The sequence below is a fragment of the Dendrobates tinctorius genome, unplaced genomic scaffold, assembly GCF_039654945.1.
Source record: "Dendrobates tinctorius isolate UK_male_01 unplaced genomic scaffold, ASM3965494v1 ptg000018l, whole genome shotgun sequence".
In the NCBI taxonomy this organism is placed as follows: domain Eukaryota; kingdom Metazoa; phylum Chordata; class Amphibia; order Anura; family Dendrobatidae; genus Dendrobates; species Dendrobates tinctorius.
Genome location: NW_027361686.1, coordinates 771,488 through 915,666, shown reverse-complemented (window position 1 = coordinate 915,666; position 144,179 = coordinate 771,488). Strand labels below are relative to the sequence as shown.

The 144,179-nt window shown below is 43.8% G+C and overlaps 1 long non-coding RNA gene and 1 pseudogene across 3 annotated transcripts; both read left to right on the top strand.

Annotated features, from left to right (window-relative positions):
- Positions 1 to 42,715: 42,715 nt before the first annotated feature.
- LOC141082524 (uncharacterized) lies at positions 42,716 to 127,653 on the top strand. Of its 3 annotated transcripts, none has more exons than XR_012230527.1 (5): positions 42,716 to 42,771; positions 50,864 to 50,956; positions 56,364 to 56,522; positions 68,368 to 68,529; positions 126,847 to 127,653. It is a non-coding gene; the product is annotated as an uncharacterized lncRNA (long non-coding RNA). The 3 variants fall into 3 exon arrangements; XR_012230528.1 differs by lacking the exon at positions 126,847 to 127,653 and adding an exon at positions 91,641 to 91,877; XR_012230526.1 differs by lacking the exon at positions 126,847 to 127,653 and adding an exon at positions 69,967 to 71,372.
- On the top strand, positions 89,441 to 91,568 carry LOC141082520 (polymerase delta-interacting protein 3 pseudogene; annotated as a pseudogene).
- Positions 127,654 to 144,179: the final 16,526 nt, after the last annotated feature.

The following is a 144,179-nucleotide window of genomic DNA, read 5'->3' as shown; positions in this document are numbered from 1 at the left end:
CTGCAGACACTTGTGGACACTGGACACTTTTGGATTGTGTGAGGCCCACTGAATATCTGAGCGCTATGTCACAGGCTCGATGGCACAGCTGTGACCAAAGTGACTAGAGGATAACGGAGATTTTGAATTTCTGCAGACACTTGTGGACACTGGACACTTTTGGATTGTGTGAGCCCACTGAATATCTGAGCGCTATGTCACAGGCTCGATGGCACAGCTGTGACCAAAGTGACTAGAGGAATAGGGAGATTTTGAATTTCTGCAGACACTTGTGGACACTGGACACTTTTGGATTGTGTGAGCCCACTGAATATCTGAGCGCTATGTCACAGGCTCGATGGCACAGCTGTGACCAAAGTGACTAGAGGATAAAGGGAGATTTTGAATTTCTGCAGACACTTGTGGACACTGGACACTTTTGGATTGTGTGAGGCCCTCTGAATATCTGAGCGCTATGTCACAGGCTCGATGGCACAGCTGTGACCAAAGTGACTAGAGGATAACGGAGATTTTGAATTTCTGCAGACACTTGTGGACACTGGACACTTTTGGATTGTGTGAGCCCACTGAATATCTGAGCGCTATGTCACAGGCTCGATGGCACAGCTGTGACCAAAGTGACTAGAGGATAAGGGAGGTTTTGAATTTCTGCAGACACTTGTGGACACTGGACACTTTTGGATTGTGTGAGGCCCACTGAATATCTGAGCGCTATGTCACAGGTTCGATGGCACAGCTGTGACCAAAGTGACTAGAGGATAAGGGAGATTTTGAATTTCTGCAGACACTTGTGGACACTGGACACTTTTGGATTGTGTGAGGCCCACTGAATATCTGAGCGCTATGTCACAGGCTCGATGGCACAGCGGTGACCAAAGTGACTAGAGGATAACGGAGATTTTGAATTTCTGCAGACACTTGTGGACACTGGACACTTTTGGATTGTGTGAGCACACTGAATATCTGAGCGCTATGTCACAGGCTCGATGGCACAGCTGTGACCAAAGTGACTAGAGGATAACGGAGATTTTGAATTTCTGCAGACACTTGTGGACACTGGACACTTTTGGATTGTGTGAGGCCCACTGAATATCTGAGCGCTATGTCACAGGCTCGATGGCTGAGCTGTGACCTAAGTGACTAGAGGATAACGGAGATTTTGAATTTCTGCAGACACTTGTGGACACTGGACACTTTTGGATTGTGTGAGCCCACTGAATATCTGAGCGCTATGTCACAGGCTCGATGTCACAGCTGTGACCAAAGTGACTAGAGGATAACGGAGATTTTGAATTTCTGCAGACACTTGTGGACACTGGACACTTTTGGATTGTGTGAGGCCCACTGAATATCTGAGCGCTATGTCACAGGCTCGATGGCACAGCTGTGACCAAAGTGACTAGAGGATAACGGAGATTTTGAATTTCTGCAGACACTTGTGGACACTGGACACTTTTGGATTGTGTGAGCCCACTGAATATCTGAGCGCTATGTCACAGGCTCGATGGCACAGCTGTGACCAAAGTGACTAGAGGATAAGGGAGATTTTGAATTTCTGCAGACACTTGTGGACACTGGACACTTTTGGATTGTGTGAGGCCCACTGAATATCTGAGCGCTATGTCACAGGCTCGATGGCACAGCTGTGACCAAAGTGACTAGAGGATAAGGGAGATTTTGAATTTCTGCAGACACTTGTGGACACTGGACACTTTTGGATTGTGTGAGCCCACTGAATATCTGAGCGCTATGTCACAGGCTCGATGGCACAGCTGTGACCAAAGTGACTAGAGGATAACGGAGATTTTGAATTTCTACAGACACTTGTGGACACTGGACACTTTTGGATTGTGTGAGGCCCACTGAATATCTGAGCGCTATTTCACAGGCTCGATGGCACAGCTGTGACCAAAGTGACTAGAGGATAACGGAGATTTTGAATTTCTGCAGACACTTGTGGACACTGGACACTTTTGGATTGTGTGAGCCCACTGAATATCTGAGCGCTATGTCACAGGCTCGATGGCACAGCTGTGACCAAAGTGACTAGAGGATAACGGAGATTTTGAATTTCTGCAGACACTTGTGGACACTGGACACTTTTGGATTGTGTGAGGCCCACTGAATATCTGAGCGCTATGTCACAGGCTCGATGGCACAGCTGTGACCAAAGTGACTAGAGGATAAGGGAGATTTTGAATTTCTGCAGACACTTGTGGACACTGGACACTTTTGGATTGTGTGAGGCCCACTGAATATCTGAGCGCTATGTCACAGGCTCGATGGCACAGCTGTGACCAAAGTGACTAGAGGATAACGGAGATTTTGAATTTCTGCAGACACTTGTGGACACTGGACACTTTTGGATTGTGTGAGCCCACTTAATATCTGAGCGCTATGTCACAGGCTCGATGGCACAGCTGTGACCAAAGTGACTAGAGGAATAGGGAGATTTTGAATTTCTGCAGACACTTGTGGACACTGGACACTTTTGGATTGTGTGAGGCCACTGAATATCTGAGCACTATGTCACAGGCTCGATGGCACAGCTGTGACCAAAGTGACTAGAGGATAAGGGAGATTTTAAATTTCTGCAGACACTTGTGGACACTGGACACTTTTGGATTATGTGAGGCCCACTGAATATCTGAGCACTATGTCACAGGCTCGATGGCACAGCTGTGACCAAAGTGACTAGAGGATAAGGGAGATTTTGAATTTCTGCAGACACTTGTGGACACTGGACACTTTTGGATTGTGTGAGCCCACTGAATATCTGAGCGCTATGTCACAGGCTCGATGGCACAGCTGTGACCAAAGTGACTAGAGGATAACGGAGATTTTGAATTTCTGCAGACACTTGTGGACACTGGACACTTTTGGATTGTGTGAGGCCCACTGAATATCTGAGCGCTATGTCACAGGCTCGATGGCACAGCTGTGACCAAAGTGACTAGAGGATAACGGAGATTTTGAATTTCTGCAGACACTTGTGGACACTGGACACTTTTGGATTGTGTGAGCCCACTGAATATCTGAGCGCTATGTCACAGGCTCGATGGCACAGCTGTGACCAAAGTGACTAGAGGATAAGGGAGATTTTGAATTTCTGCAGACACTTGTGGACACTGGACACTTTTGGATTGTGTGAGGCCCACTGAATATCTGAGCGCTATGTCACAGGCTCGATGGCACAGCTGTGACCAAAGTGACTAGAGGATATAGGAGATTTTGAATTTCTGCAGACACTTGTGGACACTGGACACTTTTGGATTGTGTGAGGCCCACTGAATATCTGAGCGCTATGTCAGAGGCTCCATGGCACAGCTGTGACCAAAGTGACTAGAGGATAAGGGAGATTTTGAATTTCTGCAGACACTTGTGGACACAAGACACTTTTGGATTGTGTGAGCCCACTGAATATCTGAGCGCTATGTCACAGGCTCGATGGCACAGCTGTGACCAAAGTGACTAGAGGATAACGGAGATTTTGAATTTCTGCAGACACTTGTGGACACTGGACACTTTTGGATTGTGTGAGGCCCACTGAATATCTGAGCGCTATTTCACAGGCTCGATGGCACAGCTGTGACCAAAGTGACTAGAGGATAACGGAGATTTTGAATTTCTGCAGACACTTGTGGACACTGGACACTTTTGGATTGTGTGAGCCCACTGAATATCTGAGCGCTATGTCACAGGCTCGATGGCACAGCTGTGACCAAAGTGACTAGAGGATAACGGAGATTTTGAATTTCTGCAGACACTTGTGGACACTGGACACTTTTGGATTGCGTGAGGTCCACTGAATATCTGAGCGCTATGTCACAGGCTCGATGGCACAGCTGTGACCAAAGTGACTAGAGGATAACGGAGATTTTGAATTTCTGCAGACACTTGTGGACACTGGACACTTTTGGATTGTGTGAGCCCACTGAATATCTGAGCGCTATGTCACAGGCTCGATGGCACAGCTGTGTCCAAAGTGACTAGAGGATAAGGGAGATTTTGAATTTCTGCAGACACTTGTGGACACTGGACACTTTTGGATTGTGTGAGCCCACTGAATATCTGAGCGCTATGTCACAGGCTCGATGGCACAGCTGTAACCAAAGTGACTAGAGGATAAGGGAGATTTTGAATTTCTGCAGACACTTGTGGACACTGGACACTTTTGGATTGTGTGAGGCCCACTGAATATCTGAGCGCTATGTCACAGGCTCGATGGCACAGCTGTGACCAAAGTGACTAGAGGATAACGGAGATTTTGAATTTCTGCAGACACTTGTGGACACTGGACACTTTTGGATTGTGTGAGCCCACCGAATATCTGAGCGCTATGTCACAGGCTCGATGGCACAGCTGTGACCAAAGTGACTAGAGGATAAGGGAGATTTTGAATTTCTGCAGACACTTGTGGACACTGGACACTTTTGGATTGTGTGAGGTCCACTGAATATCACAGCGCTATGTCACAGGCAGAAATTGGCTAGTGTATCACAAACTACAAGGTGTATGTAGAATTGGGCAGAATAGGAATCTCCCTAGAGTGCAGGTCTGTAAGAACGGAACATGTCCTCGACTTATTCTCACAGAGTGACACAGATAGCTTCACTGTGGCTGTGATAACAGCCGTTACACGGTACTGTGTGAGGAGCGTACACCGCTGTATGGTGTGAAAAAATGCACGCTCAGTACCTCAGCAGGACAAAAAAAAAAAATTGGGATTGCTTTTAAATAAGCAGTTTTGCAGCTTAGTACCTCAGCAGGACAAAAAAAAAAATCGGGATTGCTTTTAAAAAAGCAGTTTGCAGAGCAGTGGGTAAACAGCAATGCAGCTGTCAGGAAGCCTTAGAAGGCAGCCCAACAACCAACACCACAATATAGCCTCCCCTTGCACTGCACACACAGTGACTGGTGTGTTGTACAGGCACAATCGCTAGCAGCAGAAGCAGTTTTTTTTTCTTCTTCCCTGCCTAACGCTCTCCCTACAGAATCAGCAGCAACCTCTCCCTATGCTAAGATCGGCAGAAGTAAGATGGCGGTCGGCGTGCACGCCCTTTTATACCCCCTGTGACGCCCACCAAAGCAAGCCAATCACTTGCATGCCCTTCTGAAAGATGGTGGTGACCCGTGCCTATGTCATCACGTTGCCCACAGTGTCCGTGGATCCTGATTGGCTGAAAAAGAGCGCAAAACAAACTTTTGAAACGCGACTTTGGCGCGTAAGTCGCCGACCTCGTGGCCTACCTCATCCTAGGGTCGGGTTTCGTTTCATGAAACCCGACTTTGCCAAAAGTCGGCGACTTTTGAAATTTTTCGACCCGTTTCGCTCAACTCTAGTTCGTAGTTAAGGTCATAAATTTGTTTCGGTGCTCTTCCCAAGTTTATTCCCAGATACTTTATAAATGTTGTCGCTTTCGGAATACCCATTATATTTCTTTCCTGACCACGTTTCACGTCATTTCTCATCAACAGAATTTCACATTTAGTCTTATTTAACTAAAAGCCTGAGAATTTTCCGAACTCTGCAATTTCAAGTATTAGCATATGAAGATCTTCTGGGTTCCTCATGAATAAAATTATGTCATCTGCAAATAAGGCAGTTTTGACCGTCTTTTCACATCTTTATCCCTTTGTAGGAGCTACAATCATTTAGATATCTCGACAAAGGTTCTATCGCTAGATTAAACAGGGGGATAGCAGGCACCCCTGCCTCGTTCCCTTCAGCTCAAAGGCATCTGAAAGAAACCCCGGTGTGTATATCTTTGCTTTGGGGTTATGGTATAACACCGCCAAAAATTGTCGAAATGGGCCCACCAAATTTATTTTATCTAGTACTTGACCCAGCCATGGCCACCTCACGTTGTCAAACGCTTTTTCTGCTTCTAATGTGACCATGGTTGGGTCTTCCCCCTTGTCCAAATGTTTATTTCTAACCATGTCTTGCAATGGCATGGCTTTCCTTATATTAGTTACGGCTGACCTTCCCTTCACAAAACCTGTTTGTTGTTTCGATATTAATCTTGGTAGTATCCTGACCAACCTGTCTGCCATTATTTTTGAGAGGAGTTTAGCATCTTGATTTATTAATGATATCGGTCTATATCCCGCGGGATCTTCCAAATCTTTCCCTCCCTTCAGGAGAAGCTTTATGTTGGCAGTGTTCATCCCCTCTGACATAGCTCCTCCTTGTAAAATGTGATTGTATAGATCTTTAAGTGTGGGGGTTATTTTTTCTCTCAGAGCCTTATAGAATGAACCATTAAACCCATCAGGTCCTGGAGCATAATTGGCTCCCAGCCCTTTTATTGCCATACTGATTTATTCCTCCGTGATGTGACTATTTAAATCTTGTAGTACCTCATCCGTCAGTCTAGATATATTAACTTTGCTCAACCATGCCCCCCCCCGTTTCGTCTTGATGTCCCTCATCCTTGCATAACTTGGAGTAAAATTTTCCCAGCTCTCTATTTATATCTTTGGGGTTCGTCAGTTGTTGTCCTATTTTATCCCTAATTGCCATTATAGATGTACCAGCATATCTTCCCCCCCGCTAAATTGGCCAGTATCTTCCCTGCTTTGTTGCCATATCTATTTAGTTCTATTTCTAAGTGGTTTCTGAATAGTTGTCTTTTTTCCGCCCATTCTTCAAAGTTTTTTTTGGCTTGTATCTAATTACTTTTATCATCCTCTAGTAGTGAGTTTTTATATTTTGTATACGTTGTCCTGACTTCGCCACTTGCTACTACATATTGGTCTTTTATTCGCTTCTTTAATCCCTGCGTGTGGGCCATGATGTTCCCCTTTAACACCACCTTTACTGTTTCCCAAAATAATCTAGGGTTTGATTTATGTTCCTCGTTATGCAGTGCAAATTCTGTCCACCACTACCCCATCGGTTTCACAAAGTCATATTCTTTTGTCATGATTCCCAGGAAGCGCCATAAATAGTTCGTCCCTTTCTGGTGTGTATCAGCTAAGTCTAAAGATACTGGACTATGGTCAGATATCACCATGTCTTTGATATTGACATCACGCATTTTATGTAATACCTTGTCTGAAGTAAAGAACATGTCTCTTCTCGACCATGTCTTGTGCTCATGAGAGTAATGTGTAAACTCCCTATCCATAGGCTGTGATGTTCTCCACGCATCATTCAGCTGCCAATTCACTATCATATCTTCCAAATAGCCTTTTTTCCCCATAGGTCATTTCCCTCCCTCTGGATTCAGTCTTATTAAACCCCTTTTTCTGTCCTATGTAAACACTTCGTTGCAGTCTCCTATAATTATGTTGTCGCCACTAGCCGTCAATATTTTATTCTGTAAGGACATAAAAAAAATTCTTTTGATTTGTGTTCGGGGCATATATGTTATATAAATTAATAGTGTCATTATTTATTTGCAATTTGAAACGAATTAACCTGCCCTCTTGGCGCATAAAGTATCATTTGTAGAAACGGACCAACGCTTTATGAACAAGTATTAGGACTCCTGCTTTCCTGTCTACCGAACTAGAACCATAAACCTCTCCTACCCATAATTTCTTCATCCTTAAAAAATCTTCTTTACCCAAGTGTGTCTCTTGAAGCAAGGCTATATCTGTTTTCAATCTTTTCAGGTGGCGAAGTATCATCATCCTTTTGTGTGGTGAGCGTAACCCTTCTATATTTCAAGTTATTAATCTAACCATTTTTAATTGCGTAGGATTTTCTTCTGCGAGTACTTGTGAAGCTTCTCCCTATTAGGCATAAACTGCTAGTCAATGTCACCTCAGCTAGTAATAAACTAATTAGTACAATAGTAGTGGACTCCTGAACCTTTTCTTCCCTCCCTCCCCTTCTCTCTCCCCCTCCCCGTATATTAAACTCCTCATTGACTTCTCTTTTTTCCTCCATTAACCAAACCAAACCGCCTCAAATCTGTCAATAAAATCTCATGTTATACACATTTAGTATCTGAGTTCTGACCCTCTTGCAACCTTAGAACTCTAAAATCTTAAATCAACATCTGTTTCCTTTAATTTGCCATATCATTTCCCAAGTCCTTAATATCTGCAACAACAGTAGAATATCCCTCCCTCTTCCCCCCTTGATATCAAAGAGATATAAAAATGCAAATATTTCCCACCTCTCTCGTCCCCCTCAACAAACATCTCATTATGTTAACTCAACATTTGCATTGAATGATGACCTTGTCTTCCACACAGCATGTAAATCTCATCTGGCCATCACTATCCCAAATTTATATATGTCTCTCTTTTGTGAGAACCTCTCAGTGCCAGTGAACCTGGAAGTCCTGAACTCTTCACCGGTCGATGTGCATCAAACTGTTGATTGATTAAATCAGCACCCCAAATTCTCCATTCGGCTGGCTGAACCTGTTAATGTTACAGTGTCATACGTCTCAGATGGTGGTCATTGTTGTCATTCGTCCATCACGTAGACAAATCCAATCATATTGCTCGCTTTTGCTAATCGCTAGATATGTCCATTCGCGATCTCACAAACGTTGGTTCATCTAACATTCTTTCTTGCTTGGTTCTTATTAAATGCCCTTGTCATTGGGGTTCTTTAGCCATTGTCTCTTTCACTATCTCCCTCCAACTGCAGATCCGATCTTAGGCTATAGGGGAAAGTCTTTCCCCTCTCATCTTCAGCGGCTCCCCCTGTCATTTCTCTCGGTGGACTGACATTGTCAGGTGTCTGTTTGCACCCTCTCTTGTCCTAAATCATAGTGTTGCTGGGTAATTTAGCTGGAATCTGATGTTGTGTTTGAACAACAAAGCATATTTCACTGAATGCCCTTCTTCTTTGGGTCACCTCAGCCGAAAAGTCTCCAAATAATAGAACTTTGTGTCCTTGAATTATCAGTGTTCGCCGTCTCCCCTTGTATGCCCTGAGTATTTCTTCCTTATCTTTGAAATTCAGGTACTTTGCCACTGACTGGTGTGGTTTCTGTGCTTCCATGTTATTTTGTTTATTCCTGCCTCCCTCAGTTTCTGAGGCCTCTCTGGGGGGCCTAACCTATGTGCACGCTCCACTCTGCATTTGTACGTCAGTCCTAGCTCTTTCGGCAGGTCCACTTCATAAATATCATTCAGCTGTTGTGCATTTATTGACTGGGAGGCCTATCAATTTCAGGTTATTTCTGTGGGACCTGTTTTCCAGATCCTCTAGTTTATCCATAGTGTAAGAGGACTGTTTCTTTAAATCACTGACTTGTTTCTCTAGCTGGATAACCTTGTCCTCAGCCTCAAAAATCCTTTGCTCTGCCTCCTGCAGTTGCTGTTCCTGATAAGTCACCTTATTTTGCAAACTCTTTAGTGGTAAACTGAATCATGTCAGCCACTGCCTGCTTTAAGTCCTCAGCTAGATATGCTGCCATTTCTTTTGCTAGCTGCTTAAAATTTATTGAGCCATGGGCGTGCAGCTGTTTTTCTAATGTGCCTCCTGGTTCTTTTGTGCCCCGCTGGCTATATCCCCCTTCATTCACTGGGGCTTCCTCCTCCCGTTCTATCTCCTCCTGCCGTTCTATCTCCTCCTGCTTCCGACTTGCCTGTGTCTCCGGCGCCATTGCTGAGCTCCCGCTCTGCGGGTCACCGCCCATGTCCTCCTCCTCCTGCTCCCTTCCTGTGCCTCTCGTGACAAACAGATCCATGCTGCGATTGGTCCTGAATGGTTTGCAATGCTCCCGCCACCTTTGGTGAGTCAGGGCTCTGTGTAATTGCCGAGTTTTTGCAGCGGTCAGTGAAAGCTCCCTCAGCCGCGTCTGCACATGGCGGCGCCGGAACCGGAAGTCCTAGTGATGGTTTTAACAAAAATGTCAATATTAGATGGAATAATAGCTTGGAGATCCCAGGTAATATTAATGCCTAGGAATGTCAGACTCCTCTACTCCAGCTGAAATTTAGTCTGGTCTATAACTTCCTCAATGTCCGTACGTTTTAAATTGAATGGTAGAATTCTGGACTTAGAACAATTTTCTAACATATCTTTTTTTAAAATAAACAACTCTAATATTGTTTTCAGGTCCTCAACAGATTGAACGGGATTCGTGACTGAAATAAAGTGATCGTCAGCAAATAGATTAATTTTGTGTGAGCAGATTTTAGTTTCTATCCCTGATATGGAGGTAGATGCCCTGATGGATTCAGCCAAAGGCTCTATAGCGATTACAAAAAGCAAGGAGAATATCATTAAATCCAAACCGAGATAAGGCATTTTGGAGGTATAACCAATTTACTCTGTAGAATGCCTTTTTGGCATCTAAAGATAAGAACAGAGAGGGGATATTAGAAGACCTAATCATATTCAAGATGTTTATTATTTTCCTTGTGCTGTCGGATGCTTGCCTACCTATGATGAACCCACAGATAGCGGGATTATGATATCCACAATATAGTATGATTAGCAAGGATAAAATTTAACTTTTAATCAATTCACATTAAAATATTACACACCCATGTGATTGAACGCAAACAAACAACAAACCAATACCACAAGAACATGAAGACACGTACATAAAAGTACTCGCAGGTATTTTCCTGCCTTCAATGAGTACACGGCCTCTTGATCATAATGGGTACTCTAGCAGACTGATAACAACTGCCAAATCTCAACAATGATTCCTATACCTGTTATCACAATATGGTATACCAAATAACCCAGATAATAGATAAATCACTCCCTCCAAATAGTTATTGGAGGTGACAGAGATACACCATATTAAGCATGAGGCCCAAAAGTATAACAGTGCAGCTTAATAAAGACAGGTGTAAAGGCAAAGATATTGCAGCGAAATCACATTTATAGGAACCATGCTGCCTCACTAATAGTGAGCGTTCCAAGTGACCATAGGCAATTAAGCATATACCACCTTGTTATATGTTATAGCGGCTGAAATTGTCAGATCTCACCCATATTGAGGAGTTCACTCTGTCCATAAGCCTTTATCATTCTGTGGAACCGTGAAGAGCGGTACCAGACACTGCCTGCCTTTAGAGTTGCATCTCCCGACGCGTTTCGTTATTATAACTCATCAGGGGAGTTTAGCAAAAGTATGGCTGCCATACTTTTGCTAAACTCCCCTGATGAGTTATAATAACGAAACGCAACTCTAAAGGCAGGCAGTGACTCGTACCGCTCTTCACGGTTCCACAGAATGATAAAGGCTTATGGACAGAGTGAACTCCTCAATATGGGTGAGATCTGACAATTTCAGCCGCTATAACATATAACAAGGTGGTATATGCTTAGTTGCCTATGGTCACTTGGAGCGCTCACTATTAGTGAGGCAGCATGGTTCCTATAAATGTGATTTCGCTGCAATATCTTTGCCTTTACACCTGTCTTTATTAAGCTGCACTGTTATACTTTTGGGCCTCATGCTTAATATGGTGTATCTCTGTCACCTCCAATAACTATTTGGAGGGAGTGATTTATCTATTATCTGGGTTATTTGGTATACCATATTGTGATAACAGGTATAGGAATCATTGTTGAGATTTGGCAGTTGTTATCAGTCTGCTAGAGTACCCATTATGATCAAGAGGCCGTGTACTCATTGAAGGCAGGAAAATACCTGCGAGTACTTTTATGTACGTGTCTTCATGTTCTTGTGGTATTGGTTTGTTGTTTGTTTGCGTTCAGTCACATGGGTGTGTATATATACCACCTTGTTATATGTTATAGCGGCTGAAATTGTCAGATCTCACCCATATTGAGGAGTTCACTCTGTCCATAAGCCTTTATCATTCTGTGGAACCGTGAAGAGCGGTACCAGACACTGCCTGCCTTTAGAGTTGCATCTCCCGACGCGTTTCGTTATTATAACTCATCAGGGGAGTTTAGCAAAAGTATGGCTGCCATACTTTTGCTAAACTCCCCTGATGAGTTATAATAACAAAACGCAACTCTAAAGGCAGGCAGTGACTGGTACCGCTCTTCACGGTTCCACAGAATGATAAAGGCTTATGGACAGAGTGAACTCCTCAATATGGGTGAGATCTGACAATTTCAGCCGCTATAACATATAACAAGGTGGTATATGCTTAATTGCCTATGGTCACTTGGAACGCTCACTATTAGTGAGGCAGCATGGTTCCTATAAATGTGATTTCGCTGCAATATCTTTGCCTTTACACCTGTCTTTATTAAGCTGCACTGTTATACTTTTGGGCCTCATGCTTAATATGGTGTATCTCTGTCACCTCCAATAACTATTTGGAGGGAGTGATTTATCTATTATCTGGGTTATTTGGTATACCATATTGTGATAACAGGTATAGGAATCATTGTTGAGATTTGGCAGTTGTTATCAGTCTGCTAGAGTACCCATTATGATCAAGAGGCCGTGTACTCATTGAAGGCAGGAAAATACCTGCGAGTACTTTTATGTACGTGTCTTCATGTTCTTGTGGTATTGGTTTGTTGTTTGTTTGCGTTCAGTCACATGGGTGTGTAATATTTTAAAGTGAATTGATTAAAATTAAATTTTATCCTTGCTAATCATACTATGATGAACCCCAATTGATCGTCTTTGATCAATTTTGGTAAAATGTTCTTAAGCCTATCCGCCAGGATCTTAGCATAAATCTTAACATCTCCATTGATCAGGGATATAGGCCTAAAATTTTCGACCTTGTCAAGTTCATATTTCCCTTTAGGCAACATTATTATCGTGGCTTTCAACATTTGTTAGGGAAAAGAACCACAAGTCGATACATGACAAATAAGAGATTGCAATTGCGGGGAAAAAAGTTTAGAAAATAGATGATACTATTTATTTATTAAGCCGTCCGGGCCTGGAGATTTTAGTGGCTTAAGTTTACTGATGGTATTAGCTATTTCTTCAGTACTAATAGGGCGGTTAAGAATCTCTAAATCCAATTTATCAATTTGTGGAAGATTCAAACCTGAAAGAAATGTGTCATTAGACAACTGATTTGGCACAGGAATTGAGGGATCAAGATGTAAATTGTATAATTTTTTGAAGAATTCAGAAAACACATCCACAATGTCCTGTGAATGAGTCTTCATGACCCCCGATGAGGATCTGATTTGAGTAATTCTCTTGCGAATACGGTCTTGTTAAAGTTTATCATATATTTGGTTGGTCTATTCTTTGAAGCATAGGAGGTAAGTTTGGAGGCCCTGAGAGCTGAGTCATACTCGGTCAAAATCTGTGCACTTAGCTCTTGTCTCAGCTTCAATATTTCAAAATGAATATCATGAGATGGAATACTTAATTTAGATGGTTGATCTTCTTTTAATTTAATTTTCGCTTGCAAGCTAGTTATCTTTTCCCTACTCTTTTTTGTGTCTGGAGGATACAGTAGCTGCATAAGACATCCCCTGATAACCGCTTTATGAGCCTGCCAAAGGGTAAATGGATCTATATCTTAAGTAGAATTTTCTTTAAAATAATTACTAATGGAGTCTTCTAAATATTTCTGGGATTTTAAGAATGGATAGGTTGGTTTTCCACAAAAAGGTGTTATTGACAGGGGGCCCTGTTACAAATTTAGCCATTAAAGGAGCGTGGTCTGAACTGAAAAGTATTTGCGTAAGATTTCAACCTTTTTAAATTTAGGTAAAGAGAAAATATTCATGAGGAATAGATCTATTCTGGATGAGGAGCTATGGACATCAGAATAATAAGTGTACTCACGGGAGGACAAATTGAGGCATCTGAAAGTATCAAACAACTCATTGTTGAGTAGCCAGTTACCTAGGGATGAGGACTATAGTCGTGCAGAAGAGGAGGCGTCCATACGTTTGTCAGGCACCATATTAAAATCTCCTAATATCAATAGTTCACCCTGTTTGATGGTGTTAATTTTTCGGATTACTTTGTTGAAAAATGGGAATTGCTTTTTATTCGGTGAGAAGATGTTGGCAATTGTGAATATTTTGCCATTAAGTTTACATAGCAATATATGGAATCTTCCCCTCGGGTCAACTACCTCGCTGATCAACTGGAACGGTACTTTATTACTTATTATGGTCATAACACCAACTTTCTTTCCTCTTTTCACCAAACGCTTCAAAGGTATGGGTATGTTGTTTATGTTGAAACACTGGATGTTTATCTCTGGCAAATTTCACCTCTTGTAGGCATACAATATCAGCTTGGTATAATTTTCTTTCTTTCCATGTAATAGGCCGTTTGTATGGTCTGTTGAGACCTCTTACGTTATATGATAATATATTTATTTCCATTTGTAACTACCTTAAAATTCAAACAAGACCAAAGTCTAGAAGAAAACTTACATAATTTAGATATCAAACAAAAACAAAACAAAAAAAGTAAATTGAAACTCTATGGAATTCTCCTAGGAGACACCAACCTTGGTTTCTCTTGATTTTTCTCTTTCCATGACTGTTTGGTTGAAGTTTGTGCATTCCTAAAATATATACCAAAACTGATTATTATTCTCGCTAACATACCAGATTTACACATCATCAGAGGAGCAGTCTCCACCTCTCACCATGGAAGAAGCACAATCTATTACACACCATATGGACAAAACTATTGGGATACATGCACATTACTCCCAGAGGAGCTTTTAAGACATCCTTTATTAAATCCAGGATCCTTAACCCTTTCGTCCCAGAGTCTGTTTTCACCTTCATGACCAGGCCAGATTTTACAATTCTAACCGCTGTCACTTTATGTGGATATAACTCTGGAATGTTTCAACGTATCCCAGTGATTCTGAGACTGTTTTTGGTGACACATTGTAATTCATGATAGTGGTAAAACTTGTTCAATATAACTTTATATTAATAAGTATAACATTTACTTCTAAAAATATCTGAAATTTGGTGAAACTTTTGAAAATTTCACAATTTTCAAACTTTTAATCCTTATACCAGAACGTTATGTCACACAAAATAGTTTATAAATATCATTTTCCACAAGCCAAAATTTGCTGCGCAATTTTTCCAAAGTACGCAGGTACCCCATATTTGTTGAAAAACGACTGCTTGGTGCATGGTAGGGCTGGAAAGGGAAAGAGCACTATTTTGGCTGGTATAGGTTGCGGATACCATGTCACATTTGAGGAGCCTCTGATATGTCATAACAGCAGAAATCCCCACAGGTGATCCTATTTTGTAAGCTTCTCCTCTCAAGGAATTCATCTAGGGGAGCAGTGAGTATTTTTAACCCTCAGCCGATCCACAAACTTGTATAAAATGGAGATGACTACATAAAATATTACTATTTTTTCCACTAAAATGTTGCTTTGACACCAAGTTTGCAATTTTCACAAGGGGTAATAGGAGAAAACAAACAGTACAATTTGTTATGCAATTTCTCCTGAGTACATCAATACCCCATAAGTGATCGAAAACTACTTTGAGGCACAGTGCAAAGCTCAAAAGGGAAGGATCACCTTATTACAGTGCAGATTTTGCTGCACCTGTTTGAGAGGGCCATGTCACAGTGGCAGAGCCCCTGGGGTGCCAGAACAGCAGAAACTCTTGTAGTTGATCCCGTTTTACATACTACACCTCTCAATGAATTCATCTAGGGGTGTAGTGATCATATTAACACCACAGGAGGGTCACAGAATTCTATACTATCGGGTAGTGAAGAAAAAATAATTTTTAAATTTTTACCGCAAAAAAATTGCTTTAGCCCCAAAGTTTGCATTTTCACACTGGGAAATGGGAAAAAATTCTGCTACAATGTGTCATACAATTTCTGATGAATACCCGATAAGTGGCTGTGCAGAAGAGTTTAGCCACACAGCAAGACTTGGGAGGGACAGAACACTATTTGACTCTTTAAGAGCAAATTATTTTAGAATAGTTTCAGGACTCCATATACAGAGACCCTAAATGCCAGAATAGCAGAATTTCCCCTCAAGTGACCCCATTTTGGAAATTACACCCCTTTGGGATTTTATCTACAGGTGTAGTGACGATTTTGACTCCATAAGTGTTTTCCAGAAACAAGCAGCAGTGGATGTTGCTGAGTGAAAATTGCAAACTGCCGTTATTGTGACCAGTACGTTGTAGTGCCCAGTACGTTACGTGCAGCCTATGTTTCTGGAGACACGCACCCATAAATTAGGCGGGCTCTCCTCAGTACAGAAATTCCAAATGTGTGGACGCTAAATGTGGATTAAGCACACTGGGAATCACATGGGAGGGAAGCACTTGGATTTGGGAGCGCAGAATTTGCTGAATTTCTTCTAGGGTGGTGAGGAGCCATAGCACTTTTCCAGAGTCTTTGTGCTACCAGTAATGTTGGAGCCCCCTATATTTCCATTAGCAGATGACACACCTGAGTAGGGACTTGCTTTTTTGTGGCTTGAGTTGAAGCTTTCATTGGGAACATTTTATATATCGTTAGGGATCACATTTATCCGGTGCTCTACGCTGTGCATTTACTTTGGGGTTTCCAACTAAATCTCAGAGTGACTTGATCCCCATGGGATCCATTCACTATAATGGGGCAGCAGAGTTACGCTGGACTCCTTATGGCCTCTGTTCAGAGGTGTCCATCTTTTCAGAGGTGCACGAAATTGGCAGACCATGCTTTTATGTACAACTGAGGCTGGTTTCACATTCGCGCTTTTTAAGCGCACGCACGGCCGGGGGTAGCTCCGCCCCCGAGCCGGCTCTCTGCCCGGCGTGCCCGCCCCTTCCTTGTAGCGCCGCCTCCTAGCGCACAGCGGCGCCTGCGATCGGCGCACCCTATCTTTAGCATAGGGTGCGCAGATCGTGCGCAGGCCGTGCGCTAGTTGCGCTTTGACCTGCGCTGCGCACTTTTGACGGTGCGCCGTGCGCGCCAAAATCCGAAAAGTTTGATTTTGGCGCGCACGGCGCACCGTCAAAAGTGCGCAGCGCAGGTCAAAGCGCAACTAGCGCACGGCCTGCGCACGATCTGCGCACCCTATGCTAAAGATAGGGTGCGCCGATCGCAGGCGGCGCTGTGCGATAGGAGGCGGCGCTACAAGGAAGGGGCGGGCACGCCGGGCAGAGAGCCGGCTCGGGGGCGGAGCTACCCCCAGCCGTGCGTGCGCTTAAAAAGCGCGAATGTGAAACCAGCCTGAAATGACTTATGCACAACTAAAAAGTGCTATTAATGTAATTTCTGCAGACAATAACAGACATTAACAGCAGTGGCGGAGGTGAGTATAGAACTGTATCTGGAGACCAGGCTTTTCTGAAAATAAAAAACCTCTTTAATAAGTGTTGTTCAGTAAAATCATCTTTGATGAACATTAGGTCAAAGGGACAGTCTTATTTTCTGTGTCCTTCCAATCTCACCTTCTCTATGGCTTGTTGCAGTGCGTGTTGGAGAATTCTTTTCTAGAACGCCAATATCCAGTCGTGAAGTCAATGGATTGCTAAACTGTGTCATGTAGAAAATTAGAAAATTTACTAACATGGAGCACAGGTGGACTTTTTTTTTAATGAAACTAGAAAACACCCAATCCATCGCAAGAAATATTGGCAAAATGTAACAATTAATTAACATTTACATTTTTGCTGGCATTTGCTAAGTCTATGAAATTTAAATGTAGACATCAACATGAAGGATGAAACAATGTAGTGCCTTCACTAGGTCATGTCCATATCCAATATATTTACATTATGTGGTGAAACAGTTCAAAATATATCACACAGATGATCATACACAGCATTGTTCCTGGGGGATCAGATCTGGCTCTGACAAATCAGGAGATATATCAATTCTCCCAAAAAAGGGATCTTGGGCATACTCCAGTAACTCCAGGAGAAGTTGATGATCAGGAACCATCAAGACCCTAAAACAGGACAAAATGTTTCACTCTACAATGCAGAACCTAGTTTACCTGCTATAAATTCAGTATATGCATAAAGGAAACAACATATACTACATTAGGAAATAAATGTTAGTAATTGAAATGACTACATGGAAACTTATTATGTCAGCCAATGAGTAATTTCATTTTCTCATAAGTAATTCATGTCAATAAAGTATTAGACGATAATAATACAGCTGAGATATTGCACCACTAAAGAAGTGTTTGTCTCTAATAGACAAATATGAAAGTGCAGAACAGACGAACATCTTTAGGTACTGTGCTATGTAACCACATCCCTGGGGTCATAACCTGCTTATTCCAACTTAATCTCTACTATATCTCATGGGCTATGTATACTATAAATTGATTGAAGTGAGGCTGAATGGGCACGAGCTGAGACACGGGAGATGAAACCAAGACTAAGTGCCTCAACTACTCCCCGATAAGGCCCTCTATGATTTCCAACATAAACCTGTCAGAATCTGCGACCACCTGTCTATTCTTCTAAATAAATGATTAGAACTATTCAGTGAGGATGGCTAAACGGTCATCATCTTTTTTATACACATGTACCAGGAGCCGTCTTATTATCATCAGTATCTGTCATAGGACTTTTCGTTTTACTCCATGGAGATCGTGTGGTACAGTTCATACATTCATTTATTGTGACCCTCCTAAGAAAAGTCAAAGACATACAATTCAGAAGGAGTTCCTGAGAACAATTGAATAAAGTAATACTTGATAAATTATGTACTCTGCAATGCACTTTTACTTTAGTTTTACTAGACTCCAAATTTAAGTTAAAAAAAAAATGGAATTGTGGACATCAATAAATTGTAATATATTTACTGTTCAGGCTGGAGAACAAGATTTCGTCGCTTCCCAGCCTTGTACAGATGCTCTTCACAGATCCTCACTTCCTCTAAGAGAGGAAAAGATTTTTAAGAGATAGAAATGACAATGAGGAAAGAAACAGAAGAACTATCCTTCATTTCTCATTAGAGGTATTTGCTCATATTATTATTAGTATTCCATTTAGCACATATTGGGAAAGGATCATGGAGATGGGAGCGCCCCTCTAATAATATAACTTGTAAAGTAGGTGCAACAACTTAAAGGATTTTTTTGATAATACATATTAGTAGTGACGAGTAAACGTGATCACCACTACTCGTTACTCGCCCAGGTATTACGGTACTCGGTGTACTCGGCGAGCACCGAGCATTTCAGTGATTTCTCGGTGGAAACTCTGGTCTCCACCCAACATTTTTGGCGGACTTTAGAGACCTAATCATGGTGCAGGGATTGCCTGCCAGGCAATGAAACGCCACAGCCATCTTTGTTGTAATCGTGCAGTGATTGGCTGGCCGCACAGCATCATCAGGGGTTTAAGAGACAGGACAACGCCCTACTAGGCGCATTCAGCTCTGGATTGAGATAGTGTAGGGAGAGCGGCTGCCTTGATAGGGGCAGAATTGGGGATTTATTAGTTAGTGTGGAGTCTATCATCCTGAATTACTCACATCCAGCTAAAGCAAGAGTCCTTCTAAAGACTAATTCCGGAGTATATAGGTTCCAATTTTAGATAGGCAGGGTAGTGTAATTCGCTCTATCTACATCAGTGCATGGCCTGCAGGCACTGTATGTGTGTATATAGATCATTGCATACATCAAGAGGGTCCATTCCCTTCCTGTGTTCTCGTGCTGCTGCTACCTGTAGGATATATTAGCCGTATATAGCTAGCCCCAGGTGTATTTTGAATACAGGCCACACATATTTTGGTGTGGTATCTCCGTGAGAGCTCATATCTGCGCGTGCTCAAAGTTTGGCCAGTTTACGACATTTTTCTTTCTTTGTCTAGGGTGTCACTGGACTTATATACAGCAGTATTTACCCCCCAAAAGTTTTTTTTTTAAATTGTCGCAGTGGTATCGCCGTGCCAGCTCATACCTGTGTGTGCTCAAAGTTTGGCCAGTTTACGGCTATTTTCTTTTGTGGTCTGGTGTGAAACTGTATTTATATACAGCACTATTGTTAGGCTGTGGAACACACATCTAAGAGGTTAATGAGATGCGTTCGCAGCCTGGGGTCCACCGTGCAGATGTAGAACTGCTGCTCGGTAATGGCCCAGTCTGCCACCCTATAATCGGGAGACACTGGCATGTGAACAGGGACGCGAGGATGCTGTCCGTAATTGAGGAGAAATGGGGTCTGACTGGTGGAATCAGCCATAGCGTTGTTCAGCGCAAACTCCTTCCTGCCTTGCCGAGACAAAGTGTCGTAGGTATGTGACCAAGGTCTGGTTGGCCCTCTCTACCAACCCGTTCATCTCGTAATGATAGGCCGAGGAGAGATTTAGCTCAATGCTGAGGAGACTCGAGAGTTCTCTCCAGAACCGAGACGCAAACTGGGATTCCCGGTCACTGACTACCTTGTCTGGCATACCATGTAAGCAAAAGATATGCTTAATGAATAGCGCTGCCAGGCCCCATGCAGAAGGTAACCTTGAGAGAGGCACCAGGTGCACCATTATGGAGAAATGGTCGGTGACAACCCAAGTAACCGTGCTGCCCCTGGACTTGGGCAGACCCACCACGAAGTCCATGCCAACTATCTCCAAGGGCCTGTCTGCCACTGGCAAGGGGTAAAGTAGCACAGCGGGACATTGCTGGGGAGACCTGTTCTGGGTGCAGTAGACGCACGCCCGAATGTAGTCTCCGACGTCCCGGGCTATATGAGGGCCACCAGTACATTCTCGCCAGGAACTCAGTTGTCCGCTTCATCCCGAAGTGTCCACCTACCCTGGACGCATGAACCCAAGAGAGGACCTCCGGTTGCAGATGGGCAGGGACAAAAGTCTTGCCCAGAGGTGCAGACTGAAGGGTGACCGGAGCCACGGTCCTCAGGCTATCAGATGGGATTATCAGCCAAGGCTCCTCCGATGACACCACAGAGCGGGAGAGAGCATCGGCCCGGACACTCTTCTCCCCGGAGAGAAACTGCAGGGTGAAGTGGAACTGGGAGAAAAGCAAGGACCATCTGGCCTGGCGAGAATTTAGCCCGCTGGGCTGTTTGTAGATAAAGCAAGTTCTTGTGGTCGGTGAACACCTGGAAAGGGTGGCGAGCCCCTTCCAGGAGGTGTCTCCATTCTGAAAAGGCCAACTTCATCGCTAGCAACTCCCTGTCCCCGATGGAATAATTCCTCTCCGCCGGTGTGAAGGTCTTGGAGAAGAAGCATGGGTGCTTCCCACCTTGCGAGTCCTTCTGGCTCCAGCACCGACGGAAGAGGCATCCACCTCCAGAATGAAGAGTTTATCCACATCAGCGCAATGTAGAATGGGAGCGCTAGCTGTTGTGAATTCGCTTCTTGAGTTGGTCATATTGACAAAGGGGTTGCGAGTTCTCTTTCTGGGCTCCCTCTTGTGGTTACTGGAGGTAATGGAGCTGATCTGATTAACAGAGGCTTGCCATCTGATAATGAGGAGGGCGATTGGAGATCTAGGGTTTCAGACTGGATTTAAGACAGCCAACTCCATCTATCCCTGCTGGTGGTTTTTTCCTGCCTCCTGAGGTCTTAGCTGAGCATGCAGGGACTGAGCTGGAAACTAAGTGTTCTTTTGCAATTCTATTCACATTTGATCTGGTTTTGTCTATTTCAGTTTTGTGTGAGTCAGCCAGCTCCGGCTGGGGCTTTGCTGAATCACCATCTATATGTTACTACTTGTGCCAGTTTGTTTTTGTCCCTTATTAGATTGGCCCCTTTTTGCTCTGCTTTCAGAATATGCCAGAGTGCTGATATAGTGGGTGAAGTCGTGCGACTTCAGTATTTTTCTATCAGATGTATTGGACTTTTTTGCAGGGCTTTTTGCGTGGTTGCAGACAGTGTCTTTCCTGTCCTGTCTAGTCAGTGTGGGCCCCATTGTTTGCTCAGTCTATTTTCCTACCTGCGTTTGTGCTTTCATCTTGTTTCACCGACAATATATGTTTGGGGGCTATCTGTTCCTTTGGGGTCTGCGCTGGAGCAGTTTTGATTTACCTTTTCTTGCTTTAGGCTTAGTTAGCTCTCCGGCTGTGCTGAGGTGTCTAGGATCATCGTAGGCACGCTCCACGGCTACTGCTAGTTGTGTGGATAGGATCAGGGGTCTGCAATCCGCTTAGTTACCAACCTCTCTGGTTTTCTGTGGCTTAGCTTGGTCTTGCTCTCCTCCTCGGTGACTCAATCATAACAGCTAGCGAAATGGGACTTAATAAAGGAGAAGGCCTAGGAGACAGGTTCCGACCAAAACTTGGGGTTTGCACCCTTCTTGGTGAGGGCTACGAAGGTGGCTACCAAAGTTGAGAAGTGGGGGATGAATTGGCGATAGTAATTTATTAACCCCATAAAGCGCTCTACCGCTTTGAGAGAATGGCTGAGGCACCGACTCCAGGGCGACCGGAGCCACGGTCCTCAGGCTCTCGGATGGGACGATCAGCCAAGGCTCTGTCTCCAATGACACTACGGAGCGAGAGAGAGCATCGGCCCGGACGTTCTCACCGGACAGAAAATGAAGGGTGAAGTGGAACTGGGAGAAGAAAAGCGACCATCTGGCCTGGCGAGAATTTAGCCACTGGGCCGTCTGCAAGTACACCAGGTTTTTGTGGTCGGTATATACCGTATTTTTCTCTTTATAAGATGCACTTTTGTTCCACCAAATTTTGGGGGAAAGTGGGGGGTGCGTCTTATAAAGCGAATATGTGTGCTGCTGTGCTATAGAATGGGGGGGCGGCTCTGGCATGGAGTCAGGGGGCTGGGGTGGGCTGGATGAGGGCCGCAGAGACAGCGGGAGGTCCTGTTCTCCCACTCATTAGCCTCATGTAATATTCACTGCACCCGCTGTCCATCAGGTTGGTGCTGAAACAGCGCCTAGTTGGTAGACAGGGGAGCGGTGCATATTACATGTGCCTGCGTTCTCCCCCCGTCACTATAGACACTTACTGATGATCGCTCCTGCTCCCAGCTCCCCCATGGCTTTCCTGTGTCCAGTCTGCTGTCATCCTCCTGCAGGGCGAGCGGCAGCAGCTCATTCAGGCAGCTCATCGCTTCAGGACTTTGCATGATGTGACCATAGGACCTGCGGTCACATGACTCCCAGTGTGCACTGCGAGTCACATGACCGCAGCTGAGCAGCTCCTATTGGTCACATCATGGAAGGTCCTGTAGCTACAATGAGCTGCCTGAATGAGCAGCAGCTGCGTGCGCCCTGCAGGAGGAGGATGACAGCAGACTCAGCACAGACACAGATAAGCCATGGGGGAGCTGGGAGCAGGAGCGATCATCAGTAGGTGAGCTAACTGTTTATTATTTTAGCATGTGCTTGCCAGCAGGGGGGAAATATAGTGATTGGGGGACAATGTGTGTCAGCAGGGGGAAATATATGAACGAGGGGCCATGTGTGCCAGCAGGGGGGAATATAGGGATGGGAGGGGGCAATATGTGCCAGCAGGGGGGAATATATGGAGGGGGGGACAATGTGTGCCAGCAGGGGGGAATATATGGAGGCGGGGACAATGTGTGCCAGCAGGGGGCAATATATGGAGGTGGGGACAATGTGTGCCAGCAGGGTGGATTATAGGATCGGGAGGACAATGTGTGCCAGCAGGGGGAACATAGGGACGGGGGGCTGTGTGAATGCCAGCAGGGGGGAATATAGGGACGGGGGGACAATGTGTGCCAGCAGGGGGAATGTAGGGACTGGGGGCCATGTGCGTACCAGCAGGGAGGCATATAGAGAGAGGGGGGCTGTTGTGAGTTCATTCCCTGGTCCACCAGTGGTGAGTTCACCTTCCAGACTCCTAGTGATGACAGGAGGTGGTGAGGCTGATTTGGTCAGTGGAGATCTACCACCTGATGGTGATGATGACTATTAGACCTCAGGAATCTTAGATTGGATTTAAGACGCCGACGCCCTAAGTCAGTGCTGGTGATTGCTTCAGGATGCTCAGGTCTTGGTTTTCAGCTCTGTTCCATCCTTCTCAAAGCTAAGTGTTTTTGCTAATGTTCACACTTGATTTTGTTGGTCTATTCAGTTTTTTGTGTGTTCAGCCAGCCCCGACTGGGCTGTGCTGAATTTCCACTCTTATTTATCTGTATTTACCAATTTGCTTTTTAGTCCCTTATTAGATTGGCCTCTTTTTGCTCTGTCTCAGAATATTTCGGAGTGCTGATATAGTGGGAGAAGTCTAGTGACTTCAAGGTTAATTTTGTTATCAGAAGTGTTGGACATTATTTTGTAGGGTTTTTTGGCAGATTGCAGACAGTGTCTTTCCTTTCCTGTTCTTTATAGTTAGTTGGGCCCCATCGTTTGCTCAGCCTATTTTCCTGCCTGTGTTTGTGTTTTCATCTTGCTTCATCGTCAATATATGTGTGGGGGCTGTCTATTCCTTTGGGGTCTGCTCTGGAGCAGTTAGTTTTCCCTTTTCTTGCTTTAGGTTTATGTAGTCCTCCGGCGGTGACGAGGCGTCTAGGAACATCGTAGGAACGCTCCACTGTTCCAACACAGGAATTGTTTATCCTGGGGAAGCTGTGCATCTCTACTGTTTGTAATTGCCTTTTCACGGCCAGTAATGATTTTCACCATGTTGCTGTTAAATGCTGGACACTTTTAAGAAATAAAATTGAAGAACTTTCTGTGTGTACCTTCATCTTTCTTTTGGTGTATCAATATGAAAATTGGAATTACACATGCATTTTGAAAAGCAGGGTGGTTAAATGTGACAGTAGTCACATAAAAATCACCAAACTCGAAAGTTGTGTCACAACTAAAGTTGCTGTCCTTGTGTTTTGCAAATGTATTCGCTTCTATTAGTTCTTCTTTTGCAAGGATACAGTAGAAATCATGTAGGACATCTAGCTGCTTTACAAAACCCCTAAACATGCGCTCCAATTCAACTATGGAATAAACATCATCTTGGCACAAATGACGCTTTACACACTCTCTCATAGCACTGTTTTGTGCCTGCTTTACATCACGCGGTCCTAAAGCAGCTTCATATTGTGGAGTTATGAAACGTGTACACTGTGCTTTATAAACTTTCATGGGTGGCTGTGATAAGTTTTCCCTCTGTTCTTTAATGATTGATGGTGCAGTAGTAAAAAAAATCTTATTCTTGTAGTGTTTGCGATTACCATGGGCTTTAAGCTGTATTGTATTTGGATTTCCAAAGTACTGAATTAGCCTGCAACTGTTATCAGTTTGACCGAGGCTAAAAATGTACTTTTCAAAAAGTTCACATGCCTCTTCTGGTGGGTGTATTGGCTTGTATATAACCTTGAAGCATGTTTCCCCTTTAAAGGTATACTTGTTCCTGGAGATGTTATCAAACTGCAATTGGTCTGCTATGCAATCCCTTGCTTTTCCTTCTTTGTAAAAGTAAAACACATCACCATGCTGTGGATTAAGTGGTGGCAAATTGGTCACCCTACACTTATCACCTTTCTTCAGAATCTCAAATGCTTCAGTTGGTATTAATTTTGTCAGTATTTTTGTGTAAACATTGTTATTGGTAATATTTTTGGGGTCATAAATCACAAATTCATCCTTACCAGTTGAATTACTTTCATGTAGCCCTTTCTCTGAACAGTAACTGTTGTCTCCAGTGAATGATTCCATGTCATCAGACACTGCATCACTCTTGTTGAATATACCAAGAGCACTGTCATCACAACCCTTTTTCATTTCATTCTTCAGTTCTGGTTTTTGTTCATTTAATGTAGGCAGACTTTGTTCACCGATAGTTCGAGAAAGAAGAGGTTGTCGTGGGATTCCTTGTTTTTCACATTTTTCTTTGTTGGTGACTTTCATAATACATTCTCTAAAGTTGAAATCTGAGTCCCAGAGGTTTCTACATGCTAAGCCATAATTTCGGATAAGTTTTTTTCTGTGCGTTTTGGTTTTTGGCGCTTCTTCTTCTGCAAGCTTGCACCAGAAGCTCCCACTACTAACGCTTGAATTCACTTTAGTGTTTTGACTTCTTTCAAACACTCTAGTAGCAGCTTTTAATAAGTCTTCAGTGCATATACATTTCTTTAAATTTCCACCACTTTTTGGTTTCTTATTGTGAAATGGAAGAGACAATGCTAAAAATCTTGTTGTTGAATGTGAATTAGTTGTCTCTGAAACTGTTTGTTCTGAACTTAATTTTGTCACATCCTTATTTTTGCCTGGAGTTCCTTGTATTTCTTCATTCTCTGGTACTGTAGATTCTCTTTTATTTTTCTTTACTAAAGATTTGATGGCCATTGTTCAAAATTCCTGTAAAGACCTTTTTTTTAATTATAAAAAAATACAGAAATTCAAACAATATAACATCCAAAACAAGAAGTCATTTAAAGATTAACTATCATTTACCCTTTTTTTGGGGGGTCCCCCCTCCCCCCTTAACCCATTTGGACCAGTTTAAAAATGAAAAACTTCTTATTTACCCTCCTGTCGACCCATGAAGCTCCTCTTCTGGGACGTCCTGCAACTGAACAAATGCCGGGATGCACGTGCACGCCGGCTGATGACGTATGCACGTCTTCGCCGGCGTGCCCGCACATCGCGGTATACAGACCGATGCTGCCCAGGCAGCATCGGTCTGTATACAGAGCGTATATACGCTGAAGCCTCAGGAGAAGTCTCCCGGGGTTGCAGCGCAGTAGATTACATGGCGCCGTGCCTGGGATGGCACGGCTGCCATGCATTCAGTACAGCTGAGCGCTGGCTCGCTTCCCATGAGAAGCGAGCTAAGCACTCATGTGATGCCCGGGGATGCGCATTCTTTCGACTAAAGTGTCTTCAATGTGAAAACGGTTTAGGAGGATAGCTTAGCAAGGGACAGTCGGTTGAGTTTTTGCAACTGAGTGATTTAGGGACAGTTTAGTGTAGGAATAGTTACAAAAACTAAAAAAAATAATAAGACCTTAATTTTTTTATATAATAAAAATATTTATTTAAAACAATTGATAGTTACTCTTTAAACAAAAATATTTATTTGTTTTAATTTAATTATTTAATGCAAAATTAGAAATCTTAAATTATTTAAAACTACTTGAAGCCAAAGCTGATTCAATAAAATTCAGTCTGAAATGAAAAGCAATTTTAAAATTTAAGTAAATGTACACTAAAGATTAGTATCAAAAGAAGCTAAGGTATAAATCACACAAAACTTCATACTACCTTTTTGTTAGTACTTGAATGTAAGCATACTGAAGAGAAATATCCTATGTAGCATGGTTGTCCAGTGGACCTTTGCTCCAAATTAGTGAAATTGTATCCTCTGAAATGTCATAAAAGTTGGTAACTTTTACACCATATCCACAAATACTTTGTATGAGACAGTAACAAGGTATATCCTTTAAAATAGAAGCACTTTAGATAACAGCTATGATACTGTATATTCCTACATTTTAACTGCAAATAGTAATAGACAACGTATAAGACAGTGGGGTGAGTATGGTAAAGTCAACAACCATGCCGGCTTAAAGCACTTTCCTACCGGTGGCGTGAAGAAAATTTGACAGACTGTGCAGAGGTCCAACGTTTGCAGCTACCAGTACAGTACTCCAAGTTTTATCCACAACAAACCCAAAACGAAGAATTATCATCCATCCTGAAAGTGAAAACTTGACTTCAGCAGGGGCAGCTACATTGTACGGAGCCATTTATTATATGGCAAGCTAGATCGAGGACAGATAACATTTACTGTGCTATATTTAGATGGAAGATCTGGTTACTAGAGTTGAGCGAAACGGGTCGAAAAATTTCAAAAGTCGCCGACTTTTGGCAAAGTCGGGTTTCATGAAACGAAACCCGACCCTAGGATTAGGTCGGCCACGAGGTCGGCGACTTACGCGCCAAAGTCGCGTTTCAAAAGTTTGTTTTGCGCTCTTTTTCAGCCAATCAGGATCCACGGACACTGTGGGCAACGTGATGACATAGGCACGGGTCACCACCATCTTTCAGAAGGGCATGCAAGTGATTGGCTTGCTTTGGTGGGCGTCACAGGGGGTATAAAAGGGCGTGCACGCCGACCGCCATCTTACTTCTGCCGATCTTAGCATAGGGAGAGGTTGCTGCTGATTCTGTAGGGAGAGCGTTAGGCAGGGAAGAAGAAAAAAAAACTGCTTCTGCTGCTAGCGATTTTGCCTGTACAACACACCAGTCACTGTGTGTGCAGTGCAAGGGGAGGCTATATAGTGGTGTATCAGTGGTGTTGGTTGCTGGGCTGCCTTCTAAGGCTTCCTGAGATTCCTGCATTGCTGTTTACCCACTGCTCTGCAAACTGCTTTTTTAAAAGCAATCCCAATTTTTTTTTTTGTCCTGTGAGAAGAAAAAAAAACTGCTTCTGCTGCTAGCGATTTTGCCTGTACAACACACCAGTCACTGTATGTGCAGTGCAAGGGGAGGCTATATAGTGGTGTATCAGTGGTGTTGGTTGATGGGCTGCCTTCTAAGGCTTCCTGACATTCCTGCATTGCTGTTTACCCACTGCTCCGCAAACTGCTTTTTTAAAAGCAATCCCAATTTTTTTTTTTTGGCCTGCTGAGAAGAAAAAAAAACTGCTTCTGCTGCTAGCGATTTTGCCTGTACAACACACCAGTCACTGTGTGTGCAGTGCAAGGGGAGGCTATATAGTGGTGTATCAGTGGTGTTGGTTGTTGGGCTGCCTTCTAAGGCTTCCTGACATTCCTGCATTGCTGTTTACCCACTGCTCCGCAAACTGCTTTTTTAAAAGCAATCCCAATTTTTTTTTTTGTCCTGCTGAGAAGAAAAAAAAACTGCTTCTGCTGCTAGCGATTTTGCCTGTACAACACACCAGTCACTGTGTGTGCAGTGCAAGGGCTGCCTTCTAAGGCTTCCTGACATTACTGCATTGCTGTTTACCCACTGCTCCGCAAACTGCTTTTTTAAAAGCAATCCCAATTTTTTTTTTGTCCTGCTGAGAAGAAAAAAAAACTGCTTCTGCTGCTAGCGATTTTGCCTGTACAACACACCAGTCACTGTGTGTGCAGTGCAAGGGCTGCCTTCTAAGGCTTCCTGACATTCCTGCATTGCTGTTTACCCACTGCTCCGCAAACTGCTTTTTTAAAAGCAATCCCAATTTTTTTTTTTTTGTCCTGCTGAGAAGAAAAAAAAACTGCTTCTGCTGCTAGCGATTTTGCCTGTACAACACACCAGTCACTGTGTGTGCAGTGCAAGGGGAGGCTATATAGTGGTGTATCAGTGGTGTTGGTTGTTGGGCTGCCTTCTAAGGCTTCCTGACATTCCTGCATTGCTGTTTACCCACTGCTCCGCAAACTGCTTTTTTAAAAGCAATCCCAATTTTTTTTTTTGTCCTGATGAGGTACTGAGCGTGCATTTTTTCACACCATACAGCGGTGTACGCTCCTCACACAGTACCGTGTAACGGCTGTTATCACAGCCACAGTGAAGCTATCAGTGTGTCACTCTGTGAGAATAAAACGAGGACATGTTCCGTTCTTACAGACCTGCACTCTAGGGAGATTCCTATTCTGCCCAATTCTACATACACCTTGTATTTTGTGATACACTAGCCAATTTCTGCCTGTGACATAGCGCTGTGATATTCAGTGGGCCTCACACAATCCATAAGTGTCCAGTGTCCACAACTGTCTGCTGAAATTCAAAATCTCCCTTATCCTCTAGTCACTTTGGTCACAGCTGTGCCATCGAGCCTGTCACATAGCGCTCAGATATTCATTGGGCCTCACACAATCCAAAAGTGTCCAGTGTCCACAAGTGTGTGCAGAAATTCAAAATCTCCCTTATCCTCTAGTCACTTTGGTCACAGCTGTGCCATCGAGCCTGTCACATAGCGCTCAGATATTCATTGGGCCTCACACAATCCAAAAGTGTCCAGTGTCCACAAGTGTCTGCTGAAATTCAAAATCTCACTTATCCTCTAGTCACTTTGGTCACAGCTGTGCCATCGAGCCTGTCACATAGCGCTCAGATATTCATTGGGCCTCACACAATCCAAAAGTGTCCAGTGTCCACAAGTGTGTGCAGAAATTCAAAATCTCCCTTATCCTCTAGTCACTTTGGTCACAGCTGTGCCATCGAGCCTGTCACATAGCGCTCAGATATTCATTGGGCCTCACACAATCCAAAAGTGTCCAGTGTCCACAAGTGTCTGCTGAAATTCAAAATCTCACTTATCCTCTAGTCACTTTGGTCACAGCTGTGCCATCGAGCCTGTCACATAGCGCTCAGATATTCATTGGGCCTCACACAATCCAAAAGTGTCCAGTGTCCACAAGTGTCTGCAGAAATTCAAAATCTCCCCTGTCCTATAGACACCTTGTACCTTGTTTTACATTACTATATAGTTTGTTGGATTTTGTCTACATTTCTACCAAAAATGAGGAAGGCTGGTGGAAGAGGCCGTGGAATTGGGCGGGGGTTGGCAGCTGGTAATGATGGTGTTGGTGGTGGATCTGATGGTAGTGGCAAGAGCAAAATAGGACCGAATGCAGGAGGTGTTGAGCCTGCGTCATCGTCTGGCTACATAAGGCCTCGAACGCTTAGTTTTCTAGGAGTTGGCAAACCGCTTTTAAAGCCAGAGCATCAGGAAAAAGTGTTGACTTACATTGCTGACTCAGCCTCCAGCTCTATCGCCTCCTCTTCTTCAGTTGTAAAAAGTAAAAGCACTGAGTCGTCATTGGAGGCTCATGTTCATGAACCACACCTTTCCTTGTGTCCTTCACCCCAACCAAGATTGAAGGATGACGCAGGCCATACTACTGATTACTCCATGGAGCTGTTTAACATACCATGCCTGGATTATCAAGTGAAATGGTGAATTACCCAGGCCAAGATGAATCTGACATGGAGTGCACTGATGCACAGCCGCTGATGGATGATTCTGCTGGTACATTCACTCAGAGCACTACATTGTCCTCGCAGTGTACAGAGCCAGATTCTGACCCTGATGAGACTCAGGTGCCCCTTCCCGCACACTATACCACCATACACGGTGACACAGAGGAAGGTGCACATGACATAGAAGAGGAGGTGATGGATGACCCAGTTGTTGACCCAGATTGGCATCCATTGGGGGAAGAGGGTGCTGCTTCCAATAGCTCAGATGAGGAGCATCCACAGCAGACATTGACATCGCAACAGCTGTTATCTGGCAGGCCCGGAGCACTCCAAAGACAGGTTCCAAACATCAAAAGAGTTGCTGGACAGCTTGTCCAGAGGGTCAAAAGATCACAGCGTGCTAGGCCGCAAAATGTCTGCCAAAGTAGGAAGAGTGCAGTGTGGCACTTTTTTGAACAAAATCCTTATGGTCAGGCCAAGGTTATCTGTAAGAAGTGCGCAAAGACCTTTAGCCGAGGGAAAAATCTGAAAAATTTGAATACCAGTTGCATGCTTAGACATTTAACCAGCATGAACTTGCAAGCGTGGACACAACACCAAACCTCAAGTGCCACATGTGCAACTGATCACAACGAAGGTAGTCAGCAACGCTACATTGTTTCCCCCACTGTAAGCCCACCGGTTAGCACAGCAGCAAATGTTGAGGTGTCGCTGCAAGGCCACAGCAGTCAGGGAATCCCACTGTTATATCAATGAAAGACTGATTCTAGGCCATCAGAAAGAACACCAACTCCATCACCATCATCAACCCTCTCTCAGTCCGCCCTGTCCACCGCTACTTCCACCATATGCAGCTCTCAAGTCCAGCTCACCCTCCCAGACACTATGAGTAGGTCAAGAAAGTACTCAGTCTCTCATCCGCGTACACTGGGTTTGAACGCCCACATTGCCAAACTAATCTCGTTTGAGATGATGCCCTTTCGGTTGGTGGAAAGCACAGCTTTCCGCGAACTCATGGCCTATGCAGTACCACGCTATGACCTACCCAGTCGCCACTTCTCTCGCAAAGCCATCCCAGCCCTCCACCATCATGTGAAAGACCGCATTGTCCATGCACTCAAGCAGTCAGTGAGCGGAAAGGTGCACCTCACAACTGATGCATGGTCCAGTCGGCATGGCCAGGGCCGTTACGTGTCCATCACTGCGCACTGGGTTAATGTGGTGGATGCAGGGTCCACAGGGGACAGCGGTGGAGGGACAGTGCTGCCTAGCCCACGGTATAGGAAACAGTTGGCTGTAGGCGTTCGACCCTCCTCCTCCTCCTCCTCCAGAAGCGAAAGCTCGTCCACAGAGCGCAGTCGTATGAGCACTCCATCTGCAGCTGCCACTGTTGCACACGATGTGTCCCCCTATCGAGCAGCTAGTGGAAAGCGTCAGCAGGCTGTTTTGCAGATGATGTGTTTGGGCAACAGACACACCGCCGAGGTGCTGGCCGAGTACTTGAAGCGACAAACTGAGTCATGGCTAAGCAGTGTACATCTTGAGGCAGGCAAGGTAGTTAGTGATAACGGCCGTAATTTTGTGGCAGCCATAGCCCTTTCAAAACTCAGCCATATACCTTGCTTGGCTCACACCTTGAACCTGGTGGTGCAGTGCTTCCTCAAAAATTATCCGGAGTTAACAGCCCTGCTCCAGAAGGTGCGAAGACTGTGCGCGCACATCCGCCGGTCGCCTGTACACTCCGTTCGTATGCAGAAGCTGCAGCGATTGCTCCACCTTCCCAACCACCGCCTCATTATCGACATTGCAACAAGGTGGAACTCCACCCTGCACACGGTGGAGCGGCTGTACGAGCAGAGGCAGGCCATAATCCATTTGTGGGAGGATACACGGCCAGGCACTTTGAGAGCAGACATGGAGTTGACAGGTGTGCAGTGGTCGAAGCTGAAAGACCTCTGTAAAGTCCTTCAGTGTTTTGAGGAATGCACACGGCTGGTAAGCGCAGACGACGCCATCCTAAGCATGAGCATCCCACTTATGCGTCTGCTCATGCAAACTTTGACGCACCTTAAGGAGCAGGCTTCTGCAGCCAATGTTGATGAGGAGGAAGAGGAGGGAATCCTTGATGACATTCAGCCATTGTCTGCTCAGGGACCTCTCCTGGACGAGGTGGAGGTAGAAGAGGAGGATGATGATGGGGATGATTACTTAGGGGAGGAGGATGCATCTCGTGGGGCAAGTGAAAATGTTGGCGTGGCAAGGTCTGGTACAGGGTTTGTGCGTGACTGGAGGGATGTGGATTTGCCAGAAAGTGCTCCTCCAACCAGCACTCGCAGTGCATCATTGACACCGGGAACATTGGCCCACATGTCAGATTATGCCTTGCAGATCCTAAAAAGGGGCCCACGCATTGCCAAAATGATGAACGATGACGACTACTGGTTGGCCAGCATCCTGGATCCACGCTATAAAGGCAAATTACAAAACATCATGCCACAGGAGAACCTTGACCTAATATTGGCTAATAAACAAGCAACTCTGGTAAATCGGTTGCTTGAGGCATTCCCAGCACACAGCAGCGGTGATGGTTCTCACACGAGCCGTACGGGCCGGGGGCAGCTTGGCAGAGGTGTTCGTGGTGCACACAGCAGAAGTGGCGTAGGAGACAGGGGTTTCATGACAATGTTGTGGACTGATTTTTCAAATACCGCTCACACAACTGGTAATACTGCATCGATGGAAAGTGACAGGAGACAGCAGTTGTCAACTATGGTTACAAACTACTTTTCCTCCCATATCGATGTTCTCCCACACAGGTCATTCCCCTTTGACTATTGGGCCGCTAAACTGGACACCTGGCCTGAATTGGCCCAATATGCCTTACAGGAGCTCGCTTGCCCAGCTGCAATTGTGCTATCGGAAAGAGTCTTCAGTGCAGCTGGATCAATCCTGACAGAAAAAAGGACCCGTCTGTCAACCCAAAATGTGGATGATCTAACCTTCATTAAAATGAACCATGCATGGGTTTCCAAGGATTTTGTCCCACCTTCCCCTGATGACACATAGGGTGACAGAAAAATGCCTTGCTTTGGTCCACCTCTTCCTGGGACTTCACCTATTTCGCCTTTTGCATCAGCTGAATGTCCAACATCAACATATGCCACTTTCTAAAACTCCCTAACTGTGCTGCCTCCCCCCCATGGCCGGGGTCACCACCTAGCGCACGACACCGTGCAAGTGCCGTTGCCCTGGACAGGAGGGTGTGCCGACTCTTGGGCGCGGGCACTGGCACAGGGTCCCTCATAGTGCAATCAAGTGTCTCTGACGGTGGTGGTGCACACCCGCCGTCAGACACACCACTGTACTATGAGGGGCCCAGTGCCAGTACCGACACCCACGAGTGGGCCCCCCTTGCTTGGGCAGGGCCCCAGCATTTGCAATCTTTACCTCTCCCTGCTCCTCTGCTGTGTTATCTGGGCCGTCAAATCCATACTGTGCCTGACACCATCTGAGCCTGCCTCCTGATGTATAGACATATATTTTTAATGTGTACGCTATCCATACATGTTATCCGGGGATACGGTACCCTTTCTAACCTTTGTGCAATCACGTGCAATCCATACTGGGCCTAACACCGTCTGAGCCTGCCTCCTGATGTACAGACATATATTTTGAATGTGTACGCTATCCATACATGTTATCCGGGGATACGGTACCCTTTCTAACCTTTGTGCAATCACGTGCAATCCATACTGGGCCTAACACCGTCTGAGCCTGCCTGCTGATGTATAGACATATTTTGAATGTTTACGCTATCCATACATGTTATCTGGGGATACGGTACCCTTTCTAACCTTTGTGCAATCACGTGCAATCCATACTGGGCCTAACACCGTCTGAGCCTACCTCCTGATGTATAGACATATATTTTGAATGTGTACGCTATCCATACATGTTATCCGGGGATACGGTACCCTTTCTAACCTTTGTGCAATCACGTACAATCCATACTGGGCCTAACACCGTCTGAGCCTGCCTCCTGATGTATAGACATATATTTTGAATGTGTACGCTATCCATACATGTTATCCGGGGATACGGTACCCTTTCTAACCTTTGTGCAATCACGTGCAATCCATACTGGGCCTAACACCGTCTGAGCCTGCCTCCTGATGTATAGACATATACTTTGAATGTGAACGCTATCCATACATGTTATCCGGGGATACGGTACCCTTTCTATCCTTTGTGCAATCACGTGCAATCCATACTGGGCCTAACACCGTCTGAGCCTGCCTCCTGATGTACATACATATATTTTGAATGTGTACGCTATCCATACATGTTATCCGGGGATACGGTACCCTTTCTAACCTTTGTGCAATCACGTGCAATCCATACTGGGCCTAACACCGTCTGAGCCTGCCTCCTGATGTACAGACATATATTTTGAATGTGTACGCTATCCATACATGTTATCCGGGGATGCGGTACCCTTTCTAACCTTTGTGCAATCACGTGCAATCCATACTGGGCCTAACACCGTCTGAGCCTGCCTCCTGATGTATAGACATATATTTTGAATGTGTACGCTATCCATGCATGTTATCCGGGGATACGGTACCCTTTCTAACCTTTGTGCAATCACGTGCAATCCATACTGGGCCTAACACCGTCTGAGCCTGCCTCCTGATGTATAGACATATATTTTGAATGTGTACGCTATCCATACATGTTATCCGGGGATACGGTACCCTTTCTAACCTTTGTGCAATCACGTGCAATCCATACTGGGCCTAACACCGTCTGAGCCTGCCTCCTGATGTACAGACATATATTTTGAATGTGTACGCTATCCATACATGTTATCCGGGGATACGGTACCCTTTCTAACCTTTGTGCAATCACGTGCAATCCATACTGGGCCTAACACCGTCTGAGCCTGCCTCCTGATGTACAGACATATATTTTGAATGTGTACGCTATCCATACATGTTATCCGGGGATACGGTACCCTTTCTAACCTTTGTGCAATCACGTGCAATCCATACTGGGCCTAACACCGTCTGAGCCTGCCTCCTGATGTACAGACATATATTTTGAATGTGTACGCTATCCATACATGTTATCCGGGGATACGGTACCCTTTCTAACCTTTGTGCAATCACGTGCAATCCATACTGGGCCTAACACCATCTGAGCCTGCCTCCTGATGTACAGACATATATTTTGAATGTGTACGCTATCCATACATGTTATCCGGGGATACGGTACCCTTTCTATCCTTTGTGCAATCACGTGCAATCCATACTGGGCCTAACACCGTCTGAACCTGCCTCCTGATGTATAAACATTTATTTTGAATGTGTACGCTATCCATACATGTTATCCGGGGATACGGTACCCTTTCTAACCTTTGTGCAATCACGTGCAATCCATACTGGGCGTGAGAACGGCTGGCGAGCTGTTAAGCAAACTACATCACCTGTGGTTTGCACACGTAAGTTTTTCATTTTTTCAGGAATGACGGTTAGGCTTAATTCCGGAACTGCGGTTGACCTGCACTTACTGGGAAATCATTGTTCGCGGGTAATAATTGTAATCAGTGATCCCCATCACTAACGTTGTTCAGCGGGTTATCTGCACCTGTAAGCGACAAACGCTGGCCTTTTCAGTGTAGCGCACATGCAGCCACGGACATGTAAGGGCATGACACTCCAGTTATTGGCCAATCTCATGTGCCAGAGCCTCACGTGTCCCTCTAGTAAGCCGGACTCGGACCGCGGGGCATGACGGAGTCTCGTTCGTTAACGGAATTAAGCTTGCAATGTGTGCATCTGTTCTGTAGCTGGCATGGTTGAGGTTTCCCAGGTGGAGTCGAATTTAACCGTAGGCTCCACTCCTGGTGGTGCCCTTCTGGACATTCCTTTAAGGTTCAGCTTTGCAACCATACTTCCCACGTAAAACAAACACTTTGCCTTCATGAACGCTGTTTGGAGGGTCATGACTCGTGGGAATAACGCCGCCCAATCAGTTAACCTGCTAGAGAGATCGTTTGTTGCTCCAAAGCATGACATCACACTCCCTAGGAAGAAGGTAATGCCACTGTGGCGACCATACTCCTGGGGGCGACACAAGTGTACTGATGCCCAGCCACTGCTCGATGAATCTGCTGGTACATTGACCCAGACCACTACATTCCCCTCGCACGCTACACGGCCTGAATCTGACCCTGATGAAACTCAGGTTACCCTTCCCATATACAGTTCCATCTTACCCGGTGACAAAGAGGAAGCTGCAGATGAAAGTGCAGGTTTGGCCCACCCACCATCAGACACACCACCGTACTATCAGGGGCCCTGTGCCAGTGCCGTCGCCAACGAGTGGGCCCCCCCCCTGCTTGCTCAGGATCACAGCACTTGCAAAGTTGAAATACTGTGCAGTGAGATGGAAGATGGGGACGACGAGGAGTCCAGACAAGTACAGGGATTCCCTAGCGAGGAGACTTATTTGATTGTTTTCAATGTTGGGACAGCAATTTTTGGGGAGCACTATACTCTGGAGAATGATAGATGGGGCCCACCATACACTGGAACATTCCAAAGGTGGACATCAGACACTGGAGCAGCATTTACAGGGCCCATTATACACTAGAGCATTAGAAATGGGGCCCATTATGTTTGGAGCATTATTTGGGCCCATAAGACAGTGGAGCTTCATCCATGGGGACCAACATATACTGTAGCATTATGTGGAGCTCATCATATACTGTTTCAAACATTATATGGGACCAATGATTCTGTATGGAGAAATAGGTGGGCCTCGTCATGAGATGTAAAAAGTGAAGTATTTTTCATTGTACTATACCGCTATTTCTCTGCCGTATCGGAGCATGATGAGTTGTGGTATGTGTTAAAGGGGCGCTCTTTCTCCCAGGGCACATGAAAACCTGGAGCCAGCCCTACCCCCCACAACTTTAGCCAAATAACCCCCATTTTTCAGTGCGTAACTTGTATTATGAAGTTAATTAAGGTTGACAAGCTTATGTAAGAAGAATTGATGCTTTTGGCATTCAAATGGGCACTGTAGGTGTGTTTCCTGTCCTCCTCTCACTGCCGACTTTTATTCCCCATTGACTTACATTGGGTTTCGTGTTTCGGGACGACCCCGACTTTTCCCTGTAATCGGACGATCTTGCTCTACCCGACTTTTGGAAAAGTCGGGTTTCACGAAACGAAACGCGACCCTAAAAAACCAAAAGTCGCTCAACTCTACTGGTTACCATTAGCAGAGATTATTTTGGGAAGAAAGTTGAACACCCATACATTCCTATATAGCAACTTTATAATTCAAATAAAGACTGAATCCCTAAAAAGATCTTAATGAAACTGGAAAAATAACCTTGTTGTATTAATATGAACTTATTCCAATAAAAAAACGGAGCTTAAAACCGTTACTCTGTTTCCAACCATGAAAACACACTAGGCCTAGGTATGGCAGAATATGGCGGCACATAAAGACTGAATCCCTATAAAGATCCTAATGAAACTTGGAAGATAACCTTGTTGTATTAATATGAACTTATTCCAATAAAAAAAACGAGCTTAAAACCGTTATTCTGTTTCCAACCATGATAACACGCTAGGCATAGGTATGGCAGAATATGGCGGCACATAAAGACAATATTAACTTTAGCTTCTAGCCTTATCTCACTCTCAAAACATCCCCCTCCCTCTCTCAGTTAGGAACACAGAGAACCACACTAGGCATAGGTATGGCAGAATATGGCGGCACATAAAGACGGTGCATACTAAAACCCTATGTGCCAAATTAATCTATACCTATGGTAGATATTTTAGTCGTATTCATCTATACCTATGCCTATTTTAGATTATTTTTATGTCTGCAGTGTGTGGAGGATAACTGTGGCTGTGGCGGAGGGATACAGACTCCTGCATCTTCTTCCTTGCTGATTACACCTGAGTGCCGCCGAATTCTGACTGCTGTAACATCAGGGTGAGGTTAGCGGGGACAGAGGAGCTTCCCTGGACATATTCTAGCGTGGCACACTGAAGAGGAAAGCAAAGACACCGGCAGGGATTCTTTCTTTGCCAAGGAGCTGAAGGGCGGAGGGATACCACCGGACTTCTAGGATCAGACCCCGAAATCGGCCAAGAACAGCGCTATACAGCCTCATAAAGGACCGGATCAGAGGCGACTAGCACCGGGGGAGCCACTAAAAACTGCTGAGGTGAGGCACAACTGAAATCTGGTCACTAGAACCGGACGATGCACACTGAACACAGCCGCAATAGAACTCAATTAGAAGTAGTTCCGGCTGTGTCCAGCCTGTCAGCGTTGCAGAAACCTGACTTCACAGGCTCCGCAGCACATAGCAAGTGGCCCCTGGTACTACAGGCTCAGCTATAGTCTCGAACTGTGCGGAGCAGCAGGCAGTTAACCCCAAGAGTATTGAGGAGAAGGATATAGACTGCAGGGAGGGCCCTTACTATCCCCACACAATAAAGGAATATTGACTATTCTGCACTTACCAGCGGTGCAGACTTATAACACAATAGTGACCGCAGTTTCTGGCTGGTGGCCCCGGTGCCCTATACTCATCTGTGCAGTGCACCATAATAGAGGATTATCCACTCTTCAAGCAAGGATCAGAGCTACAGTGGACTGCTTGCATTATTGTTGAGGAATCTTGTTTCATTTGGCGCTCTTACTTAGGATTTCTCAGTTGACTCCTTTTCTGAAACTTGTTTTAGACCATTTTACTTAACTTGTCTGATTGATCAAGCTAAAAGGGTCATAGATCTGAGGCCAGGGAAGGCTGCGTGGCAAATTAAGATGCAGTCGGGCAGGGGCAGAATTACTAATAGCTCACACAGGGTGACGAGGCACAATTTGGGGGCATATTCAAAATCCTATGAGGTATCCCTAATGTGTTAAGCCCCACAAAATCTAGGTCACCTTTGAAAAGAGGTGAGCTCAAAACGCCTTATATAAAACAATCCCATAACCCTGCACCTGTCAAAGCTGCAAAAAGGGGATCAGGTATCAATAACCCATTGACCAAAACACTGCCTAAAACACAACTTGAAACACTTCAAAAATGAAAAATTTGGGGGGACATATTGAAACTCCTCCAAATCAGCACCTCACCGAGGAAATGGACACTTCCAAATCAAACAAAAGAAAGGGCCCAGACGATCAGGAAAACACCGAGAGTCTTTCTTCTGAGGACTCTGACAGTGTCTCAGCTGACTGTACCCCAAACACAAGCCCTGAAAAGCAGAGGCCTAGAAGGGACACTGGAGGTCCATTTCCTTCGTTTGAGGTTCCTCCTCCATCCACCTGGGGGAATACAAGGGGTCCAATAAACAAGCCACTGAAGGATTCATGGCGGATCTTTTCCAGTGCTTCAGTGATGCCCTAAAAATAGGGTTTGAGACTCAGGCTAAGGCCCTACAGGAAACTTGCAGGAATCTTAGCCAAAAGGTTGAGAAATATGAGGTAAAGATGGTACAGGCGGAGAGGGACATAGTCTACCTCTCAAAGGAAAATTCTCTCCTCAAAACGGAGGTTATTTCCCTTAAAAACAAATTAACAGATCTGGAGGACCGAAGCAGGAGAAATAACTTAAAAATACGAGGTATTCCTGAGTCGGTCTCCCAGGCATATCTTTCAGATTATACTAAAAATTTATTCATAAAATTATTGCCAAAATTGACAGAATTAGAAGTAAATATTGATCGTATACACCGCCTCCCACGTCCAAAAGGGGTCCCACAGGAAAAGCGTAAGGACACTATCCTCAGAGTCCATTTTTTTTAAATCAAGGAGAAGGTTCTAAAATCTCTGAGAGAGGTTCACCTCCAGAGCCATATAAAGATTAAAAGATTTTCCAAGACTTCTCCAAAGAGACAATGGATGCAAGAAGGTCCTTCAGAGATTTGACCTCTAAACTTAGAGAGCTCAGAGTGTCATATAGATGGGGTTTCCTTACCAAGCTATTAGTCTGGTATAATGACAAAAACTACCCCATCTACACTCCACACGAGGGTCAGAAGTTCATTAAATTTCTGATGGATGAACCAGCATTTAGGGATAGGGATTAGGACTCTTTCTTATCTTATGTTTGAATTTACATGGTGTATACTATTAATTTCCTTTTCATGAATATGAATATCTTATGACCCGTATTTACAGTTTATTGATGTCACTGTGGGAACTTGCCACTTAATTTTTTCTCACTTTTTCCCCCACACTAAGGTGAGACACCAACCGGTTTGGAGTCCTCCAGGAGAGCTCTCAAGTTCCTAATTTTTTTTTCTGTATTTTACTGTTTTGCTTGTTTCCATTTTTCTGTTTTGATATTGCACTCTAACGATGAAAATCTTATCATACAATGTTAGGGGGCTCAACAGTCCAAATAAGAGGTAATAATAATAATAATAATAAATTTTATTTCTATAGCGCCGATATATTCCGCAGCACTTTACATTTCAGAGGGGATTTGTACAGACAATAGACATTACAGCATAACAATAATCACATAGATTATAACAAATACCAAGAGGAATGAGGGCCCTGCTCGCAAGCTTACAATCTATAAGGAAAGAGGTAGACACGAAAGGTGGGTGGTAACAGTTGCCCTGATTGTTTGGACCAGCCATAATGTTAAGTGTATGCGGTATGGAAGGAATTGGTATGCCTCCAGGAGGTTAAACTGGCCTCCGATCGACACCCGGTCTTCCAGCACAAGAACCTTCCACATGTACAAGTCACTGTCCACAAAGAAAAAGGCTGGGGTCATTACACTGGTAGGTGGCACCATTCCTTTTCAGCTCATCAAAGAGATACCAGACTCGTTGGGCAGGTTTCATATACTCATATGCTTACTCCATGAAAGGCCATGCACAATAGTGAATGTATACGCACCTAACAAGGGACACATTCGTTTCTTGAACAAGCTAATAAAAAAATAGACAAAGTCAAAACAGGCGATCTGCTCTTACTAGGCGATTTTAATATTGTCCCAAATAGTAGCATTGATTCATCCTCATTAGTTCGCCACAAGGTTCCAGCTTTGAAAAACTGGTTAATTCAAAATGAGCTTTTTGATGCTTTTCGTTGCTTGAACACATCGTCTCGTGAATATTCTCACTTTTCAGATGTACATAAGACAGCATCTAGAATCGATCTACTACTTACTAATATATTTACTTTAATCAAAATTAAAGATATACGGTTCATGCAAAAGACCATCCCGGATCATACCCCGGTTCTCGCTGAGTTCCTCGTGAGTCCTCCCTCTGACAAGCCATTCCGCTGGAGACTTAACCCAGCCTTGTTATATATACCAGAGTACAAGCAAGAGATAGAAAACGTTCTCCTTAACTACTTCAAGGAGAATGTATCTGGTGAAGTAGATCTGTTCACGGTCTGGAACGCCCATAAGGTGGTCCTGAGGGGATGCCTTATGCAGATCCTCTCTAAACACAAGAAGAGTAATAGGGAAAAAATTACAAACCTACAGGCCCAAATTAATGATCTAGAAAAAAAACAAACCAAGTTGAAAGTTCCTTCCCAAACCATCCAGGCTGAGATTTTGAGACTCAGACAGAGACTGAGATCTGAAATCTACCAGGAATACGATGCAGCCATCAAAGCATCTAGGTATAAATCATATACATCTCTCAACAAGCCTACCAAGTTTATGATTAGGAAATTAAAAAGGATAATTACGCGGAGCCTGAACGCTGGTGGAGCAAGAAGCAGAGATCCTGAGCTCCAGGACAAAAGCACTAAAAGGGGCACTAATACCACCAGAGCCCCCTTTTTTTTCCACTATCCCCGTATTCGGACCTGACTCAGGACTGTACTGGGTTGCCTGGACCCTGGGTGGCGTGTCTCACCCAGGATTACAAAGGGATTTATCTGTCCGGGGGCCCTGAGGGCGGGAGATTGCCGGAGATGCGGAGGGATATATTGCACACAGCACTATCTCCTCAAGCGGAGAAACCCTATCTCTGATCTAAAGCTGACAGACCAGGAAGACCCCGGAGCCAGCCCTCATCTGCAGATAAGGTACCGCTGCTCAGTCCCTGTATCAGGACACATAAAAGAGCTGTCATTACTCACAGCTGAGAGACAATTACAGGGAGTGGGTGTCCCGACGCGACATGGAAAAATAGTCGCGGCTGCCTCACAGACAGCACACAGCCTGAGACCCGAGACAGACGTGCAGCTGCGCGCTCCTACCGCCTCCCCCCCTCCCCTCTTGGCAGACAGCGAGACAGAGCTGAGGGAAGCAAGGGACACACTGAGGTAACGCTGCAATAAAAGTCACAAGGCCACCGCTTTGTCTTGAGCGGGGGGGGGACTGGTCCTGGGGACAGAAGAACTGGGGAGAGTAGTTGTCCTCCCTAACTCCACAGCAACAAGGGAGATAGCCGGCATAATCAAGTGAGGCCTGGGACTGTCTGACCTGAGGTGATGTGATGAGAGAGGGGGTAATATTGGGAGCTGTAAATCTGTATTAAGCTCTCCCCTCCACACTGCTGCTGCTCTTCCGCCCTCCCCCACTTCTCTGCTTTCTAATTAACCCCCTGAGGCCAAACTGAAAAGACACAAGTGAAGATTCTCTGAAATGGCTAACCTCCCCCCTATAACTGGAGAGGACAGAACGTGGTTATATGCTACCATCTAGTGGCCAGAGCCAAAACAACATCCTTCTCCCACTGTTCATCATCTATAAGTTTGGAAATAAAATGGATCACTAGCTAATTACATAGCCAGCAGGAGGAATTCTAATCTTCAAACTGCTCTACTCTTATTCTTTTTAGATAATTGCAAAAATGGGGAAATCCAGCGTAAAAACGCAAAAAAGCATACCCAAATCAGCAAAAGCCATCACACAAGCAGACGTGGATAATTTTCTTAAAAAACAAACGGTTCCATCGGATACTCTTAAATCACCCAAGCTTCGAGATATGGCCTCATTAGATGATTCAGATTCTGAGCCGGAGAGTGACTCCAACACGGGAAGCACAGCAAGAGATGCTCTAGTCACTCGTTCGTTCATTAAACGTATACTTTCTAGAGCTCTTGAGCCAATAGCAAAAGAACTTGCAGAGATAAAACATGACCTAAACCTTCAAGGCCACAGACTTGAGACACTTGAAAACTCGCAAGTTGCTATGACGAAAAGTTCTAACGCCGTGCTGGAGTCCCTAAAGGTTCATGAAAACCAACTACATACAATTCATACGGTGTTAGAGGACCATGAAAACAGGGAACGTCGTAACGTGAGAATTAAAGGTCTCTCTGAAAAAAGTGGCTTTTGAGGCGTTATGCAAAGCAGCACAAGAGATATTCAAAGGTCTACTCATTGAAGCAGATCCACAGGAAATCAAACTGGTGAGAATCCACAGAGCACTACATCCAAAGCCTCCCCAAGGGGAGGCTCCACAAGATGTAATCTGCCGCTTCCTCGACTACCGAGCTAAAGATCTGGTTCTCCGCAGAGCGCGGGAAGCGCAGGAGATCTATGAGGGCGCGCAAATTAAGCTCTTCCAGGATCTCTCAGCTAACACTCTCAGGAAGCGGAGGGTTCTGAAACCGTTTACTGAAGCATTGGTGAAAAAAGGTCTCCGTTTCTGATGGCTGTTTCCATTTGGCATACATATAACGAATGGAGATAAAAGTATTCAAGCAAGAACATCACAAGACATCAAAGAAGCTTGCGGATCTCTGGGGATTGAGCTAGAGGCCTACCCGGACCTGGAATCCTTTCACTCGGCGACCCTGCTGCACCCGCTACCAGATGACCTGACGTGGCAAGTAGCACTGACACCAAAATCACAAAGTGTTATGAATGAGTCACCGAAGGAGGAAAAAACAAAAATACAAGCTAAGTCCAGAAAACCGGAGAGGTTGGTAGCTATCAGATTGCAGACCCCTGATCCTATCCACAACAACTAACAGTAGCCGTGGGGGGTTCCTACGATGCTCTAGACCCCTCGATCACAGCCGGAGAACTAAATAGGCCTAAAGAAAGAAAGGGGAAATCTAAACTGCCCCAGAGCAGACCCCAAAGCAATAGACAGCCTCCAACATATAATGACGGTGAAGCAAGATGAAAACACTAACACAAATAGAAAGATAGGTTGAGCAAACGATGGGGCCCAAGCTAACTAAAAAGGACAGGATAGAAAAGCCGCTGTCTGCAATCAGCAAAAAACCCTACCAAAAAATGTCCCAACCGTCTGATAGGAAAAACAGGCCCTGAAGTCGCTAGGACTTCAAAAAGACTATATCAGCACTCAGGTAAATGAGCAAAAAGACAAACTGATCAGAGACAAAAATGGAACTCAGCATACCCCCGACCGGGGATGGCTGAACTCCAAAAAGCAAGGTAAACAAAACAAAACTAATAAGTTCACTAGCAGAGCAGAAAACTTATCTTTGGAAGCAGGAATCCGACTGGTCTCCAAGAATCCAGCAGAGAAATCACCAGCGACTCAGAAGGGCGTTGGCTGCCTTATATCCAGTCAGAATTTCTTGTTACCCAGTCATCATCTACCAGATCAGGTGTTTGGTAATCAGCCTCACTACCTTCCTTCACCAGAAGAGGGAGTTCATCAGACATCGACGGCGAAGGGGAAAATTAACTCACAACAGTACCTCCCCCTTGAGGAGGGGTCACCGAACCCTCATCCACGCCACCAGGGCGACCAGGTTGGGCCCGATGAAAGGCACGAACCAATCTTTCGGCATGAATATCGGATGCAGGGGCCCAAGAATTATCCTCCTGGCCATAACCCTTCCATTTAACCAAATACTGGAGTCTCCGTCTTGCCAGGCGAGAATCCAGTATCTTCTCAACCTCATATTCCACATCACCTTCAACCAATACCGGGTCAGGAGGTGCCACCACAGGAACTACTGGCGCTCAACAAACCTCTTTAACAGAGACTTATGAAACACGTTATGTATCTTAAATGTAACAGGAAGAGCCAATCGAAAAGAGACTGGATTAAGAATCTCCGAAATCTTGTAAGGTCCAATAAATCTAGGTTTAAACTTTGGAGAAGCCACCTTCATAGCGATATTCTTTGATGACAACCAAACCATATCACCCACCTTAAACTGGGGACCAATGGTCCTATGCCGGTTGGAAAACCGCTGGGCCTTTTCCTGGGAGAGTGACAACTTATCCACCACTTGGTCCCTGATCTGGTGCATTCTCTCCACCACAGTGTCAACACCTGGGCAGGCGGAAGGCTCCACCTGCCCTGAAGAGAATCGAGGATGAAACCCAAAGTTACAAAAAAAGGTGACATCAAAGTGGCAGAACTAGCTCTATTATTTAAAGAAAATTCAGCCAAGGGCAAAAATGAAACCCAATCATCCTGATCAGCAGAAATAAAACATCTCAAATACGACTCAAAAGTCTGGTTTGTTCTCTCCGTCTGCCCATTGTTCTGAGGGTGAAACGCAGAGGAGAAGGACAACTGAATTCCCAGCTTGGAACAGAAAGTCCTCCAAAATCTAGACACAAACTGAACTCCTCTGTCAGATACAATGTTCTCAGGAATCCCGTGCAAGCGAACCACCTGTTGCAAAAACAAGGGCACCAACTCTGATGAAGATGGCAACTTATGGAGTGGTACAAGATGGACCATCTTAGAGAATCTATCACAAATCACCCAAATAACAGTCATTCTCTGAGAGACAGGCAAATCAGAGATAAAATCCATTGAAGTATGGGTCCATGGCCTCCTGGGCACCGGCAAAGGCATCAACAACCCACTAGAACGAGAACAAGGTTTAGACCGAGAGCAAGTCCCACAGGACTGCACAAAATTCCTGACATCACGAGACAAGGCGGGCCACCAAAAAGACCGACTCACCAAATCTCTAGTACCAAAAATACCTGGATGACCAGCTAATGCATAGCAATGAACTTCAGACATCACTCTCTTCCTCCACTGGTCAGGAACATTCAATTTTCCAATGGGACAACGCTTAGGTTTGTCCTCCTGAAACTCTTCCAGAGCACGTCTCAAATCGGGCAAGATTGCAGAAATAACTACCCCCTCACCTAAGATGGTAGCAGGCTTGGTCACAACAGGAGAATCAGCAAAGAAACTCCTAGAGAGGGCGTCTGCCTTGACATTCTTAGTGCCCAGAAGAAAAGAGACCACAAAATCAAAACGTGAAAAACAAGGCCCACCTAGCCTGTCTAGGATTCAAGCGTTTGGCCGACTCCAGGTAAATCAAATTCTTGTGGTCAGTAAGGACCACGACTTGATGTTTAGCTCCCTCCAACCAATATCTCCACTCCTCAAATGCCCATTTCATGGCTAACAGTTCCCGATTCCCCACATCATAGTTACGTTCGGATGGGGAGAACTTTCGGGAAAAGAAAGCACAGGGATTCATTTTAGATGTTACAGGATCTTTTTGGGACAAAACAGCTCCTGCACCAATCTCAGAAGCGTCCACCTCTACCTGAAATGGGAGTGAGACATCAGGTTGCCACAAAACCGGAGCAGAAGTGAACCTTCGCTTCAGCTCCTGAAAGGAAGAAACAGCCTCCGGAGACCAATTCAGCACGTCAGCACCCTTCTTAGTCAAATCAGTCAATGGTTTGGCAATACCAGAAAAATTAGCTATAAATTTACGATAAAAATTAGCAAAACCCAAAAATTTCTGGAGGGCCTTCAAAGAAGTGGGCTGAACCCAATCATAAATGGCCTGTACCTTGGCCGGGTCCATTTCAATAGTTGACGGAGACAAAATAAATCCCAAAAATGAAATCCTCTGTACCCCAAAAGGCATTTCTATCCTTTGACATACAGGGAATTCTCCCTCAAGATCCGGAACACAGTCCGAACATGTTCCACATGAGAATCCCAATCCTTGGAGAAGATCAAAATATCATCCAGATAGATAATCAAAAATTTATCCACAAAGTCTCGGAAAATGTCGTTCATGAAGCACTGGAAGACAGAAGGGGCATTAGTGAGCCCAAAAGGCATCACCAGGTGCTCAAAATGTCCCTCCGGAGTATTAAACGCCGTCTTCCATTCATCCCCATGCTTAATGCGAATAAGATTATACGCCCCCCTGAGGTCAAGCTTTGTAAACCAGCAAGCATCTTTAACTCTGGAGAATAGATCTGAAATCAGGGGTAACGGATACTGATATTTAACAGTAATTTTGTTGAGGGAACGATAGTCAATACAAGGCCTTAATGACCCATCTTTCTTAGCCACGAAAAAAAACCCAGCACCTAAGGGTGAAGAGGATGGTCTAATATGACCCTTCTCCAACGACTCCTTAATATAGGATTGCATAGCCTCGTGTTCGGGTACAGATAAATTGAAAAGTCGACCCTTGGGAAATTTAAACCCAGGGCTCAGCTCAATTGCACAGTCATAACTCCTATGAGGAGGCAAAGACGCAGACTCATTCTCACTAAATACATCATAATCAGCCAAATAGTCAGGAACATCATGCGACTGGGGAGAGGTGGAGAAAACAGGAGCGTCACTAAGGGCACACCGACAACCCCAACTCACCACAGACACAGATTTCCAATCCAAAACTGGATTATGGATTTGCAACCAGGGAAACCCCAGAACAATGGTATCATGCAAATTATGCAACACCAAAAATCTGCAATTCTCTTGATGGCCTGGGGCGACCCGCATTACCACCTGGGTCCAAAACTGAGGTTTATTTTTCGCCAAAGGAGTAGCATCAATCCCCCCCAAAGGGATAGGCGTCCGCAGGGGTGTCATCGGAAATCCACAACGTTTAGCAAAATCCAAATCCATTAGATTCAGGGCTGCTCCCGAATCCACAAAAGCCTTGGCGGAAAATGTGGACAGGGAGCAGATCATAGTAATTGCCAGAAGAAACTTAGGTTGAACACCACCCACAGAAAACGTGTGTGCACAACGTTTCTCTCGTTTAGGGCAGACAGAAATAATATGTGATGCATCACCACAGAAGAAACACAGCTTATTACGCCTTCTGAACTCCTGACGTTGCGCCCTAGACAAAACTCTATCACATTGCATAGGTTCAGACATTTGTTCAACAGGTGGCAACACCTCTCGTGCGGTTTTGCGTTCACGCAAACGACGATCAACCTGAATGGCTAATGACATAGAATCGTCAAGACCAGAGGGAACAGGAAATCCTACCATAGTATCTTTTATGGTTTCTGACAAACCCTTCCGAAAGAGAGCTGCCAAGGCACCATCATTCCAGGTAGTAAGGACCGCCCACTTTCGGAATTTTTGACAGTACAACTCTGCAGAATCCCGACCCTGGCTCAATGCCAACAGGGCCTTTTCAGCCTGATCAATAGCATTAGGTTCATCATACAACAACCCCAAGGCTTGAAAAAATGCGTTCACATTAGTAAGAATAGGATCATCAGGTTTCAAAGAGAACGCCCAATCCTGGGGATCGCCGCGCAGCAAAGAGATGACAATTTTAACCTGCTGCGCGGAGCTCCCCGACGAGTTAGGCTTCAAGGCAAAAAATAATTATTCCTAAAATTCAAAAATTTAGACCGATCCCCAAAAAACACATCAGGAGTAGGGATCTTTGGTTCAGCAGCATGTGAATGAGCAAGATAGGCGGAAATTCCCTGCACTTCAGCAGTGAGCTGCTCCACACGATCAGACAATTGCTTCATCTCCATTGAGAAAGAAAAAAAAATTCCCCCTGCGGCCTCAGAGACATAGAGGAAAAAATATACACAAAAAGAAAAAAAAAATTCTGACAAACTCTTTTTTCTTAACAATTCTTTCCTGCTATTGAGTACCCTAGGATCTGCGGTATGGCTGGTGATTCTGTTATGAACGAGTCACCGAAGGAGGAAAAAACAAAAATACAAGCTAAGTCCAGAAAACCGGAGAGGTTGGTAGCTATCGGATTGCAGACCCCTGATCCTATCCACAACAACTAACAGTAGCCGTGGGGGGTTCCTACGATGCCCTAGACCCCTCGATCACAGCCGGAGAACTAAATAGGCCTAAAGAAAGAAAGGGGAAATCTAAACTGCCCCAGAGCAGACTCCAAAGCAATAGGCAGCCCCCAACATATCATGACGGTGAAGCAAGATGAAAACACTAACACAGATAGAAAGATAGGTTGAGCAAATGATGGGGCCCAAGCTAACTAAAAAGGATAGGATAGAAATGCCGCTGTCTGCAATCAGCAAAAAACCCTACCAAAAAAGTCCCAACCGTCTGATAGGAAAAACAGGCCCTGAAGTCGCTAGGACTTCAAAAAGACTATATCAGCACTCAGGTAAATTCTGAAGACAGAGCAAAAAGACAAACTGATCAGAGACAAAAATGGAACTCAGCACACCCCCGACCGGGGATGGCTGAACTCCAAAAAACAAGGTAAACAAAACTAATAAGTTCACTAGCAGAGCAAAAAACTTATCTTTGGAAGCAGGAATCAGACTGGTCTCCAAGAATCCAGCAGAGAAATCACCAGCGACTCAGAAGGGCGTCAGTTGCCTTATATCCAGTCATAATTTCCTGTTACCCAGTCATCATCTACCAGATCAGGTGTTTGGTAATCAGCCTCACTACCTTCCTTCACCAGAAGAGGGAGATCATCAGACATCGACGGCGAAGGGGAAAATGAACTCACAACAACAAAGACTGAAAAGGATGCTGGCGAAGACCTCGCCTCCTAAGGACTCCAGAGACACTACTTGATCTTTAAGTTAGATCCAGGTTTTACAGTTAATATTTCTTGGTGTCTACCCCAGTCGGGGTATCGAATATGGGTTGAAGTAGATTTGATGGTGTTGGTGTGTTTTTCCAAATAAGGGTAAACACTACTGCCACATCTATTCGAGAACCCTTTATAAGGCTGTAACCTAGAGTTATTTACAACCCAAACTGGGCAGTCCCATAGAGTGGATCATTACATACTTAGATTATAAGGTTTGTTAGAATTTCCCTTAAGCTGGCGCACTGTGAAACAATGTTAATAGATAACTATGGTTCGTTGAAACAGTGGTCAATGGTATCCTGTAATACAATAACATGGATGTTGTAAATGTTTTGTTTCCCCCCTCTTCACTTCTTTGTTTCCTCTCTACTTTTCTTCCCTCCCCTCGATATACCTCTCCTAGTCCCCCTCCCCACTCCTATAGGCACAAGGATTGATCTTCACTGTGAAACGCAAGGATACTATTATGTACAGCAGCATGATGGATTCGGATAAGGTACATACATTCATTTCTTTTAACGCACATGGGCTGAACTCTTCAAACACAAGACGCCACACTTTACAACTATTCAAAAAACAGCAGGCAGCGGTATTGCTTATTCAGGAAACGCACTTTAAACCGGATAAATTGCCCTCCTTTGAACGCTCGGTATATGATAAATGGTTCCACGCGACAACTACCCAGTCCGGTTCCAGGGGGGGGTCTTGATAGCAGTGGCGAGGGGAGTGTCCTTCCAGCTAAGAGAAACATTGGCGGATCCTCAGGGTCGTTATATCTTTGTTAAGGGTCTATTAAATGGCGCCCTTGTAACATTATGCAGTCTCTACGCACCGAATAAAAACTATTGAGATGGGTACTTTCAACATTGAGAAAAATAGATGGCTTTAGAGAGGATACTTTGATAGTGGGTGGGAACTTTAATGTTGCATTAGAGCCTTGATGGACACGACCAAACAGAAAAGTTCGTTCTCACCTAAAGATCTATGTAGAATAAAGTCACAACTGGGATCTCTACAGTTAATTTGCACATGGAGATATTTAAACCCCTCCGACTGAGACTATACTTTCTACTCTCACCCCCATAAATCTTACCACCGTTTAGACTATATTTTTGTACCCAGTAAAATGCTCGCCAATATACAACAGGCGAAAATAATCCCGAATATTTACTCCGATTACTCAGCGGTTTTGTTAAAACTCTCACTCTCCAAAACCTTTCCCCGTCACAGGGTATGGCGACTCAATGAGTTAGTACTCGGAAGTACCGAAGTACAGGCGCTTATGAACAAAGTGTTTTCCCAATATTTTGAACAAAATGCTACGCCAGAAATATCCCCACAAATACTATGGGAAGCACATAAGTCAGTTGCCAGAGGGGAGATGATTTCTATCACCTCCTTTCTAAATAAACTTCAGCAAAAAGAAATCCAGGATCTTTATGATAGTATATCGCAGCTTGAGCTTACACATAAACATAAAATGGATCAACATAGCCTAGAGAAGCTACAACAAAAAAGACAACAACTTAAAATCATATTAAGCTCGAGAACTGCTAAGCTTTATGCAACAAGGAAAAACAGAATGTACGTCCATGGAGACAAAGCTTCCAAATTGATGCTATCGCAACTGAGGAAACGGCAAACACGTACGCTGATTAACGCAATCAAAAATTATCAGGGGTCAAGCTCGCAAAATCCTGAGCACATGCAGCGGGCATTTCTCGATTATTATAAGAAATTGTATAATCTCCGTCCGGAAGATGATGCCGATTCCTCATTTAAAAGAACAAAATATCTGATGAACATAGTGGGTATCATAAATGTCAAAGTAAAAATTACAAAAATCAGAAACCCACAGTCAGGACAAGTACTTTAGACAACTGCATTAAGAAGGCAAACACATGGGAGAACAGAAAGCAGTCACAGCGTCCAAGAAGAGTTAATATTAGAATATCTTTATTGAACACATCCTTCATAAAAACAGACAGACTGCAACAATGGCGCTAAAAGATGGAATCAGATGAATTCCAGCATAAAAATGCCCAGGGGGGCTAAAACCCAGAGCAGAGGGATCCACGCGGCAGAAAAGTAGGTGTGTCACTAAATATAGTGCACAATGAATACAAAAATATGGGCAGAGCAAATATGACAAGGCTACATTGACCATTCCCCCAACATGGAAAGTCATATAATAAGTGGGGCAACATCACCCCAAGACATATCCACATGGCCCATGGTAGGGAGAAAAAACCCTGCCCACAAACAAAAGAATCATCATATGAACATGACAAACATACCTCCGGTCAGGTGGATATTGCACAGGGTCAGCCCGCCTACCCCGACGCGCGTTTCGGCAAAATATGCCTTCCTCAAGGGGCATAGCATAGGGCAGGAGCCGTCACTTTAAATAGTCAAGGAATCCGGAAGTCTCATGCGGTGATGTCACCACAGCTTCCGCTGCGCCCCCAGCCCGCGCTACAACAGGTCGTCAGAAAACAGAAACACATGGGGCCCCACGTGATCCGGAAACCAACGCACTGCTGAGACGCAGGCTAGCAGACACGGCGGGCACTACAGCGCATGCGCCCGCAATAACTAGAGACCGGAGGGCCATTTTAATTGCTGGCACATATATGAAAAAAGACCATTCAAACCGCATTAGAGGTCCTGGCATACATATAGATAACCAATAAGACACCAGATCATGTACACCCATCACAAAGATCCAGGGTAAACACTCAAGGTGCTAATACATGTATGACAATAGTTACAGTTCTAACATACTTCATAGGACATAGAGTGGGGGATAGAGATATTAATGTCAAAAACAGATTACATCAATATGCCATTCACAGATGTACAGACATGCCAAGAAAAATGAGCATCTAAATAAAGGGGACGCATATAATAAGAATACATGAATGTTACAAAAAACACCAATACAATAAATAGAAGTATTGGAATTACGAGGTCATACGTCGATAGCACACATGCTTAATGCACACATGCTTAATATACAGAAGTACAGTACAATATAACAATAAAGACAATATTAAACAGCATCATAGCACATAGCAGTATACACCGCAAACCTGCATATAAAATATCCAAACCTAGATGTCAAAAACAATTTAAATTCCATACTGTCAGACACAGTAAATTATATAGTACCCCAAATTATTCAAAAACACTTCCTAAACAAAATGCTCACAAATGTATAACACCCCACATAATATATACGACACAGAGCATATTAAAGATGAGTAGTAAACACATCACTCCCGCCAAAAAACAAATACGTATGATGGACACGAATAACCCAAAGTCCAGTATAAAACTATAAATTAGGATCCTCCGTCGGTCCAAGAAGAGAAGAACCACCATAGATGGAGCAGCACATCTCAGGCCCTGTTGATCACGAATATCCATACTTCCGGAATAGAAGATGATAAATATAACGGCACACGTAACTAAATAACAAAACACAAATTAAACTATATTCAAATAAAATAAAAAATGCGGAATAACATCAGAACACGGTGCACTAGTGACTATAGGAACGGCACAAAACTTATATTTTCATTCAATCCCAGAGGTTGAACAGTCCCCAAGTTCCAAATCCAACGGGATTCCAACTGGCCCAGTCGTTTTGATAAATTACCTCCCCTAATATTGATGTCGAGGACATCAATCCCTCTAACCCTAAGAAGGGTACTATCACAATTATGAAGGGCTTTAAAGTGTCTGGGGATAGTTTTTAAGGTGACCTCGTCCGTATGGCTAACAGCAGCTTGAATGCCGAGGACGTGTTCACGAACACGAACCTTAAACTGTCTTGTCGTCATCCCAACATAGATAAGTCCACAAGGACAGGTTGCATAGTATACTACATAGCGGGTAGTACAAGTGATTCGTTTCTTAATCATAAATTCCCTTGTACCACTCGAATTATGAAAATTATAGCACCTATCCACGTTGGGACATGCCACACAGCGACCACACAGAGTACAGCCACCTGTGATGGGAAAATTATCCAAAAATGTCCTAGTTTGCTGACTAACATAATGACTCTTAGTTAACAAATCCCGTAGATTACTAGCACGCCTAAACGTGATTAAGGGACGTTTAGGGAGAAATTTACCAACCACGGGATCCACCTGTAGAATGGGCCAGGCCTTAGTAAGTGCAGATCGCACCCTGTCAGCATGCGGGTGAAATGTCGTAATAAATCTACACTGAGTCCCACCCTCAGATTTATCACTATATTGTTTATACAATAAACGGTTTCGTGTAGAATGTTTCGCCCTGTGGTAAGCCTTCTTCACAACTCGCCTACTATAACCACTTTCATAAAAACGTGTCCTCAATTCCTCCGCCCGCCTCTCAAAATCGGCATCGTTAGAGCATATTCTACGAAGGCGAAGGAATTGTCCCACCGGTATTGACGACACCATATGTCGGGGATGGCAGGAAGAAGCATGTAGCAGGGTGTTTGTGGAGGTCGGTTTGCGAAAAATATCAGTAGACACATTCCCACTGTCATCCTTGCAAATAGTCACATCCAAGAAATTAATCCTGGCCATATCATACTCAAAATGTGAGAGTGATATTTAGATCACTACTGTTGAGACATCCCAAAGATTGCGTAAGGTCGACGACCGTGCCCTGCCAGACCAAGAGGATGTCATCGATGTACACGCCCAAAAAGGGACGCGGTCCATCGATAACAGCCGGTCCGACAGAAAGAGGTCCCTCTCCCACAGCCCCAGGAACAGATTAGCATAGACCGGCGCAAAGGCCGCCCCCATGGCTGTTCCCTGGAGCTGCAGGAAAAAGGACCCCTTAAACACAAAAAAATTGTGAGTGAGGGTGAATTCCAACAGTTCCAGCAGGAGTCCCCTCAAACCACTAGATAGACTTGATGTCTGAAGAAAGAATTGAACTGCAGCAATGCCATCTTTGTGTTTTATGTTTGTGTAAAGGGACTCTACATCTGATGGAACTAGGAGGGATTCACCCTCAAGGCAAAGGCCATCAACCCTACGCAATAAATCTCCCGTATCCTTAAGATACGAAGGAAGAGTTATTACGAGGGGTTGTAGGTGGAAGTCAATCCAACGATTAATGTGTTTCAAAAAGTTACCCCTCCCTGACACAATCGGACGTCCAGGTGGCGACTTCAAGTCTTTATGGACTTTAGGTAGTAGATAAAACGTAGCCACCGTTGGCTCAGGGACAAGTAGTGCCGAAGCCAGCTCCCTAGTGATAACGTCGTTCTGTGCCGCCCTGCGTTCAGTGACCTCCAATTGTGAGGAATACGCACTCGGGGTTGTAGGTTAATTTCTTGTAACATAATTATTGTTCAGCTGACGGAAGGCTTCATCCTCATATAGCTTTTTAGGCCACAGAACGACATTACCAGCTTTGTCAGCCGGCTTCAGCACCACATCCGGTAAAATTTGAAAATATTTTAATCTACTACGTTCTTCCCTAGTTAAATTATCATTACTCGAGAACCTCGGAATTTTACGGAGTTCCCGAGTCACCACCTCGACAAAAAGCTCAATATTAGAGCAAGAGGCCAGGGGGGAGAACTTATTGGAATGAGGCCGAATTGAGGGGGGAATCTTACCCCCATCATGGATGTGCTCCACCGCCAACTCCTCCAGCGTTCTTAAGGCTTTTTGTTCTTCCTCTGTTGGAAAGAGATTATTGAGGTCATTATCAAAGAAATGTCGTTTCATCAGCAGTGATCTAGCGAATAAGTGCAAATCCTTGACAGTGGTGAATGTGTCAAACTCAGAGGTTGGTGAAAAAGAAAGACCCATGCCCAGCAGGGAAATATCATAAGGAGAAAGTGAATACTGACTCAGGTTAATCACCCTATTATCCCTTTTTCCCAGGTTGGATTGATGGACATATTGTCTCCTATATGGATGATATGAATGATCCCGTAGACGTGTAGGACCCGAGGAAACGGAGACATCTGACTGTCCACTCAGAGAGGAAAGCGAAGCACTCGATGGTGTTCGTAATAAATTTACATTACTCTTCCTCCACAGGTATACTCTGTTGTTCTGGTAGTCCTGTAGATCTCTATTATATTTTGAAGCTTGATTCTCCTGAATGTTCACTACCAATGTATCCAGAGATCTTTCCAGATCCTTATCCAACTCTTGAATTTTCTCTTTTGAACAGTCAGTCCGTACGGCTGTTTGCATGTCATCAATTAATTTATCAAGATCGTCAATACTATGCATATTCAGATTAATCAGGAGCTGCATAAGTGTGAAAGAGCACACATTCAAGGCTTCCTCCCATTTTTGGATAAATTGATCATTCGCCACTGGAAAAGTTGGAACCACGCGGACCCTGAGACCTCTGGGTATCATATTATTTGTGATGTATTTATCCAAGAAGCTCTTATTCCACCACAATTTAGACCGTTTAATCACTGCATTCTTAATAGCCAATATTTTGTCGTCGCTCCCAGGGCCACCAGAGCACCGTGTACCAGCCCCAAAACTACCAAAAGTCTGTTCCAATTGGTTGAGCCATACTTTTTCTTTGGCCCGATAGTCCATTTCATCGGAAGAAACACCTGTGCATAACACAGCAACACAAATATAAACTATCTGATGAACATAGTGGGTATCATAAATGTCAAAGTAAAAATTACAAAAATCAGAAACCCACAGTCAGGACAAGTACTTTAGACAACTGCATTAAGAAGGCAAACACATGGGAGAACAGAAAGGAGTCACAGCGTCCAAGAAGAGTTAATATTAGAATATCTTTATTGAACACATCCTTCATAAAAAACAGACAGACTGCAACAATAGCGCTAAAAGATGGAATCAGATGAATTCCAGCATAAAAATGCCCAGGGGGGGCTAAAACCCAGAGCAGAGGGATCCACACGGCAGAAAAGTAGGAGTGTCACTAAATATAGTGCACGATGAATATAAATATGGGCAGAGCAAATATGACAAGGCTACATTGGCCATTCCCCCAACATGGAAAGTCATATAATAAGTGGGGCAACATCACCCCAAGACATATCCACATGGCCCATGGTAGGGAGAAAAAACCCTGCCCACAAACAAGAATCATCATATGAACATGACAAACATACCTCCGGTCAGGTGGATATTGCACAGGGTCAGCCCGCCTACCCCGACGCGCGTTTCGGCAAAATATGCCTTCCTCAAGGGGCATAGCATAGGGCAGGAGCCGTCACTTTAAATAGTCAAGGAATCCGGAAGTCTCATGCGGTGACGTCACCACAGCGTCCGCCGCGCCCCCAGCCCGTGCTACAACATGTCGTCAGAAACCTGAAACACGTGGGGCCCCACGTGATCCGGAAACCAACGCACTGCCGAGATGCAGGCTAGCAGACACGGCGGGCACTACAGCGCATGCGCCCGCAATAACTAGAGACCGGAGGGCCATTTTAATTGCTGGCACATATATGAAAAAAGACCATTCAAACCGCATCAGAGGTCCTGGCATACATATAGATAACCAATAAGACACCAGATCATGTACACCCATCACAAAGATCCAGGGTAAACACTCATGGTGCTAATACATGTATGACAATAGTTACAGTTCTGACATACGTCATTGGACATAGAGTGGGGGATAGATATTAATGTCAAAAACAGATTACACCAATATGCCGTTCACAGATGTACAGACATGCCAAGAAAAATGAGCATCTAAATAAAGGGGACATATATAATAAGAATACATGAATGTTACAAAAAAACAACAATACAATAAATAGAAGTATTGGAATTGCGAGGTCATACGTCGATAGCGCACATGCTTAATATACAGAAGTACAGTACAATATAACAATAAAGACAATATTAAACAGCATCATAGCACATATCAGCAGTATATACCGCAAACCCATGCATATAAAATATCCGTACCTAGATGTCAAAAACAATTTAAATTCCATACTGTCGGACACAGTAAATTATATAGTACCCCAAATTATTCAAAAACACTTCCTAAACAAAATGCTCACAAATGTATAACACCCCACATAATATATACGACACAGAGCATATTAAAGATGAGTAGTAAACACATCACTCCCGCCAAAAAACAAATACGTATGATGGACACGAATAACCCAAAGTCCAATATAAAACTATAAATCAGGATCCTTCGTCGGTCCAAGAAGAGAAGAACCACCATAGATGGAGCAGCACATCTCAGGCCCTGTTGATCACGAATATCCATACTTCCAGAATAGAAGATGATAAATATAACGGCACACGTAACTAAATAACAAAACACAAAAAACACAAATTAAACTATATTCAAATAAAATAAAAAATGCAGAATAACATCAGAACACGGTGCACTAGTGACTATAGGAACGGCACAAAACTTATATTTTCATTCAATCCCAGAGGTTGAACAGTCCCCAAGGTCCAAATCCAACGGGATTCCAACTGGCCCAGTCGTTTTGATAAATTACCTCCCCTAATATTGATGTCGAGGACATCAATCCCTCTAACCCTAAGAAGGGTACTATTACAATGATGAAGGGCTTTAAAGTGTCTTGGGATAGTTTTTAAGGTGACCTCGTCCGTATGGCAAACAGCAGCTTGAATGCCGAGGACGTGTTCACGAACACGAACCTTAAACTGTCTTGTCGTCATCCCAACATAGATAAGTCCACAAGGACAGGTTGCATAGTATACTACATAGTGTGTAGTACAAGTGATTCGTTTCTTAATCATAAATTCCCTTGTACCACTCGAATTATGAAAATTATAGCACCTATCCACGTTGGGACATGCCACACAGCGACCACACGGACCTGTGACGGGAAAATTATCCAAAAATGTCCTGGGTTGCTGACCAACATAATGACTCTTAGTTAGCAAATCCCGTAGATTCCTAGCACGCCTAAACATGATTAAGGGACGTTTAGGGAGAAATTTACCAACCACGGGATCCACCTGTAGAATGGGCCAGGCCTTAGTAAGTGCAGATCGCACCCTGTCAGCATGCGGGTGAAATGTCGTAATAAATCTACACTGAGTCCCACCCTCAGATTTATCACTATATTGTTTATACAATAAACGGTTTCGAGTAGAATGTTTCGCCCTGTGGTAAGCCTTCTTCACAACTCGCCTACTATAACCACGTTCATAAAAACGTGTCCTCAATTCCTCCGCCCGCCTCTCAAAATCGGCATCGTTAGAGCATATTCTACGAAGGCGAAGGAATTGTCCCACCGGTATTGACGACACCATATGTCGGGGATGGCAGGAAGAAGCATGTAGCAGGGTGTTTGTGGAGGTCGGTTTGCAAAAAATATCAGTAGGCACATTCCCACTGTCATCCTTTCAAATAGTCACATCCAAGAAATTAATCCTGGCCATATCATACTCAAATGTGAGAGTGATATTTAGATCACTACTGTTGAGACATCCCATAAATTGCGTAAGGTCGACGGCCGTGCCCTGCCAGACCAAGAGGATGTCATCGATGTACCTCTTGGTCTGGCAGGGCACCCTTACCCCCCCTTATCCCCCTTACTCAAGCTAGCTGATATAATGCCACACGCATCTTACTCCCGAGACAATGACATAATCAAAACCGGCTTCTTGGCAAATGTAGCCGTTGATGGACTCTTGGTGGATGGGACACTCCCCTCGTTCCATGAATTGAGGAAGCTGCCGGGGCTGTCAAACTTGACCTTCATACAAATTGGTTCTATAAGAGATTCTTTGGCACAGTATCTTTTAAGAGCTGACGTCACTCGCCCACTAACTGCATTTGAGACTCTATGTGCAACAAGGGATAAGCCCAAAAAAATTTCGTCTATCTACCAGATTTTGAATACATCTGCCTGCTGTATCAAGAGAGCCTATATAGCAAACTTGGAAAAGGACTTGGAATACAAGTTTTCCCCAAACCAAATATCACGCATTTATAAATTCTCTCATGGCCCATCACAGTGCGTTAGAGCGCAAGAGAACTCTTTTAAAATAGTCGCCAGATGGAATATTACACCTAAACAAAATACTCAATGGCGGACGGGATCCTCTAGTAGATGCTGGAGATGCTGCGATGCAGAGGGAGCTTATTTACATATGTGGTGGTCTTGTCCAACCCTGATGCGGTTCTGGCACCTAGTGGAGGATTTTCTTGGGAAAATAATGGGCAAAAAGCTTAAATTGACACCGGAGATAGTGCTCTTAAATTTCCTGACACCAACTGGACATAAGAATACCGCTCTGTTAATCCAACATATTCTCTCGGCAGCGAAACTTTTGATTCCTATGAACTGGAAGACAATGGCTACTCCATCTATATCTCAGCTTCAGGAAAAGATAGACCTGTTATATCAGGTAGCCAAACTAGCTGCCCTAGTAAATGGCTCACATTCAGCGTTTGAAAGAATTTGGCACCCATGGATTAGATTCAGTTCCATTATTAAAAGTTAATAAGGCTATAGTGCCCTCCCTCCTTGATTCTGTCAACGTAGATAGAATTCTTGCTGCCTACTGCTCTCTTACTTAATAAAAATAAAAAACATGGCACAGGACTGCCCAACATATACGCTTATTATCAGGCCTCACTTATTAAACAGAGCTGGCACTGGTTTATGGAAAACATGACACATCCGGCTTGGTATGGCTTGGAGAGAGATGTTAGTGATAGAGGTTCCATGCGAAAGATTTTCTTTTACTTCCTTCTGCAAAAGCAGAGTGCGAACTCATCGCATCCTATATTTCGGTCGATAATCTCAGCCTGGAGGGAACTCATTAAGCTGACTAAAAATATCAAAATAGCAGAGCAAATCTTTAAACTTCCCCTATCTTCATTTGCACTGATGGATGATCTCCCGATGCTGGAGGTATGGGGGAAATCTGGAATCAAAAAGGTCGGGGATGTTTTTAGTGGAGTGGAGTTCTTGAAATTCAGTGAGATCAAGGCTAAATTTAATCTACCGTCATCTGAGCTGGTCTTTTACACCATGTTGAAAGACAGAATTTGGAAAATCATAAAAGGGAAGACTTTAAACTATGAAATGCTAACTTCACTGTTGTGCAACCTTAAAAATAAAAACCTGGAGTCTGCGTAATTTGTATAGATCTGTCATCAAGGACCTAACGAGTCACAAAAACATATATGAAGAAATGGGAGTCTGATTTAGGTGCTGATATCTGTCTCGAAAATTGGAACGATGCCATCAAAATCACTTACAATTCCAACATATCAATGGGTCTTCACGAGGGTTAGTTTAAACTGTTAAATAGGTGGTACTATACCCCGATAAGGTTATCACATTTTAACACAGAGCTATCTTCCTTGTGCTGGAGAGGTTGTGGACATCAAGGGAACCTCTACAATATATTTTGGGGTTGTTCAAAGATCAAAAACCTCTGGTTCCAGGTCACACAGCACATTAACCTCATTGGTAAGGACTTCACAATTACACCTGAAAGAGCACTTCTTTCTTTAGACATGGAACAATTTGATGATTCGGTAAGATACATTATCATACACATCCTCTTAGTGACTAAGACCATGTTAGCACAATGATGAAAGAAAGTCGAGGTTCCTAAGTTTTCAGACATACTTGATAAGATAGGCCAACATAGCGATTTAGAACGCAGATTTGCGATTAACAGCAATCACATCTACAAAAAAATGGAAGACTTGGAACAACCAATTCCATATCAAATAGACCTATTAAGAGGTATTATATTTTGAGGCCTAAACATGGCCGATGTAGTACCGGGATGTTTATCTCCTTCCAAGAATGTTACCCCATAATAAGGATTGGCGATTTTCTTTTCATTTTATGTTGTTATTCGCTATATCCTATTTAATACCTATTTGTGGGTTCTCTAGTTTTAAATTTTTTCCATACCTGTACAAGGTGCTTTACTTCCCATTCCCTTTCCTCCCTTCCTACCTTCCTTCCCTTACCCTGTTTAATTAATGAAAACCAATAAAATTATTTGAAAAGAGTCCTGTGTCTCTTAACTAGTGTTCACCTTGCCGAGCCCTGTGAGGTTAACAGTCTCCAGCACTTGCGTTCTGCTGCTCTATGCAGTAACAGAGTTTGCTCCTTTTCACACCTGGTCAGTGGTTACCCCGCCGGTGTTCAGTCAGTGTTTGCCATTACTGAGCAGCAGTATTCCATCTCTGCACGGTGGACTCTGGATTGCGAACGCACCTTATTATTATATTTTATTTGGTGCGTTCCGCCAACCCTAACACTCATCCACATAAGAGGGGAATGATCTGTCACCAAACGAAATGTTCTTCCCAGCAAATAACAGCGCAACGACTCAAGTGCCCATTTAATGGCCAGGCACTCTCCACAATACTGTACCTGGTTTCAGTTGGGATTAGCTTCTGGCTCAGGAAACTTACGGGATGCTCTTCCCCATTAACCTTTTGACACGGCACCAAGACCTACCTCAGAGGCATCGGTCTGCACGATGAACTCTCTTTTGAAATCCGGTAACTACAACTGGTGTACCAAAAAGTACCAATTTTAACTTTACAAAGGCCTCCTCTATCTGATCATTCCAGCGGACCATCACAGACTTCCTCCCTTTCAAGCAGGCTGTTAAAGGTGTGGACAGGGTTGCAAAGTTAGGAATAAATCGCCAGTAATATCCCAATAAACCTAAAAAGGCTTTTACCTGCTTTGTTGTGAGGGGAGAGGGCCAGTTCTGAATTGCCTCCACTTTGTTTACTTGGGGTTTGCGGACTTCCTTTCCCAATGACATAACCCAAGTATCGAGCTTCCTCCAGCCCTTTGGAACACTTCTTTGGGTTGGCGGTTAGTCACAGAGAATCTATCACCGCCTGTACCTTTGGTATGTGACTTTCCCAGTTTGCACTGTACACAATATCATCCAGACAGGCTGAGGCATATCGGCGATGGGGACAGAGAAGAATGTCCATTAACCGCTGGAACGTCACTGGCTCTCCATGCAACCCAAAGGGTAATACTTTATACTGGAACAGCCCTTCGAGCGTTATAAAAGCCGTTTTTTCCTTTGCCGCCTCTGTTAGGTACACCTGCCAGTGTTCTTTTGTGAGGTCAAGAGTTGAAAAATACCGTGCCTGCCCAAATCGCTCTATCAATTCATCTACCCGGGGAATGGGTTAGGCATCAAATTTTGAAATTTCTTTACGTTTTCTAAAGTCATTACAGAACCTTAGCATCCCATCAGGCTTGGGTATTATGACGATTGGGCTGGCCCACTCACTTTGAGACTCTTCAATGACCCCTAACTGCAGTTTTTGCCTCCTCCGAGATGGCTTGTCGCCCAGCCTCAGGCTCCCGATATGGCTTTAGTCGGACTTTTGCATGTGGCTCCGTGACAATGTCATGTTGGATTAGGGATGTACGTCCAGTGAGAGCAGAGAAAACGTCTGTATTTCGGCTAACAAACTCTCAGACATCCTCAACTTGTTTAGGAGACAAAGTATCTGCTATTTTAATTACTGAGGTTTTTCCTGACACCCCCAAAGTTAATGGAGCCTTCTCCACAGGAAATTCAGGCAGTGGACTATCCCCACCAAGGTGGTCTCTATCTTTCCATGGTTTAAGCAAATTAATATGGTAAACCTGCTCTGGCTTCCTCCATCCTGGTTGATGTACCTTGTAGTCTACTGGCCCCACCTTCTCCATAATCTCGCCACCTTGCAAGAAATTTACTATCTACTGTTGGCACAAGTACCAACATCCGATCCCCAGAACTAAAGGTTCTTACCCGAGCCTCCTGGTTATTGACCCGATTCTGCGACCTTTGGTCTGCCTCCATAAGTTCCCAGACTAATGGTGGTAGGACTGTCTCCATTCTATCTTGCATTTTTGCAACATGTTCTATCACACTCTTGTGGGGGGTTTGTTGGTTCTCCCAAGCCTCTTTGGCTATATTGAGAAAGCCCTGGGGATGTCTGCCAAACAATTCTTAAAAGTGCAAGAACCCCATAGATGCCTGGGACTCCACCCACACTGCAAAGAATAAATATGGCAGTAAGAAATCCCAGTCCTTCCCATCTTTGGAATCTGCTTTTCTTAACATGCTCTTTAGCGTCTTATTGAATCTTTCTTCCAGACCATCTGTTTGGGGATGATAGACTGATTTGCGCAATTGTTTAACATTTAACAAGCGGCAGAGTTCCTTCATAATTTTTAACATAAAGGGGGTGCCCTGGTCTGTTAAAATCTCTTGAGGAATCCCCACCTGAGAAAACATACCCATGAGTTCTTTTGCTATGAGCTTAGCTGATGTGTGTCGGAGTGGAACGGCCTCAGGATACCTGGTGGCATAATCTAGAACTACAAGGATGTGTTGGACTTATTGACAGGACCAATTCAATCCATTGCCACTCTTTCAAAAGGTACCTCTACAATTGGTAAAGGCACCAAAGGACTTCGAAATTGAGGTTGGGGACTGGTTACCTGGCACACTGGACAGGAATTATAATACCGTTTAACTTCTTCATGGACACCTAGCCAGTAAAATCGCTACAAAATTCGGTCTAGGGTAATGTTTTGGCCCAAATGCCCACCGAGTACATGCGCATACACTGTCCATTACCAGCCTACGATATGCCTGAGGTACTAGTAATTGCTCTACCATTTCCCCACGTATTTTCTCGACTTGATACAACAGACCTCAGTTCAGCTCAAAGTGTGGCATCACTGTTGCTACCCCATGTTGTTGGGGTTCCAAAGATCAAAGATACTATCTCTTGTTTCTCTACAGGGGTTATCTATACAGTTACTTACATGTATGTAAGTACAGTTACTTATTTTACTTACATGTATGTAAGTACCTGGATAAGAGTGAAGTGATTAAACAGATTCAGCATGGGTTTGTTAATAAGTCATGTCAGACTAACTTAATTTCCTTCTATGACAGAATCACTGATTGGGTGGATCAGGGAAATGCTGTAGATATAGTATATCTTGACTTCAGCAAAGCATTTGACAAAGTATCTCACACAATCCTTATTGAAAAAATGTATGTATGGAATGGACAAGGCAACTGTTAGGTGAATTCATAACTAGCTAAGTGATTGGACCCAAAGAGTGGTCATAAATGGCTGCACATCCAGTTGGAAGAATGTCTCAAGTGGGGTACCACAGGACTCTGTCCTGGGCCCTGTATTGTTCAACTTCTTTATCAACGATTTAGATGAAGGAATTGAGGGTAAACTGATTACATTTGCTGATGACACAAAGCTTGGAGGGATAGCTAATACTAGAGAAGAGAGAGAGGAGTCAAAAAGATATAAATAAACTCGAGCAGTGGGCAGCAACTAACAGAATGGTTTTTAACAGGGAAAAATGCAAAGTACTACATCTGGGCAATAAAAATGAAAAAAACATATACAGAATGGGAGGAATAGGGCTACGAAACAGCACATGTGAAAAAGACATCGGTATACTAATAGATCACAGACTGAATATGAGTCAACAGTGTGATGCAGCAGCAAAAAAGGCAAATGCAATTTTAGGATGTATTAACAGAAGCATACAGTCTAGATCACGTGAAGTAATTATTGCCCTCTACTCCTATTTGGTCAGACCTCATCTGGAATACTGTGTCCAGTTTTTGGCACCACATTTTAAAAAAGTCATCAACAAACTGGAGCAAGTTCAGAAAAGAGCGACCAGAATGGTGACCGGTCTTCAAACCCTGTCTTATGAGGAAAGGTTGCAGGATTTGGGAATATTTAGCTTGCAGAAGAGAAGACTGAGAGGAGACTTAATACCTTTTTACAAAATATCTCAAGGGCTGTCACATTGTAGAAGGATCATCTTTATTCTCATTTGCACAAGGAAAGACTAGAAGCAATGGGATGAAACTGAATGGGAGGAGACACAGAGTAGATATTAGAAAAAACTTTTTGACAGTTAGAGTGATCAATGAGTGGAACAGGCTGCCACGAGAAGTGGTGAGTTCTCCTTCAATATAAGTCTTCAAACAGGCTGCACAGACATCTGTCTGGGATGATTTAGCGAATCCTGCTTTGAGCAGGGGGTTGGACCAGATGGCCATGGAGGTCCCTTCCAACTCTACGATTCTATGATTTTATGCCCTTGTGACAAACTTTATGTTGGTCGCACAAAGAGATGTCTCAGAGATAGAATAAAGGAACATTTAGATAACATCACTAAAGGACTTATGGGACATCCCTTATCACGCCATTATGTGGACAAAGATAGTCATGTAGTGGAACTTCGTTTTGTGGTATCCATACTGTATGCATAAATCCAAGAGGGTGTGACTATTTGAAACATATGTCAAAAATTGAATCCAAATGGATTTTTACAATGGACAGTTTGGCCCCAAAGGGAATAATTTATGAAATAGAACTTTATGCCCTGTGAGCAACTTTAAGAGATATTAAGGTAATCGCACTTTCTACTAATTTAAATATGAAAGGATGTCTAAAGTGCCTGACAAGCAAAAATATTTATAATATAGATTTTAATAGTATTATTTTTATTAATATACATTTGTTGGTATAGATTTCTACCAGTAATATCATGTTATCTTGTTTTTAAAGGGTCCCTTTAAGGGATTTTTTTAAATTTTTTTTTCTCTTTATACACAATTTTAAATAATGAGTGAATAAAGATTTTTAAGTTTTAAATTGCAAATGTTTTTACTGTACATTCAATAGCTGATATCTTTCCAGCTCTCCAGCTTTGGCAGTGTTAAAATATACGCAGCCATAATTACTGTCTGTATCAGTGGAGCTGTACACAGCAAAGCAGTGGTTCCCTTTTTTATTTATTCACTTTTACACTTATTTATTTATGTAATCATTCATGTAGCGCAGTAAAAATGAGGTGCTAATTGCCAGTAACATGATACCACAGAAAGTCTGTATACCATTTTAGGTACGCTAGCATTCTTCCAGGGGTGAAAATCCACTCATTACCCGTAATTGAAACAGGCGATCCAATGGCATGTAGCGATGAAGGAGAGCGTGATTGTAACAGAGGAGCCATATCCTGAGAAAGAGGGATGGGTCCCTCAAAATGCATTGGGATTGGCCCCTGTGTATGTCTGGTTTTACGGGCAGGTGACGTCACCACTAACCACGCCCCCTGTTTGTTACACTACTACACGGCGGCACCATCGGCTGAGGCTTACCGCCGTATCACATAGGCACGAGCGTGTGGCAACTCTCTGGAGTACGGGAGGACGCTCCCCTACTTGATTCTGGACTGCATCCAAAGGATATATCTTTATTGCATGGACTGAGCAACTGACAACCAGCAACTTCATGCACACGCCAGTAAGTGCCATTTTCCATGTGTCAGTCACATTGCACGGCGACTCCTTCATTTAGATTAGCAGTCTTCACGTGTTACCAGCACGGAGACTCATTTAACTAGAATAGTGGTCTTCACAAGTTATTAGCGTGGCAGACACCTTTACTATTTACTTGTCTGTTTCCAATTTGACATGAAATCATTGTCAATATTCATTAAGAAAGCTCTCATGCAAAAATGTGCAAATACCTTTGCAACATTCTTGTTTATTTCATGTAGCAACCATAAACCAGTAGTTAATCGTTGGATTGTGTTGCTTTGCTGCATAGGTTTAGAGAATCCCAGTGGTCATGGGTGTATGACCTCATAGGGAGGCAGGCAAAATGATAGAAGAGTGTACACAACGGAGATGGCACTTAGTGCTCACCTGATTTATGAGGACAATCCGAGAATTTTGTTCACGGCAAGTATTTGCGCTTGTGGTGTCTTATTTTGTATAGAGCAATAAATCACCTATATTGCTGTGCATGGTTAGTACTCTAAACTGGTCAGTCTTTAATCATGAGAAAAATTATATATTTACTAAACCTTGCATTATATTACAGCCTATTTAAAAGAAAAGAAAGAAAAATACCTTTACTCATTAGCGCCACTGAAAAGTTTACAATTGCTGTATCAAGCTTTCTCCATATAATTATATACAGCGCAGAAGATAAAAGTGTTTGTTTTTAATACTATCAATGGAAAACCATATACAACCTAACTGGGTAAGTGCAATGTATATTTTTTTAGAATAATCAGAAGTGATGTTATTCATGTAGTTAAACGTACTGGAAAATCGAATATAATTTGATAAGTGTACCATGGATGTTTTGACTACGATCAAACTGGTAAAGCCATATAAAAAGTAATCCCCTTAACCATCAAGCCTGTTTTCACTTGCTTGACCAGGCCAAATGTTACATTTCTGACAAGTGTCATTTTACGTAGTAATAACTCTGAAATGCTTCAGCGTCTCCCAGGGATTCTGAGAAAGTTTTTCAAAGATACATTGTACTTAATGTTAGTGGTAATTGTAGGTCAATTTTTTGGGGGTTATTTGAAAAACAATTTATTTTTGGAGAAAATTTTTAAAATTAAACAGTTTTCAAACTTTTTATTCCTTTAACTCCTTTGAGACCTTGGCCTATTTTTGTTTATGCGTTTCTGTTTTTCGCTCTCCTTCTTCCCAGACCCATAACATTTTTATTTTTCCATCAATATGGCCACGTGAGGGCTTGTTTTTTTTACGGGACAAGTTGTACTTTTGAAAGACACCATTGGTTTTACCATACTAAAAATTGGAAAAAATTAACAAGTGTGGTGAAATTGCAAAAAATGCAATTACACAACGTTTTTGGTTTTTTTTCTCCATGACCTGCCATTATGATTCTCCAGGTCATTATGAGTTCATAGACACCAAACATTTCTAGGTTATCTTTTATTTAAGTGGGGAAAAAAATCCAAAGTTTGTTAAAAAAAATTGCGCTAATTTCCGAGACCCAAAGCGTCTCCAATTTTCGTGTTCTTGGGTTGGGTGAAAGCTTATTTTTTGCGATCCGCGCCGACATTTTTATTGATACCATTTTAGTGCAGATACAATATTTTCATCGCCTGTTATTCCATTTTAATGCAATGTTGCAGCCATCAAAAAATCGTAATTCTGGCGTTTTTACTTTTTTTCTCTCTATGCCATTTAGCGATTAGGTTAACCCTTTTTTAAGTGATAGATAACAGTGCTGTGCAAATTCATTGGGACAAAGCATTATTTTAAGTAAAATCGTAAGTTTGTTACCAGTCAGTGATTCAAACCAGTTTTAACTGCTTTGAACAGGTGTGAGTGCCTATTCAAAGCAGTTAAAACTGGTTTGAATCATTGACTGGTAACCAACTTATGATTATACTTTAAAAAAATGCTTTGTCCCAATTAATTTGCACAGCACTGTAGGGCTATTCCAAATGTGGCGATACCAAATATGTGCATGTTTGGTCTTTTTTTATTGTTTTATTTTGAATGAGGCGAAAGGGGGGCGATTTAAATTTTTATAACTTTTTTTTTTCTTTTGGCATGCTTCAATAGTCTCCATGGGAGACTAGAAGCTGCCATAACCCAATTGGCTTTGCTACATACATATTTTAATTTAGACCTATTTTTTAACTTACAGGAGAAAATGGATGATGTAATTTGTTGTACAATTTCACTTGAGCATGTCTTCACCACATATGTGGGGGAAATCTACTATTTGGGCACACGGCAGGGCTCGGAAGAGGAGCGCCATTTTACTTTTTGAATGTAAAATTGGCTGGCATAATTAGCGGAAGCCATGTCATGTTTGGAGAGCCCCTGATGTGCCTACACAATGGAAACCCCCACCAAGTGACACCATTTTGGAAACTAGACCCCTTATGGAACCTACCTAGATGTATATAGAGCACATTGAACCCACAGGTGTTTCATAGAAGTTTATAACGTAGAGCTGTAAAAAATAAAAAAACACATTTTTTCCAGATAAACTTTTTTAGCTCCAAATGTTGCATTTTCATATTGATGCCAGGAGAAATTTCTCCATGCAATTTGTTGTGCAATTTCTCCTGAATGCGCAGATACCCATTATGTAAGAGAAAACTACTGTTTGGTTGCAAAGCAGAGCTTGGAAGGGAAGTAGTGCCATTTAACTTCTTGAATGTAAAATTTGCTGGAATAATTAGCGCATGCCATGTCGTGTTTGGAGAACCCCTGATGTGTGACATGGAAACACTGGAATACCGGTCTAAAATGCCCAAATTTTTAGCACACAGATGTATGAGATGCATCACAGATGTACCACACTGTAAAATATTTGGCCTGTTTTTTAAAAAAATGCAGAGTAGTCTTGTATATAACTTGAGTAACAGACAGGAAAACACTGGAGCTAAGGTTCCTGAAGGTGTGAAAATGACCTCTGCAAAGTATGTAGAGTTTCTGACTGACAACTTTCTTCCATGGTATAAAAAGCAGAAACATTCCTTCAGGAGTAAAATCATCTTCATGCGTGACAATGCACCATCTCATGCTGCAAAGAATACCTCTGAGTCACTGACTGCTATGGGCATAAAAGGAGATAAACTCATGGTGTGGCCACCATCTTCCCCTGACCTCAACCCTATAGAAAACCTTTGGAGTATCATCAAGCAAAAGATCTAGGAGGGTGGGAGGCAGTTCACATCAAAACAGCAGCTCTGGGAGACTATTCTGACTTCATTCAAAGAAATACAAGCAGAAACTCTCCAAAAACTCACAATTTCAATGGATGCAAGAATTGTGAAGGTGATATCAAAGAAGGGTTCCTATGTTAACATCTAACTTGGCCTGTTAAAGTGTTTTGGAGTTAAATAGCTTTTTTTTGTTCTGTGAATGTGACCTCCTAATGCTGCAAATTCCACAAATGAGCATTTTCAGTTCTTTAAAACATATCAAATGTTTAGAAATTCTGCTGTGCCTAATAATTTGGAACAGTGCAATTTGAGTTTTTATTCATTGTGGAGATTATACTGTTTTCATTGGGCGCTTTCATCAATAAAATTCAATGTATAATCTAATGAGCGATGACTTTTATTAGACTGACTGTTATTTGCACCGATCATTTAGGAAAATCAGAGAAAAATTTCATTTGCATAATAATTTGGATCATGGTGTATGAGGCGTGTCACAGACATACCACACTGTAAAATATGTGGCCTGTTTTTTTTTGTAATGCAAAATAGTGTTGTATATACACCATGTTCCAAATTATTATGCAAATGATATTTTTCTCTGATTTTCCTAAATGGTTGGTGCATAATAATTTGGAACATTGCGTACATCCGTGTGCTTAACATTTGTGAATTTTAGGCCGGTATTCCAGGGATTTCCTGTCTGTCACTCTAGTAATATGCAGCACTATTTTGCATTTAAAAATAAACAGGCCACATATTTTACAGTGTGCTATTTCTGTGAAAAGCCTCACATGTGTGCTAAAAATTTGGGCATTTTAGGCCAGTATTCCAGTGTTTTCCTGTCTGTTACTCAAGTTATATACAACACTATTTTGCATTACATAAAAAAAAACAGGCCACATATTTCATAGTGTGATATATCTGTGACACGCCTCATACACCATGTTCCAAATTTTTAAGCAAATGATATTTTTCTCTGATTTTCCTAAATTTCTAAATTCCTAAATTTTTTTGTAATGCAAAATAGTGTTGTATATAACTTGAGTAGCAGACAGGAAAACAATGAAATACCGGCCTAAAATGCCCAAATTTTTAGCACACGGATGTATAAGGCATGTTACAGATATATCACACTGTAAAATATGTGGCCTGTGTTTTTTTTTCTAAGTGCAAAATAGTGCTGTATATAACTAAAGTGGCAGACAGGGAATCACTGAAATACCGGCCTAAAAATGCCCACATTTTTAGCACACGGATGTGCTGTAACTTGAGTAACTGTTAGGAGTGGCGGAAGACACTAAAAAAATAAATAAAGTGCCTTCGCCACTTGGGGTCCACTGTGCGGTGGATGGAAAAACCGCTACTGAGAGAGGCAGAGCACTAAAATGGTAATGTGCACAGGGTTCTAACTCACCCAGGTGCAATTAAGCAATCTCTGTTAAGGGACAAAGAGCTGCACTGGTAAATAATGGAAAAGTAGTAACGCTGAGCCTGTTAACAGCACAGGGTATCAGCGGCACATGTACGGTAGCCGGAAACCGGAGTAGTTCTATAATGTCACTACAGCCGAGCAGACTTACCGTAAACGAACATGTGCTCGGCGTCGCTACTGTGCACGCCTGGAAAGACTGCAACCGCAAGCGCGATGCAGGACGCTAGCTGCTGAAACAGGAGGAGCTTGAACGCGCTGGCGCTAGCGCTGCTACTGGCTGAATCCCACTCACTCACACAGACGTATTATCAGAGGGAAGGGGTTTCTTAATGAGTCAGTCACCAGTCCAAGCATCCATCACCAAACACACAGCAGCAAGTATGAGAAATACTAGCGCATGGCAGAACAGCCATGCGCACTTTTTATAGTGAATGGGACCTTCCGGAAATCTCCAGAGCCCTGAGCTGAACCAATGAAATCAGGAGCAGGACCTGAGCACCGGACTCCTGAACTCCAATGGGAGCTCTTCCCGTGGGCATGCTCAGAAGCTGGAAAAAAGGACTTGGCCTCTGGAGATAAATGTGAGAATCTGGATCTACATCATAGGAACCAGATTCCTAACAGTAACAGACAGGAAAACACTGGAACTAAGATTTCTGAAGGTGCCTCTGCAAGGTACAGTTGTGGCCAAATGTATTGACACCCCTGCAATTCTGTCAGATAATACTCAGTTTCTTCCTGAAAATGATTGCAAACACAAATTCTTTGGTATTATCTTCATTTAATTTGTCTTAAATGAAAAAACAAAAAGAATTGTCCTAAAGCCAAATTGGATATAATTCCACACCAAACATAAAAAAGAGGGTGGACAAAAGTATTGGACTGTTCGAAAAATCATGTGATGCTTCTCTAATTTGTGTAATTAACAGCACATGGATTAAAGTTGACTCAACCTCTGTCCTGTGTCCTTGTTGTGTACCACATTGAGCATGGAGAAAAGAAAGAAGACCAAAGAACTGTCTGAAGACTTCAGGAAGAAACTGAGTATTATCTGACAGAATTGCAGGGGTGTCAATATTTTTGTCCACAACTGTATGTAGAGTTTCTGACTGACAACTTTCTTCCATGGTATAAAAAGCAGAAAAGTTCCTTCAAGAGCAAAATCATTTTCATGCGTGACAATGCACCATCTCATGCTGTAAAGAATACCTCTGAGTCATTGGCTGCTATGGGCATAAAAGGAGATAAACTCATTGTGTGCCCACCATCTTGTTAGACATCAGGTTCCTGTCACTGCACAGCAGGAAACCCAAGCCTTGCCTTTGGCGGTCTCCCATTCCTCTCTGGCTGCAGAAGAGGCTGCTCAGCAGACTCGTCGATCCCGGCACTTGCTCAGACAAGCACTGTGGGTATCAGGATCCTGACAGCGCCGGCGTACAGCCTCCGCTGAGCAGGGACTCACCCGCACTGTAGGGACCCCTGGGGACCAGGACAGCCAGAAAGTATAGGTGCACAGGACCGGAGTGCTGAAGTTTAGCAAGCCGGCACGGGACCTACGGTCATGTGGCTGCAAGGGGCGGGGCTTAGCGTCCTGCTTTCAGAGAAGATAGAAAACTCAGAGTCGGGCAAAACAGAGGTCGTTCACAGTACGAACAGCGAGGTACAGAAGGGATAAACAGACGGGAGGTCAGACAAAGCCAAAGGTCATACACAAAAGGGCGACGTGGTACCAAGGGGACAAGCAGAGAGAAGTCGGGTCACAAGCAGAGAGTCATACACGAGAGGTAGCGCAGTACAAGAGGGACAGGCAGAACTCGTAACAGGGACAGAACCGGATCAAAACCAAACAAGCAAGATATCAGGCACAATGCACACGTATGCACGAGGTCAACTAACTCAGCTGAGGGCAGGAGTATAACTGACACCGGACCTAGGTCCAGTGAGCATTAAATAGCCGCCCTCTGCCAGAGAGAGGCGGGACAATTAACCCCCAGTCAGACCAGGACGTGCCAAAGCGAATCCCCGTCCTGGATCATGACAGTGGGTTTGGTTGCTGCTGCTACCTCTGGTCCAGCTATAGCAACGCCTGCTGGTTAGCAGCGAGCTACTCCAGTGACTAAGTCCTCCTTTCCATCCACTGAGCATGCCCATGGGATGATCTCTCATTGGAGATTGGAGGTCACATGCTCAGGTCCTTCTCCAGCTCGGATTGGACCATCAGGAAGGTTCCGGAAGGACGCTGCTATAAAAGGTTCGCATGGCCTCTCGTCTATGCGCTAGTATACACAGTAATTGGTAGAGATGTGTGTTATGATGGATGTTTGTGAACCGCTGAATGACTCATTATGAAACCCCTTCCCTTTGCTACGCATGTTGTTAGGGTTTAGAGTCCGGTCTCAGCGCCTAGTTTTGGCACTGCCTAGCGTCGCAGTGCTTCCAGCACCTCTCACATGCTAGCGCCAGAGTGTGTCACTCTACCTTAGGCACTACGCTACTGCACCATCTGTTACAGCGGCACCGTGCGTGTCCTATGCGCTTTCCAGTCCTGAGCTTAGGCTGGCTAGTGGCATCTGCCAGAGCTGCTCTGTACACATATAGTGTGGTAAGCTAAGTGCAGCTGCACCCTGTGACTGCTAACAGGGCACAGCTTTCAATTAGTGTCTGTCCATGCATTGTTGCTGCGGTGCTGAGCACTAGTGGGACTATAGGGGCTCTAACCCTGTGTCCTTTGGGCAGAGTCTTGTGTCTTAGCACTAGCGCTCTCCTACCGAGTCCTGTGAGGATAAACAGGCTCTCGCACTCGTCCCAGCTTCTCAGTGAGGTAACTGAGTTCGCTCCTGTACACAACGGGTCAGCAGTTATCCCGCAAGTGTCTACTTAGTGCTCCGCCATTACTAAGCAGCAGTTAACATCTCTGCACAGTGGACCCCGGGCTGCGAACGCCCCTCTATACCGTTTTATATTATTTGGTCCATTCCGCAAGGCCATAACACATCTTGCCCTGACCTCAACCCTATAGAGAACCTTTGGAGTATCATCAAGCAAAAGATCTAGGAGGGTGGGAGGCAGTTCACATCAAAACTGCAGCTCTGGGAGGCTATTCTGACTTCATTCAAAGAAGTACAAGCAGAATCACTCCAAAAACTCACAAGTTCAATGGATGCAAGAATTGTGAAGGTGATATCAAAGAAGGGTTCCTATGTTGTTTCGGGCTGGCGGAACGCACCAAATAATTATGATGGTAAGAGGTGCGTTCACAGCCCGGGGTCCACTGTTCAGAGATGTAACCTGCTGCTAGGTAATGGCGGATAGTAACACGCTCGGGTTACCTCACTCGGAATGTACGAGGTGAACCCTGTTACTTCACATGGTCGCACTAATATGATATGAGCTCAAGCGATGTGGTCACAGAACTCTTCCCAGAGGCATGGAGTCAGTCCTTCTAGACCCGCTTGCTCACGGAGCCGCTTCAGCGGTGCTAGAGTGACACTAGGAAAATGCTGGGCCCTGTTAGCTGTCAGTTGCAGCGGATAGACATGTACCGCCCAGAGGTACGGGAGATATGGTGGCACTATGGCGCTAATCTTTTTGCTTAGCCTGGTGCACTGTGGCACATGCTTTGCCACCATGAGGCACTGACTCAAGCTAAACTAACCCTAAAACATATGTATCAAAGGGAGGGGTTATTTAATGAGTCAGTCATCAGTTTCATGCATCCTTCATCACTCACACAAGTCTCAACAAAAGTCTGTTAGTCTTTTATAGTGGCGTCCTTCAGGGACCTTCCCTGTGGCCCAATCAGAATAGCCACAGGACCTGAGCATGTGATCCCCGAGCTCAGATGAGAGTATAAGCCACGGCATAGTCCGAAAGAATCATACATCCATCATCAGACACACCACTAAAGCAAAAGACTCAATGTCTAGCATAGCGCTTGGCGGGGCGGCCATGCAAACTTTTTATAGCAACTTCCTTCTGGGACCTTCCTGAGGGTCCATTCCGAGCTAGAGAAGGACCTGAACATGTGACCTCCGATCTCCAATGAGAGATCGTCCCACGGGCATGCTCAGTGGACCAAAAGGAGGACTTAGTCCCTGGAGCTGCTCGCTGCTGGCTAGCATGGATTGCTATAGCTGGACCAGGGGTGACAGCAGCAACCAAACCGACAGTGCTAGCCTGAGCAAGATGCTGGGATCGACATCTTTGCTGAGCAGGAACCTCTGCGGTTGGGACCGAATGGGAGACCACAGAAGGCAAGGCTCGAGATACCTCCTGTGCAGGGGCTGGAATACGATGCCCAACATTACCCCCCTCCTAGGTCCCTCCTCCCCTGAGCCTCACTATGGTCAAAGGCTGCAATGAGCTGAGGCGCATGGATGTTCTCCACTGGTTCCCAGGTTCAGTCCTCTGGGCCATGACCCCTCCAATCCACCCGTACTTTTTGCCGCGTACCACCTGACACCCCACAATGACCTTGTACTCGTCCGAGGAGGGACCTGATGTCCCTGCAGATGACTCGGAGAACTGGGACATGTGAACAGGCTTAAGGAGGGAAACATGGAAAGTGTCAGTGATACCTAAGCGTGGAGGGAGAGCCAGCCGATAGACCAGAGAGCTGATCTGTTCGAGGACCTTAAAGGGACCAATGTAGCGAGGAGCGAACTTAGTGGACTCGACTCACAGCCTGATGTTACGGGCAGAGAGCAACACTAAGTCGCCAGGGGAGAAGGTTGAAGGTCAAAGCAGGATGCCGGTGTGTGTCCGCGGAACCCTCATTCTCTCCTTAGAGGCCCGAATGGCATTCTGCCTGGCCAAGACAAAATGTCGTAGATATGTGACCAGGGTCTGGTTGACCCTCTCTACCAACCCGTTCATCTCAGGATGATAGGCCAAGAAGAGATTCAGCTCAATACTGAGCAAGCGACAAACCTCTATCCAGAACCGAGATGCAAACTGTGGACCCCGGACACTGACAATCTTGTCTGACATGCCGTGTAACCGGAAAACATGTTTAATGAACAACACTGCCAGGCCCCATGGGGAAGGTAGCCAAGAGAGATGCACCAAGTGCACCATTTTAGAAAAATGATCGGTGATGACAAATAAATGTGCTGCCACAGGACTTGGTTGGCATGGACTTTGTGGTGGGTCTACCCATCTCCCAGGGCCTGTCCGCCACCAGTAAGGGGTTAAGTAACCCAGCGGGTCATTGCCGGGAAGACTTATTTTTGGCGCAGGAGATGCACACCTGAATACAGTCTCTGATGTCACGGGTCATATGTGACCACCAGTACGTCCTCGCCGAAAGCTCAGCTGTCCGCTTAGTACCAAAGTGTCCACCCACCCTGGACGCGTGAGTCCAAGAGAGGGCCTCCGGAAGCAAACGGGCAGGGACAAAAGTATTGCCCGGGGGTACAGACTCAAGGGCGACCGGAGCCACTGTCCTCAGGCTTTCAGATAGTACAATTAACCAAGGCTCCTCCGCTGACTCCACGGAGCGAGAGAGCGCATTGGCCCTGACATTCTTCTCACCGGAAAGGAAATGTAGGGTGAAGTGGAAACGGGAGAAGAAGAGAGACCATCGGGTTTGGCGAGAATTTAACCGCTGGGCGGTTTGGAGATGCACCAAGTTTTTATGGTCGGTGAACACCTGGAAAGGGAATCGAGCCCCCTCCAGGAGATGTCTCCAATCTGAGAAGGCCAATTTCATCACTAGCAACTCCCTGTACCCGATAGAATAGTTCCTCTCCGCCGGTGAAAAAGTTTTAGAGAAGAAGCAGAGGTGCTTCCGACCCTGAGCATCCTTCTGAAAGAGGACCACTCCAGCACTCACGTAAGAGGCATCTACCTCCAAGATGATGGGTTTGTCTACATCGGGACGATATAGAATGGAAGCGCTAGCAAAGTAACATAGTAACATTGTTATTAAGGTTGAAGGAAGACTTTAAATCCATCTAGTTCAACCCATATCCTATCCTAACTTGCCCTAACATTGATCCAGAGGAAGGCAAAAAAAACCCATGTTGCAATCAGTAAGCTTCACATTGGGGAAAAAAATTCCTTCCCGACTCCACATACGGCAATCAGACTAGCTCCCTGGATCAACGCAATATTAAGGAAACTAGTGTATAAAACCTGTAATATTATACTTTTCAAGAAAGGCATCCAGACCCTTCTTAAATTTTAGTAGGGAATCACTCATATGGCAGAGAGTGCCATAGTCTCACTGCTCTTACAGTAAAGAATGCGCGTCTGTGATTATGCTTAAACCTTCTTTCCTCCAGACGTAGAGGATGCCCCCTTGTCCCCGTCACAGGTCTAAGAGTAAAAAGATCATTAGAAAAGTCTTTGTACTGTCCCCGCATATATTTATACATTGTAATAAGATCACTCCTAAGCCTTCGATTTTCCAAACTAAATAACCCAAAGTGTAATAACCTGTCTTGGTATTGCAGACCCCCCAGTTCCCTAATAACCTTGGTCTCTCTTCTCTGCACCCACTCCAGTTCAGCTATGTCTTTCTTATATACCTGAGACCAAAACTGTACGCAGTATTCTAAGTGTGGTCGCACTAGTGACTTATATAGAGGTAAAATTATGTTCTCCTCATGAGCATCTATGCCTCTTTTAATGCATCCCATTATTTTATTTGCCTTTGCAGCAGCTGCCTAACACTGGCCACTAAATGTGAGTTTGTCGTCCACCCATACACCCAGGTCTTTTTCAGTGACAGTTTTGCCCACTGTTTTCCAATAAACACATAATTATACATCTTGTTTGTTCTACCCAAGTGCATGACCTTACATTTATCCTCATTTGCCATTTTTCAGCCCAAGCTTCTAGTTTACACAAATCCTCCTGTAATATAAAATTGTCCTCCTCTGTATTGATTACCCTGCAGAATTTTGTGTCATCTGCAAATATTGAAATTCTACTCTCTATGCCCCCTACAAGGTCATTAATAAATATGTTGAAAAGAAGCGGGCCCAATACTGACCCCTGTGGTACCCCACTGCTAACCGTGACCCAGTCCGAGTGTGCTCCATTAATAACCACCCTTTGTTTCCTATCCCTGAGCCAACTCTTAGCCCACTTACACATATTTTCCCCTGTCCCCATTGTTCTCATTTTATATATCAACCTTTTGTGTGGCACCGTATCAAAAGCTTTTGAAAAGTCCATGTAAACCACGTCCACTGCATTCTCTTGGTCCAGTCCGGAACTTACCTCTTCATAAAAGCTTATCAGATGAGTCTGACAGGACTCCAGTATAGTATCTCTTAGAAAACCCTCCAGGATTTTACTCACAGTTGAGGTTAAACTTACTGGCCTATAATTTCCAAGTTCAGTTTTTGTCCCCTTTTTGAATATTGGCACCACATTTGCCATACGCTAGTCCTGTGATACAAATCCTGTTATTATGGAATCTTTAAAGATTAAAAATAGTGGTCTATCTATGACTGTACTTAATTCCTGCAGTACTCGGGGGTGTATCCCATCCGGGCCTGGGGATTTGTAAATTTTAGTGATTTTTAGACCCTGCTTTACTTCCTGCTGGGTTAAGCAGGTGACATTTAATGGAAAATTTTTATCACTGATCATGTTATCCGTCATGGGATTTTCTTGTATAAATACTGTTGAAAAAAATTCATTTAGCATGTTGGCTTTTTCCTCATCCACCATTTCACCCAGACTATTTTTAAGGGGGCCAACACTATCATTTTTAGTTTCTTACTATTTATGTAGTTATAGAATATTTTGGGATTATTTTTACTTTCTCTGGCAATGAGTCTCTCTGTCTCAATCTTTGCTGCCTTGATTTGCTTTTTACAGAATTTATTTAATTTTCTGTATTTATTTAATGCCTCATCACTACCTACTTGCTTTAATTCTCTAAATGCTTTATTTTTGTCACTTATTGCTCCCCTTACAGCTCTATTTAGCCATAGTGGTTTCCTCCTATTTCTAACATGTTTATTCCCATACGGTATATATTGTGCACAGGTCCTATTCAGGATGCTAATAAACGTCTCCCATTTTCTTTGTGTATTTTTATGTCTCAAGATACCGTCCCGTTAATTGCACCAAGATCATCTCTCATCCGTTGGAAATTTGCTTTCCTGAAGTTTAGTGTCCTTGTAACTCCTCTACTACACATCTTATTAAAGGACACCTGAAAACTTATTATTTTGTGATCACTATTACCCAAGTGACCCTCAACCCTTATATTTGATATGCGATCTGGCCTGTTGGTTAATATTAGGTCTAGCAGTGCCCCCCTCTTGTTGGGTCCTGAACCAGTTGTGAAAGGTAATTGTCTCTCATAGTTGTCAGAAAACTATTACCTTTGCTGGAACTGCAAAGTTTCGGTTCCCCAATGTATTTGAGGGTAATTGAAGTCCCCCATAATAATGACTTCTCCTTGAGTCGCAGCTTCACTTATTTGCTTGATGAGGATATTCTCTGTTGCTTCCATTATTTTTGGAGACTTATAACAAACCCCTATCAGTAATTTATTATTTTTCCCCCTCCCCTTATCTCCACCCACAGGGACTCTACATTGTCATTAGATTCATATATATTAACATGCAGGATGGGTTTTAAGGAAGATTTTACATATAAACACGCGCCTCCCCCTCGCTTGTTTGTACGGTCATTTCTGAACAGACTATAGCCCTATAAATTAACAGCACAGTCATGGCTCTCATCCAGCCATGTCTCCGATATCCCCACCATGTCATAATTATGCTCTAACAAAATTAACTTTAATTCCTCTATTTTGTTGGCGAGGCTACTGGTATTAGTATACATGCACTTTATGTATCTCTCTGTACCTCTATTCTTTCTTAAATTATTAACAGTTCTAACCCCACCACCCATGCCACTCCCCCAATTTCATTATTTTTGCCCAGGTTTCTATCTGCACTGTCTTCCCCTCCTATAAAAGGAATACCCTCCCCCCGGTCCATAGTTTAAATACTCCTCCAACCTAGTCATTTTCTCCCCCAGCACAGCTGCACCCTCCCCATTGAGGTGCAGCCCGTCCCTAGCGTAGAACCTGTAGCCAACTGAGCCAAGTCGGCCCACTTCTCCAGGAACCCAAACCCCTCCTTCCTACACCAATTCCTAAGCCACTTATTAACCCCCCCAATCTCCCGTTGCCTCTCTGGCGTGGCACGTGCTATGGGAAGTATTTCCGAAAATATCACCTTGGAGGTCCTTGCTGTAAGCTTGCAGCCTAATTCCCTGAAATCTTCTTTAAGGACCTTCCACCTACCTCTAACTTTGTCATTTGTGCCAATGTGCACCATGACCACTGGATCCTCACCAGCCCTTTCAAGTAATCTGTCAACCCGATCAGCGATGTGTTGGACTCGAGCGCCAGGTAGGCAGCACACCGTTCGACCATCCCTGTCTTTGTGACAGATTGCCCTATCTGTTCCCCTAATAATTGAGTCCCCCACTACCAGCACCTGTCTGGCCTGCCCTGCTCTCCTATTTCCCCCCTTACTGGAGCAGACACTGCTCCGGCTTTCAGAGGACATGCCTTTGTAATTCCTCCCTTGGAAATTCCCTGAATCCATAGTCACTGAATCACAAGTCACACACTTACCACAGTTCGCACCAACACTCAGGTCACACTCAGCTCACTCTCACTCGCTCAGGCAGAAGATTTAAAAGAGATTTTTTTTTTCCTTTTACCAGCAAACCACCCTGCTGCTCAATGCACTTCCAAAAGGAATTGAGCCCCAACCAGCTGCCCCTTATAAATCCTTAATTTTGAACCCCCACCCTTTATTAACCCCTTGTGAATATAGTTACACCTCAAGGTTTAAATGCAATATAGTTAACTCTTAAAAACACAGATAGTAAAATAAGAGATTAACCCTGTAGAGAAAAAAAATAGGTTAAACAAGCCCCCCAAAAACTGAACAGGTAGAAAAACACTCAGCAACCCACAATTCAGCAACTCACACCAATTCACACAGGTATTTGTTAAAAGTTTTCCAAATACCTCTTCACTGAATCGCAAGTCACACACTTACCACAGTTCGCACTTACGCTCAGGTGACTCTCAGCTCGCTCACCCTCGCTCAGGCAGAAGATTTAAAAGAGATTTTTTTTTTCCTTTTACCAGCAAACCACCCTGCTGCTCAATGCACTTCCAAAATGACTTACTAGAGGAAAAGCCCTGTTCCGACCATAACTTGGGGTTAGCTCCCTTTTTGATAAGGGCAACCAAGGGAGCTACCAAGGTGGAGAAGTGGGGAATGAACTGGCGATAATAGTTTATGAACCCCAGAAAGCGCTGCACCGCTTTGAGAGAGTGGGGTTCTTGCCAGTCCATTACCGCCTGCAGCTTAACAGGATCCATAGCTAAACCCTGGGCAGAGATGATATAGCCCAGGAAATTCAAGGACTCCTGCTTCTTCTCCAACTTGGCATAGAGGGAATTTGCCCGTAAGCGGTCGAAGACCTTGCAAACCTCTCTCCGGTGGGAGTCCATACCTGGAGAGATGAGAATTTCATCCAGATAGACAACCACTGAGGCAGAGAGCATATCTCGAAAGATATCATTCACAAAGTCCTTGAAGACGGCAGGAGCATTACTGATCCCAAAGGGCATGACTAGATACTTGTAATGGCCATCCTTGGTGTTAAAGGCCCCCTTCCATTCGTCCCCTTCACGAATGCGTATCAGGTTATTGGCCCCCCCGCAGATCCAGCTTGGAAAAAACTCTTGCTCCTCATAATCTATCAAAACAATTCTGATATCAGGGGTAGAGGATACTTATTCTTAACGGTGATGGCGTTAAGACCACTGTAATCAATGCAGGGAGGTTACTCCCCATTCTTCTTTTGGACAAAGAAGAATCCCGCCCCCGCTGGTGACACTGACTTCCTAATGAATCCCCTTGCCAGATTCTCTCTGATGTATTGAGACATGGCCTCGGTCTTCGGGAGAGATAGGGGATAGACTCGACCCCAAGGACGCTCAGCACCAGGCAAGAGATCAATAGGACAGTCATAGGAATGGTGCGGTGGAAGACTGTCCACCGCTTTCTTGGAGAAAACATCTGCATACTGGTGATAGTGCTTGGGGAGCGAGGAAAGACCCGCGGGAACCTCTGTGGTTGTGACCTGCACGCAGTCCCTCTGGCATCTACCCTGACAGGACTCTCTCCAACTGAGAATTTTTCCCACGGACCACTCTATATGAGGAGAGTGGAAACGCAACCATGGGCCCTTAGGAGGACCTGATCGAGGCCCTCAGGCATAAAAAGGAGGGATAACGTCTCCTAATGGGATGGAGACAGGGAGAGACTCAGTGGAGCAGTCTGTTGGATAATCTGGGAGAGTAGTGTCGCTCCATTTACCACTCTGATAGTGACAGGCTGAGGTAGCAAGACCAAGGGGATTGCGTGCCGTGGGGCGAAGGCGGAGGGCATAAAATTGCCCTCTGCTCCGGAATCCATGCAAACCTGCACCTCCAGAGTGGAAGAGCTGAACTCAAATGTCCCCTTAATGGACAACTTGGATGAGTGTGTCGCTGTGTCTAATAGACCCCCTCTGACAGCCACTAAACGCGAGCGTCCAGACTGCTGTGGGCACCTGTTGGCATGATGACCAGGCTACCGACAGAGGGAACAGACTAGGGATGCTCGCGTGGACCTGGACTTGGAACCCATGTGAGACACCTCCATGGGTTCAGGGGGCTCAGACACCTGATCGAGGAGTTCCGGAGGTGTAGCGAAGGTTGGTGCCAATCTGTACCTCTGGATGGGGACTGGGCCCGCTCCAACCCTTGCTCGGTAAAACAAAGATTAATTCAGGTGGAGACGGTAATGAGATCCTCCAGCATTGCGGGGACCTCCCCAGTGGTCAGGGCGTCCTTGACATGATCAGCGAGGCCTCTCCAGAAGATGGGAATGAGGACCGTATCAGGCCACTCCAACTCTGAGACTAGACTCCGGAAGTGGATGGCATATTGGCTGACCAAGGGCCAACCCTGTATTAAAGACAGGAGCTGGAGCGCAGTGTCATGTGTGACCCGAGGCCCCAAAAAGACTTGCTTCAGAGTGACCAGGAACTGAGAGGCATTCTGTAGCACGGGGTCACCGCGCTCCCACAGTGGCGTGGCCCACTCCAGAGCCCTACCTGACAGGAGGGAAATGATAAATTCCACCTTAGCCCGCTCTGAGTGGAATCGTGCCGCCAGCAGCTCTAGCTGTATAGCGCACTGGCTGACGAAACCCCTACAAGAAGTACTATCACCCGAGAACTTCTGGGGCAGCTGGAGGCGGGACAAAGTCGGAGCAGGGATGGCAGTGGTCATACGGGAGACAGCCTCCGTGTCTGCCCGAACAGCGACCGCAGTGACATCCGCAGCTGATGCTGAACGCTCGAGAGCTGCCAACCTGCCCCCAGCTGCCGGATGTGCTGCAGCAGTTGCTGTTTGTCCGCCATTACTAGCCAGACCCTGGCGTCTTGATAATATTACGGGCTAGCGGTACGCACCAAATAATTATGATGGTAAGAGGTGTAACCTGCTGCTAGGTAATGGCGGATAGTAGCACGCTCGGGTTACCTCACCTGGAGTGTACGAGGTGAACACTGTTACTTCACAGGGTCGCAATAATATGATATGAGCGCAAGCGATGTGGTCACAGAACTCTGCCCAGAGGCACGGAGTCCTTCTAGACCTGCTTGCGCACGGAGCCGCTACAGCGGCGCTAGAGAGTGACGCTAGGAACATGCTGGGCCCTGTTAGCTGTCACAAGGTGCAGCGGATAGACTTGTACCGCCCAGAGGTACGGGAGATATGGCGGCACTATGGTGCTAACCTTTATGCTTAGACTGGAGCACTGTGGCACATTCTTTGCCACCATGAGGCGCTAACTCAAGCTAAACTAACCGTAAAACATACATATCAAAGGGAGTGGTTAGTTAATGAGTCAGTCACCAGTTTCATGCATCTTTAATCATTCACACAAGTCTCAACAAAAGTCTATCTTAGCGCATGGCCGAGGGGCCATGCAACCCTTTTATAGCGGCATCCTTCCGGGACCTTCCCTGTGGTCCAATCGGAATAGCCACAGGACCTGAGCATGTGATCCCCGAGCTCAAATGAGAGGATAAGCCACGGGCATGCTCAGAAGAAGGACTTGATCCCAGCATCTTGCTCAGGCTAGCACTGTCGGTTAGGTTGCTTCTGCCACCCCTGGTCCAGCTATAGCAATCTCTGCTAGCCGGCATCGAGTATCTCCAGGGACTAACGTCTTTGCTGAACACGACCCTCTGCGGCTGGGACCGAATGGGAGACCGCAGAAGGCAAGGCTCGAGATTCCTCCTGTGCAGGGTCAGAATGCGACGCCTAACATGTTAACATGTAACTTGGCCTGTTAGGATGTTTTGGAGTTAAATAGCTTTTTTGTTCTGTGAATGTGCTGCAAATTCCACAAATGAGCATTTTCAGTTCTTTAAAACATATCAAATGTTTAGAAATTCTACTGTGCCTAATAATTTGGAATAGTGCATTTTGAGTTTTTATTCATTTTGAAGATTATACTGTTTTCATTGGGAGTTTTCTTCAATAAAATTCAATGTATACTCTAATGGGTGATGACTTTTATTACACTGACCATTTAGGAGAAAAATATAATTTGCTTAAAAATTTGGAACATGGTGTATGAGGCGTGTCACAGATATACCACACTGTGAAATATGTGGCCTGTTTTTTTTTTTTTAATGCAAAATAGTGTTGTATATAACTTGAGTAACAGACAGGAAAACACTGGAATACTGGCCTAAAATGCCCAAATTTTTAGCACACGTATGTGTGAGGCTTTTCACAGAAATAGCACACTGTAAAATATGTGGCCTGTTTTTTTTTAAATGCAAAATAGTGCTGCATATTACTAGAGTGACAGACAGGAAAACACTGGAATACCGGCCTAAAATGCACAAATGTTAAGAACACCGATGTACGCAATGTTCCAAATTATTATGCACCAACCATTTAGGAAAATCAGAGAAAAATATCATTTGCATAATAATTTGGAACATGGTGTATATACAACACTATTTTGCATTACAAAAAAAAACAGGCCACATATTTTACAGTGTGGTATGTCTGTGACACGCCTCATACTGTATGAGTCGTGTCACAGATATACCACACTGTAAAATATGTGGCCTGTTTTTTTTTAAAGACAAAATAGTGCTGTATATAACTAGAGTGACAGACAGGAAAACACTGGAATACCGGCCTATAATGCTCAAATTTTTAGCACACTGATGTATGAGCCGTGTCACAGATATACCATACTGTAAAATTTGGGCCTCTGTGTATTTTTTGGGGGGTTCAGCAAAATGGGGTCAAGAAACTGTGTAAGACACTAAAAAAAAAATCTGCTCTACCGTACTACATAAAAATGAAAGATTTCTCTGCGCACTCAAAAATAATTTTTGGGACCACTTTAAAATTGCTGGATTTTCAGGCTGTGCTAGGAAAAGGATCTGGCTGTATTGAGCACTGTCAAAAAGCAAATGGAGGAGAAAAGGATTTTGGATTGCTTTTCAATAAAATAATCTCTATAAATCTCGCAAAAAAATTTTTCCTAGCCAGTTTTACCTGGGGCTAGGTATATAGGGTCAATATATGCTATAGGTAGCAGCAGCAGCAGACAGTAATGGAATGGACCCTCTTGATGTATGCAATGAGATCTATATACACACATACAGTGCCTGCAGGCCTTGCACTGATATGTATTGAGCGACATTCACTCCCCTGTCTACCTAACACTGCAACCTATATACTTCGGAATTTGTCCTTAGAAGGAGTGTTGGTTTAGCTGGATTTGAGTACTTTAGGACAATAGACCCCACACTGACTAATCCCCAATTCTGACCCTATCTCGGCAGTAGCTCTCCCTACATTATCTCAATCCGGAGCTGAATGCGCCGAGCAGGGCGGTGTCCGGTCTCTTATACCCCTGATGATGCTGTGCGGCCAGCCAATCACTGCAAGACCACAACAAAGATGGCTGCAGCGTTACAGTGCCTGGCAGAAAATATCTGCATGGTGATTAGGTCTCTAAAGACCGCCAAAAATGCTGGGTGGAGACCCAAGTTCCCACCGAGTAATCCCGGAAATGCTTGGTGCTCGCCGAGTACACCGAGTACAGTGATACTTGGGCAAGTAACGAGTAGTGGCAAGCACGTTTGGTCATGATGGTCACAATGTAACTTCATTTCACTCATCGCGGCCAAAGTCGCCTTTTAATCCCAGCCTTATTATAGGATTAGATACATTTACCCATCAATAACAAGAAGACGGTAACCTTGGACACTGTTTCTGCTAGGAGACCATGGAATGTAGTGCATGCAAACCTGGATAACACAAAACTGAAATCTGTTGGTGTGTACCAGCAGGCTGAGCTTACAGTTTCAAGATGGTTCCTCTCATGAACTGTCCTATTGTGTATTACCCTCAGCAGTGATAGGTCCTCTTTAAATCTTCAGTATGCAGTAGTAGATTTGGTTAGAACTCTTGGCTAAATAGAGATGCTGAAGTAATAAGGAGAGTAGTTCCAATCTGTATTTAAGGGAATAACCTGCCAGCTCCCTGATGCTTATCAGCTACAGCAATAATGTTGCTGAGACACCCCCAGGGGTCCTTTTAGGGTCTAAAAACATCTGATGTCGATGGGAACACTGCTCAAATGACATAGGAACATTGTGGGGAATACCCCTGGAAGCATTTCTGACTTCCAGGTCACAGCTGTGAACAATGTTGTCAGAGTCTTACTCCACTTTTGCAGGCGCAAACTAAAACATACAAAAACTTAATCAAAATGAGAAATATGTTAAGTAACATCCTTTCCAGGGTAATAATTTGTATGTAAGGCAAAATAAATAACCCAAAACAAAAATGTTCCTCAACCACTTGGGCTATATTCACGCGTAGCGTTTTTGATGCGTTTTTCAGCTTAGCATTACTTTTAACCAAGACAAATGCATTCCCTGGGAAATGTCATTTTAACATTTTACAACCTTATTTAGCCATGTGGTGTGTGACACATCATTGGACACATCCTGTTTCATTTATGAAGGAGGAACTCTGAAAGTCACAAAGTCTATTTTTATAGGGCCAGCAGTCAGCCCTCACTTTTCTTAGAGAGCTATGCTTTGTTGTTCCCATTATTAAGAGTGGGTCCCTTATACTATTATTGTGTATGCAGTGAATGGCAAGGGCGGTCCAAAATTTGAACGCACCCCAACAACCCAATGAACAGGCGTCATGGATGACCACATACAACCAAAGTTCCCACTATTTATTTGGTACTCCCATACTTTTTGCTTTTGCATTGAATGCAAGGCCTGCCCTGCACCAAAGTTACACGCACCCCAATAAGCCTTTGAACCCATGTACTGGATGGTCACATGAAAACCAAGTTCACATTCATTTGGTACTCCCATACTGTTTACTTATGCATTGAATTCGAGGCATGCCCTGTACCAAAGTTACACGCACCCCAATAAGCCTTTGAACACATGTACTGCATGGCCACAGGAAAACCAAGTTCACAGTATTCATTTCGTACTCCCATACTGTTTGCTTATGCATTGATTGCAAGGCCTGCCATGCAACAAAGTTACATGCACCCCAATAAACCTTTGAACCGACATAGTGGATGGCCACATGAAACCAAACTTCCCATTATTATGATTTTTTTAAGTCACATCAAGTTTGCCCATGAAGTGAATATACGGCCCGCCTGAAATTTGCACATACTCCAATCCTACAAGGAAGAATTGTGGAGGATCGCCGTTAAAAAATGTTTTCCCATTTTAAAGGGCTGGTCTACTATACTTGTAATGCCCATACACTAGTGGGGTGAGAAATATTTCCCCCATTTTTTTTTATGGGCATCATAAACACCCTTGAAAACAATAACGTGGTTTCCTACACAATTGCTACTGGGAAGTTGCAGGTGTGTAGCAGAAATATGGCGTAAGTGTCGTTGGATGAAGTGATCAGGAAAAGGGGCATGGTGACGGAGGGAATGGGAACTTATAAGATTAATAACAGGGGGCTATGGGAGGTATGAGATCCAGGATCCAGTCTACAATGATTAGTCGTTTACCCACCACCAACTACCGGAATGCGTTTGATGCCCGTCAGAAGATAGCTGTAACAGATGCGCATCTCAAGCTAGGCATAAAAGATGCCCGTGAAAAATTGGTTGCCAAAGGCACACGTTTCCATATAAAGGGGAAAGTGCAAGATGCTCGTGAAATGCTGAATTCTAGAAAGCAGCACATCAGTTTTGGAGGACAACCAACCAAACTGATGGATGCTCGTGAAAAACTAAGTTTAAAGAGGAGTGCACCTGCCTTAACTATCAACTCACCCGGTTCACAAGGTTCTTCATCTTCACCCATAAATATTACCAAGACAATCATAATTTCACAGCTAAAAACTATTTCTTCAGGTGTAATGAACAATGTTAAAGGAATACGAACAAATGTTGTTAACCATGAACCAAGGAAACCACAGATTTCTTCTTTACAAGATATGGACGATAATGGTATTGAAGATGACTTAGAACTTTCCCTCATTCCCACCAAGAAGATCAAAATCACAGCTGCCAACACTGCAAAAAAAGCTGGGAATGTCTGGAAATTCATTTTCTCTTGGGCAAAGTTTACCTCTTACTAAAGTGGTCCAGAATGATGCATACACAGTTCCCGTGTCTACTCAGCACGAGACTTCACCACCTTTATTGCACACAAAGGCTCTAACCAATGTGTCATGGACACTTGTCAAAAAGGAGGAATGTTCTTCAGTAGGGTCAACTCCAAAAGAGTCTGTCTTTAGCCCTTTATAAGGCAAAAAAATTACTGTTAATAATTTGCATCCAGGAGTCACAGAGGAAGATATCTTGTAGCTTTTATTTGTAAAGGTGCCTTGAAGCTGGCCCGCTTGTTGAGTTACGGAGTTGCAGAGGTTGTGTTTATAAGAAAGAAAGATGCTGTTGGTGCCTACAAAAAATACAACAGATACTTAGATGGACAAACAATGAAATGCAATCTTCATTTGAATAGTAGCTTGATAACATCAGACCAGCCCATTTTTCATAGATTAAGTGACACCCCTTCAAATAAGGAAGCTGAATCTAGAAGAAACACAACCTCCTCATCCTCCAGTGTTGATTCTAATCCTGAAGCTGAAGTTAATCCTGATACTATCTTAAAAGCAATCTTTAAATCCTCAGAGTCATCAGCAGTTTTCCAACCAACTGCATCTAAGGGCCCCTTCACACATAGCCAATCACCAGTGATCCCGACAACAATATCAACGTGTCAGGATCGCTGGTGAGTAGCTACATGATCGCTGGGGAGCTGTCAAACAGACAGCTTCACCAGCGATCAGCACCAGCGTCGCTGAGCGCGCGGCGTCGCTGTGTACTTTAGTTACCAGCGCGCTGATGCAGGGAGCTGGTAACTAAGGTACACATCGGGTTTCTAAGTGACGAACGTCCCTTAGATACCCGATGTGTACGTTAGTTACCAGCTGGTCTCCCGCCTGTCACACGCAGCGATGCGTGAGGGCCAGCGGGAGACCAGCGATCAAAGAAATGTCCAGGGCTTTCCTAGAGCGATCAGCGATACCGGCAGGGGGGTCTGTCACTGATCGCTGTCACACACAGCGATCTCGCTGGTGAGATCACTGTTGTGTCACAAAACTTGTGACTCAGCAGCGATCTCGCTAGCGAGATCGTTATGTGTGACGGGGCCCTAAGAGTAAGCTCTGATGAGACCAACACAAATTGGAGACTGTGTACGAATAATAAGAGAAATTCCCAAGTCACATTTGGGCCCAGAGACTCCTTAAAAAAAAACCTTCATTTTGCTTCTTGTGTTTTGTTTAGCACTGATCACTAGCAGGTAGTTGATGTTTGAAGTAGTCTGGCATCAGATATTGGACAATCAATCATGCTCCCAGTATTGTAGTACAATTAAACTTCATTGTGGGGCAGTTGCATTATTGCCTCAAGAATTTCTGTTTTACCCTTGCACTTGTATTCTGACCCAGCACGATTATGGTTCTACGGTTATGTCAAGGGAGGCTAAATATTGATTAACTTGTTTAAATTTCTTCAATAATCTGTTTCTGCCTAAAAGATAATCCTTGTTGTTTTGTAGGTTTAATATCTGGATTCCTCAAAAAGGATATGAAGACCTGCATATTCCAGTTTATGGGAAGGGGGGATTACTAAGTGTCCACCGACTGTGTTCTAGACAAAAAAAATTTATGCATTATTAATGTTTCACACTGAAAATATAATGCAGAATTCTACAATTGCAGGCAATACTTATTGCCCTGCAGCTGAAGCATGTTGTGATATCTGTGATTATATGAATAAAGAGAAATGCTGAAGGGAAGTAGATCATGCTAATAGTGATCTAAATGCTGTGATGTGTACAGAGGAATCCTGGGAGGACACAGATTGTAAATGCAGATGAAGTTGATAGAAAACCTAAAATTTGTATTTACTGCTGGTAATAAAAAAAAATTCTCGAGTGTAGGCAGGGCGCAGTGCCATACCACAACTATCCATTTGCTCTTCCTGTAGGACTGTATAATTTTTTTAAATTGATATTTATTTGGACTCCGCATTGGGAGGGGGAACCACAAGAAATGATAGGTGAACTCCGCTAACACTAAAAATGCCCCTTTGAAAACAGTAACTTGGCTCTTGCATCACTGAACACGTTCACCCTGGTGATCTAGTGTTGGTGTCGGAAGACACGTGGAGGATGGCCTCCTAAAAATGTTTTCCCAATTTAAAGGAGCGGGTCTCCTATACTTGTAATGCCCATATACTAAGTATATTGGCTGCCAAACATTTCCCCCTAGGGGTACACATTAACATAATGTGTAAAAAAAAATTTTGTGGGCATCAAAAAACACCCTTCAGCACAATACCGTGGCTGTTGCATCTCGGATCACGGTCACGATGGTGATCTAGTGGTACTGGTTGATGAGGATGAGGAGAAGGAGGAGGATAACAGCAAATAGGCAAAATCAGGAAGAGTATACCCATGTGTGAGTGTGAAGAGGTGCACGGGAATATACCTCCCAAAAAATGACATTGGATTTGAGGTTATCATAAAATCAGAGTCATATAATGGTAGTGTTGGAAGGGACCTCCTGGGCCATCTGGTCCAACCCCCTGCTCAAAACAGGATTCACTTAGTCATTCAAGACAGATGTCTGTCCAGCCTCTGTTTGAAGACTTCTATTGAAGGATAACTCACCACCTCTCGTGGCAGCCTGTTCCTCTCATTGATCACCCTAACTGTCAAAAAGTCTTTTCTAATATCAAATCTGTGTCTCCTCCCATTCAATTTTTCAATTTCAAGGTTATGTTTCGCTGGTGTAGAGAAGTCTAGCCCAATCCAGCCCTTGTTTATTTTTATAAGAGTCAGCTTGTCAGCATTTTCAGTTGACAGGCGGATGTGCTTAGTTATAATTCCACCAGCGGCACTAAAAACCCGCTCTGACAAAACGCTAGTGGCAGGGCAGACTAGCAACTCCAAGGCGTAGAGAGCCAGTTCATGGCACGTGTCCAGATTGGATACCCAATAATTAAAGGCACAGAGCAATCACGGAGGATGTTGGTATGATTAGCAAGGTACTCCATCAGCATCTTCCAAAACTTTGCACACCTTGTGATAGTACCCCATGCCTCAGGGCCAGTGCGATGGGAGGGTCTGAGAAAACTCCCAGAATTTTGCCAGTGTTGCCCTGCCTCTGCTGGAATGGAGTTGTGTAACTCACCTGTACTCCTTGGTTGTCCAGCAAACTGTGACCTCTGCTGCCAGCGTTTTCAGATTGAAGAGAAGAAATTGAAAGTTTTCCTTGTATCGTGGGTTTAGAAGTGTCACCAACCAGTAATGACTGTCACCAAAAATTTGCAGAATACGAGGATCATGGGAAAGGCAGCACAACATAAAGTCAGACATGCGTACCAAACTGTTAACAGGCAAGACTTCCATGTCCTCCCCAAGAGGATGACTGACCATGCTCTCCTCCCTGTCCTCAGGCCATCCATGCTGAATAGATGGTATGACACTTGTGCTTGTAGTACCGTCTATAGCGCATGAAAGTAGCTCCTTTTTCAATGTTTTTATTTGAATTTTACAACAATAGATGATGTGCATGTATGTTGGTAAGTCAAGTCAGCGATGATGTAAATCAAGGAGGAAGGAGGGGATGGAGGTGGAAAGTGGAAAAGTGGGGAAAAGGAAAAAGGGAAAGTGGGTAAGGTACAGTATATGACATTTAAACAGTCAAACAATTGCTTAAACAGTTATTTGGTATTGAAGCGAAGTGACATTAAGTCAAGTATATGAACATCAAAAAAAAATTGTACAATAAATATCATACATAACATGTAATGCTAGTATGTGAGACAGGTACATTGCTTAAACAGTTATTTGGTATTTAAGCGGAGTTACATTAAGTCAAGTATATGAGCAGCAAAAATTGTACAATAAATATCATACACAACATAACGTGTAATGCTGGTATGTGAGACAGGTACATTACTAAAGGTTTAGGGAGTTAATCCCAGTGGGACCATTTTTTTGAGCATTTGCCTAGTTTATTGTTAACTAGGGCAAATTTTAGTTCATAGGATTTGTGAAGAAGGATTCTCTCCTTTATATCTTGTAAAGCGGGAGGGTTTTGATTCTTCCAGTTGAAAGCGATCAAGTTTTTAATTCTCGAGCAGAGTGTGAATAATAAGGGATTTTTTGTTTGGACTAACATCCGAGAGACCAAGCGATAATAACGCAAGTTGGGGGGAAAGAGTCGTAGGTTTACCTATTATTTTATTGATGATGTTAGATGTTTGTGACCACAATGAGACCAATTTAGGACAGCTCCAGAAGATAAGAAGAAGGTCTCCACGGGAGCCGCATCCTCTCCAGCATAAAAGGGAGGTTTCTTGTTCAAAATGTGCTACCCTAGCTGGGGTGTAGTACCACCTGGATAGAACTTTATAATGTGTTTCTTGTAAGGCCATAGACATTGTGGAGGCGTATGTGTCATTTAGAGCATCTTCCCAATCATCACATATGTTGATTTTTAGCTCTCTTTCTCATTTTTTAATTGTTGCATTTTTTGTAAAATCAGTGTCGTAAGCCAGTCGTAAATGTAAGAATGACTCCAGAAAATCCTGTGTTCAGTATTACAAAATAGGTTTAAAGTTGCTTCTGAGAACCTTGTTTTTTTCTGGAGAAAGGCCCATATCTGTTGTTTTAAAATCATGAACTGGAGAAACATTGATGAAGGGAGTCTATGTTTGATTTTTAATTCATCAAATTTCAGGATTGATGTTCCGTCATGGATGTCCCCTAATTTTTTAATGCCATATTCTCCCCAAGAATTATGTAGCTCTTGGTTAAGGAAAACAGAATGCCTTAGGGGTAATTTTTTCAAAATTGTTGAGTTGTGAGAACCTTTTTTTGGACAAGCCAGTTTTTTCCAGGCGTATGTAGTGGCAATAAATATGGGGTGGGCTGTGGAATTAGGAAAATGTTTTGTTAGAGTATTAAAGATTAAATTTCGGGGGGTTTTGTCATTGTTTAGGAAATTTTCTAGGTCTAACCATGCTGGGGGGTTACTAGTTGAAAGCCAATGTTTACTTTTTTTAATTAGGGATGTTAGATGATGGACAGTGATATTGGGGATCCCTAGACCTCAGTGAGATTTTTTTTTGAAGGTGACAGACTGAAGGTTCCTTGGTTTTTTGTTATTCCAGATGAAGTTCTTGATAGTTGATTGGATAGTTGTTAATTGTGGCACCGAGATAGGTAAATGCAAAGAGTCTAGAACATAAAGATTTTTTGGGAGAGTACAAATTCTCACAGTGAGAATATTGCCCCACCATGATAGATCCCTCTCCCCGTAGATGATTGTATCTTTGTTGATGGTATTGAACAAGGCGTTGAAGTTAGTGGATACTAGGTTTTTTAGGTTCTTTGTGATAATGATTCCTAAGTAAGTAAATTCTTTACTGACCCAACTTACAGATGAAATGGATTTAATTTGGGTGATCTGATCTTTGGGCAGATTGAAATGTAGGAAATTTGATTTTTTTTCATTAATTTTAAAGTTTGAAAGATTTGAAAAAGTCTCTAAAACAATGTGAAGCTCCCTAACCGAATTGACTGGATCAGTCATTATGATTAGCACGTCATCAGCAAACAGACTTAATTTGTGGTGGCGTGATGATGTGGTATGGCCTTTGATTAAACTGTCTTGTCTTATTTTCTGGGCAAGAGAGAGGCTCCATGGCTAGAACAAAAAGGAGTGGGGATAAGGGGCAACCCTGTCTAGTACCATTTTTTATGTAAAAGGAGGTTGAAGAATGATTGTTAGCACAGACTTTAGCGCTAGGGTTGGAGTAGAGGGCTAATATTGTGGTAATAAGACTGTTGTTAAAACCAAATTTAATCAAAGTTTGTCTTAAGATTCCCCAGTCAAGACGTTCGAACGCCTTTTCGGCGTCTAGCGAGGCAATTATAGTGGGTTGTTTAGTGAGATTTGTTGCTTTGATGAGGTTAATAATTCTTCTTGTGCCATCTGACGTGTGGCGACCCCTGACAAACCCGATTTGATCATTATTTATGAGGTCTGGTAATATTAGGCTGAGCCTGTTCGCTAAGATTTTGGCATATATTTTTATGTCCGTATTTATGAGGGAGATGGGTCTAAAGTTGGATATGGACTCAGGGTCACCTCTAGGCTTTGGAATTAGGACAAAGGAAGCCTCCAGCATTTCTGTAGGAAATGAGCCAGAGGAGGATGCGTAGTTAAACACTTGAGAGAGATGGGGTATGAGGAGTTTATTGAAAGTCTTGTAATATTCGTGACCGAATCCGTCGGGGCCAGGGGATTTTGAGGATTTCAGGAGCTTGATGCATTCCTCTATTTCAATTAAATTGAATGGTGCTGACAGGGTTTCTAAGTCTTCAGTTGTTATTTTTGGTAGATTTAATTGGGCTAAGTAAGATGATATTGCGACTTGTTTTGATTGCGAGAGGGGAAGCGGGTTGCTGTTAGAGAGTTTTTCAAAGTACTTGGCGAACTCGTTGACCACATCTTGTGGATGCGATAAAGTAGTTCCAGCTGGGGATTTAATTCTGTTGATTCTATTATGAATCTTTTTTTTTAATTCGTTTGACCATAAATTTTAAGGGTTTATTAAGGGATGTGTACATTTTGTATTTAGTTGCCTTTATCATTTCATCGTATGAGGAAAAGATTAGATGTCTGAGGTCTTTTCTGAGTTTGGCTATTTCGGTTTGTAAGCTGGATGAGGGAGATGGGAGGTTGATTTGTGTATTAATTTTGTCTCTGAGGCTTTTTTGAATATTTTCGATTTCCATTCTTCCTATTTTTTTTTCCTGTGACGAAATTTGGATTAATAGCTCTCTAATAACCGCCTTATGGGCGCACCATTTGGTCGTGGGACTGATGTTATCTGTATTGTTTTCCTCAAAGTATTGTTTGATGGCTGTATCGATATGATTTTTGTGCGTTGGGTTGTTAATTATGTTGGAGTTGCATTTCCATAGGCCTCTATTTTTGGTCGGGGTTCCTAGAGTCAGCTCTGCTAATACCAGTGAATGGTCTGAGATTGATTTATCTTTGCTATATATTTTCTCAAATCTGGGGAGTGAGAAAACATCAGTGATTATAAAGATCAATCCTTGATGCAGATTGGTGAGTTTCTGAGAAATGTGTGTATTCGATTGAGGATTCATTGATGGATCTGAAGGTATCAAACAGTTCATTTCTGAACAACCAATTATTCAAATTGGCAGTTTGCGGCCTTTTTTTAGATGAAGAGTCTAATTGGTGATCAGGGACGGTGTTGAAATCTCCCAGCATCAACATCTCACCCCTTCTTATCTTGTTGGCCTTAGGCCTTTTTCACATTTCCGTTGTCAGCGGTCAGCTGAAATCTGCCAAAAGGGAAAAAAACGGATCCGCCTCCGTTTTGTGACATACGGATGTTTTTTAGGACGGATCAGCCGAAGATGCAAAGTGCGTAAATCTAAAGCGACTGCGGCCTGGAAAAGGAGAGAGAATTTTCGCCGCTTCCAGAGCGGAATTTCAGGGTTAAAATGTTTCCCGGAGCAAATCCTCCAGGCATGCGCAATTAAAAATAGCGGACCGTCAAGCCAAAAAAACGTTTCACAGTCCGTCTGTTCCGCCCGGGAACGGCTAAAATTCTCACGGATCTGTCAAAAAAACGGATGCAACAGATGACCGTCAGTCAACATCCGCCACTAATGCAAGTCTTTGGGTGAAAAAAGCGGATCTGCCAAAAAAGGGGCAGATCCGTTTTTTTATAAAACTGGCGGATTTTGACTGACATCAAAAAACGGAAATGTGAAACAGGCCTTAGTCAGTAATTTGTTCAGGAAGTTTATTTGATTTACATTAGGTGCCTACAGGTTTATTATTGAGCAGATTTGGTTGTTGATGCGACAGATTAAAATATGGTATCTGCCTTTTGAGTCAGAAAATTCCTCGATAAATCGAAGGGAATGGTATTTTTGACTAATGTTATGACACCTGCTTTCTTCCTTTGATTATTAGACTCGTATATGTGGGGGAATTTCTGATGGGAGAATTTGGGGTGGTTATCCTGCTTGAATTTTGTCTCCTGGATGCAGATTATGTCTGAGACTTACCTAACTCTTTCCAGATGGAGAATCTTTTTCTTGGGATGTTGAGTTCTCTAACATTGTATGTCATAAATTTCACGCTCATGTTTGGTTTTAGGAAGACAAAAGGGATGGGAATGTCTCACTTGAGGATAAAGTCAATGTACCTTAGTAAGAGTATTAGAACTAATAGAACAGAGAATTTTTAGCTACACCAATCAAGTTGTGCAGCGAGTGAATTAATAACGGTAGAATCAGCAACTTTAAACAACACTAGCGGAAAAAACACTTATGCTGATCTACCCTGAAAAATAATTCCACTTCAAAGTGGAGCAGAAGAATTTCTTTTACTTGGAGGTGAGTGCAAATATAGGAAAAGAGGTAATTCCTCTAGTAAAGATAGGCAAGCCATTTTGAGTCAGTCAAAGGCCTAAGGCCTGGATCAGTGGATGGATCAACGATACCCTCTCTCGGGCGAATTCTCTTTTTAGAGAGGCAATGAATTTTGCTCTCTCTTCAATGGAGAAGATTGGGATTGTTTTCATATTGAGGGAAACCAGCAATTTTAGGGGGAAACCCTGTCGAGGTAGCTATTTAGGGAGGGCTAAATTAACCCTTCACGGTTGATGCAGTGATTTCCAAATTAATTCACAGGGCGTTGGTAGCAACTGGGAATGACCACACGGAAATGGGGGTCTCTGTACGGGAGGATCCAGGCAGATCACTAAGCCCCTTTATTTTAGTCACTTCTTTTATAATATTTTGCTTAATTATGCAAAGTTCTCAACTACCAATATCATCATTTCACTTTGTAAGCCAATAATATTGCAAGAAAACCGGAAACTACATAAATGTCCCTAGTTACGTGACGTAGAGAATAGAACAATAGCACATTGTTCAGAGTCTCATATCTTATACCTTGTTCAAGCTTGAACAGTCTGGTTTCATAAAAGCTGCGAACTTTCACCTAATTACAAAATTTATCTTAAAACAACAAAATGGCATCGCAAGCACAAAAATGGAGGTCTGGAGAACAAGATGTCCTGTACAACTGAATACTGTACTTCACAACCCCACCTGTATGGGATTTTGTTTTCCCTTAGAAAGGTAGTGATGTTGATAAAGGCCTTTCTAGAATCCATTGTTTCTTTGGATATGTCAGCATAGACCTTAAGGTTTTGAAAGGGTTCTGGGAATGTTTTTCTTATTTTTCAGGAATTTTCTCCTTTGTGTCGTAGAAGTGTAGGCGCAATATTGTATCCCTTGGGACTTCTGGATGGATTTTTTGGGGCCTTGGGAGCCTGTGGATTCCATCAATATTGAGTTCCAGGTTGGAGAGAGCCGGAATGGCTTTTTTGAATATATTTGTCACATGTTCCCTGAGACACTCCGGGGAGATGCTTTCAGGTATACCGTGGATTTTAATGTTGTTCCTGCGGTTCCGATCTTCAAGATCGGCCAGTTTTACTTTAATTTTTTTGATCTCCTGGGTAAGATTTTGGATGTCAGATGAGGAGTCTTCTGAAACGTTCTCCACAGCATCCATTCTTTTTGAGATCCTCAAATTTTTTGGTAAATTGTTCGAATGTGCTTAGGATTAGTTTTGCTTGATTTTCAAAGCTTTGTTTCATGTTATTTATTTTATCTACTAAATTTAGCATGAATGATTCTATACCAACAACAATAGCATTGGGTGGAGTGCTATTTAGAGGCGTCGTCATTGGATTGTTTAAGGTAGGTGGCTCAGCTGGGTCTACTTTTTTTGGCTTTTTGCCGGAGTAGGGTTAGGGGTTGAGTTGCTGTATTCTTCCTCGTCATCAGAATTTATCTCCCCAGACCCCTGGGCCCTTTCTTTTAGCTGACAGAATGGTCCATATCATCCGGGGGATAGTATTTTGAGTAGCAGTGAGTTGAGTTTTAGTTTCTGAATCTATCCCTGTCTGTTGAGGTTTTGAATTTTCAGCGGAAGAAAGTTTAAATTGGAATTTGTTACTGAGGGGGGGAACATTGGATGGTCTATTCTCCATTTTTGTTATTGTTTTCAGGGGGGTTCTTGACCTCGGAGGACTGACTAGGTTGGTCAAGTCCCCAGTTGAGTGATAGCGAGACCTTGAGGTGTTATTTTTATGACCCTTATGCTGTTTGGGTGGCGAGGTAGTGTTGATTTTTGTTTTGGCAGGGTTACCCTTGTTGCTCATTGTGAAGGATGAATATGAAATGTGATAACCTGTTGAGAGAAAGTACAGAGCGGAAGGCACTGATACAGCACCAATGTGGTAGTGCAGAGTCACAAAAAGGACGAATAGAGTCTTACGTGATCTTTATGTTCGAAGTAAGAAGAGTAAGTGATGATGTTCACAGTCCCAGATTGTCATCTTCTGGAGGTCTTTCCAGGCAGTTCGCAGAAGAACGGGTAGAGCAGTCACCAGTAAGTAGAATCAAAGACAAGTTAACGCAATATAGGTGGAAAGTGATATACAGAGATTCTCAGTGGCAGTTATTGCCCAACCAAGTCACAGGTGTTAAACAGCACTATTGCAATACAGAGTTTAGCTGTGAGCCTTAGCTAGTCAAGACTATTATAGGGTGGGTACAATGGGAATACCCAGGTCTATAATGTGGGGAAGTGTTCTCCAGCACCTGCCGCGCCAGTAATGTGGCACAAGAGCACCGACCCCCCCCCCCCTGTAGGTAGTAGATAGGGTGAGGACAGTGGCGTAGCTAGAGCTTTTGCCGCCCGGGGCTGTTCCCGAATTTGGCGCCACCCCCCCCGGCTCAATAGACAAAAAGGTTACCAAAAAAGTCAGGACAACACGCACAGAAACAAAACTCTTTATTGTTTAACTGAAACTTTAAATTGTCACTTTGGGAGTAAAGTTGATTTCAATTGTTCTAGAATCTTACTTTTCATGCCTTTCTGTTTGCAAAATCGTTGACAACATCATCAAAGTCTATTTTTTCACTCAGCTGATGTTCAATAGACAGAATGGCCATATTTCCTAAACGCATGGCGCTCATTGTGGATCTGAGGTAATTTTTAATCAGCTTTAACTTAGAAAAACTCCTCTCACAAGTAGCAACACTTATAGCAATAGTGAGAAAAATTCGAAGGGGTATCACAATATTTGGAACTGAGTTCTCTAGACTATATTTTACAATAAACTGCAACAGTTCAAGGGGACTGTCCTCCTTCCATGTCTCTTTTTTGTCTTGTGTAACAGCAACAGAAAGAAAACTTAAGCCTTTTTCTCTCAATGAGGATCTCTTCCTTATTAATATCATCGTGATCTTGATTTAGCTGACGCTCATACTTCTCGTCCAAAAGGTGTGATGGAGTAAGGAAGGCATATTTTTCAGCAAGAGCATGAAGCTGTTTAAATCTTGTTGTGATCTCCTGGATCACTCTGTCCAACGAAAGGTACATTTCTCTCATCAACTCCATTTCATACGGCAATTCAGCGTCTTGTGATTCTTCACCTGCCATCCTTTTCTTCTTTCTAGAGCGGCGATCCATATCTATTCCCAAATCTTCACAAATTTCTTTTGCATAAGCTACTGAATGCTTAACTAATTCCTCTCTGTTTTCAGTTAAAAATGCTTTTAATGCTCCAAGTTTTGTGTCACATTGTTGGATATTTAATCCTTTGGTCTGTAGGTAGACCTGTGTGTCATTAATTTCTTTAAGCACAGAGCCCACAGGCCAAGAAAGCACAGGAAGGAAAAAGATTGTAATGCAACAAGCAACACGCCAGCATATGACCTGGTAACTCTATTTTCTTCTTCAGTTAAATGTTCTACAGCCTGTAAAATTTTGGAGTAATTTTTTTTTACTGCACTCACAGCATCTCCCCGTGCACTCCACCGAGTTTCTAATACACGCTTGACACTTTGACCAGTGACTGAAATCAGAACATCCCAGCGATGGGTGGAAGAAGAAAAAAATGTGAACAAACGCTCCACAGTTCCAAAAAATGTAACCGAACTCAGTGCAACAGAAGCTGCATGTACACCTTCCAAATTCAGAGAGTGATTTGTACATGCAACAAATTCAGCTTTTTTGTTTATTTCCTTGATGCGTCTCTGAACGCCAGTATGTTGACCAGCCATTACAGCAGCATTATCATATGCTTGTCCTGTACAATTTTGGATGTCAACTCCGTATTTTTCTAATTGTTGCAAAATCATAGTTGAAATACTCTCTGAAGTTTTACCTTTTATTTCAATGAAATCAACAAATGATTCCACAACCTTCACTTCAGTTCCATTGATCATAACGTAGCGTAAAACTTGGCACATTTGATCCTTATGAGAAATATCAGGGGTGCTGTCAAATATCATAGAGAAATACTTTGCTAATTTTACTTGCTCCTCAACTTTGCTTCTTACTTTCCCCCCCAAAATTTCTATAAACTCATTCTGAATTGTAGGAGACAAATATGATGTAGCAAACTTTTTTCCCAACTTGATTCTTAGAATATTCACGTAGCACTGGATCATATTTCGCCAACAAATGAACTAATTCTAAAAAATTTCCCTTATTGCCAGTTGATTCAGGTTCGTAATCAGTCTCATGATGAATTACTTCTCTGTGACCCCGTAAAGCCAAATTTTGTTTAGCTAGGAATCTAATGATATACAACAATCTTGAAAGTATCTCCCTCCACTTCTTCACATTATTTTCTACTTCTTCCTGTACTTTTTTATCAATTGTTAACGCCACGTTGGAGTCTAATTTCCAACTCCTTCCATTTTGTGAAACATTCTACATGGGCCACACTAGATTCATGGTTGTATACTTTAGGATTAAGTTTCCACCATGTGTTGAATCCATTCAGTGAATCAAAATTAGACTGACTTGTTTCTGCATCTGCAAATAGTCTGCAACAAAAGCAGTAAAGGGCTTTTTTGGAAGGAGAGTACAGCAACCATGACCTCAACATTTTTTCATTATTTGGCAGAGTTTTAAAAAACCAGTTGCGTTTAAGTTTTCTGTTTTGTCCTTTGATTGATACACCCTCACGAACCACTTCAGCAAAGTCTGAGTCTAGATGCTGAACCACTGATGCACCTTGACATACTAGTAAGATCCTTGTATCATTATTAATTTTACTTGGCCAAAGACCAACATCTTTTAAGTCAATAGCAGGAATATTTTGATCACACTCCTCATTGCTTCTTGAAGTTGAAGGAGCACTTGTATCCATGTTTTGGTCATCACTCTCCTCATTGGTTCCTGAAGTTGAAGGAGCACTTGGGTCAATGTTTTGGTCATCACACTCCTCATTGGTTCCTGAAGTTGAAGGAGCACTTGTGTCTAATGCTGTGAATTTAGGAATCTCCTCAGCAACAGGAGTAGTGGTATCGCGGCTGTGATATTTTAGAAGTGCACCTTCATTTTTTTTCAATTCTTCCGCCTTAGCCTTTTTCTTTTTTCTAAACATTGCACCACTTTCTTTTCTTCGCTTCATTTTATCTAAGCCTAACAAAATAACAAAAAAACAAAGTAAGGTCAGACCGGGGCCCGGGCAGTGCCAGTGCCCAGGCCACCAAGATGGCACTCCTGCAGCCGGCAAGAGAGCGGGACTGGTTGCAGACACTGACTCCAGCATTCCCAGAATGACGCCACTTTCTGCCTACGTCTGGGTGCTGCTACACATAGTCCAGCCCTAGCCCTCCCACCAAATGACCTATCGGCCCGGCAGCAGAGTACTTGGTAAAGCCTGTACGCTGTAAAGGAGTTGGAGCCTGCCACTCGCATTTCTGAATGAATGCGCTGTGTCAGACCACGTCGTGGCTTTAGCCGCATCTGACACATGGCAAACCGGAAGTAACCTGACTTGCCGTTTGCCGGAGCAGACAGGATGGAGACTGATCCTTTCTGCTGGGAATACCCCTTTAATCTCTGTGTACAGAAACCTATGCATTTTTTATAGCCTAAAACGTACACCAAGATAACAGCGTGAACCCAGCCTTTGTGACTTTTCTATGTCCCTTGTACCTTATAAATCCATATAAAGAAATCTTTCAGAAAAGGACAATTACAGAATTTCAGAACTGTACAAGAATACCAGAAAGTAAAGGTCTGCTTCCTGCACGGTGCACCCCCTAAACACACACCAAGAATTACACAGCGCTGCTGGTTAGCCTTACAGATAGTAAGAGTAGAGTGAACATGTGGAGTATTCTCTTTTTTAGTCACTGTGTCACCCTCTGCATTATTTGCACACTTTTTACCTGCAACTCTAGAACTCACTAGTTAGGAAGAAGGAGCCGAAGTGCCAACTGCCGCCCGCCTCACACACTCTGCCGCCGCGTCGTTCGGACCGCCCACTTCCCCGCAAGCTCCTTCATACCGCCAGAGCGGAGCGGTGGGGGGCGGGGCCGCCTGTCACAGGACGATTACGAGCTCTCTGCCCAGGAGCCGGATTGTAGTTGGAGCGTGAGTGCGGACCGCAGCGGACGGCTTCCTACATCTCCCCACTAGGCGCCCTTGCTCCCGGGACTAACTTCAATTAAATAGAAAAAAAAAATTTGCTGCACCACCGGTGGCCCGCCCCCCGCACTGTGCCGCCCGGGGCGGCCCGCACCCCCCCTTCCTATGCCGCTGGGTGAGGATAATTGCAAGATGGTGTCCAATAGAGGCGAGTTGCTATACAAGGGGGTTCTCACCCCTTGTTATTGAGAGATAATGTAGATACCTTAATAAAGACACCTATTTTATAATGTGGGGAAGAGTTCTCCAGCACCGGCAGGCACAAGAGCACCTGCCTCCCCATGTAGGTTGTAGATAGTGTGAGGACACTTAAAGGACGGTGTCTGGTAGAGGCTAGTTGAATTAGGTGGAGACTTCTGCCCCTTGTATTTGAGAGTTAGGTTAATGGCAGAAGTTTTTAAAGATGCTGTAAACTTAAAGTAATACAGCAGGGCCTCAGGTGGGCTTATATGAGCAAAAAAAGAACAAAATACAAAAACAAGTGATGTTGGATACTTGAGACCAAAAATTATAGAGCCGTCACAATGAGGGTTGCAGTTGCAATATAATAGGAGAAGGCCTATAGACAGTCACTGTTCGGTTAAATCAACAGGAACATCGGCTAAGGAGTAGTGTTTTGTAATGGGAGTTAGTACTTGACTGAATCGCCGGAGTCAGCCCGTTTTGGAAAAATGAGGTACTGTAGCTTTAAATTAGAACCGCAGTAACTACCCCACTTCAGGGGGGTTAATTTGTATCCCCCCTTAGCGTAGACTGTTTGGAATATAGGGGTAGAGAGAAGCAGTTATTAGAATATGGACTCGGTGAGCAAGGGATCTCTGCCTTCTCACTGTGAGGGCGACAGGCAGTCTTTATGCGTACTGCTGCAGGGGGGACTTTCTCACCCCCCCTACTTCTGACAGCCAGTGGCAGGCGTTTACAATAAGAGACAATGGAGTCACTGCAGTCAGCCCCGCTGTGGACAGTGTAGCCGGCTGGTACAGGTGCACCGCTCCTCCTCTGTGAGGATGACAGGCAGGCTGGAGACGCTAAATGCAGAGTGCCTTTTAAGGGCGTATTGCTGCAGGGGAATTTTCTCCTCCTTCCCCTCCCGCTTCTAATAGCCGGCTGCTGGTGCTTATGTGAAAAGATAAAGGAGGAGCTGCAATCAACCCCGCTGTAACAGCTGTGAGTGGCTTTCCTAGCCCCGATGACCTGGGGTACCCGAGGCACAGCGCTTCTGTTCCCTCCTTACCGCTGCTGAAGATGTAGTCCTCCTGACTCTGGGCCACGCGGCAGGTGCTGCTGTTAGTGGACGACTCCGACGGAAGCTGACCGGGCCGTGTTCCTTTGTTGCTTGCGGATGTCACTGGGTGCTTGGGGCTGCAGCGAGCTCGCCTCCTCTACAGTGTGGCCGTTGATGTCAGAGCTGACACTTCACCTTCCGGGAGGGCCGGATGGAGCCGCTGGGAGTCGTGGGGCATGGCGTCAGCCGTGTCGCAGTATCTCAGAAGAGGGCCGCCTGCAGCAGGCGGACGCCTCCAATGGAAGTGAACCGGACCGCACTCTTTCTTTGTCGCTGCCGTGGGTGGATGCATCGGGCACCTAGGATTGCGGGAGCTTGTTTCTTTTTCATGACGGGGCTTTGGGGTCACTGCAGTCAGTAACCGGGAGGATCAGATAAGGCGGTGCTGTCTCTGGAGGAGGGCCAACTTCAATAGCAGATGAGCGTCTCTGATTGTAGTGAGTGGGGCCATACACCACCACCGCTGCGGCCGTGGACAGATGCTTTTGTGCGTCCTTCCCCGCTCTGCATGTGTGGTAGTGGGGGTCTGGAACTGCCATGGCAGGCTGATGGGGAAGCCAGGGAGAGCTGCTAGTCGCGGCAATGGCCGCGTTACCTATGTACAGGAGCAGCTGACAGCTGGGATGATGACTCTAATTATGGCATCATCGCTGCTCACTAAAGTTTTGGAGGATGGTACATATGTCTGACGTCCATGTCCACTCCTGAGGTCTTATGTGTGGAGTCTGAACTGAATACCAACGGCCTTGTTGATGCTGGTAGTCAACAACTTCCCTCTTCTGCTCACAAATTCTTTCCAACATATGTAGTGTAGAGTTCCAACGCGTGGGGACATCACACACCAGTCGATGAGCCGGAAGCTGCAAACGCTGCTGAAGCATGGCAAGGGTTGCGGAAGCTGTAGCTAACTTTCTAAAATGGACACACAGGCGGTGTACTTTTACAAGCAGATCCAGCAGCTCCGGGTAGCTTTTGAGAAATCGTTGCACAATGAGGTGAAGCAAATGTGCCAGGCATGGTACATGTGTGAGCTTGCCTCAGAGCCTCCACCAGGTTTGGGCCATTGTCACACACAACCATGCCTGGCTGTAGGTTCAGCGGTGTCAGCCTCAGATCTGCCTGCTCTTTTAGAGTTGTTCACAACTCTTCAGCATTGTGCAGTTTGTCACCTAAGCAGATTAGCTTCAGCACAGACTGTTGACGCTTGGCTGAGGCAGTGCTGCAGTGCTTCCAGCTTCTGACTGATGTGGTCATTTCGAATTTGGGGATGAGGAGGAAGAGGTGCAGGAGCTATAGAGTGTGGGTGCAACGCTGATTGATGTAGGGCCCGCAATCCTCAGAGTTTGGAGGATGTGTTCCATCCCAAGGTCCAACTGGGTCTCGGCTTCCACTATGTTAGCCCAGTGTGCCGTCAGTGTGATCTACGGTCCCTGCCCACAAACACTTGTCCACGTGTCCATGGTTAGGTGGACTTTCCCAGTAACAGCATTTTTGAGGGCACGGATAATGTGGGACACATGCTTGCTTAATGCTGGGACAGCACATCGGGAGAAACAGTGGTAGCTGAGGACTGAGTACCTTGGGACGGCCGTCGCCATCAGGTTGCAGAAAGCTTCTGTCACCATGAGCCTAAGAGGCAACATTTTGAGCGCAAGCAGACGAGAAATGTGTGAATTTAATACTGTGGCCTGTGGGGCATTGGCTGCATATTTACGCTTGTGTTCCAAGTACTGGGGTATATTCAACTGAACGCTGCACTGGGACAAGAACGTGAACGTGCTTGATGATGGTTGTATTTGAGTGTGCAACGACAGGTGCAGGCAGGAGGTATCTTCGCAAGCAGCATGGACAGGGGATGGGCTTCCATGCACAACAGTGGAAGAAGCAGTGTTGTCAGCCACAGATCCTGTTCCTGGACCCTAGGGTTCAGCCCACAAAGTCGGTGCTTTGCTGCCATGTGCCTGATCATGATGATGGTGGTCAGGCTGGTATTTTTGCTACCCCTACCGATGCGGGCATGGCAGGTGGCACTAATGGCCTGTTTGGGGTCATCGGCAGAGTCTTTAAAAAGCAACCAGACTCGGGAAGACCTAACTGTTGTACTGACAACTTCTGTTGTGTAGGTGTTGCAAGGAACAGTTGCCCGCCTTCTTTCTGCGGCCATCACACTGCTTCTTCCTGCCTGTTGGGGTGCTATCCCTCCCTCCCCCTGCGTGCTACTGTCCTCACTCTGCATGTCCTCCTGCCAGGTTGGGTGAATTACTATATCATACACCACCTCGACTTCCACTTCCGCACCCTTGTCCTCCTCTTGACTTTCTGGCAATTCTGTCTCATCCTCGTACACCTGTTGTGACACGTTCCCACAGTTGCCTCATTTGACCATGGCTGCTCAAATATTTGGGCATCGCTTAATGCAATCTCATCTTGCCCCGCTTCAAGTGGACCGGGCTAGAGGCCCGAATCTATAAGGGTGTGTGCACACGCTGCGGATTCTGCTGCGGTTCCGCAGCGGATTCGGCCGCTGCGTATCCGCAGCAGTTTTTGCTGCGGTGTACAGTACCATAATATCCTATGGATATTAAAAACCGCAGTGCAGATGGTGCAGATTTTTCCGCGGTTTCAAAACCGCAGAAAGAATTGACATGTCAATTCTTTCTGCGGATACCGCTGCGGTTTGCCATCTCCTCCATTGTGGAGATGAAAAACCGCAGGGCAAAACCGCAGGCCAATCCGCAGGTAAAACCGCAGGTCTTTTGACCTGCAGATTTACCTGCGGATTTTACAAAATCCATGCGGCCAAATCCGCAGAGCAATCCACAGCGTGTGCACTTACCCTAAATGGAAAAGTGAACAGCTCGTTAGAGTGTCCAAGTGTAGGATCAGTTGTCTCCGGGCACTCGGCATGGTTTGAGGAGGGAGGATCAGGGTGAGGAATATGCCGTCCAGACTCATGGCTGTTATGATTAGGTCACCGAGGAGGATAGCCGAGGAATTAGCTAGGCAACCAGAAAACCAGAAAGGTTGGTAACTTAGCGGATTGCAGACCCCTAAAACTAACAACACAACTAGAATTAGCCGTGGGACGTACCTACGATGCCCTAGACACCTCGGCACAGCCAAAGAGTTAACTAAGCCTAAAGCAAGAAAGGGGAAAGCTAACTGCCCCGGAGTAGAACCCCAAAGGAATAGGTAGCCCCCAAACATATATTGCCGGTGAGACAAGATGAAGCACAGACACAAGCAGAAAATAGAGTAAGCAAATGATGAGGCCCAAACTGTCTAGATAGCACAGGACAGGAAAGATACTGTCTGCAATCACGCAAAAAACCCTAAGAAAAAAATCCAACATGTCTGATATGCAAAAATACTGAGGCCACATGACCTCCCCCCACTAGATCAGAATTCTGGTGTGAACTGGAAGCAAAACAAAAGATACTGATATAACAGGGGACAAGCAATACTGAACAGACAGACATAAGCTGTGGCATATGGAACGGGGTCCAGCACAGTAAAGCAAGAAACTTGAGGGCACTAATGGATTTTAACTCTCAGATGGGGATCATCAACCACACACATAAGCATAGACATAGCAACCCAGAGAAAGATGTGTGTATAAATGGGTGATCAACCCAACAATAATAATTGAAATATTTCAAGAAAAAATATATATGCGAAAATAAATTTTATTGACACAAAGAAAGCATACAGAAAGTGACATGTTTAAAAACACTTAAAAAGACCCAAAACAATTTGGCCACATAACAACACCATCAAAAAAAGCCTTATAATAAAGACCACGTATTCTCATCCATTGTGCCAGGCAAAATAGGATATAGTTTCCATAATAACACAAGTTTATAAAAAATACCCTTTATGAACCATATATTAGTTTTTCAATAGAAAAACACACGAAAGTACATTTGCTTTATATCATGCAAAATAAAGCTTTTTGTGCAAATATGAAATAAAGTGCTGAAAAAGACAATAGTGTTAGTATAAACTATGGGCAAATATTTCAAATAATGCAGCTATGGCTCATCAATAAATAAGAAACCACAAGATATTCCCCAATAATAATGGATGGACTGTAAAAGAAGTTCATATAATAAACACCTAGCCTATACTCTTCAGACCAAAATAAATTGCATACTAACAGAGCCCATGATAGTGAACCTTAATGCCAGCATATGGTTCAAGGAGGAGGGGGAAGAAACCCCACACGTATTGCCACCAGAAGCGTGGCTTCCTCAAGGGAGAAATGAAGGTGTGCTGGTTGTCACAGAGCGTATCATTTTATGTGCCTAATAATCAATAAAGATTACTTACACGTGGACTATGTTATTCCAGCATGGGCTCGGCGTCAGTAAGGCGCCAATGAACAAGAGTATATTGCATAGAATCACCATCATATATTCAGTATATTGCCGCTAATAAGCAAAAAGTCTGATACAAACGAAATGTGTTGTTATTGATCCTCAAATGGGACAACTAAATACATATATGTTGTGTAGATAACAAAACGCACAAAAATTTAAATGCTTTAAACAAAGGAGATATATACAAAAAGAGAAAATTGTTCGACGCCAAAGTAGAGCTGTGAATCCCCATATAAAGCCACTAAAGGAATTATATTACATAGATGATAAAGGGTAAGACGTTGATGCCCAAGCAAAAATCATGAAAAAATCATACGCAATATAGAGCTATACTTTCCCACATAAAGACATATAGTGGACCTGCATAATGCAGATTGCATGATAAATAACGTAGACTGGTGTTATGTACCATACTTTGAATAAATAAGAAATCCACTATATGTAGTTGCTCAGTGAACCAATATTAAAGAGTCATGTCAAGTCTTCAAAGAGATCCAAATGAACCCTACTTTATACTAAGAAACAGTCAAAAATGATCTTAACATTTAATAAAGACACAAATATAAAGGGGGGAATGCACAATTATGAATGACAAAAGTTGTTTTTCATGACCATTTGACCCAGGAAAAACAGAGGGACTTTTCTTGTTCTCTCTTTCTCCCCTTCCCATTACCAGTGTCCTATTTTCTCAACCCTCCCTTTTCTATTGTCTGATTTGCAAATAGATGTGTAGATCATCGCATTTGCATTGATATACATGACCTATCAGGATAAGAATTTTTAGCAAAAATGGAGGGATGAAAAAGTCAAACCATTTATATCTTTCTTTACTCTTGCTTCCCTTTATCCCAACCAAAATGAATATGTAAATATAGATAATACCAAATACATTACTGTAAATACCCTACAAAAATTACAAATTGAAACCTCGCAGAAGAGAGGAATAGGGAGATGAAAAATCAAAAAAAAAGAAAAAAAAATGTATAATACAAAAAATTCAGCGATTGAAGATTTTATACTTAATTATATGGTGGTGTGTTCAAACTGACCAATACATGAATCGAAGATATAATGAACACGAACATCTGTCCTTCATTTTTTGTAGAAACCAGTAAATAATAATTCCTCATTAAGGCCTCCTGGTGCGAGGCTATGCAGGTTGAAGATCCATCTGGACTCTTTCCTTAATAATTCTTCGGTACAACATCCTCCTTGTTAGGGACGGCGGAACGCACTAAATATTAAATAATAGAAAATGCGTTCGTCGCCTGGGGTCCACCGTGCAGTAGGTGATAAAACCGCTGCTAGACAATGGCAGACACGCTATATGGCGGTATAATGCGCACGGGTTCAACGTCACCCGATGTGCGCAGAGCGGACTCTGTTAACTCACATAGGCACTGTAACACAAACATAAATACTGAGCCTGTTAGACTCACAGGTCTCAGCGAAATCACACGCATGGTATCTGGTCACAGGACACGGGTCCAAGACAGTGATCGGTGTCCGGCTAGACCTACCATGCGTGCGGCGTTGCTACTGCGGATGCCGGTACGTGCTGCTGAATGCAGCGCTGCAACAGACTCTGCTGCTGATCGACAGTGCCCGGTAACAGGCGCACTGTCGGAAGCTAGGACAGAGGTGTGGTGTGCACAGTGGCCAATGGCTAGCCACTGACTGGCGCTGACTCTTCTTCTAGTTCCCTATCCACATGCGTATTATCAGAGGGAGGGGAATCTTAATAAGTCAGTCACCAGAATCATACATCCATCACCATTCACACATCTAGCAAGTAAAGTCTATACTAGCGCATAGCCGAGCGGCCATGCGGACCTTTTATAGCTGTGCGGGACCTTCCAGATCTCTGGGATGGACCAATCAGATCAGGGGAAGGACCTGAGCTCGTGACTCCCGATCTCCAATGGGAGATCGTCTCGTGAGCATGCCCAGTAGCGAGACAAGAGGACTTAGCCACTGGAGTGGCTTGCTGCAGGGCAGCCTGCGCTGCTATTGCTGACCCAGAGGTGGCAGCAACAACCAGTCCTACAGAACTATTCTGAGCAGAGCGCCTGCGACGCCGAGATTGCTGTGCAGGCTCCTGAGTGGTCGGAGAAGAATGGGAGACCGCAGGATGCAAGGCTCTGGATTCCCGCTGTGCAGCTGCAGGAACCCGACATCTAACATTACCCACCTCCTAGGGCCCCCTCCCCTCTGAGCCTCGGCACACTCAAGCGCCGCAATCAGGAGCGGGACGTGGATGTTCTCCACTGGCTCCCAGGTCCGGGCCTCCGGACCATGACTCTTCCAGTCCACCAAATAAAATTTTTTGCCACGCACAATCCTGCTTCCCACAATGGCGTTGACCTCAAACTCATCCGGCGGCAGATGACTCGGAAAACCGAGCCATGTGAACAGGCTTGAGAAGGGACACATGGAAGACGTCAGAGATGGCCAAGTGTGGTGAGAAGGGACACATGGAAGACGTCAGAGATGGCCAAGTGTGGTGGAAGAGCCAGATGGTAGACCACTGAGCTGATGCACTTGAGGACCTTGAAGGGACCAATGTATTGTGGAGCGAACTTGGAGGACTCGGCCCGCAGCTTGACATTACGCGCAGAGCCACACCAAGTCGCTAGGGGCAAAAGTTGGAGCGGGACGCCGATGTGTCGGCTGATGCTCTCATTCTCTCTTTAGAGGCTCGAATAGCATCCTGGGTGTGATCCCAAATGTCACGAGCCTCCACTGCCCAGTCTGCCACCCTGGAATCAGTGGAAGACACTGGCATCGGGACAGGTACGCGCGGATGCTGGCCGTAATTGAGAAGGAACGGCGTCTGACCAGTGGAATCAGAAGGAAAAGGCACCACTGCATGGAGCGCACACTAAACTCAATAAAGTAGAAATGTTTATTGATGCAAAAAAGATATTAAAAACATGCTAAAAACATGATAGGCAACCCACAATAATACAATATAATGGTTGAACATGTATGACATATATATATCTCCAATATGATAATCCATATACCGTCCAACCTATATAAGAATATTTCAGCAACCACCCTAAAGTAAGGCTCATGGGGACCAACAGGCCCTAATACGATTGAGTAACCACCAATAATACACTCCAAATAATCATAGGTATTTTCTATTCAAGGCAATTGGACCACAATAGGCCTCAGACCAGAAAGGCCAGAATCCACCACCCAGTATATCAATTGCCACACCGAGCACAATTAGCGGTCAAGCTGTAATGAAGTAACAAGAGTGGGTGCCCAACCCAGGACCATACCCCACGCGTTTCGCCACAACCCGTGCGGCTTCGTCAGGGGAAGTGAGCTGGTTAGGGTCCAGATTGTTTAAATACCTTACTGAGGCCAGGTGTATGTAATTGCGCGCCGTAACGGAGCCCCCTCCATCAGAAAAGCCCTTCTCAGAGACCGGCGTCCCGGTCTCATGAAAAAACATGGCCGCCGCACATGCGCTGTAGAATCCACACGTGACTCATGATGAGTCAGAACTCCACCGCGCCTGCGTCCAGTGGGACGCATAAGGCTCTCCCATGAAACGCAGGATAGACATGCATGCAGCTATTGTGCTGCAAATAGGTAAATACACAGCGCTTTAAGGACATGTCTCCATAGATTAAGCTGGAGAGCACAATTAGTGCAGAGCTCCCAGGCGCGCAAAACACAAAGACAAACATAGGACAATACAACATACACAGATACATGAGGATGGGACACACAAAATAAATAAAAAAAGATAAAGTGGATCAGGGTATGCAGGAGTGATCATAATAGAACCCACAAATAAAAAATGTATATGTATAATATATAAATGAGAAAACAAAAATGTATAATCTAAAGCAAAACATAACCAAAACAAAAAAGGGGAAGGGAGGAAATGAAAAATCTGAAAATCTATCAAGCCCCAAAAAATGTGTAAACAATACCAATATGGAAAATAAGGGCAAAAGGGGGAACCCATGTATATGGAATGGACCACACTCCATTAAATAAATATGGAGTATTGTTATATATATATCCCAGTTGATAATTACAACATCAATGGTTTTCAGATGACATGATATCCCAAGAAGGGGAAAAAAAAAGGGGAATTAATTCAATAAAATTGGGAAAATAGTCAACTGGAATTAATGCGTCAATCAGAAATAGTAAAACTTCATTTTTACTATACGTGGCCCATCCACCATCGGCAATTCAAACCAATATCTCAAAAATTGGTCCCCATAACCCCAATAATACGGACACTATTATCAAATCCTATTACACCAGCCTAGTGAGAACCAATCACATTTATTAGGGCGTCCAGTGGTCAAGACATTGTTCCTATAAAGGAATCCCTCAGCAACTATACAAGATACTTTACATCCATATATATACTAAGGCATGATAAATCCAATAAATAATCCCAAGTTTAATACAATAACTCGATATATATATGGGTCAGGGCCAATGCAATACATCTTTGGTACGACTTCAACACGATGACAAGTGACCGTCTTCCCTCTAATGGACATATCCAAAAAGGGCACAACCTAGAGGGAAAAGAAAGGGAGACCTCATGAAAAATCAACCTAGGAACCCTGTGAACAAGAGCTCTTCATTTAAGCCATTAGGGCTCAATGAATCCAAGTTGAAAATCCACCTGGATTGCACTTGTAATAATAATTTCCTAGGTGAACCTCCCCTATTAGACAGTGATATTTTCTCCAATCCAACCACCCTAGTATCGGCAACCTTACCAGCATGGTGGGTCAGGAAATGGGCTGCCACAGATGTCAAAGCCTTGCCCTTAGTTTGATCGGTATATGCCAAATTGATCGTCGAGAAATGTTTCTGTATCCTACGGCGTAACTCCTGAGAAGTTTGACCAATATACACCTGATGACATGGACAAATTAAAGCATAGACCACACAATTAGTTTTACAATTAATGTACGACATCAATTTATGTCTGATTCCATCTCTTGGGTTCACAAAATAATCCCTAGTAGAATGCATGTGGGGACATATGGTACAATTACCACATGCGAATGAACCCCTGAGTATTATGCCCCTATCTAACCCAATTGTTGGTCTCATATAGTGACTTTTAGTTAAAATGTCTCTAAGGTTCGGTGCCCTTCTTGCTGTAATACAGGGCTGCTCCGACACAAGAGCAGAAGTCTGCAGATCCGTCGTCAGTATACCCCAATGCTTCCCAAGAACTTCTCTCACCTGTGACCATTGGCTGTTATACTGTGTGATAAAACGGGGCCTTGAATCTCGAATCTTATCACGTGTGGCTAAGAGATAGTCCTGTGTGCATCCATTCGCTCGTTGGTAAGCTCGTGAGATACTGCCCCGAGGATAATTCCTCTTCTTAAAGCGCTTGGTTAAATTTGAGGCTTCCTCACGAAATGCTTCATCCGATGTGCAGTTTCTCCGTATTCTCAAAAATTGCCCTACAGGAGCTCCATTTCTGGTATGGGCCGGATGAAAACTGGTATAGTCCAACAGACTATTCGTAGCAGTAAGCTTCCTAAATAATCTTGTGGAAATGCCCCCATTCAAATTGGAAACCGTAAGATCCAAAAAGGTCACTGAAACAGAGGACACGGTATAAGTGAGCACGATGTTATGCGGGTTAGAATTCAATAACCCCATAAAAACATCACATTCCTCTACTGTACCAGTCCAGATAAAAAATATGTCATTGATAAAGCGCGACCAATGTCGCACTTTATCACTGAAAGAACCTGTAACATATACCTGAGTAGCCTCCCACCATCCGAGAAATAGATTCGCCAAAACCGGGGCACATCTGGCCCCCATGGCCACACCGGAGGTCTGAAGATAAAAAGATCTGTCGAAGAAAAAAAAATTATGTTTCATAACAAATCCCAGCAGATCCACGATGAACGAGTCATGCATTCTATCTGACTGGACTGCCTGGTCAAGAAAATATAATATCGATGTAATGCCATCAGAATGATCAATATTTGAATAAAGCGATTCCACATCGCAAGTCACAAAAAGAGCCCCAGGGGGCAAGATTATATCTCGACATTTCCTGATAAAATGGGAAGTATCTTGTATATAGGATGGTAAGGCCTTGACTATGGGTTGGAGAAAGTAGTCCACATAGATAGAAGCCTTTTCACATAGGCTACCTATGCTGGCAACTATCGGTCGACCGGGGGGTCTCACCAGATCTTTGTGGATCTTGGGCAACATATAAAAGGTGGGCGTGACAGGATGTTCAACGCACAAAAAATCCATTTCCTTCTTGTTAATAATGCCCAACTCAAATGCTCTATCGAGCAACCTCCTAAATTTAATTGAAAACGGTCCTGTTGGATCCGATGGTAATCTTTTATAATATTGGACATTATCCAATTGGCGGTGAGCCTCTTCCTGATAGAGTTCATGCGGCCACAACACTACATTCCCGCCCTTATCGGCCTCTTTGATAACAAACAATTTATTAGACCTGATGTTATCCACAGCTAATCTTTCCCTCGCGTGTAAGTTATCCATAACACGTGACCTAGCGGGGATGGCCAGAAAATCTTTTCGGACCAATTCAAAAAAGACCCTAATGGCTGGGACCAAGGCAAAGGGTGGAGCTACCATGGATTTGTTTTTGTAAGGAAACTGACTTTTACCATTGTTTGAGTCCTCTTGCAAAAGATCCAATAAGTCCTGTAGCACCTGATGATCCGTCTGATCCAGGCCATCTACCATCCGTGGTTTATTGTGTAAAACCTGAAGAATTAAATGCCTGCAAAAAATATAAAGATCCTTGATCAAAGTAAACTTATCCATGCTTTTAACAGGAGCGAAGGTTAATCCTCTCTGTAGAACAGAGATCTCCAATGGTGAAAGTTGATAATGAGATAAATTAATAATTTGAAGCCCATCCTCCTGTACCTGTGTATCCATGAGCCCATCCTCCACATAGTCCTTCTTCTCTAATTGCGGAATTTTCTGTGTTGATTGTATTACGGGGGTCTGCGTCCCCTGAAGCGAGTGTTTCTCGTAAACATGCGGCCGCTTGCGACGGCCCCTTCTGGTCCGGTGTCGGCCTTGCTCTCGGCCGAAGATAAAAAATCACTCCCTGATGTGTAATCCAACTTGCGGGCCACCTCCACTGTTCTATCCGGGACTCTATTAATAGGAGCCCTATATCTAGTGTTCCCCTTATGTTTCCATTGAAATACCTGCTTCTCCTCAAAATCTCTACGATCTCTATCTGGAGGTGCTAAGGGGAGCTGCACGGAAATTACAACCTTTACTACAAAAAGATGCCCGATTAAAATCCATTTTTCCAGACCCCCCACTGCTGTGTTTTAGGCAGCCCCCAAATTTAAGAAGCATCATTGTCAGAAGCTCCCTGTCCTCTCCAACAGCTGCAGGAACCTTTCCTTGCAACCAGAAAAAATGTAAAACCTGTCCATTTATAATGACCACGGACAAGATAAAGATCCCCAACTCACATCAGGACTACAAGATCCCAGGTACTTTCACCTGCATTACATCTAATGTGGTGTACTTAATTATTTGTACTAAATGTCCAACTGGGGGTCTGTATGTGGGGGAGACAGGGCAAAAGCTTAGAACAAGGATGAATGCTCATCGTCACACAATAAGAGAAAAAAGAATGGATCTACCTGTGGCAAAACATTTCTGTATCCCTGATCACAGCAGCATGGATATGAAATTACTGGTATTGAAAGGTAACTTCACATCTCAGAGAGAGAGACGAGTTTGGGAGTACAAATTTATGACGAACTTTGACACTCTCAGTGCTGGAATGAATGTGTCGCATGGATTTATGTCTTTTTACATCAATTAAGGAATTTCCTTTTAAAACCTTGCAGGGCAACACAGAACTAGACCCCAATCAGAGGACCATAAAACATCCAGACTCCTTATCTATGAACTGGTCCAATGTTTATATTTATGTTTCTCCCTCTCCCATATTGATAGTTCTGCTTCACGTCACTTGTCTTATCTATTGCATTTTTTCTAGGCTGTATTGTGCATAAATATGTGACTTCAGATTTTGTATTAGTCTAGCCTGATGAAGAGACCTGAGTAGTCTCGAAAGCTTGCAATGTATTACCATCTTTTCAGTTAGCCATTAAAAGGTATCAACTACTGAGGACTCTCAATCTTGAATATTTTTCTATCTACTGGCTAACACGGTACAAAGATATACATATTTCCTGTACGATCTCTATGAAATTTGGTTTTTTTCTTGTGTGATCTCCTTATCGTTTCTGTCTAGAATATCTTTGAGCTTCACTTTAAAAGGTGACACTTGAGTCACTTCATCAAAAGCACTCAATTTGGTATCCAAATCTTTAATCTGTTTTTTAACTGACACTAATAACTCCCTATCATGCTCCAATAACATATTCATGATGATGCCTGAACATCGCAGGAGTCCCTGCTCCCAAGTGGTGGATTCTGGCCTTTCTGGTCTGAGGCCTATTGTGGTCCAATTGCCTTGAATAGAAAATACCTATGATTATTTGGAGTGTATTGGTCAACAGCATTTTTGGTGCCAAAGATATTTCATTGAATTTAGGGTAACTTTGGGGTGCTGATTCTGAATATGTCATCAGTTTTGCCAGATTGGCTCAAGTTTTTGAGATTTTTCGTAAAATGTGTAAAAAAAAAGACGTAATTTGCTACACGCGCATTAATTTTATTGATATTGTCATGAATACAATAAATTTAACAAAGTAAATGTTGATTTTAGTTTATTTTAACTAGTTTTAGAAAGTAATCTTCAAAAATGAACAAGACATGAAAGATAGGAGACATTTAATCGCTGGAAAAGCGCTTTTTATATGATTTTCTTCTATGTGAGCTATTGGGGCAGTCACGCTGTAGATTCCAGCAGTAATCAGCCATCATATGTCTGTCCCATCTGCCTTGGTACCTTTCCTCCATCACCATAATATCCTGATGAAATCTCTCCCCTTGTTCTTCGCTAAAATCTCCAAGGTTTTCTGGAAATCTGTCCAAGTGACTGTGAAGATAATGCAATTTAATGCTCATGTGTACACCCAGATTTCTAAATCTCAATAGCATGTTTTGTACCAGTTCTTCATAATTGTCTGCCTTTTGATTTCCCAAGAAGTTCTTCACTACCAACACAAAACTACACCATGCAGCAGCTTCAATGTCATTCATTTCCTTAGGAAAATTTGAATCTTTAATGAGTTTCCGAATTTGAGGACCATCAAAGATTCCTGCCTTCAGTTTTTCGCTGCTAAGACCAGGGAAAGATCTGCAGATGTACATGAAGCAATTACCATCTTTGTCTAATGCCTTGACGAACTGCTTCATTAATCCTAACTTTATGTGAAGTGGTGGTAGAATGATTTTTTCCCTGTCCACCAAAGGTTCGTTCACTATGTTTGATGCTCCTACTGTCAAGGTGTCCCTTGGAGGCCAATTCAGTTTCTCCCAGTGCTGATGTTTTGCTCTACTATCCCACATGCAGATGAAGCAAGGATACTTTGTGTATCCACTTTGCTGTCCAAGTAAAAAGTTGACCATTTTTAAATCAACACATATCAGCCACGAATGTTCATGGTAGCACAGTTTCTCCAAGACCATTTTGACATTTTGGTATTGTTCTGCAAGTTTAGTTGAGTGAGCTACTGGAAGAGATGCACACTGATTGCCATTGTTCAACAAAACACATTTCAAACTCCTTTTAGAACTATCTATGAAAAGCCTCCAGTCTACAGGACGATATACTTGTAAACCCATTTGCAGCATCAGGCCAGGAATATCCTTACAATATACAAGTAGGTCATCTTCACAGAAAAATGGAAGAAGTGCTTCTTCTCTGGTCCTGTAAGATGTAATTTTAGTTCCAGGCGTCAGACAATTTTTTTCACTTAGCCTTGAAGCTAAAAGTTCGGATGCACTTTTTGAGAGGTTGAGGTCTCTTATTAGATCGTTGAGCTCTCCTTGGGTAAATTGCGTAGGTGTTCTGAAACTTCCTTCATATTCTAGTTCACTTCCAGAACTAATGCTTAGCTCCATACCCTGCATTTCATCATCATCAGGTGGGGGAAGGTCAGGTAACATGGTAAACACAGGTACAGGCACATCTTCACAATGAGGGACAGGCCTTCTTGCAGATTCCATGTTAGGATACTCCCATTTTCGTTTCTTATGCTTATTGAATCCTTGTACTTGCACTGCACAGAAATAACAGTCATCATGATGATTTTTTTGCTCTCTCCACACCATTGGAACACCAAATTTGAAGCTTGTTCTTTGTCCTTTGCTCCATTTTCGTAATAATTCGATACATGCTTTGCACACTATGTGTGGTGCCCAAAACTTGTCTTGGTCCCCAAGCATAACCCCAAAATAGGCAAAATACACTTTTTTAACGAAGTCTGTTATGTTTCTTCTATGTTTTGGCAGTGTATATTCACCACAAATGTAACAGAATGAGTCTGGATCGTTAAGACAACTTCTTCTTGATGAGTTCATGCTTTTCACTGGAAAACAGACAACAACATAAAGTTAGTGCAAAAATCAAGCTATGAACAAACTTTTAGAACACTAATTAACACAAAACTATATTGAGAACTGCTCAGTTCAAGTACTAATCCAAAGAAATTAATGAGATGATGCGTCGCATTTACCAACAAGTGCTATAAATAAGATACCAAAAATCTCAAAAACTTGAGCCAATCTGGCAAAACTGATAGCATATTCAGAATCAGCACCCCAAAAATACCCCAAATTCATTAAAATATTTTGGACACCAGAAAAAAATTTTTTTTTTGTTGACCTGTGGGTGGTTACTCCATCGTATTAGGGCCTGTTGGTCCCCATGAGCCTTACTTTAGGGTGGTTGCTGAAATATTCTTATATAGGTTGGACGGTATATAGATTATCATATTGGAGATATATATATATGTCATAAATGTTCAACCATTATATTGTATTATTGTGGGTTGCCTATCATGTTTTTAGCATGTTTTTAATATCTTTTTTGCATCAATAAACATTTCTACTTTATTGAGTTTAGTGTGCGCTCCTTGCAGTGGTGCCTTTTCTTCTTTTTCTACAGTTTATTCCACTGTTGCGGCACCTTTCCTCATATAATTCTTTATTATTGGCACAGTTAGTGCGCCCTATTGTGTTTAACCCCTTCCTGACATCCGACGTACTATCCCGTCCATGGGACCCGGGCCCCTATGCCCATGGACGTGATAGTACGTGTACCGCGATCAGCGGCGCCCACGTGGTGAGCGCCGCTGATCGCATCCGGGTGTCAGCTGATTATCACAGCTGACACCCGGCACTATGTGTCAGGGGCGGTCACGGACCGCCCCCGACACGTTAACCCCTTGCACACCACGATCAAACATGATCGCGGTGTACCGGGAGTTAAAGGGAAGCATCGTCAGGGAGGGGGCTCCCTCCGTGCTTCCCTGAGCCCCCAACGGCAGCGCAATGTGCAGCGCTGCTGCGGGGGGCTCCTTTCCTCCAGGCCCCCGAATCCAAGATGGCGACGGGGGCCTGGAGGAAGCTGGCTTCCTCAGTGTCTGCAAAGCGCAGGCAAGAGGAAGTCTTCTTCAATGCCTGTGACAGATTGCTGATCTGTCACAGTGATCTGTGATGTGACAGATCAGCGATCTGCCACAGGACAGTGATGTCCCACCTGGGACTATGTAATAAAGTAAAAAAACAAATAAAAAAAAAGTGTAAAAATAATTTTTAAAAAATCGCCAAATAAATTAGTAAAATAAAAAATAAATATTCCCCAATAAATTCATTTTTTGAAAATAAAAAAAAAACCAAAACAATAAAAGTACACATATTAGGTATCGCCGCGTCTGTAACGTCCCGCCCTATAAAACTGTCCCATTAGTTAACCCCTTTAGCGAACCCCTTAAAAAATAAAAATAAAAAACGAAGCAAAAAATAATGATTTATCGTACCGCCAAACAAAAAGTGTAATAACGCGATCAAAAAGACGCATATAAATATCCATGGTACCGCTGAAAACGTCATCTTGTCCCGCAAAAAACGAGCCACCAAACAGCATCATCAGCGAAAAAATAAAAAAGTTATAGCTCGCAGAATAAAGCGATGCAAAAATAATTATTTTTTATATAAAATAGTTTTCATTGCATAAAACCGACAAAACATAAAAAAAGACCTAAATGAGGTATCGCTGTAACCGTACTAACCCGAAGAATAAAACCGCCTTATCAATTTTACCGCACGCGGAACGGTGTAAACGCACTCCCCCAAAAGAAATTCATGAAACGCTGGTTTTTGTTCATTCTGCGTCCCAAAAATCGGAATAAAAATCGATCAAAAAATGTCACGTGCCCGAAAATGGTACCAATAAAAACGTCAACTCGTCCCGCAAAAAATAAGACCTCACATGACACAGTGGGTCAAAATACGGAAAAATTAAAGCTCTCAATATGTGGTGATGCAAAAAGTATTTTTACAATAAAAAGCGTCTTTTAGCGTGCGACAGCTGCCAAAAATAAAAACCGCCATAAATAGTAAATCAAACCCCCCGTTATCACCCCCTTAGTTAGGGAAAAATAATAAAATTAAAAAAATGTATTTATTTCCATTTTTCCATTAGGGTTAGGGCTAGGGTTAGGGCTTGGGTTAGGGCTGAGATTAGGGTTAGGGGTGTGTTGGGGTTCGGGTTGGAGTTAGAATTGGGGGTTTCCACTGTTTGGGCACATCAGGGGCTCTCCAAATGCAACATTGCGTCTGATCTCAATTCCAGCCAATTCTGAGTTGAAAAAGTCATATGGTGCTCCTTCCCTTCCAAGCTCTGCCATGCGCCCAAACAGTGTTTTACCCCCACATGTAGCTTATCAGCCTACTCAGGACAAATTGCAAAACAATTTTTGGGGTCCAATTTCTCCTGTTACCCTTAGGAAAATAAAAAATTGGGGGCAAAAATATCATTTTTGTGGAAAAAAATGATTTTTTTTATTTTCACGTCCGAGCGTTATAAACTTCTGTGAAGCACTTGGGGATTCAAAGTGCTCACCACACATCTAGATAAGTTCCGTGGGGGGGTCTAGTGTCCAAAATGGGGTCACTTGTTGGGAGTTTCAATAGTTTAGGTACATCAGGGGCTCTCCAAACGCACATGACACCCACAGACCATTCCATCAAAGTCTGCATTCCAAAATGGCACTGCTTCCCTTCCGAGCCCCGACGTGTGTCCATACAGAAGATTTCTCCCACATATGGGGTGTCAGCGTACTCATGACAAATTGGACAACAACTTTTGCGGTCCAATTTCTCCTGTTACCCTTGGGAAAATGAAAAAATTGGGGACTAATTGATCATGTTTGTGGAAAAAATACGATTTTTTTATTTTCATGCCGGGGCATTATAAACTTCTGTGAAGCCCTTGGGGGTTCAAAGTGCTCACCACACATCTAGATAAGTTCCTTAGGGGTTCTTGTTTCCAAAATGGGGTGATTTGTGGGTGTTTCCACTGTTTAGGTACATTAGGGGCTCTCCAAAGGCAACATGACACCCGTAGACCATTCCATCAAAGTCTGCATTCCAAAACGTCACTACTTCCCTTTCGAGCCCTGACGTATGTCCATACAGTAGTTTTCTCCCACATATGGGGTGTCAGCGTAATCAGGACAAATTGGACAACAACTATTGGGGTTCAATTTCTCCTGTTACCCTTGGGAAAATAAAAAAAATTGGGGACTAATTGATCATGTTTGTGGAAAAAATACGATTTTTTAATTTTCATGCCCTGGCATTATAAACTTCTGTGAAGCCCTTGGGGGTTCAAAGTGCTCACCTCACATCTAGATAAGTTCCTTAGGGGGTCTAGTTTTCAAAATGGGGTCATTTGTGAGGGGTTTCCACTGTTTAGGTACATTAGGGGCTCTCCAAAGGCAACATGACACCCGCAGACCATTCCATCAATGTCTGCATTCCAAAACGTCACTACTTCCCTTCCGAGCCCTGACGTGTGTCCATACAGTAGTTTTCTCCCACATATGGGGTGTCAGCTTACTCAGGACAAATTGGACAACAACTTTTGGGGTTCAATTTCTCCTGTTACCCTTGGGAAAATAAAAAAATTGGGGACTAATTGATCATGTTTGTGGAAAAAATACGATTTTTTAATTTTCATGCCCTGGCATTATAAACTTCTGTGAAGCCCTTGGGTGTTCAAAGTGCTCACTTCACATCTAGATAAGTTCCTTAGGGGGTCTAGTTTTCAAAATGGGGTCATTTGTGGGGGGATTCCACTGTTTAGGTACATTAGGGGCTCTCCAAAGGCAACATGACACCTGCAGACCATTCCATCAATGTCTGCATTCCGAAACGTCACTACTTCCCTTCCGATCCACGACGTGTGCCCATACAGTAGTTTTCTCCCACATATTGGGTATCAGCATACTCAGGACAAATTGGACAACAACTTTTGGGGTCCAATTTCTCCTGGTACCCTTGGGAAAATAAAAAAATGGTGACTAAAAGATCATGTTTGTGGAAAAAATACGAATTTTTTATTTTCACGCCCAGGCGTTATAAACTTCTGTGAAGCACTGGGGGGTTCAAAGTGCTCACCACACATCTAGATAAGTTCCTTAGGGGGTCTAGTTTCGAAAATGGTGTCCTTTGTGGGGGGTTTCCACTGTTTAGGTACATCAGGGGTTTTCCAATCGCGACATGGTGTCCGATCTCAATTCCAGCCAAAAATGTCAAATGGCGCTGCTTCCCTTCCGAGCTCTGCCATGCGCCCAAATAGTGGTTTACCCCCACATGTGGGGTATCAGCGTACTCAGGACAAATTGCACAATAACTTTTAGGGTGCTGTTACCCTTGGAAAAATAAGAATTGAGGGTGAAAAGATCATTTTTGTGGAAAAAATATGATTTTTTAATTGTACGGCTTTATGTTATAAACTTCTGTGAAGCCCTTGGGGGTTCAAAGTTCTCACCACACATCTAGATAAGTTCCTTAGGGGGTCTAGTTTCCAAAATGGTGTCATTTGTGGGGGGTTTCCACTGTTTTGGTACATCAGGGGTTTTCCAATCGCGACATGATGTCCAATCTCAATTCCAGCCAAAAACGTCAAATGGCGCTGCTTCCCTTCCGAGCTCTGCCATGCGCCCAAATAGTGGTTTACCCCCACATGTGGGGTATCAGCATACTCAGGACAAATTGCACAATAACTTTTAGGGTCCTGTTACCCTTGGGAAAATAAAAATTGGGGTGAAAAGATCATTTTTGTGGAAAAAATATGATTTTTTAATTGTACCGCTGTACGTTATAAAATTCTGTAAAGCCCTTGTGGGTTCAAAGTTCTCACCACATATCTAGATAAGTTCCTTGGGGGGTCTAGTTTCCAAAATGGGGTCACTTGTAGGGGGTTTCCACTGTTTAGGTACATCAGGGACTCTCCAAACGTGACATGGCATCCGATCTGAATTCCAGCCAATTTTGCATTGAAAAAGTCAAACGGCGCTCCTTCCATTCTGAGCTCTGCCATGCGCCGAAACAGTCGTTCCCCCCCCCAAGTCAGGTATCAGCGTACTCAGGACAAATTGCACAATAACTTTTGCAGTCCAATTTCTCCTGTTACCCTTGGTAAAATAAAAAAAATTGAACCTGAAGTATTTTTTTTGTGAAAAAAAGTTAGATGTTCATTTTTTTTTAAATATTCAAAAAAATTCCTGTGACGCACCTAAAGGGTTAATAAACTTCTTGAATGTGGTTTTGAGCACCTTAGGGGGTGCAGTTTTTAGAATGGTGTCACTTTTGGGTATTTTCTATCATATAGACCCCTCAAAGTGGCTTCAAATGTGATGTGGTCCTAAAAATAAATTGGTGTTGTAAAAATGAGAAATCGCTGGTCAACTTTTAACCCTTATAACTTCCTAACAAAAAACAATTTTGGTTCCAAAATTGTGCTGATGTAAAGTAAACATGTGGGAAATGTTAGTTATCAAGTTTTTTGTGTGCCGTATCTCTGTGATTTAAGGGCCTAAAAATTCAAAGTTGGAAAAGTGCGAAATTTTCAAAATTTTTTGCCAAATTTCCGTTTTTTCCACAAATAATCGCAAGTTATTTGAATGAAATTTTACGACTAACATGAAGTACAATATGTCACGAGAAAACAATGTCAGAATCACCGGGATCCATAGAAGTGTTCCAGAGTTATGACCTCATAAAAGTACAGTGGTCAGAATTGTAAAAATTGGCCCGGTCATGAACGTGCAAACCACCCTTGGGGGTGAAGGGGTTAATATATTGTTCCCTGATCAGTGCTATGCTGGTTTTTCTAATGGGCAGCACACACCGGATTGGGAGTGTATGTGCTTTGTTATTGACCGGAAACATTATTGTATGTTCTTGGTAGCAGCATTATCATTGAAGCATGGTGTCAATAATTGATGCTATTTTATTGGTTCTTATATATTTGTTTTGTTTCAGCTTTCCTTACTGTGGCTTTTTTGAGATGGACTGGGACACAAGAGATGCAGCCTGGAGGGCGCAGTCTTCAGACATCTTTTCTTCCTCCAATATGAGCATACCTAGTTCAGAATTTACTAATATCACTTCAGAGTTAACAGCAGCACATAAGTTGGGTATCAGACTATGGTGGAATATTCGGTCCTTGGAGGAGTATATTAAATCTAACATTGTACCAAGAGGTCTGAGGGTCTCTATTTATCCGGCATGGGAACCCTCTTCAGATTTTCGTGTTACTTGGGAGCAGGGACTCCTGCGATGTTCAGGCATCATCATGAATATGTTATTGGAGCATGATAGGGAGTTATTAGTTTCAGTTAAAAAACAGATTAAAGATTTGGATACCAAATTGAGTGCTTTTGATGAAGTGACTCAAGTGTCTCCTTTTAAAGTGAAGCTCAAAGATATTCTAGACAGATACGATAAGGAGATCACACATAAGAAAAAAAACAAATTTCATAGAGATCATAGAGATTTTGAGGAGAAGCAGGTATTTCAATGGAAACATAAGGGGAACACTAGATATAGGGCTCCTATTAATAGAGTCCCGGATAGAACAGTGGAGGTGGCCCGCAAGTTGGATTACACAACAGGGAGTGATTTTTTATCTTCGGCCGAGAGCAAGGCCGACACCGGACCAGAAGGGGCCGTCGCAAGCGGCCGCATGTTTACGAGAAACACTCGCTTCAGGGGACGCAGACCCCCGCAATACAATCAACACAGAAAATTCCTCAATTAGAGAAGAAGGACTATGTGGAGGATGGGCTCATGGATACACAGGTACAGGAGGATGGGCTTCAAATTATTAATTTATCTCATCAACTTTCACCATTGAAGATCTCTGTTCTACAGAGAGGATTAACCTTCGCTCCTGTTAAAAGCATGGATAAGTTTACTTTGATCAAGGATCTTTATATTTTTTGCAGGCATTTAATTCTTCAGGTTTTACACAATAAACCACGGATGGTAGATGGCCTGGATCAGACGGATCGTCAGGTGCTACAGGACTTATTGGATCTTTTGCAAGAGGACTCAAACAATGGTAAAAGTCGGTTTCCTTACAAAAACAAATCCATGGTAGCTCCACCCTTTGCCTTGGTCCCAGCCATTAGGGTCTTTTTTGAATTGGTCCGAAAAGATTTTCTGGCCATCCCCGCTAGGTCACGTGTTATGGATAACTTACACGCCGGGGAAAGATTAGCTGTGGATAACCTCAGGTCTAATAAATTGTTTGTTATCAAAGAGGCCGATAAGGGCGGGAATGTAGTGTTGTGGCCGCATGAACTCTATCAGGAAGAGGCTCACCGCCAATTGGATAATGGTCAATATTATAAAAGCTTACCATCGGATCCAACAGGACCGTTTTCAATTACGTTTAGGAGGTTGCTCGATAGAGCATTTGAGTTGGGCATTATTAACAAGAAGGAAATGGATTTTTTGTGGGTTGAACATCCTGTCACGCCCACCTTTTATATGTTGCCCAAGATCCACAAAGATCTGGTGAGACCCCCCGGTCGACCGATAGTTGCCAGCATAGGTAGCCTATGTGAAAAGGCTTCTATCTATGTGGACTACTTTCTCCAACCCATAGTCAAAGCCTTACCATCCTATATACAAGATACTTCCCATTTTATCAGGAAATGTCGAGATATAATCTTGCCCCCTGGGGCTCTTTTTGTGACTTGCGATGTGGAATCGCTTTATTCAAATATTGATCATTCTTGATGGCATTACATCGATATTATATTTTCTTGACCAGGCAGTCCAGTCAGATAGAATGCATGACTCGTTCATCGTGGATCTGCTGGGATTTGTTATGAAACATAATTTTTTTTTCTTCGACAGATCTTTTTATCTTCAGACCTCCGGTGTGGCCATGGGGGCCAGATGTGCCCCGGTTTTGGCGAATCTATTTCTCGGATGGTGGGAGGCTACTCAGGTATATGTTACAGGTTCTTTCAGTGATAAAGTGCGACATTTGTCGCGCTTTATCGATGACATATTTTTTATCTGGACTGGTACAGTAGAGGAATGTGATGTTTTTATGGGGTTATTGAATTCTAACCCGCATAACATCGTGCTCACTTATACCGTGGCCTCTGTTTCAGTGACCTTTTTGGATCTTACGGTTTCCAATTTGAATGGGGGCATTTCCACAAGATTATTTAGGAAACTTACTGCTACGAATAGTCTGTTGGACTATACCAGTTTTCATCCGGCCCATACCAGAAATGGAGCTCCCGTAGGGCAATTTTTGAGAATACGGAGAAACTGCACATCGGATGAAGCATTTCGTGAGGAAGCCTCAAATTTAACCAAGCGCTTTAAGAAGAGGAATTATCCTCGGGGCAGTATCTCACGAGCTTACCAACGAGCGAATGGATGCACACAGGACTCTCTCTTAGCCACACGTGATAAGATTCGAGATTCAAGGCCCCGTTTTATCACACAGTATAACAGCCAATGGTCACAGGTGAGAGAAGTTCTTGGGAAGCATTGGGGTATACTGACGACGGATCTGCAGACTTCTGCTCTTGTGTCGGAGCAGCCCTGTATTACAGCAAGAAGGGCACCGAACCTTAGAGACATTTTAACTAAAAGTCACTATATGAGACCAAAAATTGCTTTAGATAGGGGCATAATACTCAGGGGTTCATTCGCATGTGGTAATTGTACCATATGTCCCCACATGCATTCTACTAGGGATTATTTTGTGAACCCAAGAGATGGAATAAGACATAAATTGATGTCGTACATTAATTGTAAAACTAATTGTGTGGTCTATGCCTTAATTTGTCCATGTCATCAGGTGTATATTGGTCAAACTTCTCAGAAGTTACGCCGTAGGATACAGAAACATTTCTCGACGATCAATTTGGCATATACCGATCAAGCTAAGGGCAAGGCTTTGACATCTGTGGCAGCCCATTTCCTGACCCACCATGCTGGTAATGTTGCCGATACTAGGGTGGTTGGATTGGAGAAAATATCACTGTCTAATAGGGGAGGTTCACCTAGGAAATTATTATTACAAGTGCAATCCAGGTGGATTTTCAACTTGGATTCATTGAGCCCTAATGGCTTAAATGAAGAGCTCTTGTTCACATGGTTCCTAGGTTGATTTTTGATGAGGTCTCCCTTTCTTTTCCCTCTAGGTTGTGCCCTTTTTGGATATGTCCATTAGTGGGAAGACGGTCACTTGTCATCGTGTTGAAGTCGTACCAAAGATGTATTGCATTGGCCCTGACCCATATATATATCGAATTATTGTATTAAACTTGGGATTATTTATTGGATTTATCATGCCTTAGTATATATATGGATGTAAAGTATCTTGTATAGTTGCTGAGGGATTCCTTTATAGGAACAATGTCTTGACCACTGGACGCCCTAATAAATGTGATTGGTTCTCACTAGGCTGGTCTAATAGGATTTGATAATAGTACCAATTTTTGAGATATTGGTTTGAATTGCCGATGGTGGATGGGCCACGTATAGTAAAAATGAAGTTTTACTATTTCTGATTGACGCATTAATTCCAGTTGACTATTTTCCCAATTTTATTGAATTAATTCCCCTTTTTTTTTCCCCTTCTTGGGATATCATGTCATCTGAAAACCATTGATGTTGTAATTATCAACTGGGATATATATAACAATACTCCATATTTATTTAATGGAGTGTGGTCCATTCCATATACATGGGTTCCCCCTTTTGCCCTTATTTTCCATATTGGTATTGTTTACACATTTTTTGGGGCTTGATAGATTTTCAGATTTTTCATTTCCTCCCTTCCTCTTTTTTGTTTTGGTTATGTTTTGATTTAGATTATACATTTTTGTTTTCTCATTTAAATATTAAACATATACATTTTTTATTTGTGGGTTCTATTATGATCACTCCTGCATACCCTGATCCACTTTATCTTTTTTTATTTATTTTGTGTGTCCCATCCTCATGTATCTGTGTATGTTGTATTGTCCTATGTTTGTCTTTGTGTTTTGCGCGCCTGGGAGCTCTGCACTAATTGTGCTCTCCAGCTTAATCTATGGAGACATGTCCTTAAAGCGCTGTGTATTTACCTATTTGCAGCACAATAGCTGCATGCATGTCTATCCTGCGTTTCATGGGAGAGCCTTATGCGTCCCACTGGACGCAGGCGCGGTGGAGTTCTGACTCATCATGAGTCACGTGTGGATTCTACAGCGCATGCGCGGCGGCCATGTTTTTTCATGAGACCGGGACGCCGGTCTCTGAGAAGGGCTTTTCTGATGGAGGGGGCTCCGTTACGGCGCGCAATTACATACACCTGGCCTCAGTAAGGTATTTAAACAATCTGGACCCTAACCAGCTCACTTCCCCTGACGAAGCCGCACGGGTTGTGGCGAAACGCGTGGGGTATGGTCCTGGGTTGGGCACCCACTCTTGTTACTTCATTACAGCTTGACCGCTAATTGTGCTCGGTGTGGCAATTGATATACTGGGTGGTGGATTCTGGTCTGAGGCCTATTGTGGTCCAATTGCCTTGAATAGAAAATACCTATGATTATTTGGAGTGTATTATTGGTGGTTACTCCATCGTATTAGGGCCTGTTGGTCCCCATGAGCCTTACTTTAGGGTGGTTGCTGAAATATTCTTATATAGGTTGGACGGTATATGGATTATCATATTGGAGATATATATATGTCATACATGTTCAACCATTATATTGTATTATTGTGGGTTGCCTATCATGTTTTTAGCATGTTTTTAATATCTTTTTTGCATCAATAAACATTTCTACTTTATTGAGTTTAGTGTGCGCTCCTTGCAGTGGTGCCTTTTCCTTCTTTTTCTACAGTTTATTCCACTGTTGCGGCACCTTTCCTCATATAATTCTTTATTATTTGCACAGTTAGTGCGCCCTATTGTGTTTAATGACCAGTGGAATCAGCCACTGCGTTATTCAGGGCAAATTTAGCCCACGGTAGTAAGGATGCCCAGTCATCCTGCCTGGCAGAGACAAAATGTTGCAGGTATGTGACCAGAGTTTGATTGGTCTCTCAACCAACCCGTTCGTCTCGGGATGATATGCGGAGGACAAATTGAGCTCGATACTGAGTAGACTGCAGAGCTCCCTCCAAAATCGAGACGCAAACTGGGGACCTCGGTCACTGACTATTTTGTCTGGCATACCGTGCAAACGAAATACATGCTTGAAGGCAGCCGCGCGATTGGCACCGGATGCACCATTTTAGAAAAGTGAAAGGTGACCACCCAGATGACCGTGCTGCCACCAGATTTGGGCAGGCCAACCACAAAGTCCATGCTGACCATCTCCCAGGGTCTGTCTGCCACCGGCAAGGGATACAGTAACTCAGCCGGCCTCTGCCTAGAGGACCTGTTCCGAGCACAAGAGACGCATGCTTGAATGTACTCTTTAGTGTCCCGAGCCATGTGCAGCCACCAATAAGACCTTGTCAGGAGTTCTGTGGTACGCTTAATGCCAAAGTGACCACCCACCCTGGACACGTTTGCCCACGCAAGGACTTCCGGCCGCAGGCGAGGAGGGACAAAGGTCATGCCCGGCAGAACTGCCTCGAGCGACCGGAGCCACGGTCTTCAGGCTCTCTGTGGAGACAATTAGCCGAGGCTCTGCCTCCTCTTCCTCCGCTGAGACTACCGAGCGAGAAAGAGCATCCACACAGACATTCTTCTCTCCAGACAGGTAATGCAAAGGGAAGCAGGAGAAGAAGAGCGGCCACCTAGCTTGACGAGAGTTCAAGCGCTGGGCCGTTTGCAAATAGACCAGGTTTTTATGGTCAGTGTACACCTGGAAGGGAAACTGGGCTCCTTCCAGGAGATGTCTCCACTCAGAAAAGGCCAATTTCATGGCCAGCAACTCCCTGTCCCCGATGGAGTAGTTTCTCTCCGCCGGTGAGAAGGTCTTTGAGAAGAAGAAGCAGGAATGCTTCCGACCTTGAGCATCCTTCTGGAAAAAGACTGCTCCTGCACCAACAGATGAGGCATCTAACTTTAGGACAAAGGGTTTATCCACATCGGGATGGTGGAGGATGGGAGCGCCAGCAAAATTAGTTTTCAGGGACGAAAAGGCCGTGGAGACCTGCTCTGACCAAACCTTTGGATTGGCTCCTTTCTTGGTGAGAGTGACCAAAGGAGCTACCAGTTTGGAGAAGTGGGGAATGAAGTGGCGGTAATAGTTAACGAACCCCAAAAAGTGCTTCACTGCTTTTAGAGAATGGGGCTCCTGCCAGTCCATTACCGCTTGCAATTTGGCAGGATGCATAGCCAACCCCTGGGCCGAGATGATATAGCCCAGGAACGGCAAGGACTCCCGCTCAAACTGGCACTTCTCCAGCTTGGTGAAGAGAGAATTCACCCGCAAACGGTCTAAGACCTTGCAGACGTCTCCCCAGTGAGAGGCCACATCTGGAGAAAGGATGAGGATGTCATCCAGATAGACCACCACTGAGGTAGAGAGCATATTGCGAAAGACTTCAGTCCTGGAAGATGGCAGTCGCATTACAGAGGCCGAAGGGCATGACCAGATACTCATAGTGGCCATCCCTGGTATTAAAGGCTGTCTTCCACTCGTCTCCTTCACGTATGCGGATCAGGTTGTACGCCCCCCCCCCCGTAGATCTAATTTCGTAAAGATCCGGGCCCCTCGCAACCTGTCAAACAACTCAGAGATCAAAGGAAGAGGGTATTTGTTTTTTACGGTAATGGCATTGAGACCTCTGTAGTCAATGCAGGGACGCAACTCCCCACTCTTCTTCCGCACGAAGAAGAACCCTGCACCAGCCGGTGACACCGATTTTCTGATAAACCCTCTTGCCAGGTTCTCCCGGATATATTGTCACACGGCCTCTGTATCCGGGAGAGCTAGAGGGTACACGCGGCCTCTAGGAGGCTCCGCGCCTGGCAATAGGTCTATCGGGCAATCGTAAGGACGGTGCGGCAGAAGCGTCTCCGCTGATTTTTTTGAGAAGACGTCTGCGTACTGCCGGTAGTGTCTAGGGAGTGCGGAAAGATCCACGGGCACCTCCGTGGATGCTACTTGAACACTGCCCCTCATGCACCTTCCCTCACAGTCCTTGCTCCAACCCAGTATACTCCCTGAAGACCAATCTATATGAGGGGAATGGTAATGGAGCCACAGAAGTCCGAGAAGCACCTGGTCGATGCCATCTGGCAAAATGAACAGGGACAACGTCTCGTGATGAGAGGGTGAGATTGAGAAACCAAGAGGTGCTGTCTGGTGTGTAACTTGGGATGGTAAAGGTGCACCGTCAACCACCCTGATGGTCAAGGGACGAGGCAATAGTACCAGCGAAATAGCGTGCTTTTGGGCAAAGGATGAGGACATGAAGTTTCCTTCTGCCCCGGAGTCCACTGTAACTTCTACCTCCCAGGTGGAAGCACCGCTATCTAATGTCCCTTGGAATACTGGTTTGGGGGAAAAGGTTTTCATATTAGTTAGACCACCACCTACAACCACTGGGAGTGATCGTTTATTCGACCGCAGAGGACACGTGCTAGCCAAGTGACCAAACTCCCGGCACTGGTAACAGCGTGCGAAGCCTCGCACCGGACGTGGCTTGGAGCCGGCGCGAGGCACCTCCATAGGTTCAGAATGTGTAAGTTCCTGAGAGGGAAATCTTAGTGGCTCGGAGAAGGTGGGAGCCAAATTTACCCTTCGTCTGGATTGCGCACGTTCCAGCCCGTGCTCCGTAAACCGGAGATCAATGCGGGTGGAGATGGCAATCAACTCCTCCAAACTTGTGGGGACCCCTGTGGTTGCCAGAGCATCTTTGACATGCTCCGCTAACCCTATCCAAAACACAGGGATGAGTGCTTTATCAGACCACTCCAGTTTGGAAGTCAATGTCTGGAATCGGACGGCATAATGGCTGACCGAGAGAGACCCCTGTTAGGGCCAATAATTGGAGAGAGTTGTCGTAAGTGATCCATAGTCCCAAAAAGACCTGTTTCAGGGCCGTGAGGAACTGAGCAGTGCCCTGAACCACGGGGTCATCACGCTCCCACAATGGCGTAGCCCACCCTAACGCCCTGCCTGATAGGAGAGAAACAATAAACCCCACCTTTGCCCGCTCTGTGGGAAGTCGCATGGCCAGTAACTCCAGCTGGATAGAGCACTGGCTCACGAAACCCCTGCAGGCGGTGCTGTCACCAGAAATCTTAACGGGCAACGGGAGGCGGGTTATTGTCTGCATAGGCGTGGGTGTGGAAATGCGTGAAACAGCCTCTGCGACTGCCTGAGCAGCGGCCACTGTCGCATTCGCAGCTGAGGTGGAGCTCTCAATAGCCGCCAACCTGCTCTCGAGCTGCTGAATGTACCACTGTAGCTGCTGCAGGTCCGCCATTACTAGCCAGACCCTGGCGCTAATATAATGTTAGGGATAGCAGAACGCACTAAATATTAAATAATAGAAAGTGCGTTCGCCGCCCGGGTTCCACCGTGCAGTGGGTGTTAAAACCGCTGCTAGACAATGGCAGACACGCTATATGGCGGTATAATGCGCACGGGTTCAATGTCACCCGATGTGCGCAGAGCGGACTCTGTTAACTCACAGAGGTGCTGTAACACAAACATAAACACTGAGCCTGTTAGACTCACAGGTCTCAGCGAAATCGTACGCACGGGATCTGGTCACAGGACACGGATCCAAGACAGGGATCGGTGTCCGTCTAGACCTACCGCGCGTGCGGCGGCGCTACTGCGGACGCCGGTAAGTGCTGCTGAATGCAGCGCGGCAACAGACTCTGCCGCTGATTGACAGTGCCCGGTAGCAGGCGCACTGTCGGATGCTAGTACTGAGGTGCGGTGTGCTCAGTGGCCAATGGCTAGCCACTGACTGGTGCTGACTCTTCTTCTAGTTCCCTATCCACATGCGTAATATCAGAGGGAGAGGAATCTTAATAAGTCAGTCACCAGAATCATACATCCATCACCATTTACACATCTAGCAAGTAAAGTTATACTAGCGCATGGCCGAGTGGCCATGCGGACCTTTTATAGCCGTGCGGGACCTTCCAGATCTCTGGGATGGACCAATCAGATCAGGGGAATGACCTGAGCACGCGACTCCCGATTTCCAATGGGAGATCGTCTCATGAGCATGACCCAGAGGTGGCAGCAACAACCAGTCCTACAGAGCTGGTCTGAGCAGAGCGCCTGCGACGCTGAGATTGCTGTGCAGGCTCCTGAGTGGTTGGAGAAGAATGGGAGACCGCAGGATGCAAGGCTCTGGATTCCCACTGTGCAGCTGCAGGAACCCGACACCTTACACTCCTCTTATCGAATTATCAACTTTATCCACTACCATTATACGTGTTTTGCCTGGAAGGCCATTATGGTAAAGTTGGTAATGATTAGCCAATGAAGTAATTGGTTTTCCAAGGGGCTTGATCCTTTCATGCACACGTAATGTTGGAAAAATGGTGCTGGATACGATGGCGAAGTTCCTGACCTGTGTGCCCTACATATATATTGGGACAGCTTCAAACCAAAACATAAACAACATTACGGGTACGACAGTTCGAATAGAAATGGGTATGTGTTATGAATGGGTCACCGAGGAGGACAACAAAAAGCTAAGTCCCAGAAAACCAGAGAGGTTGGTAACTATGCAGATTGCAGATCCCTCATCTTAACCACACAACTAGCAGCAGCAGTGGAGTGTTCCTACGATGGTCCTAGACGCCTCGTCACCATTGGGGGACTACATAAGCCTAAAGCAAGAAAAGGGAAAACTAACTGCCCCAGAGCAGACCCCAAAGGAAGACAGCCCCCACACATGTATTGACGGTGAAACAAGATGAAAACACAAACACAGGCAGGAAAACAGGCAGAGCAAACGATGGGGCCCAAACTAACTATAAAGAACAGGAAAGGAAAGACACTGTCTGCAATCTGCCAAAAACCCTAAAAAAAGAATGTCCAACACTTCTGATAACAAAATTAACCCTGAAGTCACCAGACTTCTCCCACTATATCAGCACACTGAAATATTCTGAGACAGAGCAAAAAGAGGCCAATCTAATAAGGGACTAAAAAGCAAATTGGCAAATACTGATAAATAGGAGTGGAAATTCAGCACAGCCCCAGCCGGTGCTTGCTGAACACAAAAAATTACAGAAAAAGGGTGACATCAAAGTGGCAGAACTAGCTCTATTGTTCAGCACAAATTCAGCCAAGGGCAAAAATGAGACCCAATCATCTTGATCAGCACATATAAAACATCTTAAATAAGACTCCAGGGTCTGGTTTGTTCTCTCAGTCTGCCCATTGGTCTGGGGATGAAATGCGGAGGACAAGGATAACTGAATTCCCAGATTGGAACAAAAGGCTTTCCAAAATCTGGAAACAAACTGGACCCCTCTATCGGACACAATGTTCTCAGGAATCCCGTGTAACCGAACCACCTGTTGTAAAAACAAGGGTACCAACTCAGCGTAAGATGGCAACTTTGGGAGTGGTACAAGATGGACCATCTTCGAAAATCTATCACAAATCACCCAGATAACAGTCATTCTCTGAGAGACAGGAAGATCAGAAATAAAATCCATTGAGATATGGGTCCATGGCCTCTTGGGTACCGGCAGGGGCATCAGCAACCCACTAGAACGAGAACAGGATTTAGACCCACAGAACTACACAACATTCCTGACATCACAAGATAAGGTGGGCCACCAAAAAGACCGACTCACCAAATCTCTGGTGCCAAAAATACCTGGATGACCAGCCAATGCAGAGCAATAAACTTCAGACATCACTCTCTTTCTCCACTGGTCAGGAACATACAATTTTCCCATAGGGCAACGCTCAGGTTTATCCTCCTGAAATTGCTCCAGGGTGCGTCTCAAATCGGGCGAAATGGCAGAAAGAACTACCCCCTCACCTAGGATGGTAGTAGGCTCGGTTACATTAAGAGAATCAGCAAAGAAACTCCTAGAAAGAGCATCTGCCTTAACATTCTTAGTGCCCGGAAGAAAAGAGACCACAAAATTAAAACGCGTGAAAAGCAAGGCCCATCTAGCCTGTCTAGGATTCAAGCGTTTGGCCGACTCCAGATAAATCAAATTCTTGTGATCGGTGAGGACCACAACTTGATGTCTAGCTCCCTCCAACCAATGTCTCCACTCCTCAAATGCCCACTTCATGGCCAACAATTCCCGATTCCCCACGTCATAGTTGCGTTCAGATGGGGAGAACTCACAAGAAAAGAAGGCACAAGGGTTCATCTTAGAAGTCACAGGGTCTTTTTGGGACAAAACAGCTCCTGCACCAATCTCAGAAGCATCTGCCTCCACCTGAAATGGAAGTGAGACATCAGGTTGCCATAAAACTGGAGCAGAAGTAAATCTCCGCTTAAGCTCCTGAAATGCTGAGACAGCCTCAGGAGACCAATTCAGCACATTAGCGCCCTTCTTGGTCAGATCAGTCAGTGGTTTGACAATACCAGAAAAATTACCTATAAATTTACAATAGAAATTAGCAAAACCAAAAACTTCTGGAGAGCCTTCAAAGAAGTAGGCTGAACCCAATCATAAATGGCCTGCCTGTACCTTGGTCGGTTCCATTTCAATAGTTGACGGAGACAAGATAAATCCCAAAAATGAAATCCTCTGTACACCAAAGAGGCATTTCGATCCCTTAACAAACAGGAAATTCTCCCTCAAAATCCGGAACACAGTCCGAACATGTTCCTCATGAGAATCCCAATCACTGGAAAAGATCAGAATATCATCCAAATAGATGATCAAAAACTTATCCACAAAGTCCCGGAAAATATCATTCATGAAGGATTGGAAGACAGAAGGGGCATTAGTGAGCCCAAAAGGCATCACCAGGTACTCAAAATGTCCCTCCGGAGTATTAAACGCCATCTTCCATTCATCCCCGTGCTTGATGCGAATAAGATTATACGCCCCCCTGAGGTCAAGCTTAGTAAACCAGCAGGCACTCTTAACTCTGGAGAATAAATCAGACATCAGAGGTAACGGGTACTGATATTTAACCGTCATCTTGTTAAGGGAATGATAATCAATACACGGTCTTAATGAACCATCTTTCATGGCCACAAAAAAAAAACCAGCACCTAAAGGTGACGAGGATGGTCTAATATGACCCTTCTCCAACGACTCCTTAATATAGGATCGCATAGCATCATGTTCGTGTACTGATAAGTTGAAAAGCCGACCCTTGGGAAATTTACACCCAGGCATCAACTCAATTGCACAGTCATAACTCCTATGAGGGGGCAGAGACGCAGACTTACTCTCACTAAATACATCAGAAAAATCGGCCAGATAATCAGGAATATCATTAGACTGAGGAGAGGTGGAGAAAACAGGAGCTTCCCTAAGAACACACTGACAACCCCAACTCACCACAGACCCAGATTTCCAATTCAAAACTGGATTATGAGCTTGCAACCAGGGAAAATCCAGAACAATAGTATCATGGAAATTATGTAGCACCAGAAATTTACAATTTTCTTGGTGGTCTGGGGCAACTCGCATTATCACATGGGTCAAAAACAGGTTTATTCTCCGCCAAAGGAGTAGCATCAATACCCCTCTAAGGAATAGGCGTCCGCAGAGGCGTCATGGAAAGACCACAACGTTTAGCAAAGTCCAAATCCATCAGATTCAACGCTGCTCCAGAATCCACAAAAGCCTTAGTGGAAAACGTGGATAAGGAGCAGATCAGAGTAATTGCCAAAAGAAACTTAGACTGTACACCACCTACAGCAAATGTGTGTGCAAAACGTTTCTCTCGTTTAGGGCAGACAGAAATACTATGAGAGGCATCTCCACAGAAAAAACACAGCTTATTACGCCTTCTAAACTCCTGACGTTGCGCCCTAGACAAAACCCCATCACATTGCATAGGTTCAGACGTTTGTTCAAAATGTGGCAGCGCCTCCCGTGTAGTTTTACGTTCACGTAAACGCCGATCAACTTGAATGGCTAATGACATAGAATTATCCAGACCAGAGGGAACAGGAAATCCAACCATAACATCTTTTACGGTCTCTGATAAACCCTTCCGAAAGAGAGCTGCCAATGCACTATCATTCCATGTAGTAAGGACCGCCCACTTTCGGAATTTTTGACAGTATATCTGCAGAATCCTGACCCTGGCTTAATGCCAACAGGGTTCTCTCAGCTTGATCAACAGCATTAGGCTCACTATACAACAACCCCAAGGCTTGAAAAAATGCATCCACATTAGTCAAAATAGGATTTTCAGGTGTCAGAGAAAAAGCCCAATCCTGGGGATCGCCGCGCAGCAAGGAGATGACAATTTTAACCTGTTGCACAGAGCTCCCCGATGAGTTAGGCTTCAAGGCAAGAAATAACTTACAATTATTCTTAAAATTCAAAAATTTAGACCGATCCCTAGAAAACACATCAGGAGTGGGGATCTTAGGTTTAGCAGCATGTGACTGAATGAGGTAAGTGGAAATTCCCTGCACTTCAGCAGCAAGTTGCTCCACACGATCAGACAATTGCTTAATCTCCTTTAGGAGAAAAAAAAAATCCTCCTACGGCCCCAGAAAAAAAAAAGGAAAAAATATATTAAAAAAAAAAAAAATTCTGACACTTTTTTTTCTCTTTTTCTTTTAAACAATTTTTCCCTGCTTTTGAGTACCCTAGAATCTGCGGTATGGCTGGTGATTCTGTTATGAATGGGTCACCGAGGAGGACAACAAAAAGCTAAGTCCCAGAAAACCAGATAGGTTGGTAACTTTGCAGATCCCTGATCTTAGCCACACAACTAGCAGTAGCAGGGGAGCGTTCCTACGATGGTCCTAGACGCCTCGTCACTGCCGGAGGACTACATAAGCCTAAAGCAAGAAAAGGGAAAACTAACTGTCCCAGAGCAGATCCCAAAGGAATAGACAGCCCCCACACATGTATTGACGGTGAAACAAGATGAAAACACAGGCAGGAAAATAGGCAGAGCAAACGATGGGGCCCAAACTAACTATAAAGAACAGGAAAGGAAAGACACTGTCTGCAATCTACCAAAAACCCTTCAAAAATAATGTCCAACACTTCTGATAACAAAATTAACCCTGAAGTCACTAGACTTCTCCCACTATATCAGCACACTGAAATGTTCTAAGACAGAGCAAAAAGAGGCCAATCTAATAAGGGACTAAAAAGCAAATTGGCAAATACTGATAAATAGGAGTGGAAATTCAGCACAGCCCCAGCCGGTGCTTGCTGAACACACAAAAAGCTGAATAGACCAACAAAATCAAGTGTGAACATTAGCAAAAACACTTAGCTTTGAGAAGGCTGGAACAGAGCTGAAAACCATGACCTGTGAAGCCAGAAGCAATCACCAGCACTAGACTAGGGCGTTGGCTGTCTTAAATCCAGTCTTAAGATTCCTGAGGTCCAATCGTCTTCCTCATCAGGTGGTAGATCTCTACTGATTAAATCAGCCTCACTACCTCCTGTTACCACCAGAGGGAGTCTGGAAAGAGAACTCACAGCTGGTGGACCAGAGAATGAACTCACAACAGGTATGGATCTGTCCCGGAGTGACAGACAATGTTAACGTCTTGTTGGAAATGATGAATGGGCAAATAGTACAACCGCCACAAGCATAAGTGCCTATCAATTTTGTGCCTCTCCCTAATGACTCAGTAGGGCGTCTGAAATGGCTCACACATAGTGAGTCCTTAAGATTCTTGGCACGTTTGGCGATAAGTTTTGGGCGATAACTAATAAAAGGAGTCACTCTTGGTTCACTTAATAGGATTTTCCAATTTTTTCGTAAAATATCATAGATGTCAGTCAAATGGTTGTTGCTCGAAAAATACCTCTGCTGCCATGGTTTAAATAGTGCCCTTCGATCCTTACCTGCTGAGTCCTGAAAAACTTGAAAAACAATGCATCTGGGGTAGCCCCTTTCCTTAAAACGAGCTGTAAGGGATTTGGCCTCAATTAAAAATTGGTCCTGTTTGCTACAGTTCTTTTTAATCCAATAGAACTGTCCCTTTGGTATGCCATTGCGAACATGCAACAGGTGGAAGCTGCTATAGTGAAGCCGACTGAGGCAGTGGCCGTCCGAAAAAGTGAGGTATAAATCTGTCCTCCCTGCTTGATGGTAGGTCCAAAAAGTCCACCGCATCTCCAGAAACACTAGAAGTGAGAGAGATGTTCCAAGAATTACCATTCAGGTCTGCAATGAATTTCTCACACTCAGCCAAAGAACCCGACCAAAAGAGCAGAACATCGTCGATGTAGCAGTACCACTTAATGACATGTGCCCGAAAAGAAGGTAAAAGATGCACAAATGTATCCTCCCACCAACCTAAAAATAGGTTGGCGTAAGCGGGCGCACATCTGGCACCCATTGCGGTGTTTGAAAAAGCTGCGATCGAAAACAAAGTAATGATTCTCAAGTACAAACCTTAACAGACCGATCCCCTGACATTTTCTGATCCAAGAAATAAGAGACAGCCTTCAGACCCAGAAAATGTTCTATACAAGTATATAATGATTCAACGTCCATCGTAATCATTAGAGTATCCATACTCAAAGTAAGTCCCTCCAATTGGTTAGCGAGATGAGAAGAATCTCTGACATAAGAGCCTAAAGAAAGAAGACTGTGGAGACCTGTGTGTCGTAACCAGTGCCTTCCCCCCTCCCTCCAATCCCGTAATGAAACACAGACAATCCTAGAAGGGTTGAACAGGTCAGTCACAGTTTGTTAATTACATAATCAGAGAAAGGCAGTTACACTTCGTAACGGGCGGCTCGTGCCGAGATCCTGCCAGCGTTCGACAGGCAAGTTGGCCCAACGAGTGGTTACGAACCTTTGCCCTCCTCCGCTTCTACCGCTGTGACTTAGTAAAGGTAAAAATGGCCAGTCATATATATACATTACACTTTTTTTTAACAATATAATCTACAAATTTAACATCTATCCGCCAGTTAGTATGGCCATACCCATCCATTAACACTTATAAGGGAGGGAGGGTGTTATGAATGAGTCACCGGAGGAGGAGAAAACAAAAGTACAAGCTAAGTCCAGAAAACCGGAGAGGTTGGTAGCTATCTGATTGCAGACCCCTGATCCTATTCACCACAACTAACAGTGGCCGTGGGGGGTTCCTACGGTGCCCTAGACCCTTCGTCACAGCTGGAGAACTACATAAGCCTAAAGAAAGAAAGGGGAAATCTAAACTGCCCCAGAGCAGACCCCAAAGCAATAGACAGCCCCTAACATCTATTGTCGGTGAAAAACAGATGAAAACACAGACAGAAAGACAGGCTGAGCAAACGATGGGGCCCAACTAACTATATAGGACAGGACAGAAAAGATGCTGGCTGCAATCCGCAAAAAACCCTACAAAAATGTCCCAACCGTCTGATAGGAAAAAAGGCCCTGAAGTCGCTAGACTTCAAAATCACTATATCAGCACTCAGGTATATTCTGAAAACAGAGCAAAGAGATCAACTGATCAGAGACAAAAATGGAATTCAGCCAGTCCCAACCAGGACTGGCTGAATACAAACACTAAGGAAACCAGACAAAATCTCATGGAATAATAGCAAATAGCTGGGCAAAAACTTAGCTTTTAGTAGACAGGAACTAAAACTGGATGCCAGAGCTCAGAGCAGAAAGGATCACCAGCAAACCCTGCAGGGCGTCGGCTGCCTTATATCCACTCAGAATTTCCAGATGTCCAATCACACTCCGCCTGTTCAGATAACAGGTTCTTCCCATCCCAATCAATTTCACTACCTCTCTTCACCAGCAGAGGGAGTTCATCAGACATGAAAGGTGAAGGGGAAAATGAACTCACAACAGGAGGTTGGGACAATAGCACGATAGTTTCCAGGTATCCACCAGGAGTGAAAGAGGAACTTAATGGCACGGACACCTGGCTTTAACCCCTGTAGGTGTGGCCGTAGGACCCTTCCCCTTTAAGAACCATTGGCCGGCAGGGTCATCACAATTAGTGCATCACCAAGGGGATTGGTGTGAGGGGGTACTGGGCACTGGCAGTATTTTATTGTTGTTTGTTACATGGGCTCCACAGTCAGAGGCGCGCTCCTTATGCAGCCTGACACAAAAGGCTGCAGATAAAAGTCCAGGTAGATGCAGGGGAGGTGTTGTTGTTATGTGGCCAAATTGTTTTGGGTCTTTTTAAGTGTTTTTAAACATGTCACTTTCTGTATTTTTTTTGTGTCAATAAAATTTATTTTTGTATATATATTTTTTCTTGAAATATTTCAA